Source organism: Squalius cephalus, assembly GCF_949319135.1.
Source record: "Squalius cephalus genome assembly, chromosome: 7".
Taxonomy (NCBI): Eukaryota; Metazoa; Chordata; class Actinopteri; order Cypriniformes; family Leuciscidae; genus Squalius; species Squalius cephalus.
In genome coordinates this window covers 28457468-28601646 of record NC_137128.1, presented here as the reverse complement: position 1 = coordinate 28601646, position 144179 = coordinate 28457468, and the positions used below count along the sequence as shown (strand labels likewise).

Below are 144179 nucleotides of genomic sequence, written 5' to 3'. Positions count from 1 at the left end.
CCTGGAATGGCACTCGCATGGGAATCTTAAATAAGTCATTCCTCTTTCTCCTTTTTTCCTTTCAAGATGGCAAGTCAAGTTAGTTGTGCAAGACTTTGTCATTGATCTAAAGTCTATTTTTAAACATGCCAAGCTATAAACTACTCTCTCAATTTAAAGTTAAATTGCTGCCTTTTAAAGGCACAATATATAAGATTTTTGGATTAAAATCTCCAAAAAACACTAAAACAGTGTTGTATATTTTGTTGACTTGTGTTCTTACATCATCCCAAATGTTTCCAACAATGTTAAACCTGAAATTAGCTGTTTTAATCAGTGTAATTGACTGTGTCAATGCATCACCTGTCAATGACGTCATGTCCGCGCTACCATTGATTTCTAAACACCTATATGTTTTATACAAGTTTTTAATGTTATGCGTTTTATTAGACAGGTGAGCAACTGTTTAGATACTTTTTTAGGCAGAAAATGAATCATTGTTATATAGTTCAACACGTTTAGTCTTATTGTTTGAATCTACAATATAGTATTCTTGATAAAATGTTTGTACCATGCCTCAGAGACAACACTATTTTGTCAAGTGGCTAACATAGCAAAAGCAGAAAGAACTTTATTTGTAGTAACAATAATGCAGCATTTTATCCACCATACAATATATTTTAAAATTAATTGCATTCCATTTAGGAACACAAGTCATCCAGCTTTTATTAATATGATATTCTAATCTCTCACTGCATTACCCCACAATTTTAATTACTTTTTTTTAATATATTTTTATACTCATATGGACTAATTTTAAGGCGCGGTGAGTTCCTAGCTACTCTTCAATAGATTAGCTCACCCATGAACATGACTTCTGCCTGTGTCCCGTGGAGGGGAAAATGGCAACCCCCATGATTCCACGCTCATTCATGGCGTCATCAAGCTACGCCTTTGTTATTGTTTTGAAAACGCGACCTTTGAAGTGCTGAAGACCTTTGAAAATTTGCATACTGTTCCTATAAAAATGCTATCTAAAACTCTAGATGGCGCAGGCTGATGATTTTACTGCGTTAACTACTTGGCACAAGCTGAATGGTTCATGTTGCATCTGCAGCCAATGAGCTTGCTTTCTCAACATTTAAATGGCTGTTTACCATTTACTATAGCAGTTCTTTGCAGCTCATTTTCTGAGTTCGTCTAAAACCCTCCCTCCACCTTCCCCATCTCCACCTGTATAATCTGCTATGGGTAATTGACAGGGACGTCACTAGGATTGGAAGACAGGGGGGGCTTAGCCCCCAGGGTATTTGTAACTTGCGTTTATAGAAAATATTACAGTGAATTTGAGTAAAAAAACAACTATGTATATGTTTAGCTGTATTTGTCTCTTCAACCCCGTTACCATCTTCAACCCTGTATAGTCTCAACCCCGTCACACCTATATTTTTATTAATTATTTTTTTAAGTTTATGAATAAGTAATTTAATGTTTGTTGAACTTAGTCAGAAATGTTCAGAGCAATCATAAGAATACTGATTTTAGTTCAAATTCTGAAGTTAAGCCACATCTTTGATCAAAAATGATAGGGTTGCTGTCACAAAAAGTGCCCATTTCAGGCTTTAGTATAGCATAAGTGTAAAATTATTGTAAATTTTATGGTGCATGGTACAATTTCTGGTAAGCTACGCTTGTTTATTATTTCAATTCAATTATTGTGATTTGATTTAATATTGACTCATTTGGATAAATATTATGTACTGAAGATAGGCGTTAATTTTCACACGCTCTCACGCCACACATCCATTTTCTCACGCACAGAAAAATCACGAAGCAAAGAGGACACGGAGACCGACAGACTAGACAGAGCAGGTTACTTTATGATATAAAAGAATCTCAGCTCTCAGATTCTGTCACTTTTATTACGAAATTCTAGCAATAAATACCGCTTTGGTGCTTGTAAATGTTACGTGAACTAGCGCACGTGAACCGATCATCTCTACTAGTAAAAAAACACGAACACTGTTGAAAGATACAGTAGTAGGCTACAACTTACCAAAATGTATATTCCTCATACATAATATCGATCAATTAGTGTTTTTTATCAGCGTGAAGAGGTCAGTAACATAGCTGGAGAACAATTATGTCACATTTACCTCAGGAAAGCCATTTAATGAACAAATATAGCCTATTGCACGTAGTTGGCAAGAATTTTTTTTGCTAAATAGGTGTTCTATTACATATTTATTATATTTTTACTTATATCATTAAATAAAGTTGTTATTATAATAAAAAAAACGCATTATATTTAATTTGAGTTATTTTTAACCTTAAATAATACTACCAGTTGATAAGGCTCTCTGCATCTCTGTGAGTTGTTTTATTCTTGAGAAAAAGTGTCAATTGCGTGTGTCTCACGGTGAATGCGTGAGAGTTGGCAGCTCTCTCTTTGTACTTCTGTCCAACTTCCGACTCATACGTATACTGGATAAGCTAACGATGCCCGGTTCGAATGTGAAGTTTTTTTTGTTTTTTTATTTGACGAATATTCAAGATTTGAACAGTTTTTGACAGTCCTATAAAGCATTTATCAGCATATTTATCTATCACAAAAACCATGGTATTCTCAATTATTGTGACAATTCACAGAATAGCAAAAATCTATGTTAAATAAATGTAAATAATAAATATATATATATATATATATATATATATATATATATACATATATATATATATATATATATATATACATACATATATATATATATATATATATATATATATATACATACATATATATATATATATATATATATATATATATATATATATATATATATATATATATATATATAATAACATGCAACTAACCCTCCAAACCCTAATCCTACCCTAACCCTATACTGAGTACATGTTGTTAATATTACTCAATACTTAAATATACAGTTACACTATAACAACCTTAAAAAAAAGTGTAACCAAACCTATCATGTTCATATTATAATGCGACACCTAAAAATTGAGTTACTACTTAACCAGTTATTCTTCTAAATCTTACTGTGACTTTAAGTGTGAATGATACTTTAGGAAATTAGAACGGACTGTATTGATGTGTATATCCACAAAAGACACGCAAAATCGCACACCCAGAAACATAAACGCAAACAAACACACTTGTAGCATGCCATTTTGCGAAATGCCAAAAGACAAAAGGGCAAGAGTTCACAGATTTGACAGGCCCAAAGAAGCACAAAAAAATAAATTGGTTGTGATCATCCACCCATGTACAACAACTTTAAGGTTTGTCGTTTTTTCATTAAGTTTTGTGTTCCCTCCTTTATTCCTGACATGTTTATGGTGCTCATCAATCAGACGTTGCGAGTTTCACTCCCGTCTTTCCGGACTGTGAGTGTGTTACCAGGCAACCGCAGAGAGCAAAGGGTTAACAAAGGCAGATTCTGTACAGGCCACATGAGTGGGCAGCCTCGCCATGTGGAACAGGGAAAGAGTTGTGACTGCCAACTACTGAACCACGCCGGCCCCCGAGATCAAAGCCATAGCGTCACACGGAAGGACGGGACTGGGTCTAAAGGCTGTGGGAGCGTGGAAGGAGAGGTTGAGGGGTTGAAGGATGGGTGGGTGGAAAAAAGGGGGATGGGTCAGATTTAAAGTTACGGAGATGCTCAGGAGGGAAGCACATCTGACTTTTTAGGGGATGTCAGAAGTTTGAGGCTAGCTTACCCCAGAGGGCAGACAACTCCACTGTCTCGGGAAGAAGGCACGTACTGGTGTCTAGATGGCACCCTGCTGTTCCTTTGTGTGAAACTCAAAGAATGCCCCCTCCTGACACCGCTACTATATTCTAATGCTAATGCACTAGTCAGCACTCAGGTGATTTCACAAATATGTCCTGTATACTAGGGCTTTTGTGTGGGAAACCGACTGTATACATAGCCGGCGGATATTTATGTACCATGTATAAACAATGTCAATATTATGTCACAGTTTACAGTAATGCTTTAGTTTAGGAGTTAATAAAGGTTAATATATTGATGTTTGGTTAACATATTTTATAATCTACTATGCCCCATATTTCATTACTATTATAAAGCAACTTGGAATAAACTGCTTGACAGTATGATATAATGAAATATTGTGATAATCAAGACATGAAACAAGTAGCAATCATTTTCTACATCAACAGTATGTATGATATGTTTATTTTTATTATTTGCTGCAGTTTGAAGTGATGTAATTAGACTTATATTTTCTTTTCCATGAGTTATTGCATAATTAGTACCACATGCTCTTTCTGAAACAAAGACGGGACCTGGAATAGAAAAAACTCCCTCCAAAAGTCATGGAGCACATGTGTGCAGGGTGAAGCATCACAATTAAAATGTTATAAGTAAAAGATGAATGTGAAGGGCGATGCAAGAATATGATTATACAATATACTGATATACAATATACAATCAACAGTCATTTTGTGACTCACATTTTCTGTCAGCGGTTTAGAATCTGAACTAGCGATTCCGAATTCACAGTGATTCCGATTTAGTCAAATGGTTTGAATAATAGTCTAAATTGATTTGCGATTTAGTCTGAATCTAGTCAGTCATCTATAGCTCAATACTAGACCTGAATTAAGGTGCTTGCACACTGAGTCCGAAATTCACGTCCGAAATCTTCGCACGTTAAAAAATATCTTTTGTCCGTCATAAAAACATTCTAATCGGGTTCGATTTTCTGCGCTTTTTTGCATTCGTAGCAAGCATTTTGGGAGGTGTTTTGACAATTCAGAGCCACCGAATGACGAATATGAAAAAACGCATGCCTTTCTATGAGCTCGAATCAGTCTGGCCATTCTTCTCTGACCTCTGGCATCAACAAGGCATTTTCGACCACAGAACTGCCACTCACTGGATATTTGATCTTTTTTCTCTGTAAACCCTAGAGATGGTTGTGTGTGAAAATCCCAGTAGATCCACAGTTTCTAAAATACTGGCATAGGGGTAGGGTTAATGATGCCACGTTCAAAGTCATTAAAATCACCTTTCTTCCCCATTCTGATGCTCAGTTTGAACTTTAGCCGATCATCTTGACCATGCCAACATGCCTAAATGCGAGTTGCTACCATGTGATTGGCTGATTATTTATATATATTTATATACATGTATATGTGACCCTGGATCACAAAACCAGTCACAAGTCACATGGGTATATTTGTGCCAATAGCCAACAATACATTGTATGGGTCAAAATTATCAATGTCAAAAATCATTAGACTATTAAGTAAAGATCATGTTCCATGAAGATATTTAGTAAATTTCCTACCGTAAATATATAAAACATTTATTTTTGTGAGTGAATGCAGCACAATCGTGAACATAAATGGACAACTTTAAAGGCGATTTTCTCAATGTTTAGATTTTTTTGCACCCCCAGATTCCAGAAATATTGTCTTATCCTAACAATCCATACATTAATGGAAATCTATTTATTCAGCTTTCATATGATGTAAACCTCAATTTTAAAAAACTGATCCATGTGACTGGTTTTGTGGTTCAGGGTCACGTGTGTGTGTGTGTGTGTGTGTGTGTGTGTGTGTGTGTGTGTGTGTGTGTGTGTGTGTGTGTGTGTGTGTGTGTGTGTGTGTGTGTGTGTGTGTGTGTGTGTGTGTGTGTGTGTGTGTGTGTGTGTGTGTGTGTGTGTGTGTGTGTGTGTGTGTGTGTGTGTTCATGTTTTTCTATCCCGGTGGGGACTTCAACCTGAATGCACACAGACTCATGGGGACTCGTGTCACAGTGGGGACCTAAATTGAGGTCCCCATGGGTAAATAAGCTTATAAATCATACAGAATGAGTTTTTTTGGAAATGTAAAAATGCAGAAAGTTTTCTGTGATGGGTAGGTTTAGGGGTAGGGTTAGTGTAAGGAGACAGAATATACAGCGAGAGAGATAAGAGCGTGATAAGTGGGAGAGCACAAAGTTTAGAATAAATCATTGCCATATGGGGACATCTGTAGCATGTCATAAATGGTCTCATTCCCAGGTGTCCAAAGGTAAATCCATGGGGACTATGAATACGCATATGTACTGTATGCATCTGTCTACACATTCGTGCAGTTCTTTGCTACTTCAAAGTCAAGCAACACACCCCCAGCGCTGCCCTATTGTGGATAACTAATGATTAGTTTCATGAGTGTTTCTATTCACATGCAGCCAACCTCAACAGAGACTGAATTCCTGCTGACGAAAATTACACAGCATTGCAAGCTATTGCACTAGAAGCCCTGTTTCAGTCGTGCATACTGTAGACAGGAAATGACACTGCTCCGTAATAGCAGGACAGACATGACAGCTTGTTGTCATTATTTTTCATCTTTCTCTTCAGCCCCTGCTGCGGATCGGCACGCTCCACACAGTGAGATGGACTCCCAGTAAAAGCTAATGTATGTCTTCACTCATTCCTCTCTCACTTTGTTTCCATAAACATTACTCTCAGCCTAATTTCCAGCCGCCTATTTTATGTCCCCCGCGTGCTCGCATTCTCCAGCTGCTACAATGGCCATTCTAGCTCAAAAGACTTGTCAACAACTGGGAAAACTGAAAGCCCTTTTGTTGTGAGTTTGTCTGCATTATCTAAAGTGTCCTCAAACCACTCAGTGAAGAACAGGGATGGGCTATATATCAGTGCTGTATAGAGTGTGACTTTAAGCATGAGTTTAAATGGTTTTATTCAATAGACAACCGCTGCAGGGATTTCTCTGAAAAACACTATTTTAAAAATGAAATGAAATAAAAATGAAAAACATGTGATGGTGTAAATGTTTTCTGCAATTAACAGTGTGAGGGGATTTCAAATTGGTTTGGCTTTATGGTATAGGCATGTTATGTTACTTTTTACATTTAATTTACTATTACTGTATTTTAGTTTTATTTTATTTGCTTTTGCCATTTATTTTATCTACGGCAATGTTTTATTTTTGTTTTTATTTTATTTCTTCCTATTTAAATGAGTCATCCGTGCAAAAGTAGCATGTGGTGGATTTTCTTCCAAGCAATCCCACTATAAGTTACGTGAACAGGAAGTAGAGTGGGCCTACACTGAGGAAAAATTGTGAAAAAGAAAAATATTTATGGTGTGGTGAAATGGAGTGTTATGGTGCTAATGTAGTGCTTTATGCTTAATATCGAAGTGTTTTGAAGTCATAAGCCGTCTTTTTGGCAACACAACTGAGTAAAGCAAAATCTTAGGGTGACTCCATGCTGACATTAATAGCTGTGTTCTTCTCCGAGAAATGTGTGTAACCGAAGGCCTCTAGAAAGACTCTGATGCCCTGATTGACTCCCTGGGGGTCACTCTGAGCCTCTAGAGTACAAATGAGGGGGAGGCAGAAGGGGATAGATGGAGAAAAGCAGGGCTAGATTAAGACCATATACAGCATTGAATATGTGAAGCAGAAATGCCTCGATTCACCTTGTTTTGCACCAGCAGGCATCCCTACCCTAGTGAAAAATAAATATACTAAAATGTATTTGAAATATATTTATTTTATACTACAAATTTACATATTTATGTACTTAATATAAATACCCTGCTAGTGTACTTTTAGTATACTAAATTAGTATACTTTAAGTCTGCTAAATTGGAACAACTAATTTTGTACTTAATGCACTTTAGTTATCCAGAAATAGTGCTGAGGTTCAACTAAAGATATACTTAAGTAGGCCTATATTTGATTGTGCTAAAGTGGAACTACAGTATATACTATGGTACACTTTTAATATCCTGCATTCAAAGACTGATATTATACAGATGTCATACTGTCCTTACTAATAGTGATATTAAAACACATTTTAGGCTTAATATTAAGAAATATGCATTGTTCAATAAATAAGCACTGCAAATAAAGTTTAATTATAATATTTATATCAGTAGGTCTCAAGTAATATGTCAGTAAATATGATAATAATGGATTTGTAGTATACTTAGTATGAAATAACTGTATTTTAAATATGTTTTATTCTATCTATTATACATCAAACTCGCTTAGACCTAAATCACAACCTTCCTGAGAGCACAAAGGCAAAAGCCACAGTACACGTGGCAGATCAACTTTGTAAGCGCTTCTAGAAAGCTCATTTTAGACTGCAAAATAACAGTAATACTAGCATTTTCATTTAATTCAAGCAGAGAATGCCCAGCCCCCAATACAAATAATGCAAATTTATAATCTGTACACCTTCACAACTGTATCATTGTTCACAAAGGTATAATTGTTCTGTTGAGATTTAATGAAATGCAAATGCTCTTGGCATTTCAGAATCAATTTAATACTGGGTGGTTTAACTCTCATCCACAAATCCCTGGATAACATTGTTTTAAACCTTGTTAATAGTCTTAGTATCTGGAGTGCACAAAGTGATAGCACAATGAATAAAAATGAGAGACTTTGAGTGCGGTGTAATTTTCAAAATTAATGGAAACCACTACCATTTGGCAAATTACATTTTTTAATGGGTGAAACAGTATTTACATCTTCAGAAAGGCTGTTATGGTCTATACTATTGTTTGCATGAAGGGAAATGATTACACAAATAAATCTGCATTGGGAAATGAGATGCACTGAACTGTCAGTCTGTTCCCTGGCTTTTGCATGTTTTCGCAACAATGTTTGTGGGAGGCAGATAAAGCCGTGTATCTGTGAGCATATGGAGGCATTGTGCTTTGCGCCCCTTGGGCTTGCTGGTTTAGGGCTGTGGGCAGGCCTGGAGTGTCAAATATCCACAATGAACCGAGACTGAAACCTTTATCTGCAGATTTCATCATTGTTTCATTATCAAAATGATGATGACTCACCAGCATAGTATTATACTTCTGATGTCATCTCACTTAAATGAGTGACATTTCTGTGTTCGCCTGTCCTCCACACGCGTCTATGAATGAGGTTATCCTTGTTTATAAAGGTGAAACCATCGGATCTGCCAGTGGATGCACTATATGATTGCAGTTTGTAAAAAGTTGGGTCTGTTTGCATATTTCATAGTTTACCAAGTAATATTTTGTGGTCAGTATTATTATTATTATTATTTTTATTTTTTTAAAGAAGTATCTTAATTCACTAAGGTTTATTTGATAAAAAAATACAGTAAAGCAGTAATATTGTCTGACATCATTACAATTAAATGTTTTGTTTAATTTAATGTAAAAATGTAAAAACTTTAAATATAACATTTAAATTATTCATGTGGCAGTGCTGAATTATTACCATAACTTCAGTTTCACATAATCCTTTAACAAAAAAAAAATCAATATGCTGATTTGGTCTATCTATCTTTCTATCTATCTATATTTGTCATCAGGAGGGTCCGCGGACGCCCGCACAGCACTGTCCGCACGGTCACAAAAATTGGGCTGCACGCGGATGTCTGCGGACCCTCCTGATGACGAAAATTATGTCACGCGGACGGCCGAAGTATACTCTGGTCTTTGAGTGCTTGCGGTACTGCTCATAATAGCAAAAATATTTAATTCCTTTTAAAATGACCATTGCATTGAGTCGCTCACGGCCATATTAATGCAATTTTAATATCCCTCTTTTTCAGAATTAAGGCCTAAATTTAAAACTAATTAGCTATGCCTTTCCCTTCATTCCCAGAGGAACAGCTCTACACTTGTGGAAAATTACAACCTCTGAGAGCTTCTCTGTTGGGCGCCATTGTCATATTCTCTCTGCAGAGACTGGGATCCAATAGGGGGCTTTTCTCCCTCCAGACGCAGACTTTCCGGAGGCTGATTGACGAGAAAAGAAGGGATGACTTGACTCAATGCAGCGTAACCAGGGTAATCTTCCAGGTGATGATCCTATTGGGGGAAACGGGGACATAGAGAAACCGTATTCTGTTTTTGCATTGATGCCTGCAGACCCTCTATCAAACTCAAATGTATTTTTTTGCCATCTTACCACTCCTCCTGATTGTTAAGCTCAGTGCTTTGGAGGGATGCTGGCTGGAGGACGGCCCTGAAAGATCTAGAGAAGCTGACGAGTAAAATCCATTGGGGCCTCTGTGATGTTATCTGAGCCCCTCGCAGTGTTCCTTTTGAACTTGTGCTTCTGAAAAGTTGCAGGAACAGCAGGTCCAGCCAAAGCCGATGCGCACCTATGGTTTTAATCATATGACTCGTGAGTTTGGTTGTTTTGCTCTTTATTTTTGAGTGGCAGTTTTGTTAGCTTTATTCATCTTAATGTGTCCGGTGTAAGATTCCTCTGTTTTTTGTTTTTGTCCTCTGCTGATGTGTGGGACCCAAAACATATTCCGCAGTGCATCCGGTAAGACATGATTAAAGAGACTGTAAAGTTTTATGCTCTTTGAAGAGTAGCTTTGAATGCTGAGACTCCTGAGGCCCCTGTGGAGTGGTATTATCCACTGGTCGCTGCAATAATTGGATTTCACAGTGTATTATTTTTGCATTAGATTTATTATTCACTCGCGATAACAAACACGCAGGGAATTTATTCGCATTTACTTCAAAATATGAGCCTTTTTATTTATTTTTGTTAAAATATCATATGTTTGTATACATACAAACATATGAATAACTGAGCAACATCTCTTTTACCCATTTATAGCAGATCTGACACCGCGTCAAATGTGTCAAAGCCTTTTCAGATGCTCAGCCCATAAAAGAGATGACTTTGAGCTGTCAGCACAGACTTCCTTCCTGTGTTACATGCTTGAACTCCCCAGGTATGGTTTAGACTTTGACACCATTTTACTCCTGCCTCATATCCTCCCTCTCATTCGACGTGTTCATTCACCTGATGATGAGGCCGGAGAGTTCAAAGATATCATAAAAAGATTTGAGTGACTTTCAGTGGCGAATCAACATCAAAGTCAGCATCAAAGTTTGCCACGACTGAGTGCAACAGTTGCGTTCCAGAAGTAAACAATATAATTAAATGTAAACCTGTGGAGATGGGCATGCAATGATTTATAAGGTTGTTAAACAATGGCGTATGCTTCCTTAGAAGCCAGATATTGTGTGATCTCAGCCTCATTTTTAGAAAATGAAAATTTGTAAGCTTAATTGTTGAACTCTTGGCGAGGAAATGGGAAAACATCAAATGAACTCAACAGTGACTGTCCGCTCCTATAAAGCATTTTGAATGACGTCAGTCTCTCAAGAAATGTCATAGCTTGATGGCCTCTTTTAGAAAACATGAGGTTATCATGAGCCAGAGAATAAAATGACCTGGTGAGGAAGGGTAATAATACCTTTTCATTTGGTTTTAAAATGTGATGTATCCAACAATCATAGTTACTGTATGTCTTAAAACTTCCAGACATTAGTTTTATCTCTTCTTCTTTTTCTTTTGTAATTAAAATTCCATGTGTTTACATTCACATTTATTTCACATTTATTTTCAAGAAAACAAATTCCCAATTATTGATGCTGTATTTTGCAAACCCTGATGCTTTGCTTCACGGGTACTAAAAATAGAAGTAGCTCAATGAATTGTGATTTTTTGTGTGTGTGTGTGTGTGTGTGTGAATTAATCTGAATTTAATATAGGCTATAAAGCCTTTTACACCCTGTCTGCTCTTCACTTCAAGCACGTGACACTAGAATGGGTCGTTGTGATAAAAGCTGTCCACACTGCATTTTAATTAACATGCTTTCTTGCAGTGTGGAATCTGTGGATGGCTTTGTTTATTATAACATCATTGTTGTGTTGCTCTCTTATAGTGACTCTGCAATAGAATTTTATGTAAAAAAAAAAAAAATGCAGAATGTGGCGATGGCCTACTGATAATCTTTCAGTTTTAAAAAACATTGACGGTCTTGTACTTTTGTCTCTTTCCCAATTCTTGAATAGTTATTTTGCTTCATCTCAGAGGTTAGTTTAGTTCAAGGCTTAAAATATACTGTTGAAGAAAATTTTTAAAATGCCTCTGAAAAACATTAATGGGAGAAATACGTCCGCAATCAGGGCCACTTAAAAAGTGAACACTCACTGTTGTGGTTTATTTCGGCAAATTATGAATTTGAACTGTGTGTGTGTGTGTTGTTAAAGAGTTTATTACAATTAATTCATAGATAAAATAGATGCTGAACCACAATACAAATAATTAGTTTCAGTATATTAAGAACTTAAACGTTTTTACAATAAAAAGTAATCATTTGAAGAATTATTATTAAAAGTTAGGAGGAATTTTGACATATTGCATAGGATATGAACACCTGTCTTTTAATCAAGAAAGAAAGAAAGAAAATCAGCTAGAGAATAGAAAAGGCATTTTTATAAGCGTCTTATTTCTCATTCCGAACTGTTATGACACCCTACAGCCTGTTAGATGTCTGCTCCTGGACTATGGAGGAAAGTGTGATGTGTAGAGGTATCCATTCCTGAATTGCTAATATTTTTCTAGAAGATCCATGGTGAAAGTTTCTGTTCTCAGCAGGAGTAGCACTGAGAAGACTGCTGGGTGATGTGGATAAGAGAAACGTATTGATGTTGCGATGCCCTTGTTAAAGAGGAGGTGAATAGCAGTTATCTTTGGTTTCTGAGGAAACCTCTCCAGTGCTTTCATTGTTCCCCATAGCCTTCACATCTTATCAGGAAGTGAGGAGAGCATAAACTTCTACTCTTATCACTGAGAAAAATGAATGAGAGCGGGAAATGTGACTCATCAATTGATCAACTACTAACTCTTACTCTGAAGGTGGACATTTTGATAGGACTGTTTTAGACATTTGTTTTTAATACTTATTTGAACATTTTCTGTGTTGCATCTGAAGGAAATGCCAATTTTACATTTATTCATGTAGCAGACACTTTTATCCAACGCGACAAATTATTATACGATTATCATAAGCTAACAATATTTGCAGTAATGCCAAGTCTCAAGTAGCCTATTAGCTAAATTAGAATAAAAGCCAGAACAGAAGTAAAATGCAAAGTATAACATAATTTCATGATGTTTATGATTCCTTCAAATAATTGTGAATAAAATAGGGTTGTTTGTTATTTTAAAATGGTCGTTTTTAATAATGCAACAAAATAAGGTTATGTTTGTGAATTATGATACAAGAATGTGCATTTACACAACCTTTATTCTCTTGTGTTGCACTGGGCCACAATAATAATGTTTAAAAAAAAATATTCAATGTCCAAAATAATTACTTTCTTTTTCATTAGTTGTTTATTAACCAACCCATAATGGTTTAATGTCAATGCAGATGGGCGTTGGTGATATCGAGCCTTGTGATTTCAGATATTTTTACCTTTTCTGTTTCTCAAGCGCTTGCTAAAAAGTTCTGCCTTGTCAGAACGCTTAGTTTCACACAGGTGTCTGAAATAGCTCAAGTGCTGCTGGGGAGAGTGTCGACATGCCTGGCGTTATACCACCTTCAAGGTCAAATTTGGATGTTGGGCAGATCTGAGAGGTGGGGGGTGTTTTGATGGGTTTAACATCTCCCAATTCCCCAGTAATTGTAGGGCAAGAGTTCTCTGCCTCAGCAGCTTCAAGGTCAGACTCATTTAGCTGTTGGCTTTGAATGTCGTCGCAGCAGTGGCCTGTTTCATTTCATTATAATTCACTTATTTTGGTGTCTGTTGTTAGTGTGAGAGCTGGTAATAAACATCCCGGTGCTGTTACTAAGAGAAAGAGATATTTCAGTCATTGTGTGTTAATAATAATAATACAGTGGGCTGCTGATGAGAGTTTGTTAAGAGCGTTTGACCATTGCCCATCTGTTGAGTTGGTTTAATGAATCTCTTATGTCCATTTAGTGAAGAAATTGTGCTTCAGCACAAATTTAAAAACGAAACAGAATGTGACTGAAAACATATTTTCCAAATCATGAAACCTTGCAGGTTTTGAAGGTCATGTTTTGAAAGTTAATTGTCAGGTCAGTTAGCAGATGGAGATATGATGAGAAAGAAAGAAAGAAAGAAAGAAAGAAAGAAAGAAAGAAAGAAAGAAAGAAAGAAAGAAAGAAAGAAAGAAAGAAAGAAAGAAAGAAAGAAAGAAAGAAAGAAAGAAAGAAAGAAACGTTATAATAGGTGGAAGAAGACAGAAACTGAACAAAATAATTAGAGGAAATGAAGAAAAAGGGAATGAGAAGGAAGATTTGAGGAGGAGGGAGGAGGAGGAAGGAAAGAAAGATGCAGAAGGAGGGAGGAAGAAGAAGAGAGAATAGGAGTAAAGAGAGAAAAAAGAGTCAGAAAAAGAAAGAATGAAAAGGGTTTCATTAAATGCCAGTGATTTTGAGTGTAGTGCACTAGATCTTGTTGAACCGAGTTGCACAATATATTAACGTCTTCAAGCAACAGAACAATCCATCTGACCTCCTGGACATTCCAGCTCTGTGTTCTCGGGTTCCTCATCATCAGTGTGGGAAAGTTCTCTTTTGTTCTGAACTATAAGTGAGTCTCTCCCCACATTGGACTGAGAACCATGGAGGACCTTGTGCTAATGGGGGCATGATTAATTGTACAAGCTGTTGCACCTTAAATGCACCATGGTGGGCTTCCCCCCTCCCCCACCAAAAGGCAAGAAACAGTCCTGTCCTGGGTTATTTAGTCACCGTCTGATCCATCATTCCTGGCCTTGAGCAACTTGGCCGATAACATTACGTTTGAGAAGTCATAATGCGCTAAATAAAGCTAAACACGTGCTTTGCAGTTGTATTTCGAGAGAGAGGGAGAAAGTGAGATGGCATGTGCGAGAAAGAGAGAGAGAATCTCATATCACTGAAAAATGTATCTCTCCACCAGCTAAAAGCAGATGGTGTTGCACCAATGCCTGAGCAGATCAACAGCACATCAAAGAGCGTGTGATCCTTCAGCAGATGCTCAGAACAGAGGCCACAGCCCTGACCTGCTGTGCCAGAGATGGCTCACAAAATGTGTTCAACCTATGGGATACAAGAGCTTTGGCTCGCGGTTAATCAGTGTAACCCTAGCAACTGTTTGTCCCGCTCCAAATACAAATGAGTCCGATGATCATCATGAGAACCACGAAGTAGGCTATGTGTGAGTCATGGAGGTAAAGCGCTCCCACACTGGGCTTATTGCTCTCTGACTAGGCGTTAGTTTCTCGAACCTCCTGTTTAGACTGAGAGTGATTCGTGGGTCGCAGTGAGCTTAGCTGTTATAGTTCATCTGAGTTTCAGGCCGCAGCTCCACCGGTTTCGTACCCCATAAACAGCTCCCCGGGCTCTTATCAATGAAGGATAGGGAGTGATTTACAGGCTCTGGGGGAGCTTGTCTGGTGAAGTTCATTTGACGGAGCTGGAGCCTCTGATGTGGGAGTGGAGAGAGAATGTTTCTTCAGCTCGTTAAACATTTGTGGAGCAAGTTCTCTCCCTCCGCCAGTCCTCCTAAATCTGTCCACCTGCACGACAGAGCTGAAGTTACTCACTCAGCGTACTCTGTCAAACTCAATTCCCTGCAGTCACTGACTGAGTGTGTGTGCAATTGTGTGTCCGTTTTACAAAGGAAGTGTGTGCTATATACCTCTCGGTCTTCGTTTTCCTCACACTTTTTGGTTGATGAAAGAAAAATGTTGAGGTATTGTTGTTGGTGGAAGTTCAAATTCTGTGTGGTCCACTATGAACCTTGGGTAAATTTCAAGGGACCACTAACTTGTAATTTGAGGGTGTTTACAGACTAAACTATTGTTAGGTGACAATAGAATTTACAGCACATAACGTATGTACGTGACCAGCATAATACAATTCCTGAACAAATTACTCTTATTAGCTGGTTCTTTTTAATTAGTCAGAAACATGTGGCACAACCATGGTAACCTGATTCCTAAACAAATTAATAAATTAGCTTTTTCTTTTTAGTGTATTAGAAACCTACAGCGCACCAGTGTAGTTTGATTCCTCCTATGGGCTGATTCTCTTTAGTGAATCAAAAACATACAGCACAACATGGTAGTCTGATTCGCAAAAATTTTTTTATTTTATTTTATTTATTTTTTATTTGACTGGGACAAAGGACAGAAAGAAACTGTCCCAGAATTAGCTACAAAGCTAAATCTCATCTGCAGTCCCTGGGCAGGAAAGTACCATATCACATTACATATATAAAAAAAAATCATTACATACAATCTCCCCACAAATGGAAAATATACGACATATTGTCCATCACTTAACAATAAAAACAGCAGTCCAAATTACTACCAAATAAACCTCAATATACATCCTACAAAACATCACACAATATTACAAAATCAATCCCCCAAAATTGTAAAACCTTGACAAAGCATAAGAGTGTTTAATGATTACAGACCTGACTCCTCTTTAACCACATTTTCAAATGTAGCTTGAACTGTGCAAAAGTATGACACTGTCTAATATTAATTGGTAAATTATTCCAGTTGTTAACAGCTCTTACAGAAAAAGCTGATCGACCAAACTCAGTTACTCTAAAATGTGCTTCACAGTCACCTCTGGGATGAAGCTCTTGTTTGTCTTATATTTTCTCTACGCGAAGAAACAAATACTTTTAAGGGTGGGGGTGCAAGACCATTAACAATTTTGCACATTAAACAACAGTTGTAATTTAAAACAATAAAATTGTCAAAAGTAAAAAAAAAAGTGTGCTTTTGGTTTAAAAGACAATGATGATATCTATTAGGTTTCTTGACTAATTGACTTTGTGAATTGGTTCTTTTTAGTGAATCAAAAAGTTTAGCAGCATCCCTCCACCACCCCTTCTCCACACTTGTAGTCCTAACCATTTACATGGGGGGGAGTATTCTGGGTTCGGACCAAACTCCGAGCTCGGAGCCCTCCCCCCGGACACAGCACACCATATATGCATTAAACTTTACTCCCTCTAAATGTATGTAAGTGTGAACTCTTGAATATATAGTAGGTGAAAATCAGTATGTGACAACAATATAATGTCCGAATTCACAGTCCTCATAAAAGAGTAGGCAAACATTACCTGGATAACGTACTTCTTCTGGCGAGATTCTGAAGTGTGCATGCGATGAACACTTTACTATCCCATGGCCACAGGAGAGGATTTGTGAATGGCGGTGATGCGATGCATCTGACACTGGTAGGTCACATGATAATGACAACATGGCGAATGTAGTACGTCCGGATTACATTCATACTACACACACTCATACTACATACTTTTTTAGCAGTCATGAAGCAATTACTTACAAGTACCTACTCAAGAGAGTATGCGATTTCGGATGCAGCCACTATGAGCTGGTTCTGTTTAATGAGTTAGAAACATACAGCTCTCAAGTGTAGTTTGATGCAGTTTGATTCCTGAACAAACTATTATTATGATCTGATTCTCTATAGCAAACCATTGTAGTCTGATTTCTGAACAAATGACCATAGTATATGATATACTACTACTGTATATGAGCCGTTCCTTTTTAATGAATCAAAAACTCCACTAGTAGGCTATAGTTTGATTCTGGAACAAATGAGTCTAATGAGTTGATTCTTTTTAGGAAATAACAGATAAAATGTACTTGACCATAAGACTTAAATAGTTTGTTTAGTGTTATTTAGTATACTGTTAAGGCCAATTGTTGGATTGCATTTACATTCACTCTAAAATGATTTATCGAAGTGATCACATCATTTGCAATTAACCTACATTTCTTTTTCCCAAATATTTGTTCCTCGGAGGTATTAAAAGAATTGTTAATGGAACCGCTAAAGAACCAGAATTAGGATTTTCATCTCTAATAACAACCAATCATAAAGTAAAATGCTGCAATATGCAAAAACTCATATGCTGCTATTAGTTTCAGCGTCTGAGAGAAACAGTTAAGTGTTGAACAGTGACAGCAATATTTTTTTCTGGAGTGTGTATTATCAGTAGAGGGCCAGTAGTATATTTAAAAGGCATTTACATAAAGTAATAATATGTATACAGATTGACAAGCAGATATTGAAACCCATTATGTGCTTTTTGCCTCTTGTCTCTATCAATGTTATTTACAGAGTTTACAAGGGTTTGCAAATGTACAGTTTGTATCAAAATGTGAAAAAAGCCCATAAAAGGATTGTGAATAGTAGATTATCACATGATGTCATCAGTTGTGTCGTTTTGTTTTCTTGTATTCTGTTCATGTTTATTCTGTTTTTGTTTCATGTATTTTTTCAGTGAACATGCTCATGTACGGTTCTGAGAACATGACAAATTGTTGCTCAGACTCAGAGAAGATAACATGGGAGGGATCCTTCCCCTTCCTGTCTTCTCTGAGTCGCAAAGCCAGCCATATTTTAACCTGCAAAACTGGATGGAAATTTACAGAGGTATGTGCTGGTCATTAGATTAGCCTGTATGATTTATCGACTGTCTGCACAATAACAACAGCACAAGCCCATTAAGGGTAAAGATTGATATGGGGCCTATATATTAGTATTTGTAATAAAGAAACTATGGTTAACAGTTTAAGATGTAGAAAAACAACTCAACTGAAAAGCTCTTCTAGATCCTTAATAAATTGATATCATTCCATTGTCATTTATTAGATTAATCAAAGAATCTTGCTTCTTGTCCCTTATATTCTGCTCATGTTCTAAACTGTCGTCATGTTTTAGCTGCCTTTCATTTGCTATGACCCGCAGCTGCTTTCTGATGCTGTTATTTTTCGTTTCCCACCCCCGCCCTCCTAATCCAGGCACTGGCGAATTGTTCTTTTTTATTTAAATAATCTGGAAACATATTCTTATCTGGATTATATTTCAATTCTCTTCAAATCCAGCACTCAAGGTTACTATGGGTCTGTCTATGCCATCTGGGTGAACGTGTTCAAAATGCTGAGCACAGCTCCGACTGCCAAAACAGGCAACAGATGGAGGGCGCAAACAACCAAGAGCCTGTGCGCTTTAGAGGAGGATTAAGAAAAACTCAACGCCTGCACTTGTATATTCTTACCATTTTGAGCAAAACCATCATGTACACATTCCAGATATGTTTCTGCAGACCTCAGATGAGCTAATCTGACGCGGACCCCCCCATACCCCCCCCCCCCCCCGGGTTCCACCACCCACCAGGGCTTTCCACATTCCCCGCCTTTAAGTCAGCCAGCCATTGACCAATGAGACAAAAGTCCCCTAATCCCTGAATCAGGCCCAGTTCCTTGTGAATGATTCAATTTCCCTTGTATTGTATCCAAACAAGGACTCGACATGTTCCAAACCCCTGTGTCCTTGTTCTTTGGCGTCATCATTCCCGGTTTTACCCCCTTTTTGACAGTGAAGAGATGCCTCAGGGGTGGCATTATAGGAACAATTTGGAAACATGTCATTCCCTGCTCAACCTTGCAGCCAGGGAAAATATCCGCTGTAAAGTGGACAAAGAGATATGACAATATATATTATTTTTATGTTCCTGTCTTCCACTATTCTAACTGATTCTAGACAATAAACTGTATTTTTTAATTGAGAAAATGTAAACATATGGACATCATATCACAGTATGCAATTGAATCCCCTGGTTTGGTTATACAGAGGACACTCCCATCTTCTGCTTGGACCTTTAGACAGTCTTTACCAGAGGCAGTTTCGCAGAGCAGAAGCAAATGGATTCAAGTTCAAAAATAATTGGCCTTGGGCTGACCGGATCGCTGAATTACCTCCCATTACAGGAAATCGGCCTTGATGTATAAAAATCACATATGTCTTACAGATGCTCACTCACAATCCCTGAAGCATCGAAATATCAGTGTCAAAGACAATCCAGTCGACATTTTCATACTCTACTTCGTCAAGGAAATTGAAGCATGCGGTGAAAAGGATAAGATAGGAAAGTATTGACTTCCAAGCTTTTTTCTAGTGTCATGGTGAATTTTTTTTTGTGACTAATGCAAAACAGGACCAACTTCTATAAAGAATGTCCTTGTAATTACTAATGAATAATCAATTCGTGAAGGCAGCTGAAGTAAAGTGCAATCAATTGGGAGTAATTAACCAGCTGTTTCAGTTTAACTGGGGTAATTTTAGATATAATTGTTGCCAACACCCATATAACCTTGTGACCCTGAAAAGTCTAGTAATTGACCAATCGATGAGAAGAATCAATAGAGGACATGTGCTACCACTCAGAGCTAATAATGCTATCATTTGCTTTATAAGCAAAGGACCATCTGAGATCATGAAGTCCTTGACCATGGAGATTTGAGCTGAACTTTTCAGACCTTTGACTTCTTGTAACATGATTCATTCAGTTCAGACAAGTGAACCTGCCTATTAACTCTACAAAAAGTTTTTTTGTTTTTTTTTTATGAGCAGTGGTGCACTGCTTTAAGTCAGCCAACTGAAAAACTCAATGATTGTTCTGCATTCTTGGTTGAGTTGGTTAGAATCTCAGCTCAGCATAATGTGCAGCCCCACTGTAATTTATAGCTTCCATTGGTCTTATATAAAGAAAACCAATAAGGTTGTACTGCATGAATTTGATTTTCGCTGTAATGGATCAATTTTTAGGAATCATACACACATCCTGAACTAAGTTTTAAGGTGTACACTTGCATGACCCATAATAATATGTGCCTGAGCCATGCAGCGCATACTTTATGAATTCAAAGCAACCTCATTTGTTTTTACTTAAGTGGATTTTCTTCATTGCTGTCTGCTGTTCTGATAGGATTGTGAAATAATAAATAAAAGAAGATCCTCTTGATTCATCTTTATTCTCTGTAATTTACGTCTCGCCATTTCAGTGCAATGGTAACGGCTCTCCTCTTTGAGCCTTCTGTGTTATCCCACATCACATTTCCATCCCAATAAACTGATAACACACATAAGCCAGACTATATAACTCCACATTCAACATTCATCCTTTAAGTGTGAGTTTTTTTCTCTTCAGGTTTCAAGACCAAAAGGACTGAAATGCACTGAAAGGAACATGTTATTACTGCAATAAATCTAACCATTTAAGCGAAGTACAATAAGCATCTCATAATTCATTACAAAGAATAATGAACCTGTTATATTTGGTCATTCACAAAATATTTTAATTTCAAACATCTGTTGAGGAGTGTCAACCTCATGTAGTTAATATCAATGTTGCATTAACACAAGATTTGTGGCCACCATTGTCCATTGTGAAGAGAACAGACAGGAACAAAATGTTGACATGTAGGAAATTATCTATAAAATCTTTTCCATTTATATGATGAGAACCAGCTGTTGATCCAACTGTGACATTTGGCACTAAGATGGTTCTACAAATTATGACCTAAATTCCACTTGGACCCAATTCTCTGATTGATGTTATTTGTACAGTATCCCTCTCAGACTAGTGCATATTGTCAGAAATAATGCATATTAAATCTGCCATACATTTAATAGCCAGATCAAAACTCTGTGGAGACGCTGCTGGTGTTTCCTGCTGTGTTGAAGTGCCTCCTACAGACAGGGCACCCTATGGCCTATGGTATTTCTGCCCCAAGCGCAGAACACCAAGCTGGGCTGCTGTTGTCGAGGGTGGGCTGCTGGGGAGATGGTAATGATGCCCTTTACTTGGTGGGCCTTGGGAACTCCTGCTCCCAGTTCTTTGAGACTTCTTCAGGCTTCTTGACCCCTGGTGAGCTTTATAGAAGCTTTCTACTGCTCAGATGCCCTCCTTTCTGTCTGAAGATCATCTAAAGTTATCTGGTTAGTCTGCCTCTTTGAGCTTGTTAACAACACCCCATATCTCAACATCACTGTGGATTGAACACCAATAAATCATGAATACATTATTCATAGATGATATCAGAACTGAATTATTACAACATTACCATGTTATCAGATGAGATTGGAATGTTCTTTTTTCTTTTTAGATCTTTTAGCTTTATATTTCCTCCCTAGACTGCATCAGCGTCTGGCTTGCAGATGATGAGATGGGGAAATTAGTATTTATGACGAGTTACATGAAATCCGCAGCATGGGGATAGAGGTTTATTTTTACTTGAATATTAAGCTTTGAGAGACTGTTACCACTGAAAATTCAGTAATATCACAGAACTGAGGTCTTTGTTTGGTTAAGATTAACTCCAATTTGGAATCAAACTAGGAGGTAAATGAGATATTAAATGTTGTTTAGTTTTGTTTCAGAGTTGAAAGATGTTAATGAAATACAGAGTGAGAATTTGTGTTACTAGTTCAATCTTTAAAATTAGAGTTTTGGGACTTTTAGTCCTTGTGTATTAGCTTTTGCAGGTCTAAATATATCTGCTAGTGTACAAAAAGTCAACAAAATGATCTTTTAACAGATATACACATATACAGTAATATTCTTTGCCTTTCAGGAAAATGCGCCAAAAATATTGATGACTCATCTTGCACTAGCACACATTTTGTCCAATCAGAATGAGAATGTCCCTCCCACTAATACCATCTGCAACAAAATGGTAAGTAACAATTCATGGTGCATGATAGTGACCTTAATTTCTGTTTTAATAGTACATGGGTTTGCAAAAAAGATTTGACCAGGAACCACTAAATATGATGATATGAATATGTAAAGGCAGCAATATATTTTCCATTTTTTCCTTGCCCCACAATTAATATTGTGAGTTTTATGTTACTAATGCTGCCAATACAATAAAATAAACATGATTAATCTCATTTCTAAAAGCAGAATAAAAGTGTTAAAATTTTAATTTGAATATCTTTATTGTGCACCGGGGACAGAAATTTGTCTTTGGCTCACCAACACATGAAATAACGGCTGAAAAACGAACAGGAATTGATAAAACAATACACAGACAAGGTCACATTATATATAAAAAAGTACGTTCATGTCACTTTCTGTTGCTTTGTCAATCACTTGCAGAGTTAAGAATTTTAGTGGAATTTGGGATGAAGGACTTCTTGAACACATTTTTATTTGCCAGAGACTCTATAGCGCCTCTCGGATTTCAAGGGCTCAAACTGGCTGAAGAGAGGATGGGAGCTATCTGCCAGAATACTCTTCGCCGCCTTCCTTGACTTTTCTGTGAAAAAGTTGTTTTAAGGGCTTCTGGGGATTACCAACTATTTTACTTGCCATTGACAAAATTCTAGAAAGTTTATCTATTAAATCTACAATTTAAGTGACCATACCAGGCAGGGAGATGAATGGTTAAAACACTCAACATGTTCATTCAACACTCAAGATATGCTGACTAACACCAAGTTCCAAGATATGATGACTAACACCAAGTTCTTAGATATGCTGACTAACACAAAGGCTGCTGAGTTGTCTGATAAGATAGAGTCGCTGTGAGCATCTCTTTAAAATATACTCTGTATTTTCAGAGGAGCTCATCTGGGAGTCCAGAGTTGTACCAAGATATTTAAAGTTTCCCACAATTTCATCATGTCGGTCATCGAGTGAAACATATCATTTTTTTGTGCAAATAATCAATGCTAAAGCGACTCTCTGTTTCAAAGGCCTTACTGTGAGCGAGATAGGCAGCATCGCCTGAGGGTTTTGTTTTCTCTAGTAGTCCAACTAAGGCCATGTCATCAGCATATTTAAATAATCTAAAGTGTTTCTCCTTGATCATAATAGTTGCGATTAACATATTTAAGTTATGTTTGACAGATTTTTTTTTCTCTCATATTTTCTGCAGTCCCCCAAACAACCCCTTGTGGATCCCCGGACCCCAGTTTGAAACCCCCCGCAATAGAAAATATGAAGGTAGGAAAGAAAACTGCACTTGTCACGTGATACCATGGGTTCTTTAAAGTTGCATTTGTATATTAATGGCTCTCACAAATTCATGAATATAATTTAGCAAAGAATAGGGCAACAATACAGCAGTCATATCTTAGGGTCCTTAGGGAGTTATGATTAAAAGATGCATTCATTTATCAGACAGGCTGACCGATAGAAACGTGACATTTTACGAGCCGTCACTCATTTATACGGCAGACATAACGACATCTACTCAGTGTGCAGTACACAAACCAACCTCCCTCTCACAGTAAGACTTAGTGAGAAACATGCAGAACCCATGAGAAACAAATCAACAGGGCCAGAATCAAAGTGATGGGGCGGGGGGGGGGGGGGGGGGGGGGGGGGGGGGGGGGGCTGGAGTGTCAGCGTTCCATAGAACTGCAGTGCTGAAAAAGACCTTATTTCATAGTGAATGAGCTGTTCGATATGGAATTGAATTAGAGTAAATTGGAGTCTCAGAGACAGAGGCACTCACAGAGAGAGGGTAAATGACAGTGAAAGGGGGGGAATAAATGGATAGAAGGAAACATGAAAAGGTATTCTAAGTGAATTTGAGCTGTACAGGAGCGAGATTGAGAGAAATGGAAGGGATGGAAGATGAACATGGTTGGTCTTTTAGGTGTTGGGGAGGTGCTGTGTCGGTCACCATTAGTTACGGCATCATGCAGTGACTGTAATAAGACTTGACTAGCGGTTGCTGAGAGAGCCTGTAATTACAGTCGGAGTTAGCTGTTAGCCCACCAGTTTCCAGTAACACCCCAAATCTCTCTTTTTGTATCTTGGTTATTTGAAGTCTATGGTTATTTGGTATAATTTTGTATGTTTTATCAAACGGCAACGCTCTTAGGAAAATTAGAAGCTACCTTAAAGGGATAGTTCACTCAAAAATGAAAAGTATGTCATAATTTACTCACTGCCGTGTCCTCCCAAAGCCATATGATATATTCTGTCTTCTGAGGAATGCAAAAGGAGAAGTTTTGAAGAATGTTCTCAGGTTGTTCTTTTCAAAACAATGAAAGCTCCATGAAGCACAAAAATACCATAAAACATCATAAAGAAAATAGTCATGCACTCATCTTCTCATTGTGAGATTTGTTAGTGTAATGAACAGACATATATTTAACTCTTTCCCCACCAGTGTTTTCAAAAAAGTTGCCAGTCAGCAGCAGGATTTTTGATCAGTTTAATGGCCCCCAGAATATTTTGTTGTATGAATATGCAAACAGTCAATATATCAAAAGAAAGAACAGAGCATCTGCTTCAAGAAAATTAACATTTTATTCTAGCTTTATTGATTCTTTTTTTTTATCGACACTGGAATATGGGTAAGTTTCATAAAAAAACAACATTTCAAACAAAAACCTGAGAATGTTGCATTTTTGTCAAAGACCAAATTGTTTCTCTTGGTTTTTGGTGTTTCTGTTATTTTCTGTAAAGAGTAAAATTAAATCGCTGTCAGTAGTGATTTAGTAAGCTAACACCAGCCTTTAGTCAGCTAATTACCACAAATAGTTTATGCCAGTGCATGTTAACAGCATGCGCTATACATGCAAATTAGTGCAGGAAAAAAAATGACTGTAGTAAAATTGAGGAATATGACCAGTGAAGACAAGTAATATGCTGCCATTTGGAAATCATTTTAATTCCCTGCACAATGACCCGTAGGCCCATGACTCACTCTAGTCGGTGATTTCTGAAATCACAAACTGTGAAAGACACATGCCTTACACCCATATGCTCAACATGCCTCTCCACTGCTTTAAAACGTAGTGATTTCATTTCATCAGTGCTTTGAAAAGCATCGCCGCTGCCAAAATTATGATCTCCCGAGGAGATGATATATAACCTATAACTCAAGCCTAGAAAGTGAAGGCTACTCTCTGTGGGCCTAGTTATTCACAAGGCATTTCATTTGGCCTGCATTTCATGGTCATTTGAACAGACTCTCCATTTTTTCCCCTCGTTCTTGCTGGCAAAAGCTTTTGTTGTACACCCCACCCCGCACCCGCACTATTGAAAGCAAAAGCCTGGCATCATTTGAAGCCAAAGTGTGCTACCAAGCTAATAAAAAGAATCAAGGTCTTTCAAACAATTGCCTTTCAGTGTGTGTGTGTGTGTGTGTGTGTGTGTGTGTGTGTGTGTGTGTGTGCGTGTGTGTGTGTGTGAAAGAAAGGGAAAGAGAAACATAAGAACGGGTATTTAAAAAAACAAAAAACAATCATGAACGTACAAGGTGTTCATTTAGGCCTTTCGCCTACTCTCACAATTCTATTTGTGATTATTCTTCAATTACAGAGTAATTTATTTTTATCTGTTTTGTTTCTCTGATTCTAAAAGCAGTTTTGTGACCGAGTGTAGTTTTTGCTGTATTATCTATTGGTTTTGTTTTTCGTGTTTCTCATATCTCGCTCTGCTGATGGGGTCATCTGTGATGCATTTAATTATTGTTCCCACGATAAATCTAGCATCACATGCCAGATGTTTCCTGCGGAGAGATGGCATCAAAACCAGGACAGAGACAAAAAATTCTGACGCACACTTTCCCGACATTTCCCAAATCGCTCTTTAATTTTGTATTGTGCACAAACAATGTTGTGTGCACATGCTCAGTGGAACTCGGGCACACAGATATGCACCTAAAAGTGCACGTAAACATGAATGCACACTGCAGTGAAACGTCTGACTGACAGCTGCCTGTGTCGTGATGTCCAGTGAGTGAGAGGACCAGACAGCTTATATAAGCCTGATGATCCCGTAATATTTTCCCTCGTATTCCACCTGATCAAAGCCGAGGCTTCTCATTAAGCCAAAACACTTATTTCCGTTTTCTTTCCATGTGTTCGGTGCTCACATTCAGGCACTGTACCTCAAGAGTTTAATTATGAATGTGGCAGGGGAGAGGAGAAGCGTTTTGTAATTGACAGGGTCTGGAAATACATATCGCAACCTTGAGGAAATAAATTGACAGATGTGAGAGAGGATCATGTGTTGGGCGTAAGCAGTTTAGGGTAACCCGCTCTCTGAATGAAGACATCTGGTGGGACAGTGAGGGTGTAGACTGTAAAAAAGAAAAAGATATAAACAGTTTATTAAGCCTCATATTATGCTTGAGGTCTGAGAGACCCACAAGGCCCTTTAATATCTCAAAAACATACTTAATATATAAGTACCGGGTTCATATGTTTTGACTTTGTCTAATCTTATGAGACTGATTATAAACAAAAATTCAACTCAATAATCTTAAAAGGTAAAAAAAATATTTCATTGTGTGTTTGGAGTCTCAGACATTATAAAATAATAAATAATAATAATTCAATAAGTTTTATTTTTTACAGAGAGTTATTTATATAATTTACATCATATATATATATAATATATCTCATATATAAGGCATGTATATAGCTTGTTAAAATAGAGCTTCAACCAACTGGGAGAAATTTACTAAAAGAATTTTGATGAAAAATAAGAGGTTAATTTCAAAATTACTATTACTTTTACACTCACATTATTATGACTGGGTATCATCTCGATAATGATTTCCCAATTCAATTCATAAGCTCTCAATCTGATTAGTTTCCGATTTTTTTTTAAATAATAATATTATTATCTTGCATATGACAAATTCTCTGTCAGCTATTCTGTAGATTATGCAGGAAACATTCTAACTTGGGACATTACAAATAATAGTAATTTAAAAATAATAATAATAACAGAACACAATTTACATAGTTTTCATTTGCTATATTATTTAATCTTAAAATCATAATTAATTCAGATATAAACTTTAAAGGGTGTAAAAAGTTTGTCTTTTTGATTAATTCATTAAAAAGTCTAAAAAGAGTCATTTGTTCATGTAGCTTTTAATTTACCATTGAATCCCAGACTGTAAATCTGAATAAAATAAAATATAATGCCTTTTGCAGTTGGGCGTTCGATTCAGAAAACACTTGCATAAAGTAAAATCGATCTTAGGATTTTGAGAATCAATTTCAAGTTTGTTCAAATAAAGAACCCAAACTTAAAAATAGAAAAATCATACATGAGATCTAAAATGAGGTGAGTCCTCTAAATGTTTGTGTGTGTGTTGGGAAAAAAAATTATGACTGCATAATAATAAGATCTCTTCATTTCTATGAATATTGCCAAGCCTATTTCACCGTCAGAAATCACTTGGTCTCAAACCTGTTCTAATCATAGGAGAGAATGTTAAATTAGAAGTAAAGCTGACATGAGAACAACAACAATAACAACAACATCTGTCAATATAGCAGGGAGGCCTCATAGGTTCCCTAGAGCTAAGGAAAAGGGGTGCAAATGAGTGCTGTTCCAGAGGGAACCCTCCAATCGGGAGCTCGCGCAACTTATTAATGCAAACATCTTGTCTCACGCAGTGTTTTAAATGTCACAGTCAATTTAAAGCAGGAGTGAGAGGCAGAATTAATTTCATCCGTATGCCTTACCAAGACCCCTGAGCCAAACCCCCATATATGCAGACATATCTGTCTCCACTAAACGACAGGAGACAGCTGACGTGTTCGGCAGTACAACGCTCCTGTACAGACAGTAATGGCTCGGGCTGAGACAGGTTTCTCGATACCGCCTCATTCGCCCTAACGAAACCCCTCACCCACAAGCAGCACTGATCAATTCTGCTTGTACTTTCCTTCAAAATTGCTACCAGGCCTAACCGTATTTGAGGTTGTGTGAGGAAATTGACTTTTGCGGTGCTGTTTTCTTGGGTGGAAGAGGACAGACGGACCTCACCTGTGGTTCTGGGCCACTGGTGCATACTGTGGATAATGGCACAATGTGCATGACTGTAACAATGGGATTAGACAGGTGAGACCATGAGCCAACAGAAGGAAGTGTGATAATTCTCTCTCTCTCTCGCTAACTTTCACTCTGTCTCCAGCTATGGTTCGTCCTCTCTCTCTCACACACACCTTTCCTTTGCATGTAGGTCAGTGTCTCTTCTTCAGGAATTTGATATGTCCTGGGTAATGGATTATGGCTTAAACTGGGCCACAATTATCCAGCAAAGTGTGCCAGTACCTTCAATTCGATATGTTGGTCAATCCATTCCATTTCCTGTATGATTGTGTGTTTTGTATCCAGTATATGCATTTTACCTCTGTTTAGTAAGTGTACTCGGTCAGAACTACAGTTTATTATAGTAAACATTATTTTCCCCTGTAATCAGTAACAACATAATCACCTAGACACAGTTCTGTAGTCTATAGCAGCATGGGCCTCACTAAAACCCCATTCACGGTGCCAGTGTCTTTCTGGCTGCGTGTCACCAGCCGCTGTACTAGTTGGTCACTTGTAGGCATTCTTAATATGGGTTGCCCTAGAAACAGTTATGAATGTCAAACACAATAAGTTGTCATGAATGCAATACAGGATCTCAAGCATGTTTTTTCATGTATCCGTTTTCTTTATTATTTTATATTAAATTTATATTAAACAGGATCATGTGAGCTTTCTTGTCTTCACTCCTATTGGTAGTCATTGCATCAACTCTGCCTTTGCATAAATGGAAATTTGTTTTGTTGCTGGATCCATCCACATCTAGTTCTCAAGGCTCACTGTTTACTCATGTCACTGAATCTCGCCAACTGTCATTGATAGTTGATGAGTCTAGGTCACTTTGTCATTGCAAATGGCTGTTTTATTTGAATATGAATTGGTTTATGAATTTATTAATATACACTACCATTCAAATGTTTGGTGTCTGTACAATTTTTTGAAAGAAGTATCTTATGCTCACCTAGGCTGCATTTTATTTAATCAAAAATACAGTAAAAAACAGTAATATTGTCAAATATTATTACAATTTAAAATAGCTGCTTTCTATTTTAATATATTTAAAAATGTAATTTATTCACGTGGTGAAATTATTCTAATGTACTGATTCGGTGCTCAGGAAACAGTTGTACTGCGAAATATTTTTGTGGGAAAAAAACAGTATTTATTTGCAATTGAAATATTGTGCCATTATTGTAAATAATTGTAATATTTCTAGCGTTATAACTGTCTTTACTGTCACTTTTGATCAATATGGTCAATAAATGTATTAAGTACTTGACCTGACCCCAAACTAATAACATGGAAAAATGCTTTCATATTATTTGTATTATTTTCACAACAATATGATTAATTTATCTCCAATTAAGGCTCCCAGTGTCACCTCATTAAGTAACTAGATGAATGTGTCACCTTTCCTTGTTGGTTGTTGTTCAGACAGCTGTTATTCATGCAACAGTGGCAAGAGCTAGTTTCAGAAATGAAGCCACTATGGTGACTGTAATCCTAGAAGAAACGTGAGAGAAGAAAAAATCCAATCAACACACCATTTAGCACTTAACTCTTCAGTGGTTTATCAACGTTTCATCAGAATTATCAGCCTTTTACCAAGTCTGATATGACAGCAGATTTGTGTTGGGGGTGTCATTGTATAGCTCCACAAATGACGAGCAGATAAGTGAAGGTTGGGGGGACATGTTCTCTGCGACCGTGTGTCAGAACCTGCATTGTGTGCAGCTTTATCAGCCACAATGTGATCCCTCTGGCAAGAGAAGACACACAATCACTGTGTACTGACAGTTCAATTTCACACTTCATTATTGGGCTGCAGAGTGGTTGGAGTCACTCAGAGAACTAGCATTGTTTTGCTTCAGTTCTGTGATGCTGTTCATTTTTCTCTCTAAATTGATCTGGAACACAATATTATCCACAAGGCTTTGAAGAATAAATTCCAAAAATAGAGAGCCTGCGCTTTTATTTACGGTATATGCTCTGACTGTACACCTCTGGTGTAGGTGAGGTAGTGGGGCCTGGTTCTGTATGCTTCACTAACAAGGCACGAGCTAATATGTTATATGTGTCAATAGTTATTGACAAGGTATACAAAAAAAGGCAAAACTCATTTAAATAAGGTTCTTCAAAGGCCGTATTGCTAGAATACAGTAGTAGATTTACTCAGGTTGCCATTTACTCAGGTTGCCGTCTTTGAAATACCGATACATTGTGAGGCCAACACACATTTTATTTCACTATTTGTTTTACAGTAATGGTATAGTACATATAGTGCAGAGCTGCTATCAGTGGGGGACAACAGTCCTGTGATGAGGGCCTCCCATAAGAGGACAGGAGTTTCCCAACCAGCTATGTTTTTTGTGAAAAAATAGATTGTATACAATGTATTTTCATGGCAAGTTAATAATGTAATATATTATTAGGTGTGTGTGTGTGTGTGTGTGTGTGTGTGTGTGTGTGTGTGTGTGTGTGTGTGTGTGTGTGTGTGTGTGTGTGTGTGTGTGTGTGTGTGTGTGTGTGTGTGTGTGTGTGTGTGTGTGTGTGTGTGTGTACGTACGTACGTATACATGTCATACATACACATAATATTACTATTTCTGCAATAATTAATGAGAATATGTGAGTATTTTATTCAATAAAAGCACTACTTTCTAGTTTTGAACAGAAAGAAAAAATGAATCTGCATGTTGTTTTTGTGAGGGGAAAACCAGTATTTGTTACAGATATATTTTAACTTACTGTAGTAAATAAAAAGCAAATTATTTAATCAAAAGCAATTATTTAATTATTTTGTCTTTTCACACAGTAATGTTTTTCTTTTTTCTTTTTCATCCATGAACATATTTATCTGCCATTTTATTTTAGGAAGGGGGTCCATTGCAAGAATATCATTATATTTTGGGGCACTTGGCACCAAAAAGTTTGACAACCCCTCTCATTGAGTCCAGACAGGAGGCCCACCCATAAACATTTCATCCCGGGCTCAGTGAATTTTATCAGTGGCCATACATAGTTTATATTTCCGTGAACTCACTGCTTTCCAAAATACTTTTTGTTGTTATTGTAATGAAAAAATGTAACACTATGCTAATGCTAATATAAAGATACTGCTACGATTACCTCCACTAATACTTTTAGACTGACTCCTTTTTCACCGAACAAGATAAACATTTTGTTAGTTTTACTGGGCAACTGATGTAAAATATTGACCATAAAATTAACATCAGTAAAGTTTCTCTCCTGACAAACAGCTTCCTAAGAGATGTGCTTGATTAAAGTGCACTCTCATTGAACCTTCTTTTTGAAGTTCCTTGAAAGTGCCGACTCCATTTCCAGTGCTGTTGGTGATTGGCCAGCGAACCCAGCTTAGATCTACCAAGACCAGCTAAAGCAAACTTGCTGCACTGAATACTTTGACAGAAAAAAATCAGACGAATTGCTTCAAAAATCTGCTGCTGGGTATTTGCATCCATCAGTTAAGGGTTTATCTGAGTTAAGGTTTATTTGGTACAAGTGTATAATTATAATCCGAGCTAAAAGCATAAATTACATTTAACATTCGTGGATGATCTGGGTGCTTTGCTAGTATATAATGCTAAAATAGCTTCTTCTTTTTTTTTTTTTTTTGGCCAAGATGGCTAATGGTTAGGAGAGTTACTCTTTAAACCATACCAAACAGCAGTTAAATTTAGCTCAGGATTCATTTAGATAGGGGAGAACCCCCTGTAGCCCTAACTGTGTTTCATCTTTCCCATTTTAGGGCCCCATTGTTCAGCCATCAAGTGAAGATAAGTGAAACAATGCTAATCACCTGTCAGAGAACAAAAGTACACAGACATCAGAACGCCACTACTGATAATGGTGGACATCAGACACAGAGTGTCCTCACCCAGCCTGTCTCCCGGCCTCCATATCTACACGTGTGCAGGTGGAGGGAAACAAGAGGATCTTTCTCTGGCTTTTCCTAAACCACATAACAGCAGATTAATCAGCCTGTCTCATCATGATAAACAGGACAAAAGTTCCAGTTTCGAGGTAACATCAAGAAATAGAGAGTACAAACTGTTGTCCATTGCATTTAATATTATGTAAAGCACATTCGGTTGGAACCAGAAAACTTTTGAGCTCTTGAGCAGTAAATGAACATGTATAGGCATTTTTAAACATAAAACATGGACAAAATATATTGTAAAACTATACCAAATTATGTAATGAATTATTCATCTTTTTTAATTCACACACACAGTATGATTTAATGTTACATGTTATGAATTAATGTTAGATATTACAAAATGGTATTAAGAAATCAAACCTCTGATGTCTTCAATTTTTAATGCTACATGTCTTTTTTTTTCATCTTCGGCAGTTTTCTGCTATCTTTTGAATTTAGTGAAAGCTCTACATCTCACAATCCCCTCTCGCCTTATTTTAGACCCTGAAGCCTTTACAACAGAGAGATGAATGAGTGATTGTCTGCACTGTGGTAACTGGCCCTAAACTAGTGCTCATTTTTTAAGATGGCTGGTTCAGCATTGCTGTTCACACTCTCACTAATGAGCAGAGTTGCACATAATGTGGACTTGTATTTTCTGTGCATGATTTTGGAGGGAAATCTTCAGGAAGTATTTAAATAAGATCTGTTAATAGCTCAGAGTATTAGATATTTTTTGCTAGCTGAAAGCATAATCAAATTAGCCAAAATATTTCATAAACAAACAGGGATGTGTAGAACGTTTTGAATGCTGGTGTTCCAAATTTAAAGAGATTTCTGTGGAGTTCCTCACACTCAGATTCCTGCAGGCCTGCTAATGAGGTACCAATCAAAGGAGAAATCCTTCAAACAGAATTCAACCTATGAATAAAGTAAAATCAGACCATAAGATGACATTCAAATTATTTTAATTTCAGTGCAGAGTTCCTTAAATTGAGCTCGCCGGTCAACTGAAGTTGCTGGTCTTTTATTTAATGATGTTTTGAGTATTAACATCTAATCCAAACCACAGGTGTCATGTCATGATTGGCGAGTAATTATATAGACTAAATGTACATTTTAATTTAAACTGAATATAACCCTATATTACACCACCATTCAAAAGTTTGGGGTCAGTAAAATATAGTAGAAAGTAATACTTTTATTCAGCAAGGATGAATTAAATTAATCAAGAATGAGAGTAAAGACATGTAATGTTACAAAAGATGGCTATCTTCTTATCTTCTATCTCTGTTCTTTTGAACTTTTTATTCATCAAAGAATCCTGGAAAAAAAATGTGTCTTGGTTTCTACAACAGTATTAAGCAGCACAACTGTTTTCAACATTGATAATAAGAAGAAATGTTTATTGAGCAGCAAATCAGCACATTAGAAGAATAAAAAAATATAGATTGCTAAAATGTATTTTAAAATATATTTACTTAAGTATATTTTTGGTGCATTCTTGTATTATTTCCTAACATATTTTTTGGGAAATATTTACATATTTTCAATCTGAATATATTCATTTTGTCCGTAATATATACAGTATATTATACATTTCTGCTGTATGGGTTATGATGCGAAATAAAGGAGAATTTTGTTTGGGAAAACAAAATATTGGCACAGAAGACTAAATCACTTAGCTTGGAGAGCAAATCGCTCTTTGACAAAATCCTCCTTCAGTAGAGCAATCTGTGGCAAATACAGTTCAAGGAATGGAAATTCAATGAATTAGCTTGACCTACTGTTGATCTTAAGAGATTTCACCTAACATTTTATTAATGCTCGTCTTTGTACAACTTTAATGTGTTTTAGATATGAGGAATGTGCTACAAATTGCATGGACCAGTGTGGTTAGTTTGTATGAAAGCATTAGCCTACTGCTGAAGGTCTAGTTGGAGGAAGCTGTTGAAATGCTGTGGCAAAAGAATTGCAGGGTCGAGTGCACTCTCCAACCAGAGGGTGCACCAAAGTTAATTACCGTAGACTGAAGTTATTTTGTGTTCCCTGTGGGATTTTCTCAGTGCAAAAAAAAATACAAAAATAAAATAAAGCAGTAACTTGCGAATTCATGCCATTTCCTGGAGCCCTTTACCTCGTATTAAAAGGAACAATGTCCAGGGAATGTTCCCATAGGTTTTCAGCAGGTTCTACTCCTGCTTATTGTAGCCCTGTCATTTTATTATTATACGTGAACAGTATTTTTGACTAATCCTCTCATTGTGTTCTGTTCTGTCAAGACAAAGGTTCTGTAGGTCATCACCTTTTGGCTCTTTTTAAACCTAAGACCTAGTCCTTAGCATTTCGAAAAAGCAGATTCTGGGGCACTTAAAGAAAAAAGAGGATTACGTCCATTGGCTTTGTAAAGCACCAACACCTGAAAAGGCCTGTAAACGGGCCAGACTCTGGCTAAAGATTTTTTCATTTTTTGCCTTGTTAATTTGAAGATGGATTTAAACATACCTCTTGGATTAATCGACTGAACAGTCTCTAAAGCTTTATAAAATGCCAAGTGCTTAAGGGTAGTCTTCAGACAGCCGGAACCGCACAAGTGTGAAAAGTGATTTTCCTGAGGGACGGAACGGAAATATCCTTATTTGCATTTAGAGAATGCATCAACTTTATGAAATGTTTAGCAACTGTGAAGCAGCGCTTGTGTTGATGTCACAGCACAATTTGGCTTTTAATAGGGCCAGAGGCTTAAGCACGGCATTACATCTTTCCTTCCTCTTGAAATTGTCACTCCGTAATCCCTTGGCAAAGAGTAATGCAGCTAGATTAGTGGGCCAACCCCAGATTTCTGAGCGATCGTCAGAGGACCCACAAAGAGATCGCTGGACCATCTAGCTCACAGTATATACGTCACTCTCTGTTTGTTCACTTGAAATATACAGACTGTATATACGTGATCTGATGAAGACGGGGGCTGTGAAATGTGTTGATTATTAAAGCACAAAACACTTAGGGATTTAATAACAGTGAACAGGCTCTGTCCATCTGGGCCAGCGAGGGGGGGCTGATTAATCCGAAGCTCTGTGCAGTATGAGGGATATTAAGAATGGACAGTTGAAAAAGGACCTGTCTAAATAGAATGAAAGCAGAGAGAACTGTTTCTATATCGCACCAAATGGCTTACGGCTCCAAATATGATTGATTTGATTGCCTTCGCCCTTCAAATAGTAATTTCCCCAACCCACATGAGATGCCTTTTCAGAATATAAACAAGATTAGATTAGCTCAACACCTCAGCAGAAAATCTCATTCAAAATACAAACGTAATCGCCTGTTAATTCGCTTTTCAACCGCTTTTATCATCTGTCAGCATCTTTATCAGTGTATAAACAATGGGAAGAGGTAACTGATGCTAATGTTTCATACAAATCAAACATATTATCAAATAAACAATGAGAAACATTTTGACTGTCATCAACACTGTCTTGGCTGTTAATCGTAATTAGAACTGATTATATATTCAGTTGTGAAAAATATACAATGTGAACTTGTGTTTTATTGTTACTCTAAAAAACATTTTTTTACAGCACTTATCAATCATGGTTAATATTTATTTCAAATAAACTATTTTTAACTCTTTCCCCACCAGTGTTATTTGAAAAAAGTTGCCAGCCACCGCCAGAATTTTTAATTAATTTTACAAAGGTTTCATGGCCTCCAGAATATTTTCTTTCATGAATATCAAAAAAACTGTTTGATTCTAGCTTCATGCATTCCTTTTATATCAACACTTGAATGTGGGTAAATTTAATAAAAAAAAAAATAATAAAAAAAAGAATAACATTTTTTGAAAATCATCTTTTTTTTTCTTTGTCAAAGACTACATCTAGGTCGGATTCAGAATGATGATCAAAACACTACATGGGGTAGATCGAGTCCATCAACACCCCCAAAGCTTGACATTTCATTCTTAACAATATAGGCAGTTTTGATTTATATGCTGTTTAACTCTTTCCTCACCATTGACGGAAATTTCATGCTCTCTATTTTCGCTGTTATACGGTAATAGGGGGCGCTATTACACATCTTCTGAAAGAGTACTGAATCTCCTGATCAAAACACAGGTGAAGAATAAGCAAAAACATGTGATATGTAAGCAGATGCATATGCAAAATAAGGTGATCATCAATATTAAAGGAGTTATCTTAAATCTTAAAATATTGTAAATGTTTTAATTGTTTTTGTATGGTATTACATATCTTTTATTGATTTGTTTTTGTAATTTATTTAGTTTCTTCATGTTTGTTTATAATACATTTAACTTATTTTATATACCTTATAATATTAAAAATGCATTATTTAGAAGTTAACATTAAGTTGTAATGCTGTAACAATATTGTTCATTGTTAGTTTTTTATACCTAATACATTGTCAATGAATTGTGTTATTGCAAAGTTACCCTATTTTTTTGGTCGTTTTTATTTGAAAACACCCACCCACACACACCCACACACACACACACACACGTACTTGTATGTCCTTCTTGAACTGTTTAGGCCAGTGTTTGTCTCTTTCACTCTCGTTTCCCCATGAGAGTAGCCCTATAAATGCAACATGACAAAGTCTATTGAGAAGCACGTCTAATAAATGTTTCCCCCTGCTGTAGTGATGTTGCCTTGGGTCTTTGGGATCTGCTCTCTTGCTGAGGGTGGAAATCACATTCCAGTGGTGGAGACGGGTCAACCCCTGTGATTTGCCATGCTCAGCAAGAGCACTCGGGACTACTTTCTTAGGCCTCAAATGACTCACATTTGGATCCTCAGGGAATAGAAACTTTACAGTTCCTCTCTTAAACACACCAGCCTTACAGGACATGCAAATAAGATGCCCTTGAAGTTTCCACATTCATTAAAAGAAATTCAGACATTTGCAATCGGAAACATGAAGATACGAAGACTCGGATGTGACAAGAAGTCATCACCATAATTATGTATGTTATACAAAACGCTGCTTGCTCGGTGCATTTCCCCCCCCCCCACCCCCACTTTGAAATGTTGACGGCATTGCATGACATATCTGGGCTGCTTATTATTTTACATTGCACCCATTGCTCCTTGACTCTGTCTTGGGTGGTATAAGGTATAAGCCTGAGCCAATATGCTGTTACTGATTTAAAGCGGATTATCGTTTGCTGTCCTAAGCCTCAGTGAAATCCTTTAAAATATTCATATTGGCAGACCTGGATTAGAAAACGAAACAAGACTTTTTTTTTTTTACCCATGTAGATTGGTTATATATATATATATATATATATATATATATATATATATATATATATATATATATATATATATATATATAACCAATCTACATGGGTAAAAAAAAAAAAAAGTCTTGTTTCGTTTTCTAATGCAATATTTACTTATTGTTTGGATGAAACTCAGCTTCTTTACAATCCCCACATGATATTTTCATAGTTAATGAGTGATGGAGTGTGTGTTGTAGCAATGCTAGATTAGAAAACACTTAATGCAACATAAACATCTGCTGAGTGATTGGCTGTTTACATAGGGCATGTGCTATCCATCCGTCCTCCGTCAACACATTCATACACATCTTCACATTACAGCCGTAATCTCTGTTAGCATGAGACTGGAGACAGCAATATTGAGAATTTTCAGTATTAGGCCGGTTTATTGGATTCAAAACCATTTGTATTATTAGTAGTCTATTTGTGTACATGACAAATATTTTCTTTAATTCACATGCACATACAGAATTAAGTGTATGACTGAATATATGCACTTTTTCCCCATTTTTCCCATTTTTATACACACAAGCATTTATAGATTCATTCACGCTGACTTGAGCAAGACTTTCTGCTTTGTCAGCAGTCAAGTGGAATGTGCATCAGCCATGTCAAAGAATACATTTAGGTCATGTCAGGATTTCATCAGTTAGAATTCAGCTGGTGTGTAAACGCATGCCATTTCCAGAGTCTAGCATCATGCCTGTAAGCGCACTTGTCACATTCCTGGTAACTCAAATTTTTGGTACTGTTTCGGTCATTCTTTTTTCAATTTTTCAAGTCAATTTTTAGAATGTCTTCTGATGTTGTGAAATGTCTCAGGGTCTTGTGAGCAAAGCAATGAAAAAATTCACATCATTCAAGTCTGTTTCTAAATGCTGAGTCATAAATCTGCTTAAACAATAACTTTATTCTGTGCCCCCACCAACAGACCCACTAATGAGGCATCATCAGGCCTAGAGGAATTCTCATTGTGTTGAGGAGTTGTTGGAGTCAACAGGAAGGGGGCTGACTTTGTTAAAGTGTGACCAGGTTTCATGGGGTGTCTGACTGATGACTGAACATGGTATGTGGTTTTTTGACTTTAGGGCTTGACTTTACGTTATCAAAGCAAGTCAGTTCACAAGTTCTATCTAATCATTTGTAGATACAAATTGTACAACACGGTTTATAGGAATTAAACAGATATTTATTTATATTCTTAGAAGCAATTAATCTCTAGTTTCATATTTGTCAAACATGACCGTTCCTATGCAACTGGGACTCCTCTCTGTAAAAGAAAGGCAGCTTTATTTCATGACTCTTTTATGCTTTGTGAAAAAAAGTGTGATATAATGAAGACAAAATCTTTTCAAAATTAATTTGCTAAATGTTTCCTATATTATATGGAGATATACTTTGCATGTTGACTGCAATCTTTTTTTCTACTTACTATTACAGTAGTGTTGGATGTACATACTATGTATAAATATTTTATAGTACATGCTATATATTGTATATATAAAACTGTAAGAAATACATATATACATATATATATATATATATATATATATATATATATATATATATATCTTACAGTTTTATATATACATAATTATATAATATATATTATAATATATAATATATATAATTATATATCATTTTTTACAGTTTTACTGTTAATAGAATAAAATAGTTTTGATTAATCTCATGATTTCGGAAATTGAATATCAGATTAGAAAATGTGTGACTTTGACAGCCCTAAAAATACATTTTTGGCCCCTGGACCCAAGTTTGAAAAAGTCTAGTTGACAGCAACAAACAAGCTTGTACACACTTAACTGTATAAATGTGCCCATAACTTTATATCAGGGTTTCTCAAACTAGGTCCTGGAGGGCCACTGTCCTGCACAGATTAGCTCCAACCCTGATCAAACACACCTAGCTGTGAGTTTCTAGTGATCCTGAAGACACTGATTAGCTTGCTCAGGTGTGTTTGATCAGGGTTGGAGCTAAACTGTGCAGGACAGTGGCCCTCCAGGACCGAGTTTGAGAAACCCTGCTTTATAAAATGTTGTAATGGTTGTAAACCATTTGTTTTTGTTGTTTTTTCGAATGTTCAGCTAGTGCCCCCAAGTCTTTTGAGTTTGTAACCCCTTATCTAATGTCCGTAATGGAGCGCTCAAACTCCAAGTTTCCTCCCGAGACTACATAATTTAATATTCAGTAGAGATACTACAAAATAGAGGATGCCGGAGAACAATTGTCAGTGAAGTGAGCTGAGCAGCTGCTTCTTACTGGACTGGACTAGATAAACATGCTTCTCACAAACTTTCATTTAGAGCTCAGTTAAATGCAAGAAGGCCAAGAACATCACATAATAGTTAGATGTAAATAAAAGAATCCTTCTCATAAAGACAGCCTGATGCATTTCCTTTATTGAGGAGACTAACTGTGCAGCTGCTTCTGTAACCAGAGATCATACATCAGTAACTATTTTATCACAAGTCAGAAAAGTGCTAAAACATCATAGTGCAAAAGAAGTCAGCTGGGGTCTTCTGGGGGTTTGATTCTCAGCAAAAAAAGTATATGGATGGTAAAACTTCAATGTAAAATGGCAGGCTTCATGCCCACAACTGCTTCACGGGGTCAACAGATTTATGACACCACCAAGTCAGAGTCTTTGAAAAATGAACTAAAAAGCTTGTTCTCCATCTCACATAACATGTTTTTGAAGACTTAAAGGGATAGTTCACTAAGAAAGAAAAAAAATAATAATAAAATTCCTGTACTCACCCTCATGTTGTTCCAAACCCATATGACTGTCTTTGTTCAGTGGAACACAAAAGGAGATGTAAGAATGACAGCCTCAGTCACCATTCACTTTCATTATAGCCATAGAGAAAAAGAAAAAAAAAAAAAAAAAAAGAAAAAGAAAAAAGGATGAAAGTGAATGATGACTAAGGCTGCCAGTCCCTAATATTCTGCCTAACATCTCTTTTTGAGCTCTTCAGAAAATAAGTCAGGTTTAAAATAACATTTTAATGTTTTTTTTGTTGTTGTTGTTGTTGTTGTTTTTTTTAAGAAATATCTATTTTAAAAGGCAGGTAACCGCAATGAACTTTCAGATTTTTTTTTCAGAAATACAAATAATTTTTACTCTACGACCAAAAAAAATAAAAAAAATAAAATAAAATAGATTCATGATAAACTGAATTAAAGTAGAGGTAATAGCAGCTAGTGACCCAAATCTCCAAGCAGACGAGACGATATCAAATAATGCAGGCTTAATTTCCAAACTACTTTCGCATCCCTTAATGTTCATGATCCCTCTCAGTCACCGCGCTATGTGACAGCCAATCAGCGGCTCTGTCGCTTAGACCGCACGAGAGAGAGAGAGAGAGAGAGAGAGAGAGAGAGAGAGAGAGAGAGAGAGAGAGAGAGAGAGAGAGAGAGAGAGAGAGAGAGAGAGAGAGAGAGAGAGAGAGAGATGCTTCGCACAGTGGAGGGGACACAGGCAGTCCTGACTCAGTCCACACAGTAGTGTCTTCACAGCGCTCAGAGGATACACATCGAAACCAGGACTACTGTCGACTCCTCAGCACTGAGGTGAGTGGAGGAAATTAACTGTAGCCTACTTACCTCATTTTGCGTTTAATGTAACGGCTCTGCATTTAACATTTAACGTGTGACCTCAACAGTTAGATCTTAGCTTATGCCGTAGACTGACTTTCATGGATGCGCGTGTATGATGATGATGGCTGTCAAAATATGCCGGGATACTTTTTTTTTTTTTTTTTTGCAAACTACTAAGCTACTTTTAAGTGATTTGTATCGCAGCGTGATACGTATCATAGCATCAACATATTTTTACTATATTATTTCCTGGTCATTGTATTTCCAATTTTCTGTTTTTAGTTTTACACGCCCAGATATAATACTGCACGCGATAGTTGTTGTCAGGGCCCGAACACCCAGGTGCGAGGACCCTCTTGGAACTGCTGTTTATTTACTCTTGTTTTATTTAAATGCGCAACTTAATATTTTAATGCAAAATGTTAATATGATTTCTTGAGGAAAGTTCGGACTATTGTAGTTGTAGCTACAACCTACTGTAAAAATGTTGTCATGTTTGTTTCCATCTATCCATTTAACTTGTCAAAATAATAACTTTTTCATTTTTTTTTTTTAATGGTTTCAACTTGATTTTCTTAACAAGTAATTAAATTCAAAGTGGGGAAAGGTGCAATGAATGTATCACTGCATATTGTGACCTGATGGTTTTACTTAACAATTTAGCTATTAAACTGAATTTTTTTCAGTTTTAGTGGTTTGACATTTTGTACAGTTTATTCACTGTCCATCTGTTGTGTGGCATGGCAGAAAGTAATGTCATTGGTTATTTTATTTTATTTTTTCAGAGGTGATAACAACCAAACAATAAGTGTATTTATTGTATTTATTTGTAAACCTGTTCCAGCATTGTATTTCAGTGTCAGGTCTGTTAAAACTGAGTTGTTTTTTTTATTTTATTTTTTATTGTGATTACCAGATCTGAAAAAGTCATATATATATATATATATATATATATATATATATATATATATATATATATGCTAGACATTACGCTTTGTGAGTACAATCTCTATAAAATTATTTTAAAATCCTCATCCAGTAATTATGAATGACTGAAAAATTAATGGAGAAGTCATGGGAATTCAATGATCAAAAGGTGTGGGAACATGTTCAGACTATAGTACTGTTCAAGGCCTTTTATGTCAGGCACCTGTAGATTTTTGGGTGGATTGATTAAAGTTGTTCTATATCATGTAAATTATTCATAAATTCTTCAGATTTTATTCTAAGGAAGAACCACAGTAGTTGCAAAAAATGTCTAAAATGTGTCAGTTTTTTTTTTTTTTTTGCCAATGTTATTATTTAGTTGTATTTGTACAAAAATATATTAATATTTATACTTTCCAGTCATTGCGGCAATGCAGTTTTTAATCCACTAAATTGCTGGATTTGACACACTGTAAAAAATCTTAGTCTGGCAAATACTGGTTGAACAACTGTGGTCTTCAGAAGATGTGGTTGCTTCTAAGGTGTTCTACTCATACATTGGTTGGATTTTAGGCCATAGTGTACGTAATAAACAGCAGACCTGGTTATTTATGACAATTTTAATGTTAAGAATATTTTTGAGAAATAATAAGGCAACTGCTATGGGTTTATTCAAGTTGATGTTAGTTAATAGCATACTGAATGCAACGATATGCAAGTTTAAGTTCAGTTCTCCTTTATTTTATTTTTTTAATGTTAAACATAGGTCTTTTAAGAGATAATGGAAAGCCTACAACATCCAACAGCTTTTTAAAATACAAACGTATAATTTGAATATTATCATATTGAGAAATATATCACCTAATAATCAAAAGGTTAGAAAATGCTTGCAATTCTGTTTGGGTTCAGATATAGATTGCCAAATTGTACATAGATAGATAAGGCCATATGACCTTTGACTTGCTGAAATTCTTTGACAACAAGCCACATTACAACTGGATGGAGAATCAAGTGCATATTAGTTGTTGTTTTTATCATGGCCATTTTAATTAACAGTCTGTCTGAGAGGTTATTTATTAATTAAAAAACACAAAACAATAAAAGCATTTTAATGGCAATTGTCATAGCTGTCATGCTACATTCAAACAAACAGATTTTAAAATATGATGTTCTAACAAACAATAGAATTTCTTTTTTGATCAAAAGTTTCACACTTTGACAGTCTTAATAGTTTGAGAGTTTTGCGTTCTCAGATTGTGAGGAAGCCTGTATGCAAATGTTTCAGTAGTCTCTGTATGATAATTAGATCAGAGCTATCTGTCACCTGACATGACAATGGCCCAGTAAAAGCTGTGTTTGCTCGCAGGAGATGAAGCAGGATAACATTGATTAGCACATGCACATGATTCATTTCACCCAAGAGTGATTTATGAACCTCCATCATGCTTTTACCTCAATAATGGAATACCACATAAATACCTACAAAATTATACTTTCAGACAATTGAACTAAAAAAAAAAAAACTATTCTCAAGAAAAGCATGACTTGGAGTTTAAGCCTATTTTTCCAAGGAATGGGTAATTTGCTGTTCTTATGTGTAGAACACTTCCAAAATCAATAGAACAGTGTTTATCTACAGCCGCTTTAGTCCAATACGAGGCGATTGATTTTCTTTACCAATTCATCGTCCGCTATCTGTTTTCAGTTTCCTGGCTTGTTGTTCTTGTTGTTTGCTAATTTGAACGGATGGGAACGGAGGGCCTGGCGACTGAAACCGTGTCTCAAGTGAATCTTTAAATGGGCTCGCAAAGGAAAATATTCTTCAACATTTTTGTCTATGATAATAAGTTTGCATCTTCCAGCAGGGTGTTGTTATTTTCTTTCATCCACATATCCCTATAGGAAATTGGGATATGAGAGCTCTGGACGTCCTCCATAGATACTCAACACATCAGTCAGTGTGTAAGATGACAGGGCAGATCACAGAGAGTGCGAGTTGGAGGGAATTTTGAGGGAAAAAATAGCATTGATGATGAAAAACAAACTTGAAACAGAATTTGCTATGCACAATGAATATTTCTGCCATTCATGCTGGTGCTTAAGAATAAATAAGGATCGCTTGCTTTCTTTGTGCTGAGTGCAGTGTGTAATAAGAATGCAGATGACAGAGACACCATGCTGGCGGTCCAGCGTTGATGTAAGATGATTTATTCGGTCAGCGCGTGACTGCTCTGAATGTGACCCCATCTTAATCACAGTGACCCTGGTGAATTAGCTAAACTTCAGTTCTGAATCTTCTGAGTGTGTGTACTGTGTACGGTTAATCAGAAGGGTGGGGCACTTTTTGAATTAAACGTTTGCGGTGCCTATGTATCCTTCAGTCATCAACGTTAAGATTTAGAGATGGTTGCTTTGATAAAGCGTTATTAGTAGTTCAGCACAAATTTGATTTTGCGAGTCTGGAGATCCTTTAATCGTAAATCCTCCTCAAAGTTTTTTATTTGTGTTTGAAGTTTCATGTTGATTCATGTTCGCAGTGACTTGCTCTGCTCGGCTGTCTCTGCTGATGCAATCTGCTCTGGCTGGTACATGTCGAAGCGGAGTTCTCCACCCATGTATGCAGAGAAACATGAGTCCGCTATATACATTTTTTATAGTCATACAAGACATCCCTAACTGTCTCCATATGTTCACCATTTTACACTAGGAGGGAACAAGTCCCATGTGCATGGAAATTTGCGTGTGGCTAATCATCTGGTGGTGGCTGGTGTTTGAAATTCAGCCCCATTGAACTCTATAGTGCTCACTGTGTGGCGATATACAGTATCTCCTTCAGCATAGCTTGTAACACAGTCTAGATTTGCATAACTGAGAAGCTTCCCCCCTTTGGAAGTTGAAACTGTGTCCACAAAATGTGGCGGCACCTAATTACTCACCAGAGCTGAGTTGTCAAGAATGGGCTATCTGCGCAGGCAGCATCCAATCATGTAGTCCACTTTCAGGCACAATAATAGGCCTAATGTCATTAATGTTCTTTTCAGTTGTCATGGTTCTTTCAATTGATTGCTTTCTCTTATTACGCGCGAGTCAGTCCAAAATGAGGCAGAATGTATTACAGCTCTCCAATTTTCAAACCTGCCCTGGACATGTGTGAAATGAATTACACCAGCACCGAAAATGTCCATTCTGTTGAGGAATCACAGTTGTCTCAAACCTAGATTGGTCAGACAATCTAGCCTGGATATTTTCTGCCGGTGACATCTCACACCGAAACTGCAATACTGATATATTTACCCTTGGAAAAACAAACTGTCATACAAGCAGCATGGCCCAAAAGCAAATAGTTATTAACTGGAAGACGACACAGTCAGAGTGTGGTCACAGAAAGGGCACATGCAGGCCTCAAGAGCAAAGAGCAAGAAATACAAGCTACATACAGAGTACTGTATGGCTGATGTATTTAATGGCAAATGAGGTACAATCTGTTATTGGAAGAATACAATTTTTTTTTTTTTTTTTTTTTTTTTAAGAAGTAGGTATGCACAAATATCTGTGTCCCTAATCAGTGAAAGGAGTGGATTGACAATTCCTTTTCTTGTATTCAATAATGAATTGGAAATCATAGTCTAAAAAAAAAAAATTCTGGTATTTGTGTAATATTTACAGGTAATATCTGTATTTGGTATCAGAGAGGTGACTGAGGGTCTGATCCATTTTAGTAATACAGTGCTTGCTCATTTAGCTCGGCTTCCAGATAATAAATATGTATTTGCTTTGCATTCAATTAATTTGATGATAGAACCAAATTAGCCAAGATTCATAACAGCTGTACAAGACAACTATGTCTAAGGTCCTGCTGAGTGTTGATGCTGGCTTTTGCTGATGAAACTGCAAACTCTTCTTTTGAAGATTGCATCTTCTGACTCCTGGTCTTCCTTCATCATATCTGGGTCTGTAGCAGCAGTAAAATCCCCTACATCAGTTATCGGCTAATTGTTTTTTTTTTTGTTTTTTAATTATGAGCTTATCAGTTACTTTTAAATTTGTTGTTAAATTGTGCATGATATTTAATTGTGCATCTCCTATTTTTTATACATTACCTTTGGTCACTTGAAGTAGTCTTTAACAAATCTGTAAATGTATTGTATATAAAAAAAATGATATTCATTGTAATACACAATATTAATGAATTAACTTAAATTATATATATATATATATATATATTCATTTAGACAAAAACTATTGTAGAATTTTTATATCCAATATGTATTGTTTATTGTTCCGTAACATAAAAAGTAATCGGCTTATCAGTTTGTTTTTAATTGGTTGATATTGGATTTGTGCATACTAATTTCTCGTATTTCTTCATTTAGATAACCTTTGCACTCACTTAAAGTTAACCTTTAAAATTACTGTTAAATGTAATATTTAGCATTTCTCAAAATGTATATCCATTTTTCATATTAATTATAATATACAATATTAATATATTCACTTGTAGCACCTAGCAATAAAACAATTATTATTTTTATTTTTTTTACTTATGTATATTGTAGCATTTTAATATCAGCCATTTATTGTTTATTGTCCATACTAGCATAAAAATCTTATTTTATAAGGCTTATCGTAACAGTTGACAAATCCAGGGCCGCCAGAGTACAGCTTTTCCACCGTTACATAGCTTGGTCCAAAGAAAGAAAGTATAAAAGAAAAGAAGTCAGTTTAATCAACAGCCTTTAACCTTTGCTCTCTGCTTGCCGTCGGCATATATGGTGGCTTTTAATTCAAAGAGTTTTCCAGTTGCCAATCACTGGGTTCATTTATTTGTGGTCACAGAGCATTGAGATTTTCAATTGTATTGTTGCGTTTGTTAATGTCAATAAATGTCATTATTGATTATTTCTGTTGATATATATTTTTTTCTTTCCTTGTCGTGTGGGGCCTGAACTATATCAACAAAGATGCAGAATCAAATGTCAGAGTATGTTGTGATTGCAATCACGATGACTTCTTGTGACCTTTTGAAATGGAAGCATTGTTACCTTGATTGTAAAAATCCTGTCTTTGAAACTTCTTTCCTCAAAGCAAGAGTAAAAGGCATAAAACAACACAATGAATTACGACCTAGTCAGGAACGGTTCCATTTAGATACCTTCATGAAAATCATAGCCATAAATTGAAACACAGTCTGGGGGTTAAACAACCACGTCTCATTCTGTCTGAAACACAAGTCTCTTGTGTTTACCGAGGTAAAGGTGCCACACTTACAAGATGTTGTGAGTCTGAGGATGAGTTAATGGCATTGTCAAGTTGTAAAAGGGCCTTCAGGGTAGAACACACAATAAATATAAACTATGATCCGAGAAAGAGTCTGTTTGACTTTGACAGCCTCTGCAAAAACTCCATTAGCACCATGTTTGTGATCTGCGTATTTGTCAGTCATGGAAGTGACAAGTAAACAAGCACGCATGTAAACGCGCACGCACAAAACAACCAGACGCGGATACATTTGCATTGCAATGGGAGCTGCATTCCAGGGCTGAATCACAATGCTGAAGGGAGGCTTCTGTCTCGTAGGCTCCCGCGGAGTTCGTTACACACGCCGTAAAACTGCTGTTCCCACGGCTTCTCCTTTGCCTTATGAGGGGAACCCTAAACAAACACCCCACTATGCTGTTATGGGATTACAGGGAAACCTTTCCAGCTCCACTGTAAACGCCAGGGCCACACTGACACAAAGGTCAACAGGTGTTTTGTGCAATCTATTTGAACAGTCTGCACGAATTGACAAAGGAAGGACAAGCTGCAGTCTATCACGCGACGCTCTCGTGAGCAAATGAATGTTATGCGGCTAAATGGGGATTTTAGGTGCATTCGATTTTAGCAGGTTTGGCTAAATTGCTTTAATTCAGCACACAGGACGGTCTGCTCCAGGCAATTTGTGCAGCAAAAACACACGCTTTAACCGTCTTTATGGCCGACCAGGAAAAGCAGATTCTAAGTCAGTGGCACAACATTGCTTCCAGATCACATTATGGCCTCTCTCGTTACGTAATTAAGAGGACCCATCTGGTACGGGCAGCGCTCCCTGACACTAATTGTGTTGGTGTGCACATGGCCATCCCATTGAGCAAAAAAAGACCTCCAACATATGAATCCATTATCTCCTACTGTTCAGATTAGGGTGCACATGTTTCCAGGGAGATTATGGTGGAGGCTCGGGGGACGCTTGTGTCTTGTAGGGTCGAGACTTGAGGATTAAGTCTATGGTGTGGTAGCCCTGTTGGTTAAGCACTTCCAACAATCTAGTCACATGCCGGGAGTATGTTACAATATGCTGTTATATCAAGTGACTTCTTTTATGTGTGTGTAGACTAGAGATAATCGGTTTAGGACGATATTCATACATTTCATACTTTTTATGAATATGTTAGGGGGTTCTTTAAATTCCCCCTGTGGTGAAAATCAAGCTGTTAATGTGGTGTTTTAAAATGCTTTAAGACAAACCATGTGCAAATGCATAAGTCAACACCAATGCTGAGTATTTTCTCTTTAAAACTGCAGTGATCTAAAGACAGTCTCAAAAACGCGTTTTGAAATCGCTGGTGTTTCTGACGTCACAAACTACCTTGTAACCAATCACATCAGCGTGTGATCGTCAACGAGTGGATGTCTGAGCTGGCATGAGTGGAGGCCTGGCTAATTTGCATATTCATAGAAACACGCATACTAAATGAGGCAAGGGTGTAGAGTTATATTCAAACATGCACAATATTTTAAGGTATGAAGATTTTTTTTTTAAGGAAAAAAAACCTTTAAATATGTTGACTACAGGGGTTTTTTAACATTGGGTTTGTTTGGCAAGTCTCCAAAGAATAGAACCCAACAATAGGTAATGTAATTTCATGTATTATTATTAGTAGTAGTAGTAGTAATATTACAGCAAAAATATGACATTTCAGTTTTTTCATTATGATAATAACAATAATTTGTATCATTATTATTTTTGTATTGTTATAGCTAAATAATATATTTTATTATTATTATTATTATTGCAAATAAAAATTGAAATAAAAACAGTGATACAAATAATAATATTTTTTTATTATTATAGCTAAATACTATGTATTATATTTTTATTATTATAAAAATAATTATTCTTATTGCAAATGAAAATGAAAATAAAAAAGTGATGATAATAATAAAATATAAAATATTATTGTTATAATTATTGGCAAAATCATATGAGTTATATTTTTATCATAATAATTATTATAATAAAAATAATAATGCATATGTTGTAATTTTAGTTCATTTGCATCAAATAGCAGAAATACAATAGGCTATTTCCAAATTTAGTTTGGATACATTAAAAAATCCATCAGTATCGATCATAAAAACAGTATATCAGTTGATTGTGTGCTGTTGTTTGATACTCCAGTCCCACAGTATATATTTATCTTCTTACTATCACTGATTTATTTCACATCTTAGCCTTTTTGCCATCAGGTAAACGTGTTATTACATTTAAACCTCAAGTGATGTGTATAAATAGCCCTGGCAAATGTAGGGTAGGTCAGATATGGGAAAAAAACGTATGTCTAAAATGAATAAATCAATCATCGCTTACAGCCGAGCTAGAGTGTTGCAGGATAAGTGATACCTTAGCATTCGAAAACCCAGCTGTCTAGACAGCCCTTTCCCCCCAAACAGACAAATCAATATATATTGATTACCCGCTATGCCCTGGGGAATGACACGGATACGCTGCTTGGCAGGCAAGTGCACCAAGCGGACCGAAGAGGAGCTCGAATCTGTTTAAGTGTGCCACCCTGACTGAATTTGTGTTCACCTGATCTCGACTTTGCCTCTCATGCACTGTAGCTCAGTGGTAGGAAGAGAACCACAATCAAACATGGCACATGTCTCCTACCATTTGCTCGAGAGAGATGAGTACTAGCTAGAGAGTTTTCTCTTGGTGTTTTCACTAAGATGTGATGTAGCCAGAAGGTACGTGAGAATTTCTTTGCAGAGGCCACAAAAAAATAAAAATAAATAACAGATTCGCACAGCTCAGAGAAATCAAACATTTATGCTATCGCTATCATGAGACGCTATATCATGTACCTTGGCTACGCAAACAAGAATGACCTATTTAAAAAACGTGACGTCTAGTCCTTCTAGTTAATGGCTGGTGGTCCGGTGACTTATTCATTTTAATAGAGAGCCTGGAGACAGTGTGTGGCATTAGCTAGCTCTGTTTCTCTCTGCTCTGCTGGTCTGTGTTCCTGCAGCAAGAATTGTTACCTGTCGCCTCCCTTCTCGCTGCCCGTGGCTGACATTCTCCTTCTCTCACTCCTAATTGCCCCTGTGGGACTTATCAGGGCTGCTGTGGCTGTCTGCAGCGTGGCAGAGCTTTCAGCGAGGGCCGTGCGAGGGCCCCCGCCTCTCTCTCTCTCTCTCTCTTTCTTTCTCTCTGGCACTTCCTGCCGCCTGACCGACTCCCCGCGTCCTCCACAGGTGTCGCCGGTCTTCCTCTTCCTCCCTCAGACCCTCACCTGTCAGCCCCCACTTCGCTCGCGTTCCCAAAGGGCCTCTGAGGGTACTGTGTCTTTGAGAGAAATATATATATAAAAAATAAAAAAAATAGAATACAAATAGGACATGTGATGTCTCAAGGTCAGACTGCATGGTAAATTGTCTGATCTGAAAACAAAAGCAGATTACGTTCAGGCAGACGCGAGTGAGGTGCCGTTGAGGTTAATTTGTTTTGTCTGTGTTTTGGATAGCAGACAACCGTGGCGCAGTTTATGGCAGGCACCCTGAGAGTTAATTACTTTATCGTTGCATTAATTGAAACATGAAAAATGTAAACATGCTAGTGTAACGGAGTCAGTTTAAAGGTGATGTGTGTCATTTATTCCATGTGGGCTGATTTCTCAGAAAAGTGTGAAGTTGAACTGGTAGCATCTGGTTGTTTGAGATTCCACACCAATTTGACACTGCAACATTGTCTTAACCAATAGGGTGAGTTTGGGGCGGGACTATTTGGTTTGCGACCAATCGCTGACAGGGGGAGTGTTTGGATAAACTTATTATTTTTGCAGTTCGATTTAGTGATGCTAGTGACACAAACATTGCACACTACAGCTTTAAGTTAATTGTTAGTTTACCAAAATAATATATTATCATTTTATTTGGGCTTTGATAGTCATGTAATATTAATAATAATAATAATGATAAAATAACCAGGGGCAACCAACATAAAGTTTTCTAAATCCATTAAAATCATAAAAAACATAAAACACTAACATTTTACCCCTTTTTTAATTTTAAATTGGAAATTGGAAGTAGCTCCAATGCAAACAAATCAAGCAAAGATCTTATTACATTTAAATAAATAAAAAAAATCTTACAGGATGAGGTTAATAGGCATATGTATTATCACCCTCTAGTGACACTTTTACATAATGGCAATGGCGGGTTTAAGGATATGGTGCAAAAAAAAAAAAAATTGTATATTTATAATTATAATTAAAAATGATTATTTTATATAAAATATTATTTAGACATTATAATTTTTATTTTATTTTAGTTAGGTTTAGAGTCATGAAAATATATTTTATTAAGTTTTCCCAGTAATGTTATTTTGTCTTCTTTTTTTAGTTTACGATTATGACCTTGGTTTGGAACGATGATGACAGATTTTTTCATTTTTGCGTGTATTCTTTTTTTTTAGGAACTCAATCATGACTTTCACAGTATAAGACTGATATAAAGAGTATGTAGTGATGTGGATCAGCATGTATCAAATGACACATTGGTGAGGCTGTAAAATGAAGTGCTGTGCGAGACACTATGTGAAACCATAGTGTCCCATTGAGTTGTCTTAGGTTTGTGCTTATATTTAAAGACAGCAGGGGAATTTTCATCCTTCACTATCCATCTCCCTCCCAGCAGGATGGACTTGTAAATGAACGAGCAGACATTTTGTGCTGGAAACTGTGTCTGTTCAGTCTGACACACCATGTAACAAAACCGCTTTAGATCCAGCTGAGTTCCCCCGGCAGGACTGTGTCAAGGGATTTGCCAGGTCACAGAGCTGAGCAAAATGGCTGCCTGAGTTTGACTAATGTGCTCCAGGAGCCCGTTCTCTTTGCCCAGGAGTTTTGGGTGGCTGAAATTCATTAAAGAGCAGCATCCGTAAACTACAATTGTTGGACATAACAGGGCCCACATCTCCCATTTTGCTTCCCTGTTTGTACTGAAATGCACACATAGAATCATGCACACACATACAGTATGTTTATACATACGTAGAGCCCCCATAATAATTTCTAGCTCATTGACTTTGACAGTAAATCAATATCCTGTGCTATCTATTGTTACCTAATTCAATTAGGCCAATTCATAAAGCAGAACATAATGGAGCTAATGGAAAATGTTATTAGGGGAATAGCTGCACCATTTAAGTCATACACGGAACTATGAAAGTCAATTCGGCATCGCAATTGTGCATTTCCATCTGAATCGCTGGCCCTCAGCCGTCGCTCTTCCTGGATGAAGGGTGATGTTGACCTGATGCATTTTTACACTGACGGAGAGAGGTGCGCCAATGTCGCAAGCAATATTGTAAATCAAAAAAGCAGAGGTACTTAAATGCGATTCATTGAGAGGCCCACGTCTCCCCTTCACCACTTTGCGCAATCACATTTGCAATCTGCTTGATAAAGTGCGAGAGGGAGCGAGGGCATGCGTTCAGTCGCAGACAAAGCCTCAGATTGATGTGGAAACAGGAAACGTGCTGATTGCTGATTATTATGTGGTGGCAGGAAGCTTTTGTCTATCAGACTGTCATTCCAGCAGGTCAGTTCAGAGCCAGCAGGCTATTGTGACCATGCATGCTGATAAAACCCAACACACATTGGTTGTTGTTGTTTTTTCAAAGAAACTCTGAATTAATAGCGCTGTGAGTGGTTAGATCTTTAAAGCAGGGCATTTAGAGAGCATGCGTATTGATTCATTGATTACAGATTTGTGAGATCTCGCCCATTGGCCTGCTTTGCAGTATTTTAAAAGTGGGGGGTTAATGGCTAGGTGGGGAAAAAAGCCTTTCTGCCTTTTATCATGATGGCTGCAGCCCTTCGAATGGCCTCTGCTTTTATACTTTGTGAATGTGGGACGCCAATTATATAGATATCAGAGCATCGGCTACAAGACTTGCAGTGGAACTGGTATCTTATGGAGAATGTTTCAAAGATATATTTAATAAGGGGATGGCTGTCATATGATACAGGAGCTGAAGTTGCCTTTAATTAGGAAGGGAAGCATTCCCAGCAGCCCTAGGATAACACTCTGAGACTTTGCCCAATAACTGATTGTTTTTCAATTAGTTTCTATCTCTTATTGCAGGTACTGTGTGGCTCGCTGGCAGCAGGAAGGACTATGAGGGTGGCTGCCGCCTGCACTGCAGAGCTCTGTAACTTTGGCAGATAGGATCATTATCCCCCTGTAAGACACCCTAAGAGCCGGAAAGATGAGGACTTGGATTGTACTTCTTCTGTGGGCATGTGCACACAAAACTGTGAATGCAGTTGCCCTTTCAAGAGGGCCGGTTCGAAGGAAAACCAAAGAAATTGAAGGACCGCAAGACAAAGAGTTGCTCAGACGTTCAAAGAGAGGATGGATGTGGAGACAGTTTTTTCTGCAAGAGGAATACACAGGAACGGATCACCAATATATTGGCAAGGTAAGAGATCATGTTTCTATTTCAGAGTATAAATGTGGTCTGAGCAATGCTGGAGTAATGTTGATAGAGTCGATTGCAGAGATAGATTTGGTTTCATCGCTCCTTCTAATTTTGGCTTCTGAGGTTAATAAACAGAGAATGATCAAAACTGTGGCCAAGTCATATGTAGGGATCTCCAGCATAGAGCCTGCTGGATTTGAGATAAGGAGCTGGGTGAAATCTGACCTCCCTGGTACCTCACACTTCATCTGAGTACCTCAGCATCTGAAGCTCAGAGCTGTAGAGGATCAAATATTAAAATAAAGTATAACAGTATGCTACTGTTTCTTATTGCAGAAGATCTCAAACTTTGGCCATCAGGTGGTAGGCGGCACACCTCAGGATTTACACTAAATAAGGTTGTTAGATGAACCTGTTAATCCATTAAAAAGTTCCTTTAAAAAATCATTTATTGCAAACAGAACATGAAGGCGCAAGACACTTCATATTATTGTGACAGTGTTTCAAATTTATATGAAATATCACACCAGTGTTAAAAATCTGAAGATACTAATAAGTGGATCGTAGTTTTCATTTTATGGCTGAAAACTGATAAATAGCCCATATTAAAGCTCTGTACTACCATATCTAAATAAATAAAAATTAAAAGATTTAAAGCTAAAATCAATTTTACGCTTTATAATGTACAATATGAAAAATGTATAAGATTACATTTAACAGTGTTATTAAATTATTAGATTTATTAAAGATTAGATGATGTAAATGTAATCTCAATGTAAAAATAGGGGAAATTAATATATACAATTACATAAAATAATTGGCAAAAAACAAAAAAAAAAACATACAGTTGTACCGATATATTGTGCATCCCTAAATATACACTATCATTCAAAGGTTTGAGGTTAGTAAGATTCTTATATACTTCCTTTGCTCAGCAAGTACAGATTAAATTGATCAAAAGTGACAGTAAAGACATTTTACAAAAGATTTATATTTCAAAGTAATGCAGTTTGTTCTACTCCTGAAAAAATGGTATCATGTTTCCACAAAAATATAAAGCTGTTTTCAAAGGATCTTGTGGAACTGAAGACTAAAGTAATGACTGCTGAAAATTCCGTTATTTTAAACTGTAATTATATTTCACTATTACTGTTTTTACTGTATGTTTTATTAAAAATTTTGGTGAACTCATGACTCATGAGACTTCTTACCAACCCCAAACCTCTAAACAGAAGTGTATGCTATACAATATTGAATATTTATTAGTTTGAATTTGATTGTAAAATATGTATATTAACAAGTGCAATAACATGTTATGGTGTGCTGTGTGTTTGTAGAGGCTGTTCTGCATGAGGCCAGTCAAGGAACTGATAATGGTCTTTACAGGAATAGTGGAATCTAAATATAAACTTTATAGTGAATTCACTCAGTGGTTCTTGGATGTTCTGATTTGATCTGGTGGTACTTGGCCTGAAAAGTCTGAGAACCACTGGTTCAGAGACTCGAAAGCCTTGCAAAGGATCACCAACCAGTGGATTATTCATGTGAGATATTGCACGCGCATAATTCACAAAGCTCTCTTTGTTGTTATGGACATTATGTGCCTGGATCATGTAGCAGTCAGTGTGGAGTAGAAGCAGCCATTTCTATAATGTTCAGAGGGAAAATCATGTAGAGCATAAGAGCCATTGTGTTTGAATGGTCTTTTGTATTTTACTACCCTATTTTACTGTAACAAAGCGGCTTATTCAAGTGGAAAGAAGTGTCAAATCATTCTCTCACTCCTCTATCAGATGTAATTGTCAAAGCTAATCACATCCCACCTTCAGCTCTAAAATGAGATGTTCCTATCACTCAGTTTAATCATTTTGTGTAACAATAGTGAATAACACAAATTCAAAACTGCTTTATACACACATAGAGACGAGAAGTAAAAAAGTTTGATTACCTCATAAATATCTGACAAAGTGGTTGCACCAACATATACCATGCAGCAGTGTCACTGTTCATAATAGACAGGCATTCAGCTTGATTGCATATTCAGGGTGCTGTACTTTCATCTGATATGCCATCAGAATTCAATTCCACAAGGACTCATTTTCACATATTTGCCATGGAGTACCTGTCTATTGCTACATTCCCCCTGTAGTATTTCGTTATTGTTTTATTCCTTCAAAATCAACGGACATTGAATACATTCAGGATATCGAATGCAATACATATTCATGAGCCATATCAACGGCAGAATGAGCGGAGGTGCTGATGAAATGCTTGAATTGCTTCCTCTCAACAGCTTCACTCAGATATGGATAAAGGAGACGGCACAGTGATGTACGTTCTCTCAGGTGAAGGTGCGGGGACGATCTTTGTGATAGATGCCAACTCAGGAGATCTGCATGCTACCAGGAGCCTGGACAGAGAGGAGAAACCTCTCTACTCGCTCCGAGCTCAGGCTGTCAACAAGAAGACCGGCGTCCCACTGGAGCCAGAGACCGAGTTTATTGTGAAACTACACGACATCAATGACAATGAGCCCAAGTTTGACAAGGAGGTTTATACAGCGTCCGTACCTGAGAGGTCACACATTGGTAAGATTCGGCAGCTTCAAAAACAACCACTGAAAGTCTTGTGGGTGCATATGAAGTATATCAATATTGTAGAAATATTACAAAACAATCTATTGCTTAGTATAGCAATATAAAACAATTGTAACTTAAATTATTACTTTAAGGAAGTCTTTCACTTTTTGATTCTTATTATGTACTCTCCTGCATCTGGTTCCAAATCTGTATGAGTTTCTTTCTTCTGTGAACACTGGGATAACACAATGAGATATTTTGAAGAATGTGCAGGTCACTATTTTCCATGCAGTTTAATAAATGGTTTATAGAGCTTTCAAGCTTTAAAAAAGGATCCAAATTTAGTCATTTTAGTCTTTATTCACTGATAATCTTCCCCTGGATAACTATTAACTGCTGAAACTGGATCACTGAATCAGTAAGTTGAACTTGAGAACCAAAACAGCCAGATTCGTGAATGAATCATTCAGAAATTCAATTCCTTAGTCATTTCCTCCTTTATGCTTTTCACTGAAGAACGAAAGTCATAACAAACATCATGAGAGCAAGTACATAATGACTATAGGTGAACTCTAATTTCTTGTTTTTCAGGCACCTTTGTCACTCAAGTTACCGCCCAGGATGCAGACGATGAAATGTTTGGCTACAGTGCAAAGCTAGCCTACAGCATCAGCCAGGGTCATCCGTACTTCTCCGTAGAGCCAAACACAGGTCAGTCCATGTTGAACTGTTATATAATAGACAGAAATGGCAAAATAGGTTTGCACTGCAGCTCTGTCGTTCAAGCAATTTAGCCGGGCAAATTCGCCCAGCGAGTTTAATCATTGCTAATGTGTGCCCTGGAACATTTCCCGCAGAGGTCTTTGTTTAAACAAAAGAGAAATAGAAACACAAAAGCTCCCATGGCAGATTAGTGTCCAGCTTAACACTGATATGCTTTAGCCCAGATGGGACACGAACGATGATGTCCATGAGCACATGAAATCCTAAGACTGAAAAAAAGGGATATTCATTAGAGTTGGGGGTTAATCTGAGAACATTTGTGCCATTCAAAGAAGCAGCAGGGCTTGGATTCTTCTTTACGTGAATTACTGGATTTGTCTTTTGCCTTTTTTGGATCTAACCGGGACATCAGGCATACTTATGTTCAAAGTCAACGTGAATCACTGTTTGCAAGCCATTTTACTTCTGTAATGTGATGTAACAGGATGTTCAATAAGAAAGAATGTAGGATGAGACTTGATTTTATCCAACACAAAATTAATTGGGTCATGAAAAGTGGGCGTTACATATCAGAAAGTAAGTTTGCTAATCAATCCCATTAAAGCTATTTGGCTATTGGTTAACATTATCCAGTAGCTTGAATTTCCTAACTGACATCAGAGGAAAAGTTGTTACATTGATTAAAGATTATGAAGACAATAAAAAAATTTATATATATATATATATATATATATATATATATATATATATATATATATATATATATATATATATATATATATATATACATATATATATATGATAAAAAAAAATGATCAGGACTATGATAAAAATAATAACAATGTATGTTTATGCCTGATTAACACTGAATTATGATTACTTGCTGTTTAATTCTTTTTTAATTAGTTTATTTATTTCAATTTCAATTGAACAATTCAATTCAACTTGCACATTATGTCTTGTATTATTTTAGAATTCTTGCTGTGAATCTAAAATAATTATTGCAAAAAAAATTACTGGTCCAACACTGTCAAGCAAATCCAACAGTGTCTTACTCTGAAATAGCTTGTCACCAAATTGGTTTAGCTTGTAAAACACCAGTTTTAATAATCCAAGGTCTTGTTTCTTCAGAACCTGCAGCGATCTCTCAATCAGCAGCTGCTGCCCGTAATAATCTCTGCGGCAAAATGTCAGTCTCAGTGCATGTACGCAATTAGTTCTGCACTGTTCAAACACAACAAAGACTCAGCTGCAACTGCGGTCTGGTGTCGTCCATCTCCTAGAGTAAGGAACTGGGCTGGATTGGATGTTAACAAACTAAGTCATCTTTCCCTCAGGTATAATCCGGACAGCTTTGGGACCTTCCGATATGGACAGAGAGCAGAGGGAGCACTACCAGGTGGTGATCGAAGCCAAAGACATGGCCGGCCAGAAGGGGGGCTTAACAGGCATCACCACAGTAAACATCAGCCTCACCGATGTCAACGACAACCCCCCTCATTTCACACAGAGTAAGCATGCATTTAATAGATAGCAAATATTATGTAAATTCGTAAATATCAACAAATTGATGTTTGCACAAGACATAATTCCAATAATTCTTTTCACTTGCATGAGTCTTATATTTGGAGTAAACAACAAATACAATACACAAATTTAAAAAACAAAACAAAGACAAAAAAAATATTTTTTGTCATTGTGGGAAGGAAACCGGTTATTGGTAAAGCTTTACCAACTGCGTGAGGTCTGTGTGTTAATCCTGATTAAATGGACAGAGTGGGCTCAGTTCACGTACTCTTTTGTGTTTCTCTTAAAATAATCTATTCTTTTAGCCTGCATGCAAATAGAAAATGCTTGGAATTTCTGTCATGTTAATTAGAGGAATGCAGGCTATCAGCACAAAGCGGATTTTCTGCGGGCAGCACAATATCGGTCGCGTTCGCCATTTTTTACAGTAAAGAGAACACCAAGAGTAGGTGAAAAAGCTTTAAAAAGCACTTTAATTGGCTACAGTGTTAGATACAGGGATCGGATATGTAGATTTACAAATGCAAATGGTCAAATGAGGTTTGTTCCTCCAAACTCTTCTTTTATGTTCTCTTGAACAAGTAAATGGTATCTTGTTGCACTATACAGTGCAGATCCTCTCTCAAGAGAATTCACAGATTCAAGCACAAACCCTGACATTAACATTATGTTCCCCAGGTATATATCAGTTCAGCGTTCCAGAGCTCACCAGCGTAGGATCATCAGTTGGCAGGATCGAGGCTGTGGATGCTGACGTCGGCAGAAATGCAGAGATGGACTACACCGTTGTTGGTGGAGACGGTCTGGATGTGTTCGACATCAGCACTGACAGGAACACCCAAGAAGGCATACTTAGCGTAAAGAAGGTACAAAGAAACTTTCTTTCGTGCTTTGAGTTTGAAAACAGAATTTTCACTCATGCAAGTTTAAGAAGCTTGTTTTTTTTTAAATGAAAAGAGTTACACTTGATGGTTTGTGAATAAAATGGGAATGGGGGATGAAAATTAAACTCGGAGTGGGCTGTTTATTCCTGTGAATGTGTCTCCGTTGCAGCCTCTGGACTATGAGAAGAAGAAATCATACTTGCTTCAGATCAAGGTCCAAAACACACATCCAGACCCACACTTTCTGAGCCTGGACGCTAAGGACATGGCAACTGTCAGGGTCAGCATTGAGGATGTGGATGAGCCCCCACAATTTGAGAAAATCAGCTATATTTTGGAGGTGAAAGAGGACGCGGCTGTGGGCACAGTGATAGGATCGGTCAGTGCCATGGATCCTGACATACGCCGCAGTCCGGTCAAGTAAGGGCTTTGCATTAATATCATCCCATCACATTGTTTTCATCATCTAGATTTACAAGATCACCGTAAATCTCTTTAAATGCACATTGCCCAACACACAATAGCCTGACAGTAGCTTGCAAGCCTCTTAAACCCCTGCCTGTTTCTTCCCTTGACCTTTTGATATCTGCAAAACCCTGAATAATCTGTCTGAAGCTATAGCATTATGAGTTTAGATGGACTGCTTCCTCGGAGCATGTTTATTAAATTCACATTTAATTCAAGAGGTCCTTCAGTCGCAGCATTTTTATGAGATAATTGTAATAAACTACGATTATGAGAATAAATGAGGATATTATCACTGTCCAAAGCGCCCTAATGATAAATCTGATGCAGAAGGCTCAGGAGGACAATAAATGGATGTTTTTCCCTCCGGAGAACACAGTAAATAAGAACGCAGAATGGAAGCGCAATTAAAAAGCCCTCTGCAGCAGAGAACAGGACTTCAGGGCTGGTAATTATCAGGGACATCTGAAGCACGGGCAACACTGTCGCTCTGAACATCAGGAGGCTAATTAGGAAATTGAACAATCCCACTGATTGATTACATTTGAAAGGGCAATATTGTGATCTTCTGGTGAAAGAAGAACAAATGGGAACTGGGCATGTGTGGGCTCAGGGCACTGGGATTTCATGCAGTTATAGCTGTGGTGTGCATCAAGCGTCCTCAAGTGTCTTCTGCTCTGAAGGTTCAGTTGTCTTAACGGTTTTGTAAACCAGTGTTGGGGAAGCTGTTTTGCCAAGTTACAGGCTAAATTAGAATTTAAAGTAGTAAAACTAGTAAATGCACCCTTTTGAAAAAGTAGTTTACTTTACAAGATACTAACAAAAAGAGCTCACTACAGAAAAAGATGGTGCAATATCTTTTGAAATGTATACAGTAACTATCCGATGATATCCTTTATCATTTCTATTTTTCTGGCACAAAACAATGAGGGTTTTTTTCAACAAACGTCAATTAAGTTTTACTGTCACTATAGAGATTTCTATGACTTTTTATTTTGAATACTTTTGTAATGATTTTTGATGACTTTCCAGGCCTGGAAAACACCATTTAAAAATTCCTTGGCATTTCCAGGTTTTCTATGACAGTGGAAACTCAACTAGGCTGAAAGATTTTTACTTAAACTGATCAGTTTAAACTAATTACAACTAAAATCTATATTTAGTTATATTTAACTAAATATTTTTGTTGAAATAAAATAAAGAAGACCTAAAATGCCACCAAGGATTTTTGCACAGGGACTCAAATCAAATAGTTTCAATTACTGATACTCACTAGGATGAATTGGACTTTCCCCAACGCTACATATGAGAATGAAAGGGACAAGTATGGGAGGAGTGGGGATCTTATTATTCTTCCCTACAAAACGATGATTATGACAACACTGACAGTCTTGCATTTTTCCCTGAATTTTTAATGATTTTCACACTCAATTTTCTCTGAGCATAATTGAGCCAAACCGATTTGTCACAGGTCACATCATAGTTGAACTGCTCTACACTATTTTGAAAAGAACACTGTCGCAAACACATTGGAACTGGTGACAATTGAGCTGAATGGTTTGACTTGCAGGTATTCAATTGATCGGCACACAGATGTGGACCGGGTTTTTGGTGTCTATGCTGGGAATGGATCTATATTCCTGCAGAGGCCTCTGGACCGAGAGGAATTCGCTTGGCACAACATTTCAGTGATCGCAACCGAGTTCAGTAAGTAACTCCACGCAGCTCACAGCCGCAGTTCATTTGGAATGAATTTAGGTTGTTAAGTTCAAGTCATCCAGCATTAAATTTCTCCAGTAAGAGTTCCGCATTTTCATTTACCATGACAGCTTATATTGACTAAATATATTAGTTTACTTTTTTAAATTAGAAATCCAGTTTCCTTCCGTGGCTCCAATAATGTGAGCTTCTATCATCTCAAGTAGTCAACCATCATCTGCCACATCTTTTTAAGGACACTTAGACAACCCAGAGCAGACCAGCCGAGTGCCTGTGTACATCCGCATCCTGGATGTCAACGATAACCCCCCTATGCTGGCATCCTTCTACGAGACCTTCGTCTGTGAAAACGCCAAAGTCGGACAGGTAAAGAGCATTTTAGTATACGTTTCCCATTTATCTGCCACATTGTCAATTTCGATGTAAGATAAGGAGGAATAAGTTCACTTCTCCTGTTCGGTCAGTGGATGGATGTGTTGATTTAAAGCAGGGGCGTCTGTTAAACAGTGTGTGACCTCTACAGAACTCACACCTCCAGAGCGAGATAGAGATCAGTGATGAGTATTTCTCCTTCATGGATTAGTCGGCAGAGCCTTTTTCTGTCAGGCTTGATGAGATTATGTGTCATGGTGGATGACAGGGGCTGTCACATATCACAGGCACTTCATAATAACTGTCCACCTCTCCTCCATTTCCTGACTCTTCTTGTATCCCTCGTTGTCCGTCATCACCCACCTCACTGACCCGCCCACCTCAGCGCCTGGCAGAATTGTTCAACCTGGTGTTTGCCATGGTTTAGTTTTTGGATACAAAAAGAACCAAGACTATAGATAAATACATGCATAATTCAAAAGTTTTTTGGTCTTTTTCCTGTAAAAATATCAAAAAATCTTTCTTATTTTACTTGAGAAGCAAAATTACATAAAATACTATAGACGTCTTGCATTTTCCCCCTATTTCCCCCAAATTATTTCACTTTTTTTTTTTAAGATAAAGTGCATATACTATCAACTACATCTATAAAAATGTTATAATAATTGTAATAATTCAATTTAATTACATTTAGGTAAAAGAGACTGAGGCAATTCTGTTACTTGTAAGATTAAACCAAACAATCATTAATTAGTATTGTGTTTATTAGCTATTTTTCAGCGACGGCAGTGTGAGATAAGGCTGGGATTTTGATTCAGCAGTTATATTCTAACAGACTGAAGTAAAGCCCAGAGGAAAGGGAAGCCAGCCAGCAACACGCAAGCAAGAAATCTGGCCAGTGCGTAAGCCTGGTAGAGAAAAAAATCATGAAGCACACAATGGATGATTACATTTTTGTCACAGCGTGTTGCCAGTGCACCCTTGAGAGATGCATTTAAACTAAAATTGCCCTTGGTGACAACTAAAGATAACCATGTGCCTCTATCACTGAGCCAACATCTTTCCTTGCTGTAAACATGATTATAGTGTTTACATGTAAACACTTGTAAGGTCTGAAAGATGACATTGTGAATAGGTCATTCATGTTATGCAGTACCTTTCCAGCTCTGTAACTTAAATAAAAAATAAAAAAAAGTAGTTACTTACATGAATATGTGCCTGTCAAGCTCATGCAATTACATGTTATTAATTATGACTTCACACCATTTACATAATGTCAAGATAATTAACAGGAGGCTTAACAGGATAGTGATATGGAGCAAAAGTTAGCCATTGCTAATGTTATCTAAATTCAGACTACAATAAAACTAACAGGATAAAATTGTTTTATAATAATATTGTATATACTGTGTATGTGTGTGTGTGTATATATATATATATATATATATATATATATATATATTAAAGAATGCATGTTTTGTTTGATAAAAAAGAAAAGAAGAAAAGATTTAAATTAAAAAGGATATTCTTTTTTTTTTTTTGCTACATTTAATAAAAACATATCATCATGTAACTTATTCATGTAATTTATTATTTGTATTTATTTATTTTTGCTTGATGCATTTGAGAAAAAGAGAATAGAATAAAAAGAGCTTTTTTGTTTGCTCTATGCATATCATTATTTGAGTGTGAGAAATGAAGAAAAAACACAAATACTTCTTTAGAAAATGCCAGGTTTTGATATTAGATGTTGACAAAAATGACAACATCTTCTTAAACCAAATTTGTTATATAAATAACAGTGATGATAGAAACTAATATGATTTTAATCTCAAATATAATTGATAAAATACATTTATAATGTGGACTTTCTAAAAAACAAACCAAACACAATTTGTAACGCATGTCCTATGAATTTTGGTAAATATGTGATTTTCATCATTTGCTTCTTTCCCACAGAAAATCCAGACAATAAGTGCAGTGGATCTAGATGACCCGGTCGGTGGACATCGCTTCTTGTTCTCCTTGGCACCAGAGAGCTCAGTGCGAGCAAACTTCTCAGTCCGAGATAATGGAGGTGGGTGCCCTCTCACATCGTCTGGCCCTCTAACTAGCTCACTGTCTCTCTTCATGACAACACAGCCCAATCAAACAGGAGAAATCTTTAGGACACATGGCCTTTTCACATCTAGCTGTTTAAACTGAGCCATGTTGTTTTGCTGTAGACATAACTTTAGGTCTTTCTAGGCCTGTTGTGGTCTGCAGAGAGGACAGTTGCCTCATTCCTTAAAGTGCCCCTATTATGCTATTTTAAAGGTCCTTAATTTTGTTTTAGAGGTCCCCTACATCAAGTTTATATGCATAAAAGGTCAAAATACACTTTTATTTTCTCATAATATACATTGCACATCACCACATTTTTCAAAGATTCTCAAACGACTCGTTCGAAGATTCAGTCTCTCTAAACCCTCCTTTCCCGAGAGCCTACTCTGCTCTGATTGGCCAGATGGCCCAGTCTGTTGTGATCGGTCTACTGCTCACAGCATGTGTCTTAAACAAAAAGCCCATTACTATAACTGAATTTCAACTCCGAAGGCTTCCGTCGATTCAAGTTCAATTATGAAGCACTGGAAGAACTAGTTATTCAACCCGAACCTCCATCACAAGGACGACTTGAGCAAGATGTTTCTCAGTGATAAGCTACTCAATTTTGATGCACATTATGAGATGTTGCAAATGTAATTCCTCACCATTCGCATCAGCATTAACAAGTGTATGTCAATCAACAAACCGATGTGTATATTTAATGCGGTGCACACGTGGGAACTGTATCATTAACTGTATCAATAATAACGGTGCATACATTAGATGAGCACTAAAGTTTGTAAAAAAGATCTTGCTCCATCCTTTATCATTACTCTAAGTAGTGAGAACAACAGACAATCGGCATTAATGGACACAATTTTAGGTAATAGTGGCCCACAGCTGATTAGCAGAACTATTTCAGTAAGACAGTAATAACGCAAGTTAGCCGGTTAGCTGGAGACCTACACAATATAAAACACAAAACTACGTATTTTAAACACCCGGGAGAAAATATATCCATCAATAATTAATCATACTTATGGCTGTGATTCTGAGGAGCAAGTTGGTCCAAATAAAGTGGGTACTATCCCATCTCTAATGGATAAGCGTTTTGTAAATCCCATTTAGACCACTCAGAGATTTGAGAAGCAATCGTCAAAAGGTTATACTGGTGTTGTATCACTGTGGTAATTTTAACCACTGATTCAGTTTTTAACCACTGATACAGTTTTTGAGGGTGGGTCAAAGTAGATGTTGTTCGCGTGCAGCCAATGAAGAACTTAGGTGGGCATTATGCAAATGTGTTACATTGTTGCGTATGTAAGTTACGGAAGTAAGACTGGAACGGCAACTGACGACTCGTTTGAGCAGTTCAGTTTTTTGGATTTTTTTTGAGAGACAACTTTATTTATCGCACACTTTGATCTTTAAAATTTTGCAGACCTTTTACATTCACAAACAGCTACATTATTACACGCTGCATAAGAAGGTAATATCTGAAAAAGCATAATAGGGGCACTTTAACCCTTACATGCATAAATGTTTCTCCAATAATTAATACATATTCATGTCTTGTGATCTTTAACTGCTGCAATAGTATAAAACTCTCCTGATAAACAATTGCAAAAAAAGTAAATTAAAGCATGTTTCGTTACCTTTTAATTTGGAAGGGTTCGATTTGAGCAGATGCTTTTTACTATCATCACTGTCATTGTCAAAGCTCATATCCCCAGTACATTCAGCTTCTGGCTCATATTTGCGATCTCAACCATATTCTCAAAACGATCATTTTCAACGTCTTCAAAACTGACAGCTTCCCCACCAGATCCACCATCAAGTGACAGTGACACTACTTGATTGCATACAGAACTTGCTCTGAAATAAATGAATAAGCCATTTAAAGTTTTGCTGATTATATTTGTGTATTCTTTTGTTTTATGTCTTCGGTAATTATGAGTGAAACATCACGTCATCACTGTGTATCAGACATTGCCACCTTGAGGAAAAAAGGTGAATTGCACTTATTGGGTCATCAGAGATTCAATTGATACACAAAGATACACTTTTTACAAAAATGAATTAGAAAACAGACATTATTTTATAAGAAAAAAATAACTATTGTTACATTGATTATAATGAATCGATTGAGGAATACTAAGAAGGTGGATGTCTAACTTAAAAAAATGAATGAGGGGGAGGGTAGTGAATTACGTCCCGGGTCGAAAAAGACCAGAGGTATGCGTTTAAGGGTTAATAAGCTAAGCGCTCAACTCTCCACAGATAACACAGCTGGAATCTTTACACGACGCGCCGGATTTGGCCGAATGCACAAGAGCACCCATCTAGTGGCGGTGGTGATCTCCGATGGAACCTTTCCCATGCAGACAAGCACGGGCACGCTCACAGTTCGGGTGTGCACGTGTGACCGAGATGGCAACATGGAAATGTGCAATGCAGAGGCTCTGACCAGCTCTGCAGGGCTCAGCACAGGGGCGCTGGTGGCCATCCTGCTCTGCATCCTCATCCTGCTCTGTAAGTAGCCTTCAGTTCTCTCCTTTGACAATCAGATCACTTCTCATACGTCCATCTGTCTGATGCCCGCTTCCTCCATCTGTGAATTCATCTGACTGTTCATCTTTCAAGCCCTTTGTTAGCGAGACTTTTCAGTTCATTTTCCCACCTGTCTTCCTGTCAGTTAGCACTTTTGTCTGCGCTGCCATTTGATTAATTACAATTCCAGTGGTTTGAAGTGTGTACGCCTGATCTGCATGTAAAATAATTAGCAATTAGGGGAAAAAAGAAAATAAAGGAAACAGTTTCTGACATGCTCAGATGGCTGAACTGATAAAACTTGTTGGTTATTTAATCAGGAAACTGAATAACAAGGGCTACATTTAAATGAAATGAAAATGAATCCAGTCTTGTTTTAATTCAACAAAAAATGGAATATCACATTTGAGTTCTAGACTTAATTTTAATTGAAACACTTGTCATATAACTAATATGCATGTGTAATTGATCAATTTACTGTCATTTTTTGACAGTGCATTTGAATTGCTATAGAAAAGCTTGCTTAATAGAGTTTTGCTATCTGTTAACATCAGCTACTCGTAGTTCTCACCTGTGAACTGTGTGCAGTAGATATTGATGACCTGACTCCTACAGTAGGTGTCACCCACAGGGTAATGCATCATGTATGATACTCTTCCTACTCCATTGCAGTGAAAGATCACTGATAAAAGCAACCAAATGGTACTAAGGGGGGGTTTACTGAAAAATGAATTGCTCCCACTGATAGTGCGGTTAATTACCACATGCTATCTGAATCACCTCTTCAAAATGCCGAAAGCATACATTACTACACAGCACATCTGGAAATATGGCTGTTTATAATGCTCTTCTACATCATTTGATGAATACCTGCTGCAAAGATCAAAGGGAAGTTTACACAATGTACACATTTTTAAATGACATTTTGTTTGACCATCTGCTTTCTGTAGGTGGTTATAGCTACAGAGTAAGAGTTTTTGTGAACAAAGCACAATATATAATTAAGCCTAATTTATTTATGACCACATTTCTACCAGATACGATTTATATATATATATATTTATATATATATAAATCGGATCTGGTAGAAATGTAGAAATAAATATATTGAAAATTTGTTGAAGACAGTATGTCTTATTGTAAAGCCACACCAAAAGGAAGTTGGTGTAATTCTATATATCTAACACTCACCAATGCTTAATTGTATTTTTAATAAAAAATACAGTAATAACATTAATATGGTGAAATATTATTACTATTTAAATAAAATATTTTGCATTTCAATATCTTTAAAAAGTTGTCAGTGCTGGTTGCAAACGTGATGAAATAAAAGGCTGGATTTAATTGCAAGCAGTGAATGTTTATTGAAAACAAACTCAAGATAAAACTTCAGAATACTGGGTACAAAAAACACGTAGAACTGAACAACCAACATAATATTGCAGAGAACGGACAATGAACTTTTTTAAGTTTAAGGTTTAAGTCAAACTAATCAATGAAATAGAGAACACTTGCAGATCATAATTAGTCCATGAAAAACCAAGGAAACCAAACTCAACCACAGGAAACTAAACTGCAAAGCTGAATTTTCAGCATCATTACTCCAGTCTTCAGTGTCACATGATCCTTCAGAAATCATTCTAATATGCTGATTTGGTGCTCAAGAAACATTTCTTATTGTTATCAATGTTGTCTTTTGATCATTTTAATGCATCCTTGCTGAATAATAGCATGAATTTATTTTTTACAAATCTAACTGACAAACCTTTTATACATTTATGAGTATACATAATAGCAGTCAATCTTTTTCATTCTGGTGCATCACTAATATTTACCCTTTTTTTCTCTTGTTCTGTAGTGATTGTAGTGCTGTTTGCTGCCCTGAAACGTCAGAAGAAGAAAGAGCCCCTGATCATCTCCAAGGAGGACGTGAGGGACAATGTCGTCAGCTACAATGATGAGGGTGGCGGCGAGGAGGACACGCAGGCCTTTGACATCGGAGCGCTTCGGCATCCGGAAGCAATGGAGGACAGCAAAATGCGTCGGGACATCCTGCCCTCCGAGTCACTCTACCCCTCTCTGCCGCTCCGCAAGACCATTGTGCCGTCCCGAGAGAACACAGACGTGATGGACTTTATCAACCAGCGCGTGCAGGAAAATGACGGCAACCCCACGGCTCCTCCTTATGACTCGTTGGCTACCTACGCGTACGAAGGTAACGGATCGGTGGCCGACTCGCTCAGTTCACTGGGGTCCGTGTCCTCAGAGGGGGCGCAGGACTATAACTACCTCAGTGAGTGGGGGCCACGCTTCAGGAAGCTAGCAGACATGTACGGCGGGGAGGACAGTGACTGGGACTCCTAATGGACAGACTGCGGAACAAGACTCATTTGCTGATCTGCTTCTACATGAAGACTGGAGTGGCAGAATGAGGCAGCCTAATTTCTTTTACAAAGTGCCCTTTTATCCTTCTCTTTGTCCTACAATCAGGCAGCCGATTTCTCTGTCGTGATTGGCTGTGCGTTTTCTCAAAAGAGGAGACGAACTTAACGCTCCGTGAGGAGGACGTATCCGTCTGCGGACTTCTCATCAGAAAGATCATCTGCGGTGACATCTTTCTGCATAATCCCAGATTTTTCTGGAAATGTCTACAGTTTTTCATATCTGTAACATCACTGAAAAGCCAAGCATCTGATGCGGAGGTGCTGTTCAAACACTGCTGCAAAGAACAGTTTATCAGTTGACTGTGAGCTTGTGAAACACTTGAAGTGAACTTGAGCAGGTCATTGACTGAAAGGCCAAGGCCGAGTACTTTATGAAAGTAATGAAACCACCGCCAAACTCGGGCCTGTGAATTCACCATCAGACCTCAATGTGTTGCGGGCGGCTTAGAATCAAACAATTCAACATCATAGGAGTTGTCAAATAACTGGGAGGAATTTTCAAACTCTTACTATTAACCATTTGCATAATTTTATTAATCTACTTACGCACTCAAGAAAATATGTGTTGTCCTGTTACCCGGAATCAAGACTGGTTGTGTGAAACCCATCTAGAAAATGGGTCAGAAGATGTTTCATGGTTGGCACTGGTTTTCATCATCCACATGAAAAAAAATGCCAGAAGCTTACAATTATCTGCTATGTCATTGGACCTAAATGTGTTTTTCTTCTTTTAGCAGTCTGACTAACGTTTAGTTGAACTCAGAACTGCTTAGTATGACTTTCTTCTTGTGAGAGACACACTTCCACACGGTCCCTTAATGACATGCTGCAAACGAATAGCCAGGGAAGTAATAAAAGCTCAACTGATTTATTCCTCGGCTGAATGTTAACCACAACAGTGTTGTATTGAGGTGTGAGTCAAATCTTAAAGTAAATCACTCCGCAATGATTGCGCCCTCTCTTCAAACCAGAAAATGAGCCTTGAGATTGCCTTCACCTCTTAGGAGGGGGTGGGTAAGCTCTGAACAGTGCTCGAGCTGGTAAATATTTGTGTTTTAGAAGCAGAATTTCCATTCTTTGTCATTGATATGCTGTAAAAAAGAGAAAAAAAAAAAAGAAAAAGATGGTTACTCATGCTGTAAAAACTTGGTTTAATGAACAGTGCTTTGTACCAGTGGTTTGGGAGAGTAGATTATGTCCATGTACTACTTTACTTTATATCTTGTGAAATTTTGTACCAAATATTTATATACCACAATGATGACTAAATATTCTTGAAATATGTACATTCGCTATTATTGTTCCCGTGTTTTGAACGTGTTCAACTATAAATGTGAGCTGCTTGCAGTTCATTTGATGATGTGCAAATGGAATCAAACTTTCATTAAAATAAATGTTCTCTTTTACAGAAAACCTTTGCAATTCTTTGCACACCCAGAAAACACTTACAAATGCATTGCGTTAAGCTTTTGACTTATCACAAGCAATTTGTATTTATTTATTTATTTTGCAAATTACAGTTGGTCTGCTGCCCATTTTGTGAGCTAAGATAAGTTCAATCAACCTAAAATAAATGTATTTTTATGATATATATATATATATATATATATATATATATATATATATATATATATATATATATGAGAGAGAGAGAGAGAGAGAGAGAGAGAGAGAGAGAGAGAGAGAGAGAGAGAGAGAGAGAGAGAGAGAGAGAGAGAGAGAGAGAGAGAGAGAGAATCATACAAGTATATATGTGACCCTGGACCACAAAACCAGTCACATGGGTCTTTTATTTATTTATTGAGATTTATACATCTATTTATACTGAATAAATAAGCTTTCCATTGATGTATTGTTTGTTAGGATATGACAATATTTGGCCAAGATTCAACTATTTGAAAATCTGGAATCTGAGGGTGCAAAAAAATCGAAACATTAAGAAAATCGCCTTTAAAGTTGTCCGTTTATGTTCGCGATTTTGCTGCATTCACTCACAAAAATAAATGTTTTATATATTTACGGTAGGAAATTTACAAAATATCTTCATGGAACATGATCTTTACATAATATCCTAATGATTTTTGGCATAAAAGAAAAATCTATCTTTTTGACCCAATGCATTGTTGGCTATTGCCACAAATATACCCGTGTGACTTGTGACTGGTTTTGTGATCCAGGGTCACATATTAGTATTATACGATAGGATTTATTTTTAGTATATCTTTAATGCTCAATATATGGGCATGACTTTTACATGATTCTTAGAGGCCAAATGTCATTATCGTTAACAGAAAATTTCCAGTGTCTGCCCAAGATCGTCAGCTCATTAAGCCAATCTATAATGATCTCAAAGCTCGCTACTGGATTTGGAGGGAGAGGAAACAGTATTCATTTTAAATTGATTGGGGATGAGCTGTTGTGAGGCAGATGGTGACATTTCAAACAATGCCGATGTTAACTCAATCACCCTGCCATCCAGCGCTCTCTGCAAATATGTACGTAGACACAAGTCTCATCTGGTCTCTGTGTGTCTACAAGGCCATTAAGGGCTTAAGCAACACTCCAGGATTCAGGTGCGCTAAACTCATTTAGAAGGGTCAGTATGCATTTCTTGGAAAAAATATTTTTTTAATAAAATAAAAATAATATAAAATAATTTAATAATAATATAAAGTAATACAAATTTGAACACAAAAAATATTGTCTGTTGTTTGTCTTTAGTCAATAAAAAAAGATGAGGGAAAAAAATATTTCTTGTATGGTTTTCTATAAATTTAATTTGCATTTAAGGCACCATAAAACTCATCCATAGAAGCTATTCCAAACCTTCTGAAGCTATGATATAGCTTTAAATGAACAGCTGACCCACATCTCAGTTCAAATTCAGTGATAATGGTTCTGTGTTGTTTTTATATTGATTTGTTGTTGTTGTTGTTGTCCCTCTGCGGTCATTACGGACTGTTGTTGTATGGGAAACAACTCTATGGGAATCTATGGGAAAATGATATGTTCCATGTTCAAAAGAAACAACAGCTTACAGGTTTGAATGACATGAGGGTGAGTAAATAATGGGTCAACTATTCGTTAACGTATAGCCTAATACATGCTCAGTCATAAGGCACAGCTTTTTAGTATAATGGAGCCTGAGCAAAACCTAACAGCTTTTACCTGATATGCATTGACATTAAGTTATGTTGCACTAAAATGTTGCAAACTCTAAAGACGTCTCTCTAGACTTGAGTTCATTACAAGCGTATATCTCGAATCAAATACGCCTGGTAATCGTAGGATAAGCCCCGAAGACTACAAGATTACATGAAATACGCAGTAATGAAAGCAAGGGCGGCACGAAGCAGAAGAAAAATGTACACTCAAGTGTGTTTTAATCTCTGTAACATTAAGCCGACTAAAGGTTGGTTGTGCTTCAGGCCCGCGCTGGATGTACGCTGGGGATCCGCGGCGGTCGTGCCTGAATCAAGGGCAGTCAACATGTCACCGCAACCGTGCTGCTGCTGAGGGTTGTAACTCATCATGGCCGAGGCTTAAAACGCTGCGTCGCTTCCCATTAGCCTCGCCTGTCTCTTTAGCCTTAATCTGTAATGGGCATGTCATGTTAGGGGAAATGCTAAACACCAATCTACCTCATCTTGGGCTTTGATTTTCTTCTCTTTCTACCCCACGCTTTCATGGGGTGCCGTATCCTCCGCTGTTGCCATCATCGCTGACAGACTAAGTTTTCATTGTTATTCACAAAAAGATGTAAAATTTTCGGATTAAACTTTACTCCAGAGAGTTCTAAAGCACCGTTCCCGCTCTCTTTTGTGCCAAAAATGATGTTTATATTCAATCTGTCAAGCTGCAAATGTTGTGAAGAGCACTGAAAGGTCTGTTGTCTGTGTTATCTAAGAGCTCCTGATGTTGTTTTGAATGCGTTGTGTCATGGCCTATTTTCCAGTCATTCACCGAATGAGTCCCATTCACTTGTACACTCATTTTCGGTTACTTGTAGTTCTGTCTCATTTAACAAGCAATAGGCTGTTTATTTGCCATACAAAAGACATTTAGCTATGGCTCAAAATAATCTCCCGAACAGCATGTTTAGTGATACTTATACCATCGTTCAACAGTTTAAGCAACAGTGACGGTTAAAACTTTACATAGCCATCATTAGACTCTGATACAGTGAGTGCTTTTGATGGATTATTCTAATTAATATATGGACTCATGCGCTTTTCTTGGAATGGTATTGATGGGAAGTCTCTTATCTCGGAGTCCAACACATTTCATGTTTCAAAAGTGTCCAAACTTCCTGAACTTTTCAGTCTAATATGCATTGATAGAAAACTCTTTGAGTCTCTGAAGCATTAATGCAACATGATCTTCCCCCATGGTTTCTTTTTTCTTTTTTTTTCTTTTTTTGTATCTGAAAGCCTCCATAAAATGTATAAAAAAAGCTTGTGGGGAAAACTACAAGAAACTGTATGTGTAAAATTTAAACCATTTAGAAAATGTATAATGAAAATATGAAAGGTGGTGTTGTATAGCTTTTGAGCTATGAGTTGCCAGTGGTGGTAATGAAGTAATTTTACTTAAGTGTATTTTCAAGCAGGCTATCTTTACTTTATTACTCATGACATTTCACAAAAAAAGTTAATGCTTAATTCAGGTATGTAATATATGAAATCATTGGTTATACAACTGTAAGTTATATGTGAACTAAATCTGCTGTAAATGGAAGAGCTATTTACATTAATTATGTGAAATACTTGAATTTTGAGGACTAGCTTTCTAATAACAATCATTTATAATTATTCCAGACTGACCTAAAAGCTTTTAACCTCTGTCCTCTCTGTGTGTTTAGGACATAAGACCTCTCTCCTTAAATACACTCTTAAAAATAAAGGTGCCAAAAGGGTGTTTTTTGCAGCGATGCCATAGAAGAACCCCGTTTTGCTCCCCAAAGAACCTTTTAGTGAAAAACAGTGGTTACACTTCCTAGATGGGGCAGAAAAATGAAGATTTCAATGGCTGCAACTAGATTTCTGAGAAGGCAGGTTCAGAAAAACCCTCGAGTGACTGCAAAAGACCTGCAGCAAGACCTGCTGGCAACAGACACTGAGGTTTCAGCTTGCACAGTAAGGCGTGTACTAAACTCATGCGGTTTCCATGCCAGAACTCCAAGACATTCACCACTACTCACCCAAAAGCACAAGAAAAGTGATCAAAATCATATCAAATCAAATTAGCCACAGAAGTTTTGGGATTCTGTTCTGTGGATGTTCGATGGATCAGCGGTTTGTTTGGAGGAAGAATAATATGCTGCATATGCTGAAAAGAACACTGCCTACAGTTAAGCATGGTGTGGCTCGGTGATGCTCTGGGGCTGCTTTGCATCCTCGGGCACTGGAAACCTGCAGCGTGTGGAAGGCAAGATTGATTCATTGAAGTATCAGGAAATTTTAGGAGAAAGCGTCATGCCGTCAGTGAGGAAGCTGAAGCTCGGGCGTCATTGGACCTTCCAACAGAATAATTATCTCAAGCATTCCTCAAATTCCATCAAGGCTTGGTTGCAGAAGAAGACCTGGAAGATTCTACAGAGGCCATCACAGTCACCTGACTTGAACCCCATGGGTGGGATTTGAAGAAGGCGGTTGCAGCACGCAAACCCAAAAATATTACTAAACTGGAGGCCACTGCTCATGAGGAATGGCCTAAGATTCCTCAGAAAAGCTGCCAGAATCTGGTGTCTGGTTATACATCTCGTTTGTTTGCAGCAGGTCATAACATCAAAAGGGTGTAAAGATGCTTGCCATGAAGGGGTTCAATAATTTTGAGACTGCAGAAGTCATTAAAAGTTTCATTTTCAGTTGAATTTGGGGAAACCATTGAAACATTTGTTGTATTGAGCTATTTCAATTACTTTTGTTTGATTTGTTCATTGCAAACAGCTGAAAGTCTGTAAATTTTGCCAATAAACCTGATTTGGGGGGGTGTTAAATAATTTTGATTACAACTATATATATATCACATCTATCTATAATTTATGAAACATACTGATTGTTCATATATATATATATATATATATATATATATATATATATATATATATATATATATATATATATATTATCACAATTTTTATTTTATTTATTAGGGTATCAGTACTTTAACGTCAACCACTGTAAATTCCAAACCAAAAGTCCTAATACTAGATGGCATCACAGGGCCTTCAATATTTTTTTTTGTCCTTTCACCCTGCTTATCTGGGTACATGACAGGTATTTGGTAATCACTGTCTGCCCATCAGAACAACACAGCACGTTGAAGAGTGAGCGGTCTGGAAGACAGCTGATGTCAAAAAGGCCAGCAAAAATTCATTAGAGCTTGAAATATTGAACCTGTAAGGCACCAAGTAACAATCTCCCACTGGGTTTCATGTCTAGTTTTTCATGTCTGTAGCAAATGTGAAGCCATGCGAGGATCCAGATCTGTAAGGACACCCCTGTTTTGTGTGCGGAAGGGGGGTCACGGTGCTCTTCTTTTGAACTTCTGAACCTTTGCAGCCACATTAGGAAAACGCTGTTTCCTGCTAGAGAGGGCGTGAATGTTCACTTCAAAACAACGCACACCTGAGGTGCTTACATCTCTCTCCAATGGGCCGGAAAATGCAGCCTTTACCGCACACCAGTGGAAGCAAGGAACATTTATTGGCCACACAATGTCCGTCATCACGGGCCAATACGAGAAAGCAAAGAAGGCATTAAATTTTTACCCCAAATTCCCATTTTCCCACAGCTTAGCGCTTACCTGCCCCGGTGGGGCTCCAAAAAGCACGGCTATTGCTTTGTCATCAGGTGGTGGATTATCGGTGGAAATGTGAAGCTGTTGTCAAATTGAGATTTTCCAATATGCCTCTATCTGCCAAGTCTATGACTTTATGTTTACTCGGAGGGGGGATGGAGGGGTCCAAAGGAGAAGAAATGAGAGATCATCGGGTCTGCCGCATCTCATCCGCTTTTCTACATTTCATTTCACCCTCAGTATTCATTTTCCTGCCCCTAAAATGATCAGAATAATTCATGTGCTCCAGCGTTGCCTGTAGAATGTGATTTCCACTTCTCGGCCCTCTCAGCTGAACAACCCCACAGAGGCATTGGACTTTGAGGTCACTCGGCTCCAGCATAGATGATGCCCATATTTATAATTCAATGGACATGAAAAAATGGATGAGTACAGATCACAGACTACTTAGAAGACATACGGTGGTATGGAATCTCCCTCGTGTCCACAAGATTGGACCCGCAATCCGATGGGGGCATCTAAAAGCAAAGTCCATTAGCAGGAACCTTTTCTTTAAAATATTCCTGCCCTCTGAAATGTTTGTTTTGGCCCTTTTAACTGAACTTTTAGTTTTAGTCTATTTTAGGGTCTTGTGCATTTGTAGATGTTTCTTTTTTTCAAATGTAAGTGTATCTCTGTTTTCAATTCGATCGCCCGAATGTCACTGAATTCACTTTAGTGGCTAACACATAGCAATATGAAAATGGTTCCATTTTCGTCTTAGAGGCACTTTACCAAGTCTAAGACTTCAGTGTATTAAACATGCTTTTTGCTCAGAAATGGGAGATATAAAAATTGCACTAGTTCCAACAGGATTACAGACCTTTTCATGTTGAGTGCTAGTCCTTTCAAGTTTGATCACAAGTGGCCATTAGGTCTTCTTGCATAGCTTCCTTCTCAAGCACTTCATTGATTTAGCTCAAGAGCCTCTCTTAACCAGTCCAGTTACCTATTAATAATCCTTGTTGCGACCGGAGAACAACGCAATCGCTTCTGTTGAGTATAACTTATTGTAAAGACCTTTAGGACAAGATTGTAAAATTAAAAAAAATTAAATACTGTCTATTGTAGATCATCTCTTGCCTTGCGATGGAAATGCAGAATTGAAATAACTACAGAAAAAACCTTACTGAATAGATATGCTTTCAAACTACAATTAATACTGTTCTTCATTGTGGATCTGAGTTCTTGATTCGATCTATGCGCTTTCACTATTTGGCTTAACAAACCAATAACAAACCAATTTTCTTCAATTTGCAACCACATGATGCATATAAAATGGCAATAAAATGGTTAATAATAAAGCAGAGTGAACCAGTAAAGAGTTTTCTTGGTCACATCACAGTAGTGATTGTAATGTCTTGTTCTGTCATGATGCACCATGTAGCACATTTGTGTTCTGGAGAACTGCTTTCAGAAAAGCATATTTTTTATTGATTTTCTACTAATTTTAGAGTCAAATACATTTGTATGTAATGGTTGCTTGGGTGTGTTTGACACCTACAGCAGATGCACAATTGTGCATTAATGAAGTGAATACAGCATATTTGTATTTAAGTATCTACTGTTTTTTTTTAAGATTTATAAATGAACATTTAAAGGATTAACTTTGGTATTTTTGGTATTCTCACATTTTTGGTACTTTCGTATTCTCCAATCATTAAAAATGGATAGAAGTCACTCACTTCAGGGCAAAATACCCAAAAACATCCTCCAAATAAAACTTAAAAAAAAAAAAAACTGTAAATGGACCTGGTGCTGTTTTACTTCCTAACACTTAAACACTTTTGAAGACTGAACAATGCCCAAGCAGATATGTTGACCGTCACCATATTGTAAAAAAAAAAAAAAAAAAAAAAAACCATTTCAGGCATTTGGAGTTTCTGTCCCAGATTTCAAGCAACTGAAGTCTTGCATTTAGATCTATGGTTCATTTCAAGCATGAGTGATCTAATCACTGACGCTCTCCACACTCACCTTCATTCATGATTATTTCAGATATTGAGGGCCCTCTAAATCATCTATGGTACTTCAGCCACTTCTGCTTTGGTCTGATCTTCTCCACACCGCTCATTCTCAGAGGCTCCAAGGCGCTCTTAGACATGGGGCCGACGGCTCCACCTGCATCACTTCAAATGAGACCATACTTCGTCTTAAGGGCTTTTAAGAAAGAAAGAGAACATTTTTGCTCTGTATTCATTGAGTGCCAACTAAGACATATTGTTTCAAGGGTATATCACATGGGTTGAGACTATTCTCTGAATGATTATCCAGATTTTTAAGAATCTACGTTTGTCAAATTAATAATATATCAGGTTTTTTGTTTAAAAAATGCTTTTGTTTGACAGCAATGACATACGTAATAAAGTAATATGCTTCACATCACATCCCAGTGGGAAAGGCCATAAGTGGAAAATACATTTAAATTGGCTGCCATAAAGCACGGCTGTCCCACTTTTTTGGGCACATTGTGTTAGGCTCCACATTTGAATTTTCAACTCTCAAAAGACACACACCTCATTAGGCATGCTGTGATGCCAAGAAAAGGAATGAATGGAATAAGTCCGCTAATACATGAAAACTCCCCTGATAAAACATCGTCATTAGATAGCTAACAAAAAATACTTTATTTTAGAAGATTGTTTGATTATTTAAGAGAGCAAACAGTAGTGCATTTTCAATACTGTGATTTACTGATGGAAACAAACAAAAGAGCTCCACCGGTTTTATATTGATCATTGTGCTCTGGACTGGAGAACATGTACATCCATCTGAACAAGCTGGACAGACTGGCAGCTGCTTCTATGTGCTGTTAACCTAGCTATCTGGGGGGAAAATAACAGATTCTCTGTTTCAGAGTGGTTTTATGCATAAATCCAAGGTAAATGATAAAATCCCAGCTGTATTTGATGAATTGATGTACTGCTAAAAGACAGATTAAGCCCTGAAGGAAAATCAGTCTAAAATCAAGTTTACCTGCTTCTAGTTAAATTAAGGACAATCCATGAAGCCGTCAGCAATGTGATCATGTCTGCATGTGGATGCTGTATGAATCAGGCATGTGAGCAGCTAAGGACAAAAAAGGAAGGAAAACATTCAATATGACTATACAACAAAAACAATTATAGTAAAAAAAAATATATATATATTTCATTAATATGCAAGTTAAAGTTTATATATACATACATATATGTGACCCTGGATCGCCAAACCAGTCATACGCGTATTTGTGGCAATAGCCAACAATACATTGTATGGGTCAAAATTATCGATTTTTCACTCATACCAAAAATCATTAGGATATTAAGTAAAGATCATGTTCCATGCAGATGTTTTGTAAATGTCCTACCATAAATATATAAAACATTTATTTTTGTGAGTGAATGCAGCACAATCGCGAACATAAATGGACAACTTTAAAGGCGATTTTCTCAATGTTTTGATTTTTTCTCAATGTTCCAGATTTTCAAATAGTTGTATCTCAGCCAAATATTGCCCTATCCCAAATCGTACATCAATGGAAAGCTTATTCAGCTTTCAGATGATGTATAAATCTCACTTTCAAAAAATTTATCCATGTGACTGGTTTTGTGGTCCAGGGTCACATATGGTAACATTTTACTAAGGTTTCATTAGTTAACATTAGTTATCTACTTAAGTTAACAAACTAAAACTGAACAATATTTCTACAACGTTTATTAATCTTAGTTAATGTTAATTCCAACATTTACTAATACATTATTAAAATCAAAAGTTGTATTTGATAACATTAGTTAATGCACTGTGACATAACATGAACAAACAACGAATGACAGTATTCTTATTAACTAACGTTAACAAAGATTAATAAATACATTGTAAAAAATGATCGTGATTTTAACAGTAAAAGACTGTAAAAATGCTACAGTGAAAAACTGTTAATTGGTTAACAAAAAGTTTCCTTACTATATACGGTAAATAACTGTGATAGATCTAACGGTACATTTAATGTAATTTTACTGTAAAATACCGTTAAATTTAAAGTTTTTGGAAGTAAAAACGAACAAGTCATTGTAGAATTTACAGTGAAAAAACGTAAATTGACATTCCCACAATTCCCTGCGTGACACTTCACATTTTATGTATTTTTGTTGAAATAACTAGGTTTCGTCATAGTTTTCTTAGTTTTTTTCTAATCAGTTATGTACATTAGGGTTTTATGTTACATTTAATGTTGTTAAATTAATGTTTATTGTATTTTTAAAATGTCATGTGTGTTACCATGATGGTGTTTAATGTTTGTGTGAATGACACTGTGCAGCTTCTATAAATTAATATTAACTTTCTTGTGGAAGAACTACTTGTGATGAGCCTTGATTAATCATGTGACTCTCATTACTGCTGTGATTGTTGGTTTGTCAGTGTAATATTATGGTACAAAACAGATATTAATACTTAAATAGGTCGGTAAATTAAAATTATATCATATTACTGAAATCCAATGTTAAATATACGTTTAAAATGTTAAATTTACATGTAACTCGTAAGTATGTTTACGGTTTGATGTGTTTTTTTACAGTATTGTTCTGGTAACCACAGCTGCCAGTTTTTTTCCGTAAAAACAACGGGATTTTTTTTTACAGTGTACTGTAACAAATGTATTTCTCATTGTTAGTTCATGTTAGTTAATACATTAATGTTAACAAATGAGACCATATATATATATAATTATTAATAATATTAATTTAAATAAAAATATTATTTAAAAAATGATTATTGTTACCATGAGAATAATATTTCAAAATAATATTTTTCATTATTTAAATTATAAGGATTAAATATCAATAAAGAAATATAATACTATTACAAAATACTATTGTACTGTAAAATAATTAAAAAAAACAATATTTAATAATAATAATACACAATACAATAAAGTATTATTTTTACTTTTATATCCCCAAATATAATATTTTTGCTTTTTTTCATTATTAATTAAATTATACAAATTAAATTAATAAAGAATTATTATTGCAATAATATTATTGTACTGTATTATTATTTTTGTATTATTATTAACATGAGGAGAGCGAAACTGTAGTCTCTCTTTATGTATTCTGCATACCGTAAAGTCATGTATTCATATTCTAATAGTATTGCTAATCATATAGGCCTCAAAGCAATGAAATGTCTCGGTTACGTATGTAACCCTCGTTCCCTGAGTAGGGAACGGAGACCTTACGTTGTGACGACAAATGGGGTTTCGCATAGAAAGCCTCTCACCTTCGAGTATACAAAACGAGCCAATGGCAAGAAAATGCCATAGGTCTGCGGAATTTGCATAGCGTAACTCCGCCCTACCTTGTGGGTATATAAGGAAGTACGCTGGCAACATGCAGTTATGTTTTCTCGCTGAGGAGCCGAGACTGAACTCCGTTCCAGCGGTACAGCGGAAGTGGCAGGGAGACGTATCGTCTCCGTTACCTACTCAGGGAACAAGGGTTACATACGTAACTGAGACGTTCCCTTTCGTGGTCACTACGAGTTATGTCGTGACGACGAAATAGGGTTCCCAGTCTAATCACGCCACCACGGCTGTCTTCCAGTGCCCTGCGTAAGTCTGAGCTCCCTGTCGTAAGACTAGCACGGACGAAGGACACGAAGAGGAAGCCACACTCCGGATGGAGTGTGCCTTCACACCAAGGGGGCATGGTCGACCTTGCTGCTGGTATGCCAAGCAATGGCATCCACTATTCAGTGAGATAACCTTTACTTTGAGAGAGCCTTTCCCTTCAGCTTCCCACCATAACAGACAAAGAGCTGGTCTGAGGTCCTGAAACACTGCGTTCTGTCTACGTAAGCACGGAGGGCACTTACTGGACAGAGAAGTGCCAAAGCTGGGTCTGCCTCCTCCGAGGGCAGCGCTTGCAGGTTCACCACCTGATCTCGAAAGGGAGTGGTGGGAACCTTGGACACGTATCCAGGCCGGGGTCTCAGGATCACGTGAGAGTAGTCCGGCCCAAATCCCTGGCACGCTTCGTCAACCGAAAATGCCTGCAGGTCCTCTAGCCTCTTGATGGAGACCAATGCAGCCAGGAGCGCTGTCTTCATTGACAGGACTTAAGCTCCATTGTTTGCAAAAGCTCAAAGGGAGCACTCTGCAGGGCGTTTTAGAACCACTGAGAGGTCCCAAGAGGGTACGAGAGGAGGGCGAGGAGGATTCAGTCTCCTCGCTCCTCTCAGGAACCTGATGACCAGGTCGTGCTTCCCCATGGACTTACCTTCGACTGTGTTGTGATGTGCGGCGATAGCGGCAACACAACACTTTGAGGGTGGAGGGAGACAGCTTTTGCTCCAACCCATCTTGCAAGAAGGAGAGCACGACACTGATCAGGCATTTTCTAGGGTCTTCTCGGCGAGAAGAGCACCAGGTGAAGAAGAGGTTCCACTTCAACGCGTAGGCATGTCTCGTGGACAATGCTCTAGCGGAAGTGATGGTAGCAAGGGTGCCAAAGGGTGCCTCAGAGTAACTGGCCAGGGAGGTGCTGTCGCGAGGAGTACTAGTTCGGAGAACCAAGTCCGGGTGGGCCAATGAGGCGCAACCAAAATGACCTGCTCCTCGTCCTCCCTGATCTTGCACAGGGTCTGAGCAAGAAGGCTCACGAGGGGAAACGCATACTTGCGGAGGCCCCGCGGCCAGATGTGCACCAGTGTATCCGTGCCGAGTGTGCCCTCGGTCAGGGTGTAAAACAGGCTGCAATGGGAAGAGTCGTGGGAGGCAAACAGATCTACCTGTGCATCGCCGAACTGTTCCCAAATCAGCTGAACCGTCTGGGGGTGGAGTCTCCATTCTCCAGGGAGAGGTTAAAACCATGAGAGCTCGTCAGCTGCATGATTCAGGTCTCCTGGGATATAAATGGCTCGAAGTGACCTCAGATGCTTCTGACTCCATAGGAGGATGTGGCGGGCGAGTTGCGACATACGGCGGGAGCGCAGACCACCTTGTTGGTTGATGTACGCTACTGTTGCGGTATTGTCTGAGCGGACTAGTACGTGTTGGTTCTAGAGCAACACACGGAAGTGGTGCAGAGCCAAACGTACCGCCAGCAACTCAAGGCAATTGACATGCGAAAGGCGCTGGGGTCTTGTCCAGGTAGCGGCACAAGGGCTACCTCGACGACTTTGGAGAAGATGCGAGGAGACAGGGCTAGCCCGAATGGGAGAATGGCGTACTGATATGCCCGCCCCTCCGAAAGCAAACCATAGGAACGGTCTGTGTCGAGGGATAATGGAGACATGAAACTAGGCAACCAATCCAACAGATGAACGCATTCGAAAAGGCGTTTCGCTGTCAACATCCTGAACAGAAGCCTGTGAAGGGATCGGTTCAGGACGCGCAAGTCCAGGATTGGCCGTAACCCACCGGTTTTCTTGGGTACAATGAAGTAGGGGCTGTAGAAGCCGGACTTCATTTCAGCTGGAGCAACAGCCTCGATCGCACCCATTGCCAGTAGGGTGGCGATCTCCGTACGCATGATCGGGGCATTGCCACTGACCAAGGTGTAGCGGACTCCCCGGAAGCGGAGAGGAGACCGTGCGAACTGAATCGCATAGCCGAGCTTGATGGTTCTCGCAACCCAGTGGAACAGGTTGGGAAGCTCTAACCAGGCTCCCAAGAACTGTACCAGCGGGGTCATGCGAACCACAGACGTACTCTGGGGCAGCGAGACGGAATGACCGGCCCGGACAGGGGAGGCGTAGAGTCCCTGTGTGGGGGCGCAGTCCTGACAGAAGAGGCGTGGTCGAGTTTCCGCGTTCTGTCAGTGTTGGCCAGGAAAGGACCAGCGTTCCACAGCGGCCTGGTCTGACAGAACTCCCGGGTCAGCACTGCCTCAAAAGTGCCACTCCAACCGATGCTTTCAGCTGCCCGGGAAAGAATGGCCGTCAGCTCTGGATCAGACTCGGCTAACGCTGGCATTCCTGAGGGAGGCAACGCAGTCGAATCCTCATTTCCAGAGGAATCAAGCCCGCCTTGTGATGCTGTGAGTGACATGACATCAACCGCCGTAGCACCAAATGAAAACACTGGGTCCCCAAGAGGAACCAGACACACACAGAAGCTCCACGGTTTGTGATGTGGAGGGGGGCGTGGCCCGAGGAATGACTCGTCGGTATTATGCCACACCGAGCCCTCAGATCACCCTGGCCACCAGCCAAAGTATCCCCTTTCGAGGAAGAGATAGATTGGGGTGTGGCAGAGGGGACTCTACCCACACGGAGATCATATAGTCTCGATCTAAACATCGCAATGGTCATGTTCCCGCAGTGAAAACATGACTCATCTAAGAGCGCTGCCGAGCGTGATTAAGCCCAACACGCCAAACAGCGCTCGTGACCATTAGGCAGATGGATCACGCTGTAGAACCAGAAAACACACGGGCGAGCCGTCTTGAAAAAGACGTACCACGTGCAGCTCTTTTAGAGAGAGGTAAAAGCTCAGCAGAGTGCTGAAGCGCCCAGGGAGAAGCACACACACTGTCGGCAGATCACTGCACAGATCAGCAGCAGGCAATGTGATCTCGCGGGAACGCGCCGTTGCACCAACACACTGGAGAGCTGCTCATCTCGTAGAGTGAAGATAATTCAAAATGGCTTGTGGAGTGAATAAGACTCTTGGCTCCGAAGCGAAAACATAACTGCATGTTGCCAGCGTACTTCCTTATAAACCCACGAGGTGGGGCGGAATTACGCTATGCAAATTCCGAAGACCCACGGCATTTTCTTGCCATTGGCTAATTTTGTATACTCGAAGGTGAGAGGCTTTCTAAGTGACGTAACTCGTAGTGACCACGAAAGGGAACTGATATATAGGCCCATATTAAAAGTAACAAGGTCAAAAAATATGAGAAGAAATATAAAGTGTTTGTTACAGTAATATAGAAATTGGATGGATATTGATATTAATGTCACTATATTGCTATGGAAATTAAGCCTGATGCTTATATGCTATGATGAAACGAAAATATTTGAGTGAAAACATTCCACTCTTCACAGATCTACATCGCCTACAATTCACTCCCTTTCAAATAAATATACACGGTCTTGCCTGAGTTTTATTTACATCCTCACTGCCATCATTGAATTCAATTTGAGGTTGGATACTAGTAATGGATAGCTTAATAAACCTGCTCCTCTCCCGGTGCATCGCTGCAATGGGCCCGTACGAGCAAGAAGAGGGGAATGAGGAAAAAAAATCCTCTCTCTCTATTACCCCGGAGGACCACTTAAAACATCTCCTATAGAAGAGGAAATAAATGAGGGCACCAATCTCTCATCTCCACAAAAGCTCAATGCACAGGCATGGCTACGGAGCCTGGGGTAATGGGGGGTGGGTGAGGTGGAGGCTCAAAGAGAGCAGAGGAGCACCTATCAATCTACTCTGACAGCCTGTCCTGTTTTCTTCCTTTATGCCAAGCCAGAGAGCATCCCTCATCCATGTCCACTCCACCCCGGCTCCTATACTTTTGCTCCCCTCCTCTATGCCGTTCAATCTCTTTCTCTCACCCAGAAGGGATTCTGTCATCTACTATCGGCTCTGTCGTTAACAAGAAGGGAACACATCAAAGTGAGGCTGAATCCTCAGGAGGGGAGAGATCAAAGTTTGGCTATAATCTCATCAGGAATGAAGCAGATTGATGAAGATTTGAGGAAGGGTGGTGGTCTGCTCAAAGACAGGAGTGCGCAGGGAGGAGGCAGAGGGGACCGCGGGGTGGGGAACCCGAAATCTGTCTTGCAATCAGGCAGTTGCTTTATATGGACACCTAATACTGTCAGGAAACGAGACTGTGTCCTGAAATTTTCCTGCTCTTTGATTATTTTATTACCATTTCAAAAGAATCTATGAATGACTGCAGGTGAACGGAGAAGCAAAAAGTCAAATTAACCCGCATCACCTTTTATATCACAATCTTTATACTCCTCCAGAAGCCTCAATCTAGTTTTCCATCTTCTTTGCCAAACAGTTTCCTGAATCTTCACAAGCTGTGAGGGTTAGCACAGCTCAGTTGTGACTACGTCGCTCTCTGAAAGCATTTGCTTGCCTCTTTTGCTGCAATCAACTCTCAACTGATATCTCTATATTTTTCACAGATATTTAAAATGTTACTAACCATGACGCCATATGACATTTAGTCATAAGCATTCTTCCCATGTCACTTCTCTGAAGCTGTCTACAAAGTCAACATAGGGTCGCTGAACTGTAAAGAAGGGGTTAACGTAATGTCAGGGGTGAAGGGTTTGTGCCAGCAGGCAAATTTAAAGGTTTCCTGTTGTTGTAGTAACAGATCCAAAACCTCAAATTGCAGGAGAACAGAACTGACTTTTTTTTTTAGTCCACTCATAAAATACAGGAATATCAAACATGCCGCTCTCAATAAACACTGCTCCTATACATCATGAACACAGAAATCTGGAAAAGAATGATAATATTGTGATCGGTGACATTGAAAACGATTGTGCAAAAAGATTGCTTGTCTTCAACAGAATTTCTAATTTGAATCATATTTTATTCAGACTTAATATATTTTCATGAACAGATACCCTTGGTTTCTGTAGCTCCACTGATTGTGCACCGTACTAATGCCAAGGTCATGGGTTCAATTCATGTGGAATGTACCATAGGTTACTTTGGTTAAAAGAGTAACATACTGTACATGTTTGAATGTTTATTGTACATGTTTTCAATTCCTCTAAATGATGCTTGGCATAAAAATACAATTACAGCAGTTGTTCTGTTAATGTTTTCCTTGACCTTCATGATATAACCAAAGAACATTTTTCTTAAAACTTGAAATTCTGAATGTTCACTTTTAGAAAATACTGTTTTTTATAACTTATTGAGAATATTTGGTAAAAAAATAAAAAACATAATTGTTTGCTGGAATGTAGTTTATGGGTAAATCGATATTAAAATTCACTAAAACACTAAAAACTTAAATCAATAATTTAAATGCTACAAGTGAATTTAGGCATCACAGCATTATAATGTACTGTATCTAAAATAAATATTTGATACATTAATTTTGAGATTTAATAAGGATATATTTAACAGTAATATTTTTATTAGATTAAATGAGCATTAGATGGCAGTAAAGGTAATCTAATTGTAAAAACTAGGGGAATTATCATGAAAAAATTCATGTTAAATATCAACGATACTGATGCATTTAAAAAAAACTCTAACATTGGCCGATAATTCATAAGGTGCTGATATTTTATGCATCCCTAATGTGTTTGCAATTTTTAATTTCTATTATAATTCCTGTTATTGACAAGTATAATAAGAAACAGATCACAGACTGTCACTTAGCCAAAAACACTGCAGGTGACACTCATTTGTCATCTGTTGATTTGTGCACAATCCTCGATATAAGGCTTGACTTTTGGGATTAGATAACTATGGGTGGTCACCCGCAGATGCATAGACCATGGCAAACACCCCTTATTTATTTTACTTCGTACAACGCTACCTGAACCTGCTGTGGCTTACATCTCCCCCTCCATCACTGTCCTGATGTTGGTCCACCCCCTAAGCCTCATCCATCAGGACCCTCTCATATCCTCCTCCCCTCTCATTTGTGTACGGCCTCTATGGGGCTAAATGCGCTCTTGGCATCATGCTCGCATTATTTTATCATCCCCACAATCTATCATCAGCAGCCCAGTACAGTTTAGAGGCCTTCTCTTCTTGTTGGGATTAAGCAAGGCTTGGATAAAAGGATGTGTAGCGCTTTGGGAGAGACACATGAACTGAGTCACCCATCAGCTGGATTCATGTATCCACTCTGAGTTGGTGAAACAAGATAAAGTGTGTCCATACTGGATAGCCTTGAGTGACAAAACAACATCTTTCAATAAGAAAACTCTCATCAAATAAACAACTCACAGAGCCATTGAACGATGAAGCGGAGTGTAATATGCCCACTCAGTGGCACACACAAAAGGCAGAAGTCTAGCAGAGTTCATTCCTAAATTGAGCGGGTTTGCAAATAAAAAATATATAACTGAGCTGCTGCAGATTGCCACGGGTGATCCACGCAAAGGCTAAACAGCTGTTTGAAAGGCCACGGCCCCTATAATCTTACCCAAGGCATTTCAGAACAATATTTCAAATATCACCACTGCCATATGGGGCATCATTCTTCCACAATTGTGGGCTTACACAATCCTTATTACCTCTGACATTAACATTCATCCAAAAGCGTTTTCTAGTCTCGATTTTTCCACAACATGACTCTTCTAGTTTATAATCACCCCATTATAAAATAACGTAATTTCTATCATTTGTTTTAGTGGCATTTTGACTTATGTAGGTCAGCAGCTTGGTGCGAGTCAGTCAAATTTGAACCGCAGAGTTTATGTAATCAGAAATTAGTCTTGCACATTAAAAGGGCAAATGAAGTGAAAGGAAATAATTTACTAAAGGGTGGTATTTGGAATTGGAGATGAAAGCGTCGAGGGCTTCTACAGGGCACGGTGCACACAGCCTCTTTAAAATGGGATCATGTTCCGACATTTTTCTGCATTAGAACACTGAGGGGATCCGAGTTAAAATAGTTTCAGTTTGGCTGTATGAATGCTCGAGCGGTTAATTGAACTGACCCTGCGGCTTTATTTTTTTTTATGTTTTAGAAAATGCAGGGATCATAATTAGGCCTTCACCCCAATATACTCAACAGAATTGTTCTGATGTTGAGTTCCATATTGTTTCCTCCAAAACTAGATGAGAATTTTCATAATATGAGAATTTTCACTCATATTTTCGAATATATGAGTGCAAGTATCGGTGCATCCATCTCTTCTGAGGTCATATGGTTTGGTCACTCACTTTTTATGGGGCAATATATAAGCCTCATTATACAATGAATATAACGTCAATGCTAAAATCTTAAATTAACAGTTATATTTAGGACATTGCAGCACTGTGAAAACATATGGCTATTTGTCATTTATAAGTTCAACTTTAAGTCATAAACTATTATAGTATACTGTATATCCCTTTTCTGTCAAAAATACTAGAAAAGACAGTATCCACACAACTGTGTTCCAGAAATGGTATCCGTGAGGATTTCCAGTCAGGATTTAGACTATATCATAGTACTAAGAATAATATTTCTTTAGACTAACAAATGACTTGCTCTTATCATCCAGTCGTGGTTGCATCTCTCTATTAGTGTTACTGCTGCATTTGACGTTATCGACCACAACATTATTTTGAATAGACTTGAAAATGATGCTGGCATTAGTGGAATTGCATTAGCATGGTTCAAATTATACTTATCTGACCGGTATCAATTTGTAGCTGTAGATTAAGAGGTATCATACCGATCACAAGTTCAGTATGGAGTACCGCAAGGCTCAGTGCTAGGACTGTTGCTCTTCACCCTGTATACTACCCTTGGTAGATCATTAGGAAACATTGCATCAGTTTTCATTGTTACGCTGATGATACTCGGCTCTATATTTCTCTGAGGCCTGTCGAAACATTCTAATTCACAAAACTAATGGAATGCATTTGATATAAAAACTAGATGACTAGTAATTTTCCATCTTAAAAAATAAATAAATAAATATTATATATATATATATATATATATATATATATAGTGGGGGGAACAAGTATTTAATACACTGCCGATTTTGCAGGTTTTCCTACTTACAAAGCATGTAGAGGTCTGTAATTTTTATCATAAGTACACTTCAACTGTGAGAGATGGAATCTAAAACAAAAATCCAGAAAATCACATTGTATGATTTTTAAATAATTAATTTGCATTTTATTGCATGACATAAGTATTTGATCAGCTACCAACCAGTAAGAATTCCGGCTCTCACAGACCTGTTAGTTTTTCTTTAAGAAGCCCTCCTGTTCTCCACTCATTACCTGTATTAACTGAACCTGTTTGAACGTGTTACCTGTATAAAAGACACCTGTCCACACACTCAATCAAACAGACTCCAACCTCTCCACAATGGCCAAGACCAGAGAGCTGTGTAAGGACATCAGGGATACAATTGTAGACCTGCACAAGGCTGGGATGGGCTACAGGACAATAGGCAAGCAGCTTGGTGAGAAGGCAACAACTGTTGGCGCAATTATTAGAAAATGGAAGAAGTTCAAGATGACGGTCAATCTCCCTCGGTCTGGGGCACCATGCAAGATCTCACCTCGTGGGGCATCAATGATCATGAGGAAGGTGAGGGATCAGCCCAGAATTACACGGCAGGACCTGGTCAATGACCTGAAGAGAGCTGGGACCACAGTCTCAAAGAAAACCATTAGTAACACACTACGCCGTCATGGATTAAAAACCTGCAACGCACGCAAGGTCCACCTGCTCAAGCCAGCACATGTCCAGGCCCGTCTGAAGTTTGCCAATGGCCATCTGGATGATCCAGAGGAGGAATGGGAGAAGGTCATGTGGTCTGATGAGACAAAAATACAGCTTTTTGGTCTAAACTCCACTCGCCATGTTTGAAGGAAGAAGAAGGATGAGTACAACCCCAAGAACACCATCCCAACCGTGAAGCATGGAGGTGGAAACATCATTCTTTGGGGATGCTTTTCTGCAAAGGGGACAGGACGACTGCACCGAATTGAGGGGAGGATGGATGGGGCCATGTATCGCGAGATCTTGGCCAACAACCTCCTTCCCTCAGTAAGAACATTGAAGATGGGTCGTGGCTGGGTCTTCCAGCATGACAACGACCCAAAACACACAGCCAGGGCAACTAAGGAGTGGCTCCGTGAGAAGCATCTCAAGGTCCTGGAGTGGGACCTTGGGACCAAGTGGGACCAAGGTCCTGGAGTGGGCCTGGCCAGTCTCCAGACCTGAACCCAATAGAAAATCTTTGGAGGGAGCTGAAAGTCCGTATTGCCCAGCGACAGCCCCGAAACCTGAAGGATCTGGAGAAGGTCTGCATGGAGGAGTGGGCCAAAATCCCTGCTGCAGTGTGTGCAAACCTGGTCAAGAACTACAGGAAACGTATGATATCTGTAATTGCAAACAAAGGTTTCTGTACCAAATATTAAGTTCTGCTTTTCTGATGTATCAAATACTTATGTCATGCAATAAAATGCTAATTAATTACTTAAAAATCATACAATGTGATTTTTCTGGATTTTTGTTTTAGATTCCGTCACTCATAGTTGAAGAGTACCTATGATAAAAATGACAGACTTCTACATGCTTTGTAAGTGGGAAAACCTGCAAAATCGGCAGTGTATCAAATACTTGTATATACCCCACTGTATATATATAGTGTATATATATATATATATATATAAATATATATATAGATAGATAGATAGATAGATAGATAGATAGATAGATAGATAGATAGATAGATAGATATTTACACACACATGAATTACAACATATGCTCTCATTATCAAATGCAGAAAAGTTATTTCATGCATTCATGACCTCAAGACTAGATTACTGTAATGCTTTACTGAGTGGTTGCCCTGCAGGCTCAATAAACAAACTCCAGCTGGTCCAAAATACAGCAGCTAGCTTTCTTACTAGAACCAGGAAGTGTGATCACATTAGCCAGATTTTGTCAACACTGCACTGGCTCCCTTTTAACATTGTATACATTTTTAAATCTTGCTAATTACTTATAAAAACTAAATGGTTTAGCTCCTCAGTATGTTATAGTATCGCATTATAGTCCTTCATGTTCATTGTGATCTCAAAATTCTGTCCAGGTGATAATACAATGGCCAGTTGAATATCAAAATCGACTGCGGGTGGTATATCCTTTTCCCATTTTTTCTTCCTAGCCTTGTTCAGGATGCAGACACACTCTGTCAGTTTCTATCTAGATTAAAGACCCATCTCTTTAACCTTGCTTACACAAAACACACTATCACATTTTAATAATTCCCTTAAACAAATCCCTTAAAGGACTGTTAGGCAACATAAATTACGTGACCAGAACTGGGAACACTCCCCATAACATCCAATGTGCTTTTTACATCATAAGAGGAGTGTTAACTATGGTAATATTAGTCTGTCTGTCACATTCTTTAACCCGAGGTTACCGTAGTCAGCTGGATCCAGTCCATATCCAGACCAGATGATGGACCTGCACCTGCAGATGACCACAACTGCCCTAAATGTCAGAGGAGACCATGACAACTAGACGAGCCATAGAGACAGATCCCTTGCGAAGACCTCATTGACTAGCCAGCCATCAGCACAGATCCTCAGCGAAGACCACAATAACCAGACAAGTCCTCTGCACAGACTCTATTTCCAGCTTCAACTGCCTCCCAACAAATGCTGGCATAATGTATCCCAATCTTCTGCAGAAGGAACTAAGTGAAAAATTGTGAATGATATCAATCCACAATCTGACTTGTGATGCAGCCTGGAATTAAACCACACCATGTTTGTTTGTCTGGCCAGGTTTCTCCCAAGGTTTTTTACTCCATTTCTGTCACAGATGAAATTTGGGTTCCACGCCACTGTTGCCTTTTAGCTTGCTTAGTTGGGGACACTTAATATTCTGTAGTATTATGAATTTGTCTGCACTGACACTATCGGATGAGAACTGAACTGAGCTAGATGAGGACATTACTGTTTTCTCCAGAGCTGCTTTATAGATTAATTGAACTCATTCCAAAATTTATGAACTAAACTGAGTCAACATTTATCTGATTTCAAATGAATAATGATACTATTGTCTTTCTAGAATTCTGTTTGCATCATTGATCATTATTTACCTGTTTAACAATGTAAAGCTGCCTTGAAACAAACTGTATTGTATTAGATAAATAAAGGTAACTTTAAAAAAAATCCTTCCTTAAATAGTCCATATTTCTAACAAAACTGACATTTAACTAAAGAGAAGTTGAAGAAGTTCAGCCAAAGAATTCATCATTTGCTCACCCCCATGTTGTACAAAGCCTGTATAACTTTCTTTCTTCTGTGAAAACCAAATGAAGATATTTAGAAAAATGTATTTTTGGTCCATACAGGTCCAGTGTTGTATGTACATAGAAACCGTTGAAACATTCTACCAAATATCTTCTTTAGATGAATATGAAAAATAATAATAAATATGTGAGCTAATACATAAGGCATAAAATACCTAAATAGATGTCATATTTGATTGTATGCAAATAGAGATGAGCCTGTGAGGCATATATTTGCAGTCCATTCAATTGTTTGTCAGCAGACTGCACATCAATCCTTCACAGCCTGGTTTTCCTTCTGGTTTTTAATTAAATATGGTTTCTATTCCCTGACTATTGTCTGTAGTCTAGAGAGAGATGGAGATGAAAAATGTAACGAGTGTGCTATAAGGATGTCGAAGGAGGCTGTTTTATGTAGCCCTTTTCACTCTACAGCTGCAGCTCTGAAAACGGATTTTGCCATCTGAGAAATTCGTTATTTATTTCAAATCATGTGTATATTTTTACCAACAAGTTTACTTAATGTTCATCAAGTGATCCCTCTTTCACAGCAAATGTTTGAGAAGACTTAATTTACCTGTGTGTCAAAATAAAATGTGCCTGACACACACGTCACTGTGCATTCAAACTAAACAAGCCTTAAGAAAACTCAAGAGAGAGATGTACAGAGCTTTTAAAGGAGTTACAGTACAGATGGAAAGACAAAATGATTGTTTGATTTCTACATATGGGCAGATTCATTAACTTCAGAAATTATATAAGTAATTATTAACCCTGTGTAATGTCTGATCAGGCTTCCACCCTCTCAGCCATCACCTGAAAATTTAACTTTTCTCTTTCTGTTCTGTTTCTCTTTCTGTCACTTTCTGTTCCTCCTACATCAGTTCCTGTCTTGCCATTTCCTGTCACCCTTTATTTAAGCCATTTGTTCCCACTGCAATATTTCTAAGTATTGCCAGTTTCACTGCCTTACTAAGTGTTTTCCATGCCATTGTATTTGATTACTGTTAATCAAACTGATTACCAATCGCAAAGGTTTGATCAAAGGTGTAAGGAAGTAATGGCAATGCACAATGCAGTCTTGCGTAGGGCGCTGGATATGGCAGCAACCGTGGCGTTTTCCAAGGGATCCCAATTACGTCGTCACGTCGATGTTACGTCGAACGTGAGCGACTGAAAGGGAACGTCTCGGTTACTAATGTAACCCTCGTTCCCTGAAGGAGGGAACGGGAGACATAATGTCCCGTCGCCACCGTTGCTGACCATCGCTGCATGGCCGTCACAAATCTCGGCTCCTCAGCGAAAAACAATGTGTGCGTGCGCCCGCTTCCTGTTTATACCCGTGATGCGGGGCGGGGGTGGGGGCGCGTGACGCGATTCACCCACACCAACGTTCATTGGCTCGTTCTGTAGACACTCGAAGTTGATAGGGCTCCCTGAAGTGATCCCAATTACGTCGTCACGTCGATGTTACGTCTCCCGTTCCCTCCTTCAGGTAACGAGGGTTACATTAGTAACCGAGACATTTTTCAAGGCGACCGTTATTTAGAACGTGTCACTTTATGGTTTCCATGGTGACGCGTCATTGCTTGTCATGTGACACACCGCAACAGCGCTGAATGAATGATGATCTGCTATTATGTCATTTTTCCTTTTTTATTCAAAATATACACAAATTTGTTAAAGCTATGGCATGAAATATCTGATATTCCGATTGTCAAATATATGCAAATGGCAGTGTTTTGTTGTTTAAACACCTTTATAACGATCGCGTTAGTTGAGCTGTATGCACGATGGGCGCCGCCATGTTAGTTTGTGCCGCAGACGCAGTTCAGAGAATTGGATCTGTTGCAACACAAACCTCAGTAACCTTCAAATGTTGCCAATACTATCCTGCGAGCGCGAGATCTTGCATTCTCCCCGCATATCATAACTACTCCTTCTTGTCAGACAAAAAAAAAAAAAAAAAAAGATAGGAAATGAGAACAGCTTTATTTGACATTCGGCTATACTATATTATATTAAATACAGTATGTGAGCATTAATTTAGAGAGAAAACACATTAGGCAGGCAGAACGCACTTACGAAGCGATTACGTCATGAATATGCTAATTGACGTATGATGTCATCTAGCGACATTTAGCGACTTTTAGGGGAGGCGTTAGCTACTTTCCTGTGAAAATAGTTGGCAACACTGAACACGTGAATTCATCATCCACTTCTCCCGAAATACATAAAAGTAAGTGGCTAGTGAACTGGGAGAAGAATAGAGTAAACTTACACCTTGTAATACACCTTGTGTATCTGATATGAATAAAATGTGTCTAATTATAATGGAAAGGATTTTCCATAGACATCAGTGTGTATTTTACAAACTCTAAATGTATTGTTTTTGTTAGTACTTTTATGTGATTTATATGTCTGAAACCTAAAATAAACATTATGTGGTTGAAAACACAGAAAAGTTGTGATATATGACAGCTCTGAGCGCCCTGTCTCTGGCTCAGCGCCAGCCAATGCCAAAAGCACCTTTGAATTTAGCAGTTGATCATGTGATGCACTGACCGTTCTAATCACACTGTGTGATCGTACACTCCAGGGATCAGCCTAGACTGATCACACCAGTGTGATTGTATGTGCAAAAGGGTTAAAAGATCTTCTACATTGGCACGTTATCCACCAGCGGGCAGAACAAAAGGTGTTTTGGGAAAGTATTGATTATTTATAGGGTAACTAAACCCTAAACCAACTTTTTTTAGTTAATGATCTGTAAGAGAGGGGCTTTATTAGTGCTGTTCATTGATTCGAGTAACTATTTTGACATTTGGGTATAAAGTGTTTTAATTCTACAATATATGGTGTAAAAACATCTGAGTGCTGCCCTCTTCAGGTTGAACGGTGGCTACTGCAGTTTAATTTTCCTATTGGATGTTTGCAGTACTGCATGACGTAAGCAGGTTCCAGCTCACCACGCCCTTGGCAGTATAAAAACCATCTTGTTTCGTCAAAACCACTGTAGCGAGTCAGGAGTTGGAATTGCGAGTATTGAAAATTATCAGGATAGAGTATTTTAGCATCTATTTAGCATAGCATTTATATAGTTATTTAGATTATTTCGTGTAGCCTAGGTAGTTAATTAGCATAGTTGTTAGTGTAGTATTGTTAGAAGCATAGTTAGTTAGTAGCATAGTATTGCATCAGTTAGGATAGCTTCAAGTTAGCGTAGATTTATCTGTATTTAGTACAGTGGTCAGAATGGTACGTAGGTGTAGTGTTGTTGGTTGCAACAGCACTGCTGGACTGCATAGCTTTCCAGCAGACTTGGAAATTATGCGTCAGTGGTTGCATGCACTTGGCCTGGAAGACTGTGAGTTTCCGCCTAGAGCTCAAGTGTGCAACCTGCATTTTACGTTGGATTGCTTCTCCAAAGCAATAGAGGTGGAAATGGGCTTCTCCACACAGCTCGCGCTGAAAACCGACGCAGTGCCAAACGCTGCTCCTCCTGCATGGACTCCACCACCACAGCAGCGTCTTGATGTGAGTGATCATATATATTTTAATCACAATTTATGGTTAGGCTAAAGTTAATCCTCTGGGGTCGACAAACGCACCGGCGCATTTTGCTGGATTTTTTCACATAGCGGCAAAATATGAATTTGCCTACAGAGAGCGTGCGCTATTGACAAAGTCTTCAACTTCAAATGACATCTCTGTTGCAAAGCTACTTGCGTCACTCCAGTCACTCTCCATTTTAGAGTGTGACAGCAGCTGTCAATTAATCCGTCACTGCGGGTCTCAGGTGCAGATCCAATGCTATACCACATCTTTAAATTACTATTGGGCAATTCCAGAGTTATGGACGTGACATTTGCAGTCAAAACTTTAAATATAAATTCTCAGAAAATGCATTTAATACCCATATATTGAAACGTCTGTTTATATATCCATACTCCCTTAATAAAGGAGTCCACACATTAGAAAAATATCAGTCTACACATCCGTTTTAGTTTTTTAGTAGGCTAATTCTGTGAATTACACTGCGCAAACCAAAAGTAATATACCCACTGTATGAAGAAGGGTTGGCTCTCCACAGAACATAAAATATTCATTTTATTTTATGTGTTCGCATTTATGAGGAAAAACAATGTTACGGACATGACAGTTCTCTGTTACGGACGTGAGCGCTCTGAAAGCGGCACTCAAAGACTGCTTTAAAACTTTCACAGAGACCTCAAACAGGCATTTAAAACACCAAATATTAAGGATTGGCATATCAAGCAAAATAATATTCGATGATTGTTCGAAAATCGTACCTCTCCAAGCAAAATAATATTCGATGATTGTTCGAAAATCGTACCTCTCCCCTCACATGCTCACCGGAAATGTAATGTTTCCGGGATTTGAGCGAACAAAAGCTACCTTTCCACTGCACACGACAAACAACAGCCGTCAGACCGGAAGTCATTCATTTCCAATGGAGAGTCGTACGGGAGCTGTGGGGAGTTCCGATCATATGCGTATGTGGAAAATTTGGATCCGATCAAATCAGTCTGTGCAAATTTTCATTCATTCATTCCTTCAACCATGGTAAATGCACGGAGAATAAAGGCTCTTGTTGTTGCACTCATTTACTGGAGACGCAAAAAGAAATACTCCAAATCAGTGTGGGTAAAACACTACCTGGCTTTTTCCTGCTGACGTCTCTGTATGTATGAATGAAGTATCCTTCTCTCCCATGTTGCCATGTACGATCGTAATGGAAGTTCCGTGCGACTGCCATTAGGGGGCGAAATGCGACAATCGTATGCGAATGTCGTGTGCAGTGCTCAGACATTAAATTTCTCTGTACTAGGCTAATAGGCCTATGTGTTGTAGCCTAGTCATTAAAGAAAACGTCTCGGTTACTAACATAACCTCGGTTCCCTGAGATGAGGGAACGAATATTGCGTAAGGTTAGCTTACGCTATGGGAAAACTCCTTTTCTCAAGAATATTGAGAAATCGTACAAAATCTATTGCAAAATCTTTAAAACGCAGTGCAGCTGCAGTGCACAAGGCTATGGCGAGGCGGCTCAGACGCGTGAACCAATCAAGGCATTTCCCACCCTCACACGTCAGAGCCCGCCAAAATGGGTGTGGCTTTTGCCTATAAATAATCCATATCTAGCATAGGACATCTAGGTTTAATCGACTGAAGAGACCATTCCCCTGGGAGAACTTTGTCTCTGGATAGCATATCCGCACCCTGGTTCAGAATGCCTGGCACATGCGCCGCCCTCAGTGAGCGCAGGTTGTGCTAAGCCCATAGAATGAGACTCTCGGCCATGATGTGCAAGTTGTTTGACCTGAGACCACCCTGGCGATTTATGTAAAACACCACTGCCATGCTGTCCGTCCAGACCAGGACATGGTGGTCTTTTAGATATGGGAGAAAAGCTTTCAGTGATAGAGCCACCACTCTCATCTCTAGACAGTTTATATGTAAGCGCCTCTCTGGGTTTGACCATAGGCCAGAGATGGGTCTGCCCTCTTTAAGGGCCCCCCAACCTAAGTTGGAGGCATCTGTCGAGATCACTTTTCTCTTTGAAACCATACCCAAACTCAAGCCAGACTGGTACCAGTCGGTCGCCTTCCAGGGAGCCAGGGCTTTGATGCAGCCGTGGCTCGCTCTGATTTGTAATTGGTTAGATCGCCACGCGTGAGCTGGTACACGGGGTTTCAGCCAGTGCTGAAGAGGACGCATGTTCAGTAGTCCTAGCTGGAGTACTGATTATGCTGAAGCCATGAGACCCAACATCCTCTGAAATCTTTTGAGGGGGGCGCGCATGCCTGCTCTGAAAGATGCCTCTAGGCGTTGAATGGAGAGCACGCGCACTGGTGTAAGACGTGCTTTCATTTGCATAGACTCTATCACTATACCCAGGAAAGAAATACTTTGGCTGGGAGACAGTGTGCTCTTGGCAGCGTTGATCCTGAGACCCAGGCATTCTACATGGCTGAGGAGCCAGGATCTGTACGTTATCAACTGCGCCTTCGATTGGGCAATAATCAGCCAATCGTCGAGGTAGTTTAACACTCGCACTCCCCGCTGTCTCAGCTCAGTTAGTGCTGCTGCATCCATACACTTCGTAAATGTACGAGGTGCCAGTGACAGGCCGAATGGTAGTATTGTGTACTGGTAAGCCTACCCCTCGAAGGCGAATCTCAGGAATGGCCTGTGATGAGGCGATATCTGGATGTGAAAATAAGCATCTTTCAGATCCACTGAGAAAAAACAATCCCCCGGCCGAATTTGCACGAGGATCTGCTTGGTTGTCAGCATCCTGAACGGATGCGTCATAAGCTCTTTGTTCAGGTGTCTGAGGTCTAGGATGGGCCTGAGGCTGCCATCCTTCTTTGGGACAAGGAAGTAACGGCTGTAAAAGCCCAACTCGCTTTATGAAAGGAGACTGGTTCGACAGCTCCCTTTTCTAACAGTTTCGACACTCCGGTGCGGAGAACGTGGGCCACGCCCCTTCTCACCGTCATCTCGACCACGGCTAAAAAACGCAGAGGTCTGTGAGCGAACTGTAGCGAGTAGCCTCGTTTTATTTTGTTCAACACCCATTCTGCTACACCGGGGATGGCCTCCCAGGCATTGGCCCGCATAGCTAGGGGTTGAATGAAAACTGGAGACGGGCCGCTGTGAGATAGGGGCCCGCCGTCCAGCCGTCTTGTGCTTTTAACACCGTGTGAACAGCGCTCATGTGTAGGGGCGCAGGCTTTACCGCGGGCGCACCCGATCCGATCTCCGCCGAAGAGAGGGCCTCTGAATGCGGCGCACGTGACTCGAGGCATTTGCAACAACACCTCAGAAACTCACTCTTTAAGAAGCGCATCGCAGCGGCGAACACACTATATAAGCTTTTTGAAAAGGATATATAGTGCGCTGGATGGCACAGCAGGACAGTGGGCTGAAGGCGGCGTCCAGGAAAACGGATGCCGGCATCCTCAAAACTGCAAGGCAGGTGGCTTGTCCCACTGAAGGCTTTTCGACGGCGGCGAGAGGGCTTCTCATCCGGAGATCAGCGAAGTGGTGAGTTCGCTGAAGGAGATAAAATCTGGGTCTCCTAGGCTAGAAATGGGTTATTTATAGGCAAAAGCCGGACCCATTTTGGAGGGCTCTGACGTGTCAGGGCGGGAAAGGGACTAATTGGTTCACGCGTCTGAGTCTCATAAATGAACCGAAACTCAGCGTATAAGCTACTTGCCTCACAGACCTGAGAAATAGATCTATAGAAAGCTTGAAATGTGTACTTTTAAACAAAACAATTCAAAACAAAAGAAAACAGACTGTTCTCTGCTTATGTAGGCTAATCCGTATGAAATGTGCATTTCTCTCTGGCGCGTTCACTACTGCGAAGATCGCAAGCAGCATCGTCAACTTTATCTTTGCAGCCGATACTGACACAGAAAACACTTGTTTATTAATAAACAATTGAAATGTCTCCTTGCTATATTTGACATATTCATAATCATTACCTTTGCCGGTTCTTTGTGACAGCTTTTAGGCGCGTTATTGGCAGAGCCACCCTTACATGTTACATGAACGCGTCACCATTGCTCAATATTTAATATTGTTCTTTGGTGTTCAGTTTATACAGGTTTTTTTTCAAATGTTATTTAATAAGAAAAAAAAAATAAGTTCTATCTCAAAATCTCTCTTTTTTTCTCTCGACACCGCTTTAACTTGGCATGAAGTTCTGGAAAAACTGTCAGTGACGTCACGATATGCAAATTTGTTTAAATTCATACCTACGTAATCACCATGACCAAAATTGTACTTTTTTTTTTACATTGAATCTTGAAAAAAATATATAGACCTACCTACCGACCCTTTTTTTTTTTTTTTTTTTTTTTTTGCTGTTACTGCAAAGCCAAAATATTTTTAAGGATGGCCTCATGTACAATAATCCCACACCAAAATGCAGGCTCTGCTTGTTATGTACTTTTTTCACTTCTACATCTTTTCTGATGGATTCTCCTATTGGTCACAGGTCCATCTGCATTGCCTATTCTTTATATACCCCGTATTTTTGTCCCTGAGGGCAAGCATGAGTGATGCTTCAATATTTCCCTCCACCATCTCCTCAGAATGTTTCCACCTCATTGGTGCTTATCGACTCTGACTTAGTGACAGTGAATTTAAAAGAGAACACAGGAACTGCACATTAAAAACCTTGCTCGCTATTCACTCTTTCAAACTAATTTCCTTATTTCTTTCATTTCCGAAACCTCAAAACCTGGATGACATACCTATCAAGATCACAGAAGTCCCTTTGGCTATTGCATTAGCTCCAGGGGTTCCTACCAGGGGTCCCTGAAGGTACTCCAGAGGGGCCATGGAGAAGATATAATTTTTAAAACTGTTGAATTTCATAGCATTTTGAACTAATGATCCTAAGCTTTATATAATGTAGTAATGGTAGTTTATGAATGAAAGTTATTATAAAGTGTTAGCAAATTCAGTTGGGTAAGGGGGTCTTTGGGTTTGTAAAAGTTGAAATCTTGTCCATTAGTCAGATGAATAACACACAGATTGAGGGCCTGTCTTAAAAAAAAAGGATAAAATATCATAACAATATTCAATACCAGGGTGGTAATCCGGTATTCTGGTCTTTTAATAGGAAGAGCTTAGAATGGCATACAAAGCCCCACCATCTGCTCGGCAATGGCGGGTGACTTCGCTAGACTATAATCCACAGATCAGCTGCACACAGAAATTAGTGACATAAAGCACAGTAGAATGGACTTCTCTCTTGCGCCGTTTGATGGAAATGAAGCTGAGAGCTTATCAGCTGTGGCGGCGTCTTAGGTGAAGATTGCAGTGCAGCAAAGCCGAGCAAAGTTCTCACAGGAGTTCAGCAGTTCAGTCTGTGAGAGGGGAATCTTTTTAATTGGAGATCGGGAGATGGTGACCCCCCACCACGAAATCCATCGAGCCTTGACAAGCTGATGAATATAGTTCCGTGTATTCACACTGGTAGGCTTTGAAATTCGAATGAAGTCTGGGAAGGTACTGATGATGTCACAGTTTGAATCTTCGAGAAGGCTTGACGGATCTTCTTTGTGTGCTCAAAATCAGCGGTGGAATTATCAATTCTCCCGAGTTCTATAATGGCAGTGATTTTCCAATCTCTGCACAATAATTTGGATTATATGGGTGTTGTAATGTCATAATGATCACCATGGGAAACAGAGCTGAGGGGAAAATCAACATAATCACTTTCAGTGCTTTTGTACCTCATGCAAAATGCTCAAAAACCAGGTGTTGTTTTGAAGAGCAAGCTCCGTTGAATCCCATCATCGTCCAGACGGTTTCTTTCAAATCCCAACAGCATTCGTAAAAGCACAGCGAGACGCCGGCGCTCTGTTTAAGTGATCCAAGTGGGACGTTGATAGAGCGCAGTGTTGCTGTGGAGTGGTAATGTGGCCACTGCCTAGCCACTGAGCGATGGCTGCTCCTGTTGTCAGCGCTCCCTGCGCTGGCCTGATAGATGCGTTCCCGCAGGGCGAGAAGAAAGCCTTATCCGCACAGATAAAGCCTGCTTTCTCTGGGGGCTCTTAGTTTAAAGGTCGCATTACGTCGGCACCAGTAAGACCAGGGCATTTGGAGTGTACGCAGCATATCCACAGTATCTATATATGAGTCACAAGCGTGGCAGGAGACGGCAAAGGCACCCTTTGTGGCTGGCCCTGAATAGCATTTCAATATCAACCTGTGCCTGCAGGCTGTGCTCAAACCCTTTGGTGTCAACAGAACATCATATTAGCTTATCAAGCCCGGTTGGGGGTCAGAGATGGAGAGACAGGTTGACACTGCTTGCTACTAAAACTGTTCCACGCAGTCATGGAGGATGACAAAAGTGTCAGGGAAGAGGGAGGCGGAAGGAGGGAGGTATCGGAAAGTCACATCTCTCCCTCGGTCACGGATGCGCGGGCCACAGTAAGCCACCGCTATCGGGAAAGGTATTCCAAGCCGGTTCTCCATAGGATGACTTTTCTGCTTATTATTCATAGAGGCTGAAGGTGGAGAGATAAAGTGTGCATTGCTGCCACTGTGTCCTGTTAGCATGGGTAGCTGCTATGAGGAAAGGCCATCTGTGGAGATGAATTTGAAAGAGCATGAAAATAAAGGTGGGCACGCACTCTCACGCTGGGTATGGCCATCGCTGCCAAATGCCAACTTGTTATGATACAAAATATGGTGGGCCATGGCCAACAAAACCTGAAGGAAAAGGTTTTTTTTGAAGCGAGCGGTGCTAACACCCGCTGGCGTGCACGGGAATGATTGATCTTATCTTCTGCTTCTTGAACAGATTGGAGTGTCGAGTAAGAGGTGTGATGCCTTTGTAAACTGATGTGACACAAATAAATAAATAAATAAATATATAACGGGTTCTGTGGAAAGAATGTTAAAGCAGTGGTTGCGCCTTTTCCCATGTGCATTACGTTCCATCTGGTCCATACAGCCGACAGATGAAAGTGCTCTCGCAGCTCAGCTTGGGCCTCAACAAGCAGATGTTTCACCCTCTGTCTAGCTATAAACACAGTTAGCCAATGCACACAGAAACATTTTCTCTCTGGCCCACATAAACTTCTAGACTACTGAAGGCCAAGCGTAGCCTAAAGACTCTGAGGCTGCAGGAATGTGTCAGAGCGAGTGATGAGTAATGATGGGCCACCTCAGGGAACACTACTGCTTCCCTTTCCCTTTTACAAGGTTATTACAGTTTTGCATTTTCAATTTTGTGTTCATTTTTAAAAGCATTTTTCATTTTTGTTTTGTTTTCATATATTTTAGTTTCGATTAATTATACTAGAGCAATGCAGTAAGTTGATAATCCTTTCTATGTGATAACTGATTAACAGATGATTTTAAAAAACAATACTATTTTGTTTAAAACACAGTAAAATCAATAGTTTTTGTCAATGTCAAATTAATTTTGTGATGCTTAAGTGAATTTAAGCATTATTTTATACAGTATAAAATGTAGCTTTTCATTTTAAGCTTAAGAAAATGAAAAGGTCATTATAGGCTCTTTAAGAAATAGTTTGCTTAAAGAGTTTCATACTTGTCATAAATTATCGCTATCCTTTTAGTTGAGAGCAAAAGGTTGTATAACATTTAAATATGCAAAAAAAAGTATATCAGTTATCCATGATTAAATATCCTATATATATATATATATATATATATATAATTCTGTATTATACATTTTAAGGCCAGACAAGTAGTTTGTTGAGGGTTGGTTTGTAGGGAAGGACTACACGCCTGTGCACATATATTCAAACATGCATACCTATAGACTGAACTCATAATACGCATGTGCACTCCATCAGCATTCTCACAGGTTCGCGTTTTTGAAGTTTGCGCAGAAAGAACTTAAGAGTTTTCTGTTAGAACGGTGCCGTGTTAGCGGCCCCTAAGTTAATATCTAATGATCGTTGTGACGGAAGTGAATCAATCAAAACTAACTTTAGCTGGACAATAACTTTATTCTCGAGCTGCTATAAAGCCAAAACAATCTATGTTACTTTAATTTTCTATATTCAATGTAAAGCCGCTTTGGAACCATCTACATTGTTAAAAGTGCTATAAATAAGGATGACTTGACTTGACTTGACTTGACTAGCAGCTTTAGCCAATCTTAATAAGGGATAGTTCACACCAAATTGAACATTCTGCCATGATTTACTCACCTCTATCTATCTATCTATCTATCTATCTATCTATCTATCTATCTATCTATCTATCTATCTATCTATCTATCTATCTATCTATCTATCTATCTATCTATCTATCTACCCTTGAGACTGAACTGTACACATACTGCACGGATATAGAGGCAAATTCTGAAACCATAAGAGGAGATTTGGATTGAGTTGGACCACAGCATGCTCTCTCCTTGTGTGGTTGAACCCCCCTCTGTTTGAAGCTCTGTTGGAGAGCTCATTAAAAATATGATGGACACTGTCCTCTGCTGGTGAGACACTGAAAGTCTGGTTTTATAGCAAATATACTACACTCTGATCTATATGTGTGCTACAAAACCAAACATAAGATCTGCCATATATCAGCTATAATCATCATGTGCATTATCCACAAAGCCATTTGGCAAATTAGTGTTACTAATCATGTAGCCTTGGCAAACATGGTGAGTTTTAAAAAAGGCTACAAGCTTGGAGTAAAATTCAGCCCTCAGATACCCTTAACTCTGAGACAAACTTTACGATTGTCAAGTTATGAGTCTGCAACTGACATGCAATAAGTTTGATATATCCACCACCATCAAAGTTCAATGGATACACACAGAATCTAAGATAACATCTTTATTAAATCCTGAACAGGAGAAGGAGGAAAACGGGCAAAGGAATAGAGATTTAAATGTTCTTGAAATGAAATGGCCAAATCAGACGAATCAGTTAAGAAAACAATAGCTGCCCTCATAAGACATTTCTGTACTATTACATTTCTCATCATCCCTTACTTTACTCTTCTTATTCATTTTAAGCTGATTTTTGCATTAAAACTGACTACTAATCTAGCTGTACATGTTTTTTTATGCATACTGATGCTGTAAAGGTATCAGTCAATTTTCTCCAAAGCTGAAATTTTTTGATAGATTACCATCAATAGATTTGTCAATTATGTGTTTAAACATTATAGATTAAGGCAATATGTTGATCTGCAAGGTGGTCCGAGGTGTTTGTGAGGAATAAATGGGAATGAAATATTGGGCAGGCAGCCTTTATTTCTCCTTTATTTTCCATAAGTCATCCACCCGCTCGACAAATCGACATCTAATACCGCAAAACAATTTTATGATATCTACAATCAAGCATACATGACAATGACATATCAGCCAGTTACATATTTTATACATTCATCACCACATTTCAGATAGGTGGCATAATCAAACCAAAACAATAGAGCTATTTTTGTGACAAAAATCCAACCATCATTTCGATTTTTCCAGCTAAACAGATGGTTTCAGCAAGGATAGATATCAAACCGTCATGTCTTCTAGCAGCTGACTATGGGATTTCCAAATCTCTCTCAACAAAAATATGAAAAGATAGTCTTTTGTAGTGGTATGAGATCTTCACATGATAAAGTTGTACAGTTGAATTATTCAGGCTCTCTGGGATGTCTCTGCCCCTGTCTAAGCAGAATCTTGAGTAAGTACAAGCTAATACAGAGAAAGATAGGGAAAAGCACTAATCTTGGCATAAGATTTCCTTTTTAACAACTCTGCACACAATAATACTGCCAAGTCTGCTTCTTTATAGCATCTGAAACACAACGTGGATAAAAAAATATGCCTATGTTCAGACTATAATTTTTATGTATTATTTTAGTTTTGGGCTTTTCTGTCACTTTTATTCTTATGGATTAGGGATGAAGGACAACGGGCTTGAAATGATGGAGAGAAGAGGAAAATAAACAGAAAATGTTGCAAGCTAGAATCAAACTTGCAGCGTTCACAGCTACAACACATCTCCGACAGCGCCAGCTAATTTCCGTGCTGTTCTTTCTCCTAAAGCAGTGGTACATTATGCACTGAAATACATCAAATCCAATAAGCTAGCTAGCATTAGCCTCCATATACTATATGCATTTGGGTGATGGGCTGCAGGAAGACAGATTTGACAGGGCTGCAGGTTACCATAGTGAAACATTCACAAGAATCACTGTGATTACTGTGTCTCGGGAAGAGAAAAAGTGTTGAAGCCCACTTCAAAAATTCTCTTGGACTCAGTTGTGGAGCCCCAGCATTTGTGCACAGTCTTGGTGCTGTCTGTCGCACTCCCTCCAGTCAAACCGCCACCCACTCACCTACACTGGACTCTTTGAAACTTCAGCCAATCAGGATGCCCCAGGAGGCATGTGTCCTCAGTGGTGGCGGATGTGACAGGGGCATTCATGCGATATGGGAAGAGCTGTAAAGCAGAAAATAGACAGAGGGAGAGGGAACGAGAGAGACACAGAATAAAAAAGAGAGGGAGAGATAGCATAAAAAGAAATAGCAAAAAAAGCAGTTAAAGAAGGGAGAGAGCATGGCTGTGAAAGAGGGAACGAGCAATGAAAAAAGGAGGAAGGAGAAAGGGGGAAGGGATGGGAGATAGACAGAGAGAAAGAATGGGAACATTCTTCCTTCAACACCTCACTGTGTTTCTAAAAATAGAACAAACCTGCAAAGATTCTGGGACCTTCTTGACATTGATAAATTTTCCCTGCTCTTCAAAAGGGCACAATTTGCCCGTGCAGTGGGCCATGATGTAGTCTGCTACTCAAAGCCTATAGAAACAGCCCATTAAAATGTACGAAATCTCGTTCTTTCATAAAACAAATCAAATGTGCTATGATTAACAGTAAGATCGATGAGACCTATACAGAAAACAGAATGCTCATAATGATTGTAAAATATAGCATGGGGGGAGTTTGCAATTACGTTTGAACCCAGCCAGAACGTTTCAATGGCGTTTTCAAACATTTCATTTAATATAAATGTTAAATTATAAGTTAGCACATATTTTCAAATAGACGCAAAACATTAATATGTTCATATGAGGAGGTTACCATAGCAACAGTACACTGCTCCGATGGCAAATCAATATTTACAGTTGTAGTTTCTTACTTCATAATAGATTTACAAATCAGACAACGTTTAGGATAGGACCTAAAAAGCTATTTGGGTTGTTCGAGACAATGTGAACAGAATGTCATCGAAAAATAAACAGTGCAGTGCAGTGTTTGTTTAAAAAAAAAAAATTATTAAAAAGGTTTTACATAGGAATATTACAAATCTGACCAACAACAATAAGCTGATAATTATTTACAGGTTATGACTGATAACCGATAAATGGACAATATTTAAATTCTGTAACTTTTGCGTAAAAATAAATAAAAAAATGCAACCCTTCAATGTAAATTAAAATGTGAAAATATATTTAAAAAAAGTGTACAAAAAAGTGTATCACAACATTATAATTTTTTTTTTATTGAAACGGTTAAATTATCAGTGGTTTTAAAAATGATTTTTATGTGAAGGTAAGGAAATGAGAATGCATAATTATATCCAACATTGAACAATAACTGATCAATTATAAAATCTATAATATCAGCGATAATCGCTGTAGTTGTGCATACCTAGTTTTACAAAGAAAGAAATATGCTTACTATCATCTCATAAACCCCCTTGCACTATTTTGCAATAATGACTCACTTCGAATAGCACATTTCAACAAAAGCATCAGTAACTGAATGTTTGTTTTTGCATAATGCTACATCTATGCCACTAGGTGTCAGTTTAAGCCTAAAATGAATCAAGCTGTATCAACCAGAGCAACAAAAAAAGCATTACCAAGTACACCTTCCAACCGGTTGACCGCCCGTGAAGTCATTATATTATACATTCTTCAGCAGAAGAAGATACAATATACATCGCAAATTGAAGCCTTTGGCGAGGCAACACAAAACAGCAAGATGATGGAAAACGCCTCAAGAACCAGCTCACATGCAATGTATAGAGAAAGAGAGAGAGATAAGAGAGAATAAGGGAGAGGCCAAGAGAGACAGCTGGAACGAACAGGAAGAGAGCATGGAAATCCATCAGCCCATCATTATTTATTCAGCAGAGCCCTGACAGAGAGTCAGAGCTAATAATCCAGCTGAAGTGAATTGAGCACCGTGTGTCTTAAAGAGCAGCGAGCAGCACTGCACCGCTTCACTCGGCAAATCAGAGTGGCACAGATCATGGTGCTGAGTTGCTCTGACTGACTGACTGCACAAAGTTTCCACCTTCTTCTCTCCACCTGCCTCACCTACTGTGAACTTCCAGGCAAAAGTTTGAGAGAAAGCCATATAACCCGAGGAATAATTCAATAAAAGAGCTCTCCACAGCGCCTTCCGCTCCAGTGTGAGCTTTCCACTAACAAACCCTCGGCAGCTGACGTGAACCCAGGGCCAGCAGACGGGCTGCCCCCAGACGTGGGGAGGGATGAGTGGCGGTGGGCCCAGCGTGCAAGACCTACCGCCTTCATCATTAGATTGGGTCAAAGCCAAAGGCCTCTGCATTAATCATGGAGGAGATTGAGCACTGCATCTAGCAACACGTGTACGTCGATATATTCAAATGGTGTGAACCCTACAGCATCTCTCACAGCTCCCAATTAGTCGGTTTGGTGCCGTATCATGTGATATATGTTGTACAAGTGCTAACAGGTTACAGTCTAATTAAAGAGTCAAGGCTATGCATCAGCGCTCATCAATAATTTCAATGAGAGCGAAGCTAACTTCCCCAACATGGTAGAGGATACCAAATGTACATTAGTAACTGAAAGTATTAGAGTATAGGTTACAGCATTTGCAATTAAAAACTAAAAAATTTTTTTACATTTTTACATTCTAAGCAAAACATTTCAGTGGTATCGTCTGTGTAAAACTTGCGGCCACAATGCTTTGGCGTTTTGGTTGGTTGACAGGGTGTTGCTATGGAGTTTCTACTGCGTTCTTAGTGCATTTAACATTTATAACTTTTTTTGTTGTTGTTGTTGAGGCAACAGTACACTGCTGTTGTACAGTACACAGTACCTTCTGGTGAAATTACAGACTTTTCTCCGGTTGTGTATGCCAGACTTCTTCAGTCATTTAGTCCACTTAAACCCCGCCCCTTTCTTACAATCACAAATCTGCCATTATCCAATCACTACCCTACCTTTTTTCTTTTTCGATAATCCGTTTCCTTTGGATGTGCATCAATATGAAAGAAAATATCTGTTGCTACTTTTGTTACATACTGTAGCGACACGTGTTTGTCAACCAAGTGGGATATTTTGGCAGATATTTGGCACAGATTAGTATGTGTCTAAACAGCAAGAACCCAATAGATTATTAATTTTTTTGCATACAATCTGATTCCCTTTTTATATGCACTTCTAAATTCAAGACATATTCTTATTTCACAATTTTATGTCTTTTTTTTTTAATAACCAATGTAACTATATCATTAAAATTGAATTATGTCGGTGCATGTCTAAATCTATATATGATATGTAAAGCAACTGTGAAATGTATTTTGCAGCAAGGAGATGGCAAAGATATACCACATTAAAAACAATTAGCATAAACCAATATGTGCACATTGAGTCTTTGATACACTTAAGGCAGGTTTTGTGAGCACATATTTGAACATTATGTGAAGGCCATGAGAATTACTTCATTAAACTGCTGTGCAAAATCGAAATACAGCATAAGAAATGGTATGAGCAACAATCTCCAGTATTTCCAGAGGAGAAGAGCAGGAAAAGAACGAGCAAGTTTATTCAACAACTTCAAGAAGCATTTGAACCATTTTTAACCTCTCCAACTGCATAAATCGCAGCCTAAACAACCTACCTATGCAGCTGCAAAGGCTTTACATGAGCAGGTAACTACAGCAGACCACAGGGACACATGCTTTCCCCTCCTGTATTCACTTACGAATAACCGTGCTTTCCTATAATGCATCAGTGAAATTGCTAAGAGTGAAATTTCAGAAGAAGCCTCCCTGGACTTATCTCTGGTTTGATGATGCAATAGGGCCAAGAGACTCGAGCAATGCAGCATTGGTAATTTACTTCAGCACACATCCCTTATCATTCCCCTCCCTGGAAATAAAAGATCACTCGTCAACAAGGCTACATACGTTTAAATTCCCGGGCATTATTAGTTCCAAAGCTCTCAGATGGTACAACAAACAACATTTCCATTGCCAAAAGAGAGAAAAGCAGGAAAGCACCTAAGAATATTTCCCCTAAGACACATTCATCCTCTTTAACAATATACCAAGAAAATCCATTAGCCTTATTACTCACTGTCTTTTACTGGGCTGTACCTGCCAATTCCAAGAGCAAACTGCAATGTATTCAGACCAACACCTCACGTGCATTTCAGTAATGATCTGCAAGACTTTTGGGTTTGGAAGCATGCAGTCTAGATCATTGCTGAAGCCTTACACAATGCCACTAGTTTAGATTTTAAAAATACCTCCTCCAAAACAGGTAAATTGTAAAATTGCCAGTAAGAACTGAAACAGCGTGTCCCTGAACACTTTCTGACAATGTGGTTTATAGTGCACTCATGCCATGAGAGATTGAATTTTATTCATCACAGTAACAAGAACAACCTCTCATATTGTGCGGGTGCTAATAACATGCTTTCGGTGATGAGAGAAAGCTTGTTAATGCTACAGAATTATGTGTAGTGCTGCATTAATTCAGTCTAAAGCATGACCTTATCTACTGCAAGCAAGGTGTATCATTATTAGGAGCATACACTTTCACATAGTGTTTGAAAACACCAATTCTATACTTGTTAGAAAAATATACAGTACAAATCTGGAGACTTTGTGAAAAAGAAGTACAATTTAGCACACCTTTTTTTAAAGATATTACTAAAATGATACTTTTAAAGAATATTTTACTTTAAAATAATAATGTGAACTGAATGCACTTGATCGCATGTTAATTGCAATGAAGTGAAAATGTGTTTAAGTTTATTATAGTTTAGTTTACTTTAATGTGATTTCTATTGAAACTTGCATGTCATGTTTTAAAATTTGGGGACTGATTTGTAGTTTGTACCACCAAAGTTGAGTTTTCGTATTTTTCGTATTTCCTATGTCGGTAAATTTTGACAACGAAGGAGCCAAAGTGCAAACATATCCGAGTCATGTCCATGATTTTTTTTGTGTGTGTGTGTTCACATAGCTAATGTGACAAAAGTCACCAAGTGTCATCCCATTCCGATGAAGCAAAAAAAGAATAATTTCAAAACGTACAATTTTTCTGTCATTTCCTGACCGAAGAGGCCCAGCTGGTTAAGAAATCTATTCTCTTAAAGTAAACGCGTGGACTTTTATTTCATTTATATTATATTATATACAAAGAACAGTATTTTTTTTTTACTTTTTAAAGTTTTAAAGTACACTACAAGTGCATGTTCAATAAAATTAAGTGCACTTCTTTTTCCCAAGAAAATAGTACCTCCAGGTACATTGATTTTGATATTGATTTTAAGCAAACAAATGCTTTCTTTGCAAGCATTTGTTAATAAGAGATATTGGTCAATTTCCCATTAAAAAAAACTCATTCACACCACAATGTTTTGCAATATCTGCTTCCCAAAAATCAGGCATATCAGATGGGAGGAGGCAAAACTGCTTGACATCACCATTAAGTCTAAGATTTACTTACTGGCTTTAAATCTATTCACACATTGATTGCTTCTTGTTTTGTAGCTAAAGCATTTGTAAATTGGATTCCTTTCGCTCCTGTAAAAGCAATTTTGTATAGTACTCATAAATTATGTAGAAAATCTGAAAATTACTTATGGATTATAGGTGTTTACGCAACAAGATAAATCTGTGTTTATTCTGAATGCGCTAATGTTTAATTGCTTAATTGCATATCACTGTCTTTCAAAAAAACACTTAAACAAGAGATCAGTCTGGCTGTAGTCAAGAAACTGCCTGTGGAAAATAAGCAACTGTACATGAATGGCAATTAACACACAAGTGACCAGGAGACCATCTACGACACCAGCCATTGAGTAAGGCATAAGTCGTGCCTGGAGTCTTCTAGAAGCCATGACAATGATGGGTCCGTTAAAACAATGTAATTGTGACTGCTGTTGTCATATTGGTTATATTTCTCCTTTTCATTTTCTGTCTTGTATGTACCTCCCAACACCTTTTCTATTTTGGAAATGGCCTAATTGGTTCCCAACCCTACAAAGACGTTATGCTTTCTTATAATAAATATGATAAGTCTCACATGGTCAAAATTAAGGTCAGATGTTATTAAATGCAAACATTTAATAGAAAATTGAGTTCCCTTAAAAGTTATTCTACATGTTTATCCATGTTTATACTAGATAGAAGATGTGTGTGCTTTCTATAGATGGAGAGGTCTGGTTTTGTTGCGTCATAGATGGAGTTCATCTGATGAAACCTGAGTCAAGATGATGTTCCTTTAGCATATTCTATTCAAGAGATAAGCATTGAATGGCCTCAATTTGACTTGGCATACTTTACTCAAAAACATTTGCATATTTATATTTTCCACAACCCTTTGTTAACTTTATTCAAGGCATACTGCACATCCATGTTTATTATTTATTGTATTTCATTATTTTGTTATTTCTCACATTAATCGACTGTGGCTGCTATGACTTCAAAGGCACTCAAAGGCGAATTGTACAGTACAGTGGGATTTGTGAAGACTTGATTTGACTGCCTTGACTGACATGCTCAAGGTGACATGTTTTGTGTTTATAATCTAAATGTTGAATGATTGTGTTATTCAGGGAAGAAAAAACACTTCAGGGGTATAAAATTGAGAGATATACCCAGAACAATATGTGGAAACTCAAGGGAGTGAACTGAATACTTCCTGAAGGCACTATACATTTCATAAATGTTAAACTTCAGCTCAAGGACAGCCAGTTCACTCTTCTGGAGTAAAATTTGCCAATGCAATATTGATATATAACTGACAGACCAATGCAAGAGCTGTCTGTAGATCCGTATAGCTGCTTCTTCACTTGAGTTTTTGTGACCTGTAGACCTATGCTTTTTTCTTGGCATAGTTTTATTTGGACAACCACATAATAGCAATGGCACTGCTGAATCTCCTCTATTTGTACACTACATGCCTAAGCCTAATTACATATAATAACTCAAAGTGATTTACATTGACTGAGGCATTCAACTCAAAGGTTATTTTAATTAACATGGATGACTGAATATATTGTCAGAAAAAGGTACCCTCAAATGGGTGCATATTAGTAGCTTATATGATACATATTAGTATATTTTCAGGGTACTGCCCCAGCAACAAGCTGTTGTATACCAATAAAATACTTCTTCATTTTTTCTAATAGTGAAGTTATGCTTGGGTTAATCTCTTTAACAAAACCCTGTTTTTATTTTATCCTCAGTATCCATTACTGCGATGTAAATGAAAAGTGATTTACCTTTGAAAGGTTAAAGATTGGGGAAGACACCCCCCTTAAGAACAATATGAATTTACTTTTAAACTTTTACTTTTAATCCTTTAAACATATTTAGATATACGTTTAGCATACAGGATGATGATGCATCAGCCAATGTGTTTGCTAATTTAGTTGTTATACCACAAAATGGAAAATATTAAAAGAGGAGTAAGAAGCCCCCCTATACATAAACTTTTACAGAATTAATAAATTGATATAATTCTTATTAATATTTATAGATATATTGTGTCATTAATGTAGAATACTAGGCTAAATAAACTATTGCATTTAAAATTTTATATTGACAATTTAGTTAATAATAATTGAATAACTGATGACAGACAAAGCACAGTAAAAGAGATTCATCTGAAAAGTGAAATTATTCTTTGACTTATATACAGGCATATAAATATTTACTTATTTAATTGGCCATATTTTAATTGAAGATTGTCATAATAGCAACACTATGAATGCAAATTTAATGATTTCACTCAACTAACCTATAGGTTTTAATGACAGCAAATATGTCTGAAATCAAATGTACATATAATTCATGGAAATACTGAATAGTAACCTCATTAATTACAATAATTATTCATTATTAACATAACTTTTACTCCACAATTCTAAAAACATTATGTTTCCTCAAATCCATTATTAACAAATAGACACACAAAAAAACACTTTGACATTCAACGAACATAATATGTCATAGATCACTATTTTCCAGAGAACCTCAAAACTGTTTCGACGGACTAAATCTCACAAATGCTGATATTCAGATGAAATGCGAAATTAAAAATTGCGTAATATTTCTGATTTACGACAGTATCAACCCCATGCTGTTCCTTACATGTGTTACTTCATTTCCTCTGTGGAACACAGATGTTTTCCATTTTATCGCCGCCACATCATTAAAATCAGAAACATTTATCTGAATATATTCAGCTATATTACCTGTCTCAGGCTGGCTTGTCGTAGGAATTCAAAAATTGCTCGAGTTGTTTCCACCCGGTCGAAAAACAAGGACGCACAGTGCACCACTTGCAGCGGCATATCATAACCCTAATTAATCTTACAAATGCTGTTATAGTTTAAAACAAGACAGGAATTAATAACCACTCTTGGAGGGAAAAAATGAGCACTCCTCCGCAGAAACGCGTGTATCCTAAACTACCCGTGTGGATTGTGGAGGATCATCATGAGGTAGACAGGACATAACTTCAGTCCTTGCTGATTTGGGGCTTTAAGTCTAACTCCAACTAACGTTACTGTAAATGACTGCATATAAACAATAAAATAAAATAAGACGGAGGTTTTGAATGATATGTCACCTACTAAACGTGTAAAGCAATTATGAAAGACAAAAATAGTTATTGAAATGTAATTTCCACCTGCTTTAGGTTGTACAACACATATATCGTGCCATCGGCTCTAAACATATTCCTATGAAGGACATTAAAATGGTCCATTTGGACTCACATCCTGATCTCCTCATCCCTGTGAATATGCCTGCTGATACGGTGTATGACAAAGAGACTCTGCTCAGGTGAGTTTATAAGGGTATTTCATCAACTTTGGATGCTTTTATAGATCAGAGGGGTTTTGTTTTTAATTAAAACAGATTTAATTATTTTACATTAATCTTGGAAACATTTTACTGAGATCATAATGTATTTTTGCTACTTTTTAATTTGTGTACAGATTTTGTTTATATATATATATATATATATATATATATATATATATATATATATATATATATATATATCATATTTTTATATATATATATTCATCATTTCCAATCAAGTTATACTTTTGTCGAATTATCCTCCCTCAAAAATGAAAATATTTTAATTGATTGTATTATGCTAGCTAAGCATAATGATTTAGCAGGAGAAAGAAGTCATCCATTTTATTCCAAAAATATTTAAAATGTCTTTGTTAAGCAGACAATGCTATACGTCATTTGAAATGTGGTGGAAATGGTCATGATCTTAAGAGAAATTACAAAGCACTGTTATTTTAGTTTTTATTAATTTTTTAGTTAGTTTTTATTTTTATATTTTCCATTGAAATTTTTTTTATTTTAGTTAGTTTTAGTATTGTGTTGTGTGTTTTTGTCATTTATATATATATATATATTTTTTAGTACGTCTATATAGTTTTTATTATCGGAAATGTTGCCTTGGACCTAGAAGAAATAAAATAAATTCACATTTTTTACGTTTATTTTATTTCAAGTAATGAAAATGTTTGTTTATGGTTTTTATTTGAGTTGTTACAAAGTTGACAAATCAGTACAGACACCGAATGGTCCACTGTTGGGCTTTGTTTGTCAAAGTCACCATGAAATCAAAATTGACAATTCTTATTATGTTATGGAATATTGTTGTTTTTATTATAAATGATTTATCTGTGCACATCATTATGTTTATTTATTTATTTTTTCATTTCATGTGCCCTCATAATCTTTAATCAAAATAACTTCCCCGCCCTCTTGCATCGACTCTTCTTCTCTGATGACTTGTTTACTGGCGCGAGGGCGGGACAACCTGTCACTCACATGAGATCACAGCAGTAGCAAACCACAACGATCCAATCCATTTCCAATGGACAAAATCAAGTTCCGCCCTACATTGTTTTCTTAGTTAAGATGCTGGATATCTGGTTATGGACTTGGATATGTCACAATAGCGAAGAAAAGACTACCGCAACTTCTGCTTCATGCCAGTGTCTACAAAGCCAAATGTGCTCATAGTTAAAGAGACACCTACAAATGAATAAAAAACATGAATACTCCTCCGTCTATTAGAATCAGAGAAACTTTAAAAAGGCAGTTCATGCTGTTGAGACTAAACCCCACTGGTATGTGTTCACATTATTAGCTATTAGCAACAGTGAATATACAGATTGACTTGTTTTTGTTTGCTCTTGCAGTGAGCTGAGCATAGAGAATTGGATTATGCCAATGGTCTATGCTGGACACGTATCCCATGTAGCTTGGTTGCATCCGTACTGGGCTCAGCAGATCAAAGAAGGGGAGCACTCCATGTGTGTGGGGAGAGATTCATCCACGACCACCATCAGGTCAGGTGCAGCAGATCAGCATGTAGCCATGAGATGTCAGACCTTCATTTACTATTAATAAGAATGAGACCTCCATGCTGTCAGGAAAAATTGTACTGTTAGAATCGTGTTTAAAAAAAAAAAAACATTCATGAGAAATCTCTTTCTCTTTGCAGGGTGACAAGCAGAGACGATTACTTTTTGAGTGACGCTCTTTACGTTCCGCTGGATCAGCTGGAAAACCCCCAAAAATTACATTTAGATGTCATTCGAGTGGATCCTGCCAACAGTTTGCAGAAAAGAAAGCATAAAGATGGACAAAGCGGTGCTAAAATACCCAAAGCAGCTGTAAAGGAAGACGGTGATGTGCCGTTCAAAAGGGACACCCCGTGCACTTCCTCTTCTCAACCGCTTGATGGCAGCACAGCATCAGGAGACGTCATTGACACGGTCATGAAGACTGATGAGGGCTCAACCAGCTACATCACTGACAAGCTTTTAGCAGTTATAGAGAAAACTGACCCTTTCATACTTGACATTGATTTGGATTTTTTCTCCTGTAAGAACCCTTTCAAGGAGATGTATACACAGGTAGAGTGAGTCAAGCACACAAATCTTTATAGTCTTTTTTTGCTTTTCCTCAAGCAATAACATTTAACTTTCTATACATTCTCACACCTACACACTGATATAGAAAAAACTTCATAGACAAATGGAAGGTATTGATTCCACGGTTTAAATGGAAATGGTTTCTTCACGACTCATATGGAGTCAATATCTTTATATATCTATATTCAATGTCTGTTTTCCACTGTTGTCATCTTACAGGAAGAGTATGACCTTCTTCAAGAGTTATACAGCTTTAGCAGGCCACAGCAGGATCCAAATGAGGTAATGAAGATTCCTAATCAAATGTAGCATAACTAATCATGAGGCATTCGTTCAGTCGTGACTCGTGAGGCTTTAGACATTCCCTAGACACCTTCAGGGAGTGAAGCTAAATATCTCTTGGGTTTTTTTTTACTTTTATAAAACTGTGGCGGCAACAACAATAATGTTTTGACAACTCCTTATTTTTCCTATGTTTTATGTCTCTTGTTATATTTGTACATATGTCTTTAATTTATTTTTCTTTCCAGCACTTTGGTCCACTTCGGTTGTTTTAAAGTGCTTTTTAAATAAAGTTTGATTGATTGAACTCTCTAAGTTAATGTTTAATTCAACTTATGTGTGGTAAAAATTGTGTATATATTAGCTGTTACAACAGCTTTTATCAAAATCATTGAGAACTGTTTTATCATTTGTGCTTGAATTGTTGAAATCGTATCATCTTATCACATTTGAATGCTGACAAATATTAGGGAACTGCATCTGTTTTGCATTTTTCTAGTTTAAAACTATTTTAATTGCAAATTATATTATCGGCATGACAGTGAGAGAGTTGATTCAGAGGTAAACTTAAATTACTTAGTGTTGTCACAATCACAAATGTACAGTAGGCCTACACTACCATTCAAACGTATTTTTTAAATGTTTATGAAAGAATTATCTTGTGCTTACCAAGACTGCATTTATTTGATAATAAATGCAGTAAAATGCACTGCACTAATATTTTAATATATTTTAAAAACTAATTCATTTTTGTGATGGCAGAGCTGAATTTTTAGCAGTCTTTAGTGTCACATGATCCTTCAGAAATCATTCTAATATGCTGATTTTGTGAGACCGTGATACTTTTTTTTTTCAGGATTCTTTGATGAAAAAAAAAATCAAAAGAACAGCATTTATTTGAAATAGAAATATTTACTGTCACTTTTGTTCAATTTAGTGTCCAAAATCTTACTGATCCCAAACAGTAATGTACTTAATTTTGCTTAGTCGCATAGAAATAGTGTAGAATCTTAAACGTTTATTTTTCATGCAGGTTTATATCAAGGTATAAATGCTATCCTCTATGTTCAATGTGGTCTCTGGCTTTTGGACCTCATTGTATTATGGTGAATACGGGACAAGAAGGCACATTTTCCAAGGTGGCAAATACAGGTACTACCAAGGTGGTCTTTACATTTCCATTTGTTGGTTTTCAGGAGGAGCTTTTAGATTGTGTAGAGAGACGCACACACCAGCTCGAAGACCTTGAGGCTGCATTTGCTGACCTGGTGGAGGATGACAGCCAGGAAACTGTTGAACGTTTAGCAGCAAACCCAAGGTATGGATTACTGATCTCACTGAGAATGTAGAGCCACAGGCTCTGTGCTTTTTGATTATAGCTCCATACCAGCACACCATTGGACTCGATTGATTGGTATATGGTCGATGTGTATTTGATCAAGCAGGAGATGACAGCCTCATGCATTGATTATTTTTATTTTTTTTCACTTTTCTTTCTTTGCAGAATGCAATCTCTAGTCAGACTTGTACACAGCCTTAAGAATCGGACACAGTCACCGGACTATGAAATGGTGAAGAGTGTGTGTGTGTGTATGTGTGTTTTAATCATGTTTGAAATGTCTGTAATTCCAGATATCTCAAATAGTTCTTAAGCTTTCAGAGACTATACTGATGTATGTATGTCTAAAAATGGAATTAGTTTCTTCTTATTTGACCTTCATATTTTTTTTTTTTTTAAGTTCCTCTGGCATAATTGTAACCCAGTTGGCAGATGAGATCCATCTATTTTACTGTAGAACATGCATGCAGTTTTCAGAAATATGGCTCATATCCATTCTAGTCATGTTGTTTCTGTTTGGGGTCAAGTTGAAATTGAACAATGTTAAAATAAAATAAATAAATAAAAATAATAAGCTGTCATATGAGACCCCAAACATAAACGATGCAAAATATTTTGATGGAAGATGTTTGAGGTATATTGTCAAGTGAAACATCTATAAAGCCTCCTTTTCAATTTAAATGACAAGAAAAATATATATAGTTTATGATAAAACCTGAAAAATAAATGTAATTCAAGATATACTTTACTTTCTTAAAACAAGTAAATATCTTAGGTAAATATATATTGTTTTATGAAAAATGAGATGCACAAAAATAATGTTTTGCAGTGATGAGCAGAAATAATGAAGTATCAGCCTGATATTTAATTGTTAAGTATGTTTTTGAGCTATTGACAGGGTTCCTACGCAGTTTTATCATACAAGCAGAGTGTTTTCATGGCAAAAATTGTGTGATCGTTCAGTAATTGTCAAACATGACAATGAATTCAAGGCACACTTTTTCATTGTGCAAAACTGCGAGTCGCTTTTGAACTTCACTGAACGAATGTGCCACTCAAACCAGCAACATATAAAGGAACAAACAATCATCTAAATCCGACTGTACTTTGCTGTCTGGTGATCGTGCAACATCAAACCGCATTTACAATATAAATGTGATGTGTCAGAGGTGAATATGTGGATGCTATAAAGAGTTTTTGGTTTCTTTTGATCATGGAAGTGCATTCATGTTCATCACTTCAAGAAAACCAATGAATAAAATATAAATGTTGTATGGACTGTTTTTGTTAAATATGGTCTAAAAAAGTCTACAGGGGTTCGTAAATTTGAGTCTGGAAACATTTTGAAATGGAAAATGTGTAGGATCCCTGTGTTGAGGGTGCCCAAATAGAACATGAATGATAACAAATTTGTTTCATTTGGTTTGTAGTGCTGAGGCATGTTGCCAGCGCCACAGACTGATATAATTTGTACCTGTGGTGTTGAATCTAGGTGCATCAAGCAGGCTTGACCTGTGATTTCTCTGAGCTCCCTCACCACATCAGCAGTGAGGAGGAGATCCAGCAAATGATCACGGCCGTGCAGCTCTTCCTGGAAGCTCTGCCCAAGCCCACCATTGTCACTATATCACGGTAGTACATTAGTCATTAGAGCTCATAGCTGTCTGTTCTGTGTCTCCTTTTGAAAAGTACATTGGGTCCTTTAATCTTTCACTAATGATTTGTAACATCCTCTAGGGTTAACAGCATTTGGTTTTGTTTTTTCCCCTCAGAGAAGCATCAGAAAATCATATTTCTTGTTTTCTTTTCAGTCTGCATTAATTAGCATTGAAATTTATGATTTGATGAATGTTCTTTGGCCCCAAAAGCAGATGCTTGTATCTGTGCAGTTGAGACAGATGGTGTTATTTGAGACTTGTGTCTCAGTGATCTGTTAGTGTGTGTTTTTTAATGAGAATAGACTCAACATTACACTCATCAACCACACTCTTATCTCTGTCAGTCAGAGGGAGCTCAACCCTTCATGGTCCATGAGAATATTTTTCATTATCTTTTAATACCCAGTTCTCTGACTGATGGTGCATCACCATGGCCGACATGCACCATTCTTTTTATTTATTTAGTTATTTTTTTGAGTGGCCACTTGGGATGGTCCTAACCATAATGCAAGAGGACCTGTGTTAAAATTATATTAATATATATATATATATATATATATATATATATATATATATATTAGTAAAATTGTATAATATTTTAATATGTATTATTATTCACTTCAAAAGTCTGAGGATTTTTAAATGTTTTTGAAAACAGACTCTTATGCTTACAGAGGCTGCATTTATTTGATCAATATACACTAAAAACTGTAATATTGTAAATTAAATATTGCCATTTAAAATAACGGTTTTCTATTTTAATACATTTTAAAATGTAATTTATTCCTGGTATGCTAAAGCTGAATTTTCAGCATCATTACTCCAGTCTTCAGTGTCACGTGATCCTTCAGAAATCACTGTAATTTGTTGAAAACAGTTGAGCTGCTTAATATTTTTGTGGATGCCATAATACTTTTTTCAGGATTCTTTAATGAATAGAAAATTCGAAAGAACAAGAATGTATTATTATTATTATTATAAAAGTTTTTAGTGTCCATTTTGATCAATTTAATGTCCTTGATGAATAAAAGTATTCATTTCTTCAACAACAACAACAACAAAAAAAATGGCCAAAAACTTTTGAACAATAGTGTATGTACGTGTATTATTGTATTATTATTTATATATATATATATATATATATATATATATATATATATATATATATATATATATATATATAAATAATAATACAATAATACACGTACATACACTATTGTTCAAAAGTTTTTGGCCATTTTTTTTGTTGTTGTTGTTGTAACAACACATATAATATGTGTGTGTGTGTGCGTGTGTGTGAAATCAACTGATATTATTTCCATCTTGTAATATACAATAAGACTTAAATGTTTCTTAAATTTCTTGTCAGATCCAGTTTGGATGATTATTGCCCAGCGGAACAAGTTGATTCCATCCAGAACAGTGTACTGAACATTCTAGAGTCCCTCTTCGGCTGCTTAGATGTTCACAGAGAGTATGAATCAATATCATCAGAGAGCACATCACAGACCCCATGAAGACAACAACAGCTGCGGCACATTCTTTATCAAAGGCTTTTTTGAGATTGGCTGTGAACTCATTGGTATTGTCTGCATCGAGTACATGTGTAATAAGGTTAAGATGCATGGATGCAATAAGGAATGTAAATTAGCTTCCAGCTTGGAAATGGGTTTTTAATTGAAGAGGTTTAGTATAAATTTGAAGTGCATTGTTTCCTGATATGAAATGGAAGGGTTACATTTGGAATGAAATACTGGGTTATAATTTTTCTGCATTGTCTCCAAAATTATGTTTTATTTGCACCGTGAAGTAAAAACCCTGAGATTTTCATATGTATTCTATGCTGCAGTCATTCATTGAGTATCCATATTTCAGTTTGGGAATAGCAGAAGCATTGATACAAGACAGCACATTTCCCCTCATCCTGTGTGGCCCCTTGTGCCTCAGCTGTCTTTGTCTGAAGCCTGAGGCGATTACCAATTCATCTGAGCTTTGTATGTGGCACCCTGTGCTTTATTGCTCCACACCTACAGACTTCAGAACTGTCACAAATATGCCTGACCTGACTTTAAATTTTACTGCATGATGAACAACTATGTGCTACTGCTAACAAAGGAATAGTAACCCCATAAATGAAAATTCTGTCATAATTTTCTCATCCTTGTGTCATTACAAGTTTGCATGGCTTTTTTTCTTCTGTGGAATATATAAGATATTTGTAAAAAGCCTTTGTTTTGTTTTTTGTCCATAAAATGGAAGTCATTGGAGTTCAGGTTTGTTTTGGATCCCACTGACTTTAATTGTATGGACAAACAACAGAAATTTTCTTCAAAATATCTTAAAATAGTATAAAGACATTCATACAGGTTTGGAACGACATGAGGGTGAGTAAAAGATAACAGTTTTTTTTTTGGTCGAACTATCCTTTTAACTTTCAAAGTACTATGAAAGTTAATGTATTAGTCTGATAACTTGCCACAATATATAAGTCCTTATACCAGGGTAAGTTATCAGACTAATACATTAACTTTCATTGTATTTTCACAGTAAGAAGTGCAGGATATAGGAGTTTGACATTGTGGTGTTACATAAACTCGCAGTCCAGAGGGTGCAAGGAGACTGGTCACAATTACCAGTCACTTAAAAAGCAGCGGCTGATTGGTTGCTTGACTAATCGGTGGAGACAATGGTTCTACAACAGCAATTGGTCTGAATCCTGTGAAAAAGATTATTCTACAGTATCCATGTAGTTGCATCTACAGCATCCTCAACACTACATGACAAGAGCACATTATCAACTCACTCTAAAGGCTCAAATTAATTCAATTACATTTTTAGCATGCATTGACTCAGCTGGATTTGTGTTCCTAATAAATAGTTTTTAATGCATACTTGCAAAGATAATCAGGTTGTCTCTGTGAACTGATTTCAGAGTGTGATTAAGCATCATCATGCTTGTAACAAATGCTGAACAATGCATCACTTGACATCAGTTAGCAGGTCAATAGCAGGGCGCATCAAAGCTGCTCTGACAATTACTAATGTTCTGTGCCATTACTTTTACAACTTCTGAGTTTAGAGAGGTACATGCATACAAAAAATGCTTTATTCAATTTACTTCGGATGAATGCAAGCTTCCATGATGAATTAATATGACCTGCCATTTTAGATGCTCTCAGGAGAGCAATTATGACGCATGCTGGTTTTCTCTCCCCCAAAATATGTACCATTAACAGTATTCTCAGACTGAATAATGAGTCCTAACATTGGTCAAAGTAAATGGTTTGCACCGAATAACACAGCAGCTGAATGTCTAAATTGTTTTAACCCTGAACTCAACCCAACACTAACAAGTTTTTTCCTCTTTTCTGACTTGTGTACCCTACTGGAAACAGCAGTGGTGGTCCGTCACAGGTCCTACAGCAAAACAGTTAAATGTTGTTGTTTTTTAACTCTTTCTAATGTTCATAATGTTTATATAATGTATAATTATATAAATATTTTATTTATATTCAGAATACTAATCTAAGAGGTCAGCCTAAAGGCAAACCGGCCAATAAGAATATGCAAATGATTCACAGTCATTTGTTTCTGTCAAAAAATTGATCTTAAAAAGGCTCAAAAAATGAATAAATAAAACCGCATGTCTCCTGTAAAGGAGCTCTGTGATAAATAAGGATGTCCAAGATAGTGAAAAGGAGAACTACTTCAACAATAGTCCAAAACACAAGTGCCAAATTCTTTGTGTTGCTGGTAGTTTCATACATTTTTAAATCAAAATAATAATAATAATAATAATGTTTGAAATAAAGTATAATCTTTGCACTTTGAGTACACAGGAGTATACACAACTTGTTTTTGAATATATATATATATATATATATATATATTTAAGGTAGCTTTTTTTTACATTTATCATAACATCATGGATATGAATGTGCTTTTTCATTGAAAAGAATAAATACTATACCGTATGACATTATATTTTAAAACTCAGTGACCTTGACTCATCAGTCCTCTCTCCTTTATGGTTTTCCTGTGTCATGACATATTAAAGTGGCTTCCTGCATGTTATGCCACATTGACATTGATTTGGAGGTCAAATCGTTTTCAATTTATTTTAAAACGATATTGCTTCTCTCTTTTTTTAAGATGATTTTTGCCAAAAGAATTCAAGCTTTTTAACTCGACTTTTTTTATAGTTTGAACTTTTATACAGCACCAAGGCATTTTTTTAATTTAAGCATCTTAAAAATGATCAGACTTTTAATTCAGAAGTTGAAAATATGTTCATCATAGAAGTGGTATTCAAGTCATTTTCCTTGTCACTAAATGTTTTTTTTTTTTTTATCTATTTGAATAATAATACTATAATTAAACATTTGTGTGACATCAATTACAAACAATTATCAAATACTTTTACCTGAAGCAGAGCCAACAATAAAATGCTGCGTCCGAAATCGAATACTTCCCTACTATATAGTAGGGAAAAAAGTACACCAACAATGTAGTCCAATACACATAGTATTTGAAAAACAGTTCGATGGATTGGTTCGATGGGTTCGATGTGCATTCGATGGACACTTTACTATCCCACGAGAGGATTTGTGAATTGATGCAAATGACTGCACGTCAAATGACAGTGATTGACGTAGTACTGTATGTCCAAATTTCATTACAGATAATACTTTTTTCAAACCACACAGTGATAGTCTGGGACATGTTTTATGGATGAGCCTCCCATAGTGGCCCCTCCCCCCATCCAGGTCCCGGGAAAAATCTCATTCACAATGACAGCTGTGCTCCGTGATTAATGGCACTGCATGATTTGTTCTATCAATTTCAAATGTTTACAAGTGCTGGGTTGGTAATCAGAAAGATTATAACGTGTCATTAATAATCAAGGCTATTTCAAGCTTTCAGAGAGTGCATGTAAGAATAATTATCAGCTAAATGACATGATGGAAAACATACTACAATATTTTATTCATGCAATGTATGGAGAGCAGGTTTGATCAGTATTAATTTACTCTCCAGCCAGCCTGGAAAATTTATAAGTATTCATTTGGCATACACTTTTATCCAAAGCAACATAAAGTTGCTTAAAGTCCATTTTATGAATGTGTATAACCTATTCCCTGAGAATTTGGGAATCAAATCTCTTAATGTTGTTTAATGCCGGGGAAACGACTTGCTGAAACACTGAATTGAACATACTTACAGACTGTTTCCATGACTGCAGCAAATTTTAAACACCAACTGTGAACGCGGCTCAGCACGTTTGTGCATGATCAGTTGTACTGTAAGTATCAAATTACAATCATAATTGGCCAAAATCCAATATTAGGACTAAGTCATTTAAAATGTGCGATGAAAAGCAATTGTATATAGGCTACATGAGACTAAATGTAATTTGGAAACTCCATCTAGATGTGTGTCAGACATTATGTTTAAGGGGGTGTTGTGCCAGTATTTGAATGTTCTCATCTGCACTAAATATCACTGCGATGAGATGCAGGCAGGCATCTCAGAGAACACCATTCCCACAGCGTTTAAACTCCCTAATGGATACATTTTATTCACAGCCATTCCCTTTTCCTACAAAGTAATAATGTAAGGCAGAAATAGACTTTCCTCAGCGGCTCACCGTGATTGTGAATATCATCTTAAGGCATTAGCCTAGTTATCTTGCAGGTGTAATTGAAACTGGTTCTCACTTTCATGGTTCGTTTGGTTTAGAAAAATAATTGAATCAGTTTTTGCCATTTTTCTTTCATTCCCCTTCGGAATGTCTCTTAAATATTAATTTCAATTGGAGTTTCCATCCAAAGCTAATATTATAATAGTCCACATTATAAATGTTGTAAAGAGCAATGAATGTTTTGCATTACTTTGACCTATTTATTATTGTAAGGAGGCAAGGAAGGCAGGCAGACGAGGAACTAAGTGCAGGTATTTCGATTAACAAAACAGGAAACATGAAGGGTAGGAATACAAGCAACAATAATACGAGAAACAACTTACAAACTAATAACAAGTCACAGGTGCAAACAATCAAGGAGAACCGAAAGATCTACAAAAAGACTACAAAACTAAAAACGTGAAATGGAAACAAACTAAACATAAAAGTCCACACAAGAAACAAGAAACATAAAATGCACAACAAAATGTCCTGCAAACTCACTGCTTCAGGACTCAGAAAGGCCAACAGGCAAAATATTAATTAAATATAATAATATCTGATATTAATATTTTGGGTTCCCTTTGTCTATACTAAAACGAAAATACTTTTAATTAGGTCAAAATGATTAAACATTGATCAATCTTATAAAATATCTATTAAAAATTGTAATTTTTTCATTCATAAATTGAACTAAATAAAACAATGAACTGATACACACATCTGCCTTTACCACTATTAGTTATTCTGTCACAGCGCAGTCATCAGCATATGGATTGATAGTGTCAGTTGGCTCAGTGGTTGCATGTCATCATGCTGAACAGCTCAGCTGAGCCCAGATGGATGATGCTGTTATCACAGAAGTCCACATTCATCAAATGTATGTAAAAATCAATCCATTAAGGAGATGTATGCTCTATACTCAGCAGAATTTAATGGAGTCTCTTGTCAGGTATAGCTCTTAGTGACTCCATTTATTGAGCTGGTTTGGTTCTTTGAGCATAAAAGCGCATGCATTTATTTGGGTTTTGCAGTGCCATTTGCTTTAAAATAGACAAAAAGCCTCACAAATCACAAACTCATAATCAGAAAGAGCTTTATTATGTGTTTGCACACACAATTTTGTTGTGGTGACATCCGAAGAAGCTTCCAGTACACAGAGACAACAACAGTACACAGATAGTATAAAAAATAAAAATATATGTGAATAAGACACAGTATGTGTATATATTTAAATAAAAAGGAGAAATTTGTATGTACAGGTGTGCTATATACAAATAATGGAATAAGAAGAAGTAGGGTATTGTCAAATAAATATAAGTGATATTGATCTTTGCACAGTGTTCAAATCCAGTGAGGGTCAAGGGTGATTTTCTGAGCCCTTTTTCTCACTCTGGATGTATACAGTTCTTGGAGGGTGGGCAGAGGAGCACCAACAATCCTCTTAGCAGTCTGAACCGTCCTCTGTAGTCTTCTGATATCTGGTTTTGTAGGCTGAGCCAAACCAGACAGTTATTGAAGTGCAGAGGACAGACTGAATGACGGCTGAGTAGAACTATATCGACAGTGCCTGTGGCAAGTTGAACTTCCTCAGCTAGTGACTGCTGGGCCTTCTTCACAATGGAGTCAATGTGATTGTCCCACTTCAGATCCTGAGAGATGGTAGAGCCCAGGAAGCGTGACTAGTGTGAAGAGTGAAGAGTGACTAAAGCTCGTAACTCGACTGGATCCTTAAACTGTCGGCAAAACCTCATTCAGTAGCTCCACCCGCCTCAACCGTGAATTAAATCCGGTGCCCGCATTTTGGACATTGTCTCTGCTTGTTTGCAGTGCAACCCAGCCAAGGGTACAGTAAATAAAAAAACTGGTTCTTTGAATAAATACAGCATTTTCTTTATTCAAAGCACAGTGTGTGTGTAAGTCATAGCCAATACAGCATGTGCAAAGCACTTCATCTTTTATAACACAACATTTTGGCCTAAATGTATTAAACGACAGGAAAAACTGAGCACCCACATAGCTACAATAATCTTTTTAACCTGTAAGTTGATAAAACTTAATGCGATGCACTTACTGGCTCAAAAGGGAGTCATATGACCATTCTAATGACGGACAAAACACAAACTCTGACATCCGCTGGTGAAAAACCTTGTAGATTCATTTGAGCTTGATTTTGGGGAAAAATAACACACGCAAGTGTACGACCATATAAAGCCACAATACTAACTTTGACAACAAGTTTATTCATTTAAAAAAAAAAAATCCTGAATAGTAGTGGTTCTACGCAAACCTGCAATTTCCGCGTTTTTCAAAAATACACCACACTGGATAACCTGCCATGGTAAAATATCAACATATTAGCTAATGCCAGAACCCTTGCGACTATAGGATGACAGACATGACAACTGACATTGCACTCATGTTGGATGTGCCAATATTTGTATTATATTTACATAGGCCGTACTATACTTAAATTCATGATTGGTTGACTGCAAAATGAAAATCTTAAACAAAATGATAAAATAACGTTATTAACCAGTGCTAATTTCAAATAAGCGTTTCTGTTCAGAATGTTTAAACTTGATTTCGTTTTTGTTAATACTCCTGTTAAAATTGTGTTTGTTTCTGTTTTTTGTTTTTGTTTTTTGATCCGGTTCAGAGCCCTGATTTGAACATAACAACAGATATCCCAATGTAACAGCTTTCTTTTCCTATTTTGACAATCCTCAGTTTTGTATGAAAATAGTTAGCTCATGTGTTTGAACAAGGTCCAGAAGGAACCTTGTTCTCCATGATGGTCACTTTAAATTAAAGCACCTTCCAATAATTTAACAGAACAGTAAACATCCTTTTAATAACCAATTATTTACAGTCACTTATAAGCCTTCATCATCTGTTAATATTCAGATGAAAGAGTTTAGACACTCCCCCAAAACAATGCACAAATTCACTGACAAGACTATAGCTCAAACAGTTAAGTTCTTCTGATTACCTTTAATTAATGTACATTTATTGAAAGCATAAAGAATATGAAGAGTTCAGATGCAAAAGCCTCTAAGTGCCATCTGAAATTTTCTTCTAGAATGATCATTTTTATCAAGCTTGTATATTTAAGTTCAATAATTTCACTTAAATGACAATTAATAGGTAATCTTCATTGCCATTTAAGTGAAATTACTGAACTTAAATATACGAGCTTGATAAAAAATTATTATTCTAGAAGAAAATTTCAAATGGCACTCTTCATATATTTAGCTTATATCAAAACTGCTCGCTGCCATTTAACAAAATGAATAACATCTTAATCATAAGAACTAAATAAGAAAAAATGAACAACAGGTCAGTGCAGGGCGGGCTTTATCGTCAATCATGATGCTCTTAGGCTCATTGCTGGATCTTCTCCTTCTTTCTTTACCAAATAAATACTTCTAAAGTCAAGCTTAAAATGCTAAGCAAAGGAGCCTTTCACAAATAATTTCAATCAATTCCAGTGACCAAATACGAGAAATATAGAGAAACCCCTTGTGCATCTCCTTCCCTGTACAGGATGAAACTGTCTCCATTTTACACATTTGCATTTTTATTTTTAAGATATCTTTTCATGCAGACCTAGAAAGCATTTCATGCTGTGTAAATCTACCATGTACGTTGCAGAAGCATTTATCATGTCACGTGTTAAGAGAAGGTGTTTTATTCAGTGATAAAAATGTGAACTGCGACCAAAGAGATGATTTTTCAGGCACTTATGAAGCAGCAATCTGATACACTTAATCTTGAAATTTAATGAGACTTGTACATGTAAATGGACTGTAATCACTATCAGGAGAAAGAAAGTTCAAAGAAGGGCTTTGTGTCACACTTAAACTGATCAATTTTACTCAGAGGTGACCTGATAATGAATCTGTTTTTCTTTTTTTTTAACCAAATGTAATGGAGCAACAGTCAAGGCAATATCTTATTAAATTTTATTAAATTTATTTTAAAATATTAAATTTATTTTAAAATAAGTACATTTTTATTGATTGATTGCACATGCTAATGTGTGACCAAGACAAACTTAACACCACATGAATAGATGTGTTGCAGGGTGAGAAGCATTTCATTTCCAGCATTTCATTAAAGACTGAAAAAAGAACTTTGTAACAATAGGATATATAGGTTTCCATCAGACTGCCATGCTGTTTTCCTAATTTTCCAACATATTACGACATGTCACAACTAGTGAAGGGTTGGTGTCACCAGCTTGTAGTGCCATCAGCTAATTGGTTTTGTCATGTCATTTTCAATGTGGCTCCAGAGAGATACAGCTTAGGTGATTAGCTCAAAACCATATGCAATTAGGAAAAAGTGTCCATAGTCAAAGATGGCAGAATTAAAATTGTGTATTTACAGAGGGTCAGGCACCAGCTGAGCCATTAGGCAGAGCGTGTGTGTAAATTAATATTTGGCCAAAAATGCAACTGCACATTTAAACTAAATCTAGTAATAAAGTTAAAGGGATGGTTCGGAGTAATTTCAACCTAGGGTCCTTTGCACCATGACCTCGAGCCAAACACCCACCCAGAAGCGCTAATGGATACAAGGTTGTATCTCGTAAAGGTCACTTCCGTGATTTCGGAAAAGCCTGTAAAAGTCCTGGCAGAAAGCGATGCATAAGGATGTAGTGTAACGACGCCCAGTCTTTAGGGCCTGCACTAAGCCATTCGGCTGATATCTCTAAATAAGCTCTAACTTTAATCATGTTCGACCAAGGGAAAAAAAACTTCTGTCGATAGGGGCATTCAATTTAGATCTGCTCATGTTGCATCATACTTTTCTAGCATTTTACAGTGTTGCGCACTATAACCAATCACACACACGACGCTGTTGAGTTTCTGAATGCAATGGCCAATCAGAGATATTAAGATTAGTAATCGCTGAAGCACCGAATGTTGTATTCAGTGTGCAAGCTGAACTTTGAATTCTGACTATATTCACTCTCGCACTCTCGCGAATGCTCACATCATAAACTGATAAACAAACAGATTTGATGATTGTGCTATTGAGAGCGTTGAAGCTAATATAAATAGGTTTTTCTATTTACAACGTATTGCAGCATTGAGCAATGTAGCCAATCACAAACATATCTGATGATTTCTTGAATGCAATGGCCAATCATATGTGTTTAAGTTGGAACCCCTTACCACTCAAAATGCCAGAGTTTTCGTTCAGTGCTTAGATCTGCACACTCAGATCCTCTCGTTATAATGTAACTTGTAACAAAAATTTTTTTAGACATTATGTAAGCTAAATAAGATAGGCCTATTCATTGTACAGTCAGCTTAATCGATTGGCAGAGCTTTGTGAGATCGCGATGAATTAAGATGAGTGACAGCTTGGTGATTATAGACTAAAGGGAGCACTTTAATGCACGCTTTCTGGGCGATAATCCATTCAGAATTTGAAGAAAATGTATGTATTGCTGCATTAGGAAATAGGCTATTTATTATTCAATCTGGCTACCATGCCAAATCACGCATATGCTTGCCTGTACAAATCATAGTGGTTTGCGAACATAACCACTTTAATAACAAGAGCGTTTATACTGTGATGTGTAGGTTGTTGATAGGCAACACGTAACTATTTCATGAGATTCTATTTAAATGTGTTTTTAAGGAGGAATCGCATCTAGCCTTACCCTAGAGTTGGTTTACCCTTCGCCTGTGCTAACCGGAATGCCAAATGATGGCTTTATCCAGGTAGCTACTATAGACCTCAGCATGCTGAGAGAAATAATCATAATATTTTATTTTTATTTTATTTATGATATCATAATATAATCATAAGTACATTCAGTGGATTTGGCTTTGATTTAAAGGTCAAGTAATATTATTGGAAGAGAGGAAAATCAGGGATATAAATGAGAGCATGTGAATGTGCAAACAGACAGAAATCCTTTCTTAGTTGCACGAGATGAGAGACTATGCAGCACAATAGGTTAACCTTTAAAAAAGACTAACAAAATAAATAGCTTCTAAGACCCTGTAGGCAATCATCTACTAGATGATATGGAGATTTACCTTTTGAGCTCCATGACACTGACACAGAGGAAAGAAAGGAAAATGTAAACCAAGACAGTGTATGAGCGAAATCCACAAGAAAATTGATGAGGCATATAATTGCTAATTTTTATGTTTTTTTAATTGCACAATCAGATGGCATAGCAAAAAAAAATAATGATCTTAACTTACAAAATATAAAAATAAATGCAGTCTGAAACACATGTATCAAGCTGCAATGGTCCTTGGGCTGGATAATAAAGTACCAACCTGCTAACCGAACACAATCACAGTTGCCAAGCACATTGTGCATGTGCTTGAGTCACATCACACAGCATAAATTTCATAATGCTTTAAATATTGGCAGTTTTGATGTCTTATTCAGCAGATAAAATGAACGAGTCCGGTGTATATATATATAAGTAAACACCAAAACAATATGTAAATGAATTAAAAATATTTGAACCGAATCCTTGAGACATTCGGTCAAATTAGCGGATTATGAGGTTTCTTTTTTATGGTCAGCACAGCCATAGTATCAGCTTTCTCTAGGCATCAAATTAATGTGCACAGCTATGCAGTGTAATTAGATCTCCTACATTCTCAGCATCATCCACTTGTTGTCTTGTGCTATCTTGTAAGTCAACGTCTCACAATCAGTATCTTAACATCAAACAGAAAACCTTACGCACACAGAGAGGTCAGTCCATACCAGCAGCAGCAGATTTCCTTGAAGGTCTTCCTCATCTCTTGGCTCCTGAAGGCATAGATGAGAGGGTCTATGACTGAGTTGCACATAATGAGGATCAGATACATGTTGAAGTGAGACATGAAGCAGATGCAATAGGGGTTCCGGGGGCAGGAGATCATGAGGATGAGGTGCAAGAAAAACGGAGCCCAGCATACTACGAATACCCCCAGCAGGATAGTGATGGTGATGGCCCCCTTCATATTTGCTGCCTGCCAGATAGGGCCATTACCAGGGAGGGCAGCAATGCGCTTCATGTGCAGCCGGGCTAGAAGAAACATATGGACGTAGAGCGAGGCCATGAGTGCCAACATGGTGAAGAACATGCTGATAAGGCAGATGAGAACGGTGGTGCTCTCCGAGTACACGATGAAGAGCACTCCGGAGACCGTGCAGAAGGTCCAGATGCAGGTTATGATGGTGCCCGCCCGCCGCTGGGTCATGATGTTGTGGTAGCGCAAGGCGTAGAAGATCGTGATGTAGCGGTCCACCGCGATGGCCAACAAACTCCAAATGGAGGCTAACAGCGAGCTGCAGATCATTGAGTCAAAAATGTTGTCCATGTTTTTGATAATGCTTTCGCGGTTGGTCAGGTTGCCCCCAGTGATGAGCGCTATCACGACCGTTTCTGAAGCATTAGAGACACTGACCAACAAGTCTGCTACGGCTAAACTGCAGATAAAGAAATACATGGGAGAGTGAAGGTTCTTGTTCTTGACAATAGCCGCAATCACCAGAATGTTCTCCAGGAGACTGACGAGCCCGAGCGCAAGGAAGACCTCTGTGGAGATGAGCAGCTGCTCATAGCATCCTGAGGCTGATCCTCTCTCGCCCTGACCAGGCTTACCCACCGGCAGAGCTCCCTGGCTGTGATTCCGGTATGAATGATGCATTCCATGATGATATGATGTGTTCATTTCCCTGAATATCTGTGATCAGTGGTTTGACCAAAAGAAAGAAAGCGGATAGTGAACAAACATCCGTCACCTCCCCTCTGTGATAACTCTTCCTCCAAAGCAGCAAAAACATCCAACAAAGGGCTGCAAGAGCCTCCTACATAAGAGCACAAGATAAAAAAAAGTGATAAAACATGCAGACAGAGAACTAGAGGATAGGAGACAGCGACATCTGACTGAATCTATAAACACTGACTCTGTTGAAGTGCACACATGCAATATGCAGTATTCAGAGTGAGGCATTCAGTCTCCAGAGTGCTCCCAGCACTTGGCAGGCAGGCGAGTGAGATACTCTTGCTCCCACAGCCACGGTCTGGCTTGCTGAGTGTAGGCCCCTCCCCTAGCTTTCTCCACCAATCAGCAATGATGAGTGAAGGCAAGTATAAATGGCGTTGCCTCTGTCTAACATATAAAATACTCTAAAGAGGTTGTTTTCTTAGAGCATTTTGGTGGCATGTCATTTAAATAATGAAGTGACTCAAGTAACAAGCATTCAGTTTACCTTGTGAGCATGTTTGTGTTTAAGCTATATCACATTTGAATTTGAATTTATTTATTTTAAAAGGGACAACGCACATTAATTAACATGAGCACTCAAGTCCATAATGTAAATGTGCCAGACTTAGCCATACAGGCTATTTTTCATCTGTAGTCCCTGGCAGGTTGATGGTAAAATACACAAGTCCATAAAACATATAAAACCATATAAAAACACATTCCAACAAACATGACCAACAAATTATGAAAACATAATTGATTATCCAATAACCACTGTTATATGGATGCAGAAAAAGAAGCAAAAGATGTAATATTTCTTAATTTTGTAGGTATATTCCAGCCATGTGCAGCTCTATAAGAAAAATCTGACTGCCCAAAAGCACTCCTTCTATGTGGTATTATACAATCCCCTCTAGTAGTGGCTCTACTAGATGAGTTAGGTTTTGCTCATTAATAAGGCTGCATTTTAATTCACCTTAATCAGGTTTATTTGACGGGGTTACATGTCGAACCATTTTCTTTTCACTTCTGGGACTGTTCGATTAACAGATGAAACTACATTAACTGCATCTGTAATATGCTGCCAAGCTTCCTTTTTTTTAGGACCTGATATGCCACTATGTACGCTTGAAAATAAAATGTGGCGTTTTGAATGAACTTCTGATAATAAAACTTCAATTTCTGCATCTGAGAAATTTCTCTTTTTCATTCGCTTTTGAGAAGACATGTTGAAATCCTTCGTTTGGTGTCATAATATGATGCCCATATATAGTTGTCAGTCGGATTTAATGGGCGGGATTTATGGTAATTGAGAATGAGCGTGCGCGCGCGGCCCATTTACGACTGATTGGAATTCATTAACACACACACACATTTCACTATCACATCTGACATTTACGAAGTATTTGTGAATCAGGAGAAGAGTTTTCGGGAAGGTCTCTTTACGCGCAAATCATATATTTTTATAACGTATATTTACGAATGTTTCATGAATGAGACCTAAGTGGAGATGGGGCCATACCATGCAAAATTTTATACACAAGTAAAATATCCGCAAATTTAATCATAATTTCCCAATTTAAAAAATCATATTTAGTTAAAATTTTACAATGATGATATAAATTAGACCTTTTATCCAATATTTTCAAAGCCTGCTTATAGAGTCTTTCTATTGATTGTAATGTAGTCCACCCCCTGTCTGTGTCCAACTGGTAAGGCAATAATTCATATGTGGAAAGATCATGGCATTAACATACACCCTTGAAGCCTCAGAGGTTCAATTATTTCTAATGTGTCTAAAATTGACCAGATTAAATTTAATTTTATTCCCAAATTTTTTAACTTGTTTTTTAAATGTAAGTTGTGACTCTATTATTATGCCTAAATACTTGTACTCATGGACTACTGATCATTTTATTCCTGATATGACATCCGAATCTGGATCTCTATTTGCAGTCTTTGATAAGAACATAAATATAGTTTTACTAACATTAAGATGTAAAACATACATTTTTTAACCAATTAGTGACATTGACCATTGCAGCTGATAATTGTTCTGCAGCTTGCTTTTTGCTTTAAGCATGCACATACTGTATACAACCGTATCATCAGCATACATCTGACAGTTAACAGTAGATGTAAAAACGTACGTACGGCAGGTAATTAATGTACACACTGAACAACAACGGTCCCAAAATTGAACCTTGGGGTACACCAACAGAATTAATAACTATTTGTGAAGTCTTATTGCTTACCCGGACACACTGTTTTCTATCAACAAGGTATGATCTTATCCATTTAATGACCTGGTGAGAAATTATAATTTGATAACTTATTAATTAAAATCTCATGATTTACTGTATCAAAAACTCTACTTAAATCTAGTTACAAACAGCAAAGCAGTGTTACTCGTCTCCAAGTAACACACAATGGTATTTCGTTACTGAATTAATCAGTGTTTTGAATGAATTGGTTAAATGAATGATTCAGAGTCACTCATAAAGACAGTCACTTGTTTTGTTTCTGAATGAATCAGTGTTTTGAATGTATTGGTTAGGCTATTTGAATGATTTAATGATTCACTCATTAAAGGGTTAGTTCACCCATGCAAAAATTAAGTTTCTGTCAATAATTACTCACCCTCATGTCGTTCCAAACCTGCAAGACCTAACTTGAATAAAGTCGTTATTTTTTTTGTTTTGTTTATTGTGCACAAAAAGTATTCTTGTTACTTCATAACATTAAGGTTGAACCACTGTATTCACATGGACTATTTTAACAATGTCTTCACTATACCCTTCTGGACCATGAAAGTTGCAATGACGTTGCTGCCTATGTGGGGTCAGAAAGCTCTTGGATTTCATCAAAAATATCTTAAGTTTGTATTACGAAGATGAACGAAGGTCTTTTATTACAGAAATTTTATTATTTTATTTTACTTTTGTGAGTAATTTATGACAGAAATTTCATTTTTGGGTAAACTAACCCTTTAAGACAGTCACTTGTTTTGATTCTGAATTAAGTAATGTTGTTGCTGAACAAATTGAATGAGTGGTTGGTTCGCAGTGCTGTCAGAACTGAATATACACAGCTCAACCAATCAAATTCTAAGACCAGAACTAACTGTTGTATAATATGCAATATTGCCTGTTGTTTTATTTACAGGTTTGAAAGCATCTAACAAATCACCTCATTTGCATTTTACGGATGCTTAATGAGGCTCATGAATCAGAGTTGACTCCTTTCTCTTTAGCCTATTGATCATTCAGTTTTATGTCCAAACGTAGAAAATCAATTACAGTCAGAAGAGCCTGATTAAAGGGATTGACCCTTTCTACATGGGAAAAGACACTACGAATACTGCACAAACAACAGCTAATCCTGCTTCGTGAAGAGGTAATACAAACAGTTTTTCAATGAGCAAAAACGAGAAACGGGAATAGAACAAACTGAACTGAATTTGCTGAGATAACAGTTCATTACATTACACAGAACCAATAACAAAATAATCTGTATAGCCTATTGCCTAAGTAATGATCCTAAAGTGAATGAATAAAATATCCACACTTTTAATTGAGCCTATTAATATAAAAAAAAAAAAAAAATTGGTCACACTTTAGATTAGGGCCTCAATAAACTCCTAATTACTGTTTATTAATACAGTAGTTAGTTAGGTAGTTGTTAAGTTTAGGTATGGGGTAGGATTAAGGGATGTAGAATATGGTCATGCAGATTAAGGCATTAATATGTGCTTATAAGTAATAAACAACTGATATCAAAGTAATATGCATGCTAATAATAAGCAAGTAATAGTGAGAATTGGACCCTAAACTAAAGTGTTAGCAAAAAAATGATTGAGGCTATAGTAATATATAACAAAAAAAATCCTAATTTTATGTTTAATCAAAACTCATTAAGGCTAAATGAACTGTTTTCTTTCAAATGCCTTTGATGTAGTAAATTATTAGTGCATGGTTAAGTGCTAATGCAAAGTAGCGAAATGATAATGGCACATTTACAATTTTATGTGTAAAATCATCATCATCATCATCATCTTCTTCTTCTTCTTCCGCTTATCTGGGACCGGATCGCAGGAACAGCAGTCTAAGCAGAGATGCCCAGACACTTGCTCCAGCTCTTCAGGGGGGACCACTGAGGCGTTCCCAGGCCAGCCGGGAGACATAATCCCTCCAGCATGTCCTAGGTCTTCCCCGGAGTCTTCCCGGGAAGGCTATAAGCAAACCCACACCAGCCCGCCGCCTCTCACCATGGGCAACTCCAGAGTGGTAGAGAGTCCATCCTCTCTCAGGTTTTCCCTCTCAAAAACTATTTGCATATTGTAATATCCACAGCTCCATGTATGCAGTATGTCCTGTCCTTGAACGAACCGGCACATAGAATGTTTTGTTTAAAAGAAAAAGAGGAATGTTCTATAGCAATTGTTTACTTGTGAATGTAAGAAGTATTTCACAAATAAAACCAGCATAAAGAGAGCATAATGTTCACAAGCATACCAGTACAAAATAGCTTTCTCTTGAGGCATTGACACTGCTACTAAACACTATTCAGATTTTTAATTAATAATTGTAATAAAAAAGTATTTATTATTTCTTGAGGTGAAAACAGCTTTTCTTAAAAGATAAAAGAGGACCCTGAAGCTGGTTTGTCATAAAGGAAGAAACCTGAAAACAAAATCAATATTGGAACATATAGGACTATGTGACAAGGAATAAAGACTATTGATTTACTAATGCTTTAATTGAATGACAAGTAAAATACTCTGGTGGTGATGGCATCTCTGCCTGTTGGGTGGTACAGGGTAATGGGTTAAACCTCACTGGGAGGCTGTTGATGTGCTGGTGGCACTCACTTATTTCTGGTAGGTCAATTTCAGAGGACAAAACATTCCCACATTGTCCCAGCTACATGCCATGAAGACATGCCTCTGTAATGCCAATGGTCATTTCAATCTACCATCCATGCTTGTGACCACACTCTGATGAGTCATCTGCAGATAACATGCTGCTTACTGTTGAAAAGAAATAAAAATGTCTGAATGTCAGATTAAAAGACAAAGACAAATGAGCTGTTATTAAAAACATCCTGAGGCTATGAGTGGATTTTGTTGACATTAAAATGAACATTACTGTATATTCTCTGTGATCTGTGTGCAAACTATATTGCAAATGACTCTCAAAACCTAACAGCATTTGTAACATTTTAAAAAACAATCATTGTTGATAGGAAATGAATTACATCTTACCAGCTATTTTTTTTTAAGCTAGAATGTTTTATGGACAGAGTGGATGAATGAACAAGGAATCCAGTGAAAGTAGTCTAGTGGTAGATTATCAGTGGGACAGTGTCCAGCGCTGATTTTATGAACCAGGATAATCAAATCATAATCAGAAACCTTTTTTGTAGTTGATAGGAGGGCAGAGGCTTAAAAAATCATCACAATATTGATGCTGAAGTTCGGAATAGGTTAGGTAAAGGGATGTACCCCAGTGAAAAATTAAAATGTATTTGAATTACATTTATGTTATGCTAAGTATACTACAAATACATTTACATATCTATGTACTTAATATACATACCATGCAATTGCACTTTTAGTATACTAAATTGCTATACTTAAAGTCTGCTAAATTGGAACAACTAATTCTGTACTTAATGCACGTTAGTTATCCGGAAATAGGGCTGAGGTCCAACTAAAGATATACTTAAGTATATTTGATTGTGCTAAAGTGGAACTCTTGGAAGTATACTTTAGGTACACTTTAAATATCTTGCAGACTGATATTCTACAGAGATCATACTATCCTTACTAATAGTGATAATAAAACACATTTTAGGCTTAATATTGAGAAATGTGCATTGTGCGTTAAAGAAGTGCTCCAAATAAAGTTTAAAATATTTATGTCAGCAAGTCTCAAGCGAAATGTCAGTAAATATGTTATTGAATTTGTAGTATGAAATAATGTATTTTAAATACATTTTGGTACAGGTTTTTTTCACTAGGGTAAAGATGTGGGTTACACTTTACAATAAGGTTTCATTAGTTAGCATTAGTTAATGTAACATGTAACATAATCTAACATGAACTAACAATGAGCAATACATTAGTTACAGTATTTATTAATCTTTGTTAATGTAAGTTGATAAAAATCCAGCTGTTCATTGTTTGTTCATGTTAGTTCACATGCATTAACTAACGTTGACAAATACAACCTTTGATTTTAATAACGTATTAGTAAATGTTAAAATTAATATTAACTAAGATTAATTAATGCTGTATATTGTTCATTCTTAGTTCATGTTAACTAAGGTAGTTAACTAATGTTAACTAATAAACCTTATTGTAAAGTGTTACCAAGATATGTTCACTGTGCGACAAATGAATGAAAGAAAGAGGTTAACTAATTATTTTGTGTTTCTCATAATTTATCTTTGCCTGCATTGTAATGATTTACTATTTTGTAATATGGTCAAAGATTGTGTATGTGATGTTACAGAGATTTTGGCTGTTGAAATGATAAAATATTAAATTCAAAAAAACAAAATGACAAATAAAAAATAGTTCATTTTGTCGAACAAGAGAGTATGTAAATTAATTAAAATTGATTAATAACATATCATCACTAATATAAACCGCACTATTTCTTATTTTTATTTTGATAATATAACTTAGAGAAATCTACAAAATATTAGTCACAATGAAATCAAAATTCACCATTCTTAATTTTTTATGGAATACTGAAGTATTTATTATACGTCTTGTTCGAGAAGACGTTTCACATGCATATACATCACAATAGGAAAGAAAAGACTATCGCAACTTCCATTCCATGTTGCCTTTAAATATAACATATCTACAAGATGGTGGTAGTTCTTGGTGTGATATAGGAGACATGAAAATATAGTGCCAGTTTCAATTAAGGAACATCGCCATGGATGATGCTGAATATTAGGAAATTTCTGACAACTGGATGGCAAGATTGACTAGAAAAAAGGTATTCCAGAGAGCCGTGTAATAAATATATTAAATAACCTGCCAAATATGAAATAAATATCCCAGGAGGGGATGTTCTTGCGATTTTGCGCAACGTTCCCTAAAAGTTCTCTAAAGGTGACAAAAATCCCGAACCTTTACAAAACATTATGGATGTTCCTAAACCGAACTCTTTTGGTTATGAAAGTGCTGCAGTTCAAGGTTCCTTGTATAACTTTAGGGGGACGTTCCATTTTGGTTGCATTGTGTCATAAATGACGGAAAATTCCATCAATGGTGGGGAAAGACTTAATATGATTGTGGCAAGCAAGGTGGGGCCGAGAGTCGTGGGAACGGAGCGAGGCTAGTGGCACAAGTACTAATGAGCATCACCTGCACTGTGCGCCACACCGGTCTCGAGTCTTACAGAGGAGCTCCGGAAGGATAAATGGATCAGGCCTGGACTTTATTTTGCGTTTTGTTCATTTTGGTGCAGCGGTCATCTGTGAGAGGTTGCCGCTTTAATTTTTCATTTTGGCGTTTGTTTATTTTTGCATTAAATGGTGTTTTATTAACAAAGTTCGTGAGGAGCACGTTCAAATGATCTACCCAATCAGCATGAGAGGAGGCCTATAAATACGTAGTCGACTCACCTTCGGTCCTCGACAGTTTTTTTCTGCATCCCTCCACCACCCCGTCTCCTCACACTCGCCTGGTTACTATCCTAACGAGAAATACGGGGAGTACTCTGGGTTTGGGCCACATTCCGTGCTCGGAGCCCTCCCCCGGACAGCACGCCAAATACACATACTCTTTTACTCTAATCATTTGTAAGTGTGAACTCGTGAAAGTTTTATGTTAAAAATTCACTGGTTCCCTCCTCCTTCTTCCCTTATCAACGAACCTTGTTACAATGATACTTCATTATAATCACAAAGTGAAGAAATGAGACGTTTTTGATTTTATTTGTAGTCCTTCATTATGCAGATGAATGGAAAGGGGGCGTCAAAAAGGATGTCATGCCTCAATGCATTGTCCACACAAATTGTGGTGCTTTTGCAGAGCAACAAGTGACATTGTTTCACAAAAGGAAATAGTAGGGGAAAAGGTCTCACCATTGAATAATGCACTAGCACAATTCTCTCTCCCTCTACCCAGCTGATATTATCTGGTTGGTCAGCAGCCCACTTACTGTAGGACTGAGCCTCATTCCAAACCCCTTATGGTTGGTATAGTTTCAGAATCACTTGAATGCACAGCACTTGGTCGGTTTGTTGTCATACTATACCTTGTATTGGTCAGAAAAGTCCATTCATTTATTTTACTGTTTTACGGCATATACTTTGATCAGTTCCTTGACAGGTTCTTACTGGAGGTATAATGGTTGTGGTATATGAAAAGTAACTAACACAGACCTTTATTCTAACCCTGTTGGGTGTTATCACAGTTGTTAAGGATTTATTATCGTTAATTTATTACATAGATTTTACATATTTGTAGGCATGGTTTACGAATGCCCAGAGCCGTTTATTGGGCGCTACGAATGTCTATCAAATGCGCCTGTACGTAGCTCATAGCCAATCGTTTCAATTATACCAGATGACGTATGTAGAGCGACAGAAATTTGACGAGGAAGAGGACGAAATGCTAAACAAACTGCTTCGGTGTGTCGCATAGACGTCTTCATCGTCTTGCTGCTTCCTCCCCGTTCTGTAATTGGTTCCCTTTTTGAGGGGAAAATCTGGTCCATGGTATCCAGGCTGCCTAGCAGTGTAAATAAAATCGCGCTGCGCTCAAGGCAGCATGGGGAAACCCAGGCTATATTTGTACGATTATAGTGTGCGCTTTTTCATCATCAGAGCTGCTGTTTGCTTGAGTATAAAAATAATAAAAGCACTCACCTTAACCAACCGTTAAAATAACATAGCAATCAAGTCACTGGCAACTGTGGAAAGTGCTAATGAAATTAAGGGGGGAAAACACACGAAATGTGACTATTTATTGACCAAAGTGAACATAAACTGTAAAGGTGCTTCTTACCGAGTACTTCAAATATCTGATTATCCTCTTTCCTTAAACTACAATAAGCACAGAAATTAGTACAATTAAGCATCATAATTCCATTAAAAACCCAATCTATTTACCTGCCACTTAGGCCATGGCCCAAAAATAGTAATGTATAATGCTAGCTGTATCAAAATTTTTAAGCTATAGTCTCCTTTATGAGATGGTCCCAGGCAGGGATGTAACTAGGGTATTCGGGTCCCGGTGCAGGTTGTTGCTGAGGGTGTTTGGGGGATGGGGGATTACGAGATGCTTAAATTGTCTGACTTATTTCATAAAAGTTGTTCAATCCATGCTCAGGGCAGCAAATAAAAAGTTGTGATTGACTGAAAACCACAAGCGGCTCCTTGTCTCTGTTGAATTCCAAACATCAAGGATTAGAAATAAGACAGCATTAATGAAAAAAATACCAAGAAATATTTTTATTTTATAATAAATGGTGGGATTACCATATCTCCACCTGGCCAAATTCTTATTTTGCTTAAGCG

The 144179-nt window shown here is 37.5% G+C and overlaps 3 protein-coding genes and 1 long non-coding RNA gene across 5 annotated transcripts; 2 read left to right on the top strand and 2 right to left on the bottom strand.

Moving 5' to 3' along the window:
- Positions 1-26278: 26278 nt before the first annotated feature.
- On the bottom strand, positions 26279-40607 carry LOC307162012. The gene is made up of 4 exons (XR_013821840.1): positions 40522-40607; positions 29915-30007; positions 28911-29045; positions 26279-26753 (listed from the first exon to the last, which is right to left on the bottom strand). It is a non-coding gene; the product is annotated as an uncharacterized lncRNA (long non-coding RNA).
- Positions 40608-41224: 617 nt separating this feature from the next.
- cdh6 (cadherin 6) lies at positions 41225-70794 on the top strand. Of its 2 annotated transcripts, XM_079875476.1 has the most exons (12): positions 41225-41334; positions 53701-54037; positions 56331-56625; positions 57208-57327; positions 58677-58850; positions 59545-59732; positions 59920-60170; positions 61786-61922; positions 62170-62300; positions 64266-64383; positions 66672-66923; positions 68800-70794. In XM_079875476.1, exons 2-12 carry the CDS (start codon positions 53825-53827, stop codon positions 69303-69305), a joined length of 2385 nt encoding a protein of 794 aa, XP_079731602.1. In that variant the 5' UTR covers positions 41225-41334; positions 53701-53824; the 3' UTR covers positions 69306-70794. The 2 variants fall into 2 exon arrangements, with proteins under 2 accessions (XP_079731602.1, XP_079731603.1); XM_079875477.1 differs by lacking the exons at positions 41225-41334; positions 53701-54037; positions 56331-56625; ... (1 more) ...; positions 58677-58850; positions 59545-59732 and having other exon boundaries at positions 60018-60170; positions 64266-66401.
- Positions 70795-115253: 44459 nt separating this feature from the next.
- On the top strand, positions 115254-123045 carry cUnh5orf22 (chromosome Un C5orf22 homolog). Its single transcript, XM_079877043.1, has 9 exons — positions 115254-115466; positions 115664-115809; positions 117201-117350; positions 117506-117920; positions 118158-118220; positions 119417-119538; positions 119725-119791; positions 121052-121191; positions 122587-123045. The coding sequence occupies exons 1-9, from the start codon at positions 115398-115400 to the stop codon at positions 122732-122734; spliced, it is 1320 nt and encodes a 439-aa protein (XP_079733169.1). The 5' UTR covers positions 115254-115397; the 3' UTR covers positions 122735-123045.
- Positions 123046-133563: 10518 nt separating this feature from the next.
- On the bottom strand, positions 133564-134731 carry mc4r (melanocortin 4 receptor). The gene has a single exon (XM_079875274.1). It carries the CDS (start codon positions 134598-134600, stop codon positions 133620-133622), a length of 981 nt encoding a protein of 326 aa, XP_079731400.1. The 5' UTR covers positions 134601-134731; the 3' UTR covers positions 133564-133619.
- Positions 134732-144179: the final 9448 nt, after the last annotated feature.

Coding starts and splice junctions, on each gene's coding strand:
- cdh6 (XM_079875476.1), top strand. CDS start 53,825: ATGAGGACTTGGATTGTACTTCTTCTGTGGGCATGTGCACACAAAACT. Junction 57,328..58,676: donor CTCCGTAGAGCCAAACACAG/GTCAGTCCATGT, acceptor TCTTTCCCTCAG/GTATAATCCGGACAGCTTTG. Junction 64,384..66,671: donor CTCAGTCCGAGATAATGGAG/GTGGGTGCCCTC, acceptor AACTCTCCACAG/ATAACACAGCTGGAATCTTT.
- cUnh5orf22 (XM_079877043.1), top strand. CDS start 115,398: ATGAGCACTCCTCCGCAGAAACGCGTGTATCCTAAACTACCCGTGTGG. Junction 115,810..117,200: donor GACAAAGAGACTCTGCTCAG/GTGAGTTTATAA, acceptor TTGCTCTTGCAG/TGAGCTGAGCATAGAGAATT. Junction 118,221..119,416: donor CACAGCAGGATCCAAATGAG/GTAATGAAGATT, acceptor GTTGGTTTTCAG/GAGGAGCTTTTAGATTGTGT.
- mc4r (XM_079875274.1), bottom strand. CDS start 134,600: ATGAACACATCATATCATCATGGAATGCATCATTCATACCGGAATCAC.